The following is a 135,298-nucleotide window of genomic DNA, read 5'->3' on the forward strand; positions in this document are numbered from 1 at the left end:
GGCTTCTGAGCAGGGCACCTGGGATCAAGCCCCATTAAATGCCTCCTGTTTGCCTCTCTCTCATCTTCCAGTCCCCTCTCTGCTGAGGTCTCTTTCATTTGCTGGATACAGACCCTGAGAACCTACTGTGCGCAGGCGCCTGGGCCCACCAAGGCAGCAGATGTGCCTTCCCCCTGGATTCCCATCGGGTGAAGAGAGACCTGATGCCGCATCACAGGTAAAAGCAGCAGTGGCCGGGAGGGTCAGGGCCCCCCTTGAAGAGGATGAGGCCACATTCTCCACTGTCCACCTAGGTCTGTCTGTCTGTCTGTCTGTCTCCTGTGTCTCTGCCTCTCTCCTCCATCTCTCTGTCCCTGGGTCTGGGTCTCTGTCTCTACCCCATTCCCTGTCCGCTTCCTCACCCTTCTTCCCCAGCCCTCCCGGCTTCCTCCCTGTTCCCGCCCCTCCTTCTCCCTCTCCGCCCCCGCCGCGGAGGACCGGCAGGGGGCGCTGCGGGGCGGCCTCGGCGGCCCGGGGAGGCGGGGCGGGCGGCGGCCGCGTCGGGACCCGCCGCGATGGGACCGGAGGCGGCGCGGGCGGCGGCGGCGGCGCAGACAAAGGCGCGGGCGGTGCGAAGGGCGGCGCGGAGGGCGCGGGCCCCGGAGCCAGCGAGCGAGCGGGGCGCCCGGCTGCGGGGAGTCGGCGCCGCGGGGCCGCACCCGTCTCGCGCGCGGACACTTGCGGGGCGCCGAGCCGGCAGGGTGAGCCCGGCCAGCCGAGCCAGCGCTGGGGGCGCGGGGGGCCCCGAAGTTCCAGGGCCGGGGAGGGGGCGCTGGGGGTCCCCGCAGTTCCGGATACGGAGGCTGGGGGCGGGTGGGGGAGCCCCGACGTTCCAGGGCTTGAGATGGCGCGGGGACCCCGAAGTTCCGGAGTCGGGGTCGGGGAGGGGACAGTGCGAGGGGTTCCCGAAGTTCCGGACCTGTCGTTGGAGGAGGCTGTGAAGGTGTCTCCGAAGTTCCGGACCTAGGCTGGAGGGGCGACGCGAGGGGACCCCGAAATTGCGGACCTGGGGATGGAAGGGTGGCGGAAGGGGTCCCCGAAGTTCAGGAGTCAGGGACAGCGAGGAGGATCCCCTAAATCCTGGACCTGCGGTTGCAGGAGATAGATAACGTGTCCCCGAAGTTCTGGACCCGGAGAGGCGGCGGCTCTCAGGGAGCTTGGAAGCTCCAGGGTCGGGGGCGGCACTTCCCGAAGGTGGGGTGCTCATAGGGCACCCTGGTCCTGACGCGGGTGGGGATCTGAGTGAATATCCGATCCCTGGACTGGGGCTCTTGGGGTGGGGTTTCGCCCCCGCACTCGATTGTGGATCCCGGACGCCGGGCGGGGTTGGGCTCCCGGTTGGGAGCCCCGCGGCCGGCAGCGTCCGAGGCACATGACTAGTTGGTGAGTAACTTTCCCCAATGCCGCAAGTCTCTGCAGGAGCGTCCGGGCGGGAGGGGCCTGAGTTTCTAGGACCCCTGAGCCCGGGAACCCTGGCGTGACCCAGGACCCACCCCCAACCCCGGTCAAAGTCGCTGCCCCTCCCCCACCCAGGGGCTCCGGTTTCAGACCCTGTGACCGGGACAGCAGCTGCCCAGGACAGAGTGGGGGGGCATTCCCCGCTCTGACCACGGAGGCTACTGAGTCCGGGCCTCCCTTCCCTCGGTTTGCCTCCCCCTCCCCCAGGTCCGTCCTGGACCTGGGTCCCGCCCAGCTCCGTGGTATTGGGATTGAGTGGTGATGGGTGGGCACCACGGTGGACGTGTTCAGCCACATCTTGTCTTTTTAACTGGGCAGGAGGCTCCCTGGGGATTTGGACTTTGACTCCAAGGTGTGTCTTTGTGGGTCCGGGGGTGGGGGTGGGAGGGAGGGACTGGTCTCCCAGTGGGCACCTGGCAATGCCCCACTTTTTGCTGGAGGCCCTGCTTTGAGGAGTGATGGACAAATGTGTCAGAAAGTACTGAACAGGAGTTGGCCTTCGCTTCCTCAGCCCAGCCCAGAGTTTGAGACAACTTCACTGAGGGTCCAGTAACCAGGAAAATGTGAGGTTTATGCTGGGATGTTAGGTGCCACCTGGCTCCTATCAGAGGCCGTCTCCTGCCCAGGGTGTTGCAAGAGCTTCCTCCCAGTGGAGAGAGTTGCGGTCTTTTTGCTGAGTGATTCCCTCACTTTTGGATTGAAGTTCTATGAATGGTGTACTTAGTAGTGGGTCCTGGGGTTGGACACGTTTGGCCTCCCTCAGCCTGGTCTGGGGGGACATTCACAAACCTCCTCTCCCCTCAGAGGCCAAACCAGCAGTTCCTACCAACCCACTGGCTGTCCCTTGGAGCCCACCCAGACCAACTTGACCAATGTCCACAGCCAGGTGAGCCCCTGCTTCTACCAACTTGACCATGAGTCCCTTGGGGGCCCCGTGCCTGGCCCCCACTGAGCCCCCTCTCCCCACACAGGGAGCAGCCCATCTTCAGCACACGGGCGCATGTGTTCCAGATCGACCCAGCCACCAAGCGGAACTGGATCCCCGCGGGCAAACACGCACTCACTGTCTCCTACTTTTACGATGCCACCCGCAATGTCTACCGAATCATCAGCCTTGGGGGTGCCAAGGTCCTGGCAGGGCTTGGGTGGGGTGGCAGGTGCCAAGGATCCCAGGGACAAACCTGGTTCTGTTGCTGCCTCGCTGTGTGCCTTGGGGGCCAGGGAGTGGGTGCCCTGAGTCTTTCTGGGTCTCAATCTTCCTCCTGAAATGGCTCAGACCAAGGACCTCTGAGATGCTAATACAAAGCTATACCTTCGGGGCGGGGGGGGTTTCATGTTCATTATTATCAGTCCCATCACCCATGAACTTCCCCCCTCCCCCCACTTTCCCCAGGCCATCATCAACAGCACTGTCACCCCCAACATGACCTTTACCAAAACCTCCCAGAAGTTCGGGCAGTGGGCAGACAGTCGCGCCAACACTGTCTATGGCCTTGGCTTTGCTTCTGAACAGCATCTGACTCAGGTGGGCCTGCGGGGATACATGGTGGGAGGAACGGGGCTGGGGCTGGGTCTTCTCTTGGGTGCACTGGGGGACCCTGGACAGATGCCCGGCCTCCATCTTCCTAGCTGCAGAATGGGCATACAGAATTGGACAAGCCAGGAGCCCCTTCCCACTTCCCTGGTTCACATCTGTTGGCCACCTGCTCTGATTTTGGACACACCCTACCCCTCTCTGGGTGCCTGGGATGGGCCCCGCACCCCTAACAATACCTCCCTCCACCCTCTGCTGTTTCTACAGTTCAGGATCGTCTTATCCATTGTTTCCCTGTTATGGTTCATGCTCTCTGAGTCCTGTTGAGCTCATGATGCTTTTCTTCTCTTTTCTTCTGGAAGCATTAGTTTTCCTTTCAAATTTAGATCTTTGAATTAATTTCTGCGGGCGGTATAAAGTAGGAGTATTTTTTTCGCACATGAGTATTCAGTTGCTCTTGGGCCATTTTTTGAAAAAAACATCTCCACCTCCCCCATCCCTGATGAATTGCACCGGCCCCTTTGCACAAATCAAGTGGCTGTATGTCTGTAAATATTCTTCTTTAAAAAATTACTTTCAAGTAAGGAAATTTATTTTAAAATGGAAAAAGAAAGGGGCGGGGGGAGTTCCTTGGTGCCCTAATGGTTAGGATTCTGGGCTTTTCCTGCTGCGGCCCAGGTTCAATCCCTGGTCAGAGAACTGAGATCCTGCAAGCTGTGGGGCATGGCCAAATAAGTAAATAAAATAGGGGGGAAAAGTGTATCCTACCCTAGCTGGAAAACTGTTATGGGAGGTACATGTAAACTATAACATAACAGAAATGAGAGCAGGGTGATTACTTTCTCACTGGCTATGGGTGACTCTCAGAGGCTCTGAGCCCAAGACCTGCTTTCTCTTTGTCATAAAAGGATATTCACAAGTGTCTCAGGCATGAAAGACAGATTAACACCCACCTGAGGCTCTCCTTGCTGAAATAAGCCTGATTGAGAGGGAAAGGGGGTCTCTTTTTCAAGGTGGCTCAATGTGATTCACCTGCATGAACACCCCACCCCCACCCTCCATCCTAATACCCACTCTGCTCAATGGGCCTCCTTTTCCAAGCCTTCTTCCCACTCTTCCTGTTCATGAGATGAGGGGATGCACTCAGTTCTAAAGTTCCTTCCCAAGTGACAGAGCTGGCGCTGGGTGGGGCTGATGTGGTGGGACCCTGGGGGAGGGGGCTGGGAGTTTGTTGACCGTCTGTTCCTGTCTCTCATTCCTCAGTTTGCCGAGAAGTTCCAGGAAGTGAAGGAAGCAGCGAGGCTGGCACGGGAGAAGTCTCAGGATGGGGGAGAGCTCACCAGTCCAGCCCTGGGCCTCACTGCCCATCAGGTCAGCACTCCCTATCCTATGCCTGCCAGGAACTCATCTGATATTGGGAGGTCTAGGTGCTGGGCCAGTGCCCACGACCAAATGCTCACAGGTGATGTAAAACTAGATCCATGGCAAAGACCATGGAAGAGGGCTGTGGGTGCTGTGGGAGCTTGTCATAGGCCTGTCCAAGCATTAGATCAAGGAAGGCCAGAGAGCCAGCTCACACGGCAGAGTCGAAACGTGGAAGCTGAAATGGCTAAGTAGAGGGACAGAGTAATAAACTGTCTCTGGGCATTTTCCCCCACTAATTTATTCAGCGTCATTTATTGACCACCTACTGTGTGCCGGGCACAGAGCTGGGCACAGGGATTAAGATGAAAAAGTAGTGTGGTCCCTGCCCTCAGGGCTGTGGTCCAGGCAACAGGTGGATTCATGGTGAATTTAGCCTGATGGGTGGGTCTCCTGTAGGAATTTTAGATGGATGTTGAAATTTGGCCCCAGGGAAGGTCATTGCTATGAGGGAAGAGCACAGAGGTTTCAGATTGCTCCCCGCTTTGCAGATTATAAGTATCTCCCTGGGTTTAGGCCAGCTGCTTCAGGTTTGCTCCTGGGGGAGAGCCCAGCAGGCAGTGTGGGAGGCAGGGCTCAGAACTCCAGCTCAGGGGCCATGGGGAGCCATGGGGAGCCATGGGTGGTGGGTGGGGAGGGGAGAGGAGCAATCGGATCCCAGGGCTGGGAAGGACCCCTGCCCTTAGTCACGACCCAAGTAGCATCAGCCTTGACCCCAAGCGTGCCCTTCTAACTGGCCCTTGACTGAAGCCACTCGCTATTGTGCCCTCACTTCTGCCCATGCCCTTAGGTGCCCCCGAGCCCCCTCGTCAGCGCCAACGGCCCCGGCGACGAGAAGCTGTTTCGCAGCCAAAGCGCAGACGCTCCCGGCCCCACTGAGCGCGAGCGGCTCAAAAAGATGCTGTCCGAGGGGTGAGGGGGTAGGGCGGGGCACAGGGGCGTGGCAGGACGAAGGGTGGGGGAAGAGGGGAGAGGATGTCCTCAGAAACTGTAAGGACTTGTTCCAGCTGCGGGATCTGACACGGGCCCCAAGGCCCGGGGTAGGAGATTATGCCCCTTCCAGAGCCGACCCCGCTCCTGCCTCATCCATTCCTCGGGGCTCACCCTGGCCTGTCCACACCTCCCCCGGCTAATTCTAAACCCACGGGGGCCTCCCCACCCACTCTGTTCTGTCCACATCCCCTGGGCTGACCCTGCTCGCCCTTCGGACCCTGTGTCACTGAACCGACACCGAAGCGGCTACTTTGACCCCACCCCCGGCAAGACCCCGCCTCCCCGGGACGTCCCCAGCCCCTAGTCCCGAGATATCCCGACCCCGCCCATAACCCCGCCCCCAACCCAGCACCTCCGTCACCCCGCCCCCTGCCCAGTGAGGCCCCGCCCTGCCCTCTGCTGACTGCAGCGTCCCCGCAGCTCGGTGGGCGAGGTGCAGTGGGAGGCCGAGTTCTTCGCGCTACAGGACAGTAACAACAAGTTGGCGGGCGCCCTGCGGGAGGCCAACGCCGCCGCCGCCCAGTGGAGGCAGCAGCTGGAGGCCCAGCGCGCAGAGGCCGAGAGGCTGCGGCAGCGGGTAAGGAAGCCCCTCCCTCCCGGAGACCCCAAGTGGCCCGGGCCACTGTGAAGCCCCTGCCTCCTGTCTGTCCTGGGTTCACGGGCTGGCTGTGTGATCTCGGCAGGTCACTTCCCGGAGCCTTAGTCTCTCGCTCTGTAGTATGGGTCTGAATAATGTCAGCCTCAGAGGGTTGTCAGACCCTAAAGTCCTACCTGCCAGAGGCGGGGTGGTGGCCTGGTCAGGCATATTCCCCAGGGGTCAAGAGAGGGGCGTCAGGGCTGACCTTCCTGTCTGCACAGGTGGCTGAACTGGAGGCCCAGGCTGCCACCGAGCCACCTGCAGTCAGCGAGAAGGAGGGACCCGGCCAGTCCCTGGAGCAGCTGGAGGCACTAGTGCAAACTAAAGACCAGGTGTGTAAGCATGTCTGTACGCGTGTGTGTTTCTTTGGGTCTTGCCTTCCCTGATCTCCCATAGAGGGGAGCTGGGACCCTCAGAACAGATTCTGGGAACTTCTCCACTAGGAGATCCAGACACTGAAGAGCCAGACTGCTGGGCCCCGTGAGGCTCCAGACCCCGCCGAACGTGAGGAGATGCAGCAGAAGGTGCAGGTGTGTGTACTTGCTGTGGGGCGGGGTGGGGTGACCACCCAGGGCAGCCAGCCTCTGATATGGGACAGGCCTGGCATCTTCCCTTCCTAGTGGGTTCTGGGCAGTTAGGTGCCTCCCTGAGCCTCAGTGTCTTCACCTATAAGTGGAGTCAGGAAGACATCCAAGATTGTGAAGGATTTGGATGACCAGGTGCATGGAAGGACTGAGTCACGGTGGTTTATAAAAGATGGTTGCTAATACAATGTTTCATCTCCTTCCATTCATTCAATAAGCACTTTTTGAGTCTCTGTGAAATTTCCATTCTTGACCCCATCAAATCCTCACACATGCCCAGCCTGAGGTCAGGAGCTTGCATTTGGCCCCAAGTGTGGCTGGCCTGGCTCTCACTGAAGAGTTTATCTGAGAGACGTTCGCGGGGGCATGTCCTGTGAGTGCAGCAGGGGGAGAAGTTAAAGGAGCTGATTCCCCCAAAGAGAGAGAAGTTGGGGGAGTGCTCCCTGTTGTCTTCTGGGCAGAGTGCACAGCACATGCAAAGGCCCCAAGGTGGGGAGAAAGTATGTTCAAGGAACCACAAGGAAGCCAGCAAGGCTGTGTTGGAATGAGTAAGGAGAGGAGGGGTGTGGATTTCATTCCCAGCATGATGGGGTTGACAAGAGGGTTTTCAGCAGAATTGGAATGTGGTCAGTTCAATAGTGTTCGAATTGGCCAGGGGACCAGGGAGTGTCTTGGGTAGAGGTGGCAGGGAGGAGGCAAGGAGACAGAGAGGGCTTGGACCAGAATGGAGGCTGTGGGGATAGCATTGAGATGCGGGACCCCTGAGACTTGCTGGGGTCCCCCCAACCCGGCATGCCCTCTCCCTGCAGGAACTGGAGACCCGAAACGCGGAGCTGGAGCACCAGTTGCGGGCAACGGAGCGCAGCCTGGAGGAGGCACGGGTAGAGCGGGAGCGGGCACGGGCCGAGGTGGGCCGGGCCGCGCAGCTGCTGGACGTCAGGCTGTTTGAGCTGAGCGAGCTGCGGGAGGGCCTGGCCCGCCTGGCCGAGGGCGCACCCTGAGTCCCACCTCCGGGTCTCCATGGGAGCAGGGGCCTGCGGGAGCTAGTTTTACATGAACGATTCCCGCCTGGGGCACGGGCCGGGCCGCAGGCGGCACAGAGGGCCATTCCCCCTGGCAGGGACTGGGGCCCGACTCAGCCCGGGGAGGGCCTGTTCACAAGTACTCCATCTGGCCCTGGCTGTTCACAGCTCAGGGGCTGTTTTTGAGCTTTTCCTTGTGTAGAATTTCTAGACTCCCCAGGGCACGTGCTGGTGCCCAAATTACATTTCTAAGCGTGGCTGTGTGTGTGGTGTGTGAGCATCTAGGTACCTAGTCGCCGTCACTGGACCCTGTCTGCTCTCAGTTGGTGTAGGGTTTGGTAAGCCACTCAGATGAGGGTGAGGCTCAGAGAGCCTCAGGGTCATGTCCAGGCCACACGGCTCTGCCGCCCCATCACCTCGGGCTCTGCCGCGCCATCACCTCGGGCTCTGCCGCCCCATCACCTCGGGCTCTGCCGCCCCATCACCTCGGGCTCTGCCGCCCCATCACCTCGGGCTCTGCCCATGTTGTCTGGACCAGTTTGCACGAAGGTGGACCCTGGTTAAGCCTCCTCCCCCCACTTCACTCTGGCCACAAACCCCAAATGCAACCAGGTGGGCAGGAGGGGAAGGTGCTAGCATGTGGCTGTGTTCGTTGGGCATGAACTCACCAAAACATCATGTCTGCATTTGCAGAGTAGGGCAGTTGCGATACCCATGTTTCAGATGAGGAAACTAAGGCCCATATAAGGGGCTTCACCAACCCGAGGTCACTCAGCTGGAGGCTGGAATGGTCAGCACTGCAGTTCAAAGCTTTGGGCCTGGCGCAACAGGAAAGGAGACTTGGGGGGGGGGCGGTTAACATGATGCTCTAGGGGACTTAAGAAGTACAGGAAGCCACATCCTCCTCCCTCTAATGCTGCTCCCCAAGAATCAGACTGGGGAAGTCAAAAGATTCATTTATTGAGCACCTCCTGCCAAGTGACACACCTCCCCTCTGGGGCCCCACGGCACCCCCATGGTGACCCTGGGCTGGGGTCCCTGTCCGTGGACTTGGGCCCAACCTCGCAGTCAGCGTTCTCTCCTCCTCTGCAGCCTGCCTCTCGCCCGAGGTTCTGAAAAGGGGCCACCAGGGGCTGCAGCGGGGAGGGCTGTGTGCTGCACAACGTGGGTGTCCGTGGGCTCCGCTGAGGGGGACTGGGCAGACTGGGAGGAGGGGAGGACCCTCCAACCTTCAGCTGGATGAAGGAGTCCCGGGCTGGGCAGGTGGGGGCCGTGTGGAACTCAGGCCGGGCCCTGAGCAGGTGCTGGGGACGAGCAGGCCTCAGGCTGGGCCCTGGGTGGACGGCCCCTGCGGCCGGCCCTGCTGGCCTTCTGCCGCTGCAGTGTCTGCTCCACTTTCTCCTTGAAGCGCCGGTTCTTCTGCTTGATCTTGGCCAGCTCGGCCTTGCGCTTGGCCTCCAGGTCGGGGTCCTGGCACGGGGAGGACCGGAAGGTGGCCAAGCTGATCATCCCCGGGGAAGCCTGCGCCCTGCCCCCACCTCACCGCCAGCTCAGCCCTCACCTTCCCCTCCAGGATCATCTGCTTCCGTTTGTTAATCTCCTTCTTTTCATCAAAGTTGGCTGCCTCCAGTTTCTGAGGGGAGAGGGAGAAGCCGTCACGGGGGTCACCATCTTGAAGGAAGCACCCCGGGGCCCCGAGGACCAGCCGCTTCCCTGACACTCACGATCTCACACTCCCTCCGCACCACGTTGACCTGTGTGAGGATCTGTAACACCTCGGCTTCCTCCACCGAGAACTCCTCCAGCTTCTTCTCTGCGGGGACAGCAGAGGGGCAGGGGAGGGCAGGCATGACATGGAGAGGGATCTCAACCATGTAGTGAGTTCCCCGTGTGGTAGGGCATGCAAGGCCATCCAGGGTCACATCAGATAAGAGTCAGGTGGGCAAGATCTAGGATTTCAGACCCAAGGAAGGTATAGACTGCTCTTTTTCTTTGTTGTTAGCAATACTATGAATTTGACTAGGGGTATTTTTTTTTTTCCTGGAAACAGTATCCTTAAAAGTCAAGACATTTCTAAATCTTAGGACAGTCTGTGCAGTGACTGGAGATGCCCCAGAGGTTCTCGGTCTTGGCTACTCGTTAAACCACCCAAGGGGGTTTTTTTAAAACATACCCAGACCCCATCCCTGGGGCTTCTGGCTCTTCCACAGGGACCACCCACACACCCTGGTCTGAGAAACCAAAGTCCCTTCCCACCAGCTTTCAGCTGCTGAAGGCCATTATGGAACTTCTGTTTCAACAACTGGGCAAAAGAAACTTCTTTGGGGGTTGCATCAGAAGGGAAGTGAACACCCGCCTCCCCTCCCCTCCCCTGCCCCCCACTCACTGATCTGCTCCTCGATGGCATGTACCAGGTGGATGTCATACTGTGTCACCAGCGTGATGGCCTGTCCCTGCCGCCCTGTGGGGACACACCCAGGCTGTGTGCCGGAGACCAGGACAAGAGGCCAATAAAAGCGGGTCCTGATGGGGGGCAGGTGGCTCAGGGTTCCTCTCAATCAAGGGGAACAGTATAGGAACTCGGTGAGTGGGGGAGTGGGTGGAAACGAAGTAAGCTCAACCCCCTGCTTGACCTCTGTGTAGCAGGTAGGTCTGTCCCATGGGAGCTGCAGGACTCCAGGGGAAGGCCTTATACAGGTGATGTGGCTGATTTCCCTTTTTGATGTGGCTGCCAGGGAGCCCAGGCCGAGTTCTGTCAGCAATAAACCCAGACGGATTTCAGCTCGGATCTCTGCAGGCAGCTTTCTCCGTTCCCTGTTTCTGTGACAGTGACCACTGCTGGAACGGCACTGACAGCTGACCAGGCCCATGACCCTCAGCGCAGCCCCAAACAGGTGTCACATTCTTGTTACCCATTGCTAGATGAGGCAGTGGGGGCCCAAAGAGCTGATGTGACCTACCCGAGGCCACAGGGCGGGAGAGAAGGGCCAGGCCCAGTCCGGCCCCAGAAACCAGGTCTCTGCCTGCTCCAGGTGTGAGAAAATCTCCTGGCCTCCGTGCCCACTCCTGGGTGGGGTTGGGAGCAGACACAAAGATGCCTCCTTGGCTTCTAGTCAGAGTCCCAGTGAGGGGTTGAACTTGGACGCCAAATCCCACAGGGCAGCATAATACCCACCAGGACTAGTACACCCATTTGCTGCCAGGCATGGACTGGCAGCCCTGACGGGTGAAGGGGGCTGGGGTGAGGCAACCGGGAGTGATGGGGATGGGAGCAGTGTGTGCCGTGTCCCCAAGGGACCGTGCACATCGCTGTTAGTGCTGCCTGGGTCACGTGGAGAAGACAAAGCACCCCCGCCTATGGTTCTGAAAGGACGATTCCCCCAACTTGCAAGTGCTGCCTCTACCATCTCTCGCCTGTGGCCTGTAGCCCTCCCGTGTCCCACCAGCTCGTGACCCTGGCTCCTCATGGTGTGGGCAGGCAGGAGGGACAGGTGCCCAAAGGCTGCCCTGCCCTGTCTGCTCACCTGCCCGGGCTGTCCTGCCGACTCGGTGGATGTAGATCTTCGGGAGCCCGGGGGTGTTGTGGTTGATGACGACCTGTACGGTGGGAATGTCCAGGCCCCTGGAGGCAGAAGTTGGTCAGCACTTCTGTCCACGTGGGGAAACAGAGGTTGGGACTCACTCAAGGTCACTCAGCAGTGAAGCTGGGGCCGCCTGACCCATGCCTGAAACGAGCCTCCCCCTCTGGCTCTTTTGTGGGGGCGTCACGTGGGAGGGAGTAGCCTAGAGCTGCTCACCGGGAGGCCACATCTGTCGCGATCAGGATCCGGTAGATGCTGGACTTGAACCTGGCCAGGGCAGCAAAGCGTTCTTTCTGTGCCGGATGGGGGAGAGAATTGGTAGGGGGTGGGGTCAGGTAGCATCTCAACATTTGAGTGCTTACTGTGTGAGGCCTGGGGAGACAGGGCAGAGGCCAGGACAGTCTCTGCCCTCAAGGGGCGCACAGTCCAGTGAGAGAGATGACCTTGAAGAGGCCAGGCTGAGGCAGACACATGGCAGGAAGAGTGTTCCAGGCAGAGGAAAGGGCCTGGGCGAAAGCCCTGAGGCTGGGAGGAGTCCCCGGGGCAAGGCTGGAAGGTGAGGGGATCTGTGGGGCCGCACCTGTTTCATCATGGAGTGCAGAGCCACGGTGGGGAAGTTGAATTTCCGCAGCATCATGCAAAGAATCTGGCAGGTCCTGGCAGGAAGGACGCACCGTCAGCCCATCTAGTGCCGTGGTCCTGGGAAGGCGCTCCTGCCCCTCCCACCCGAGACCCCCAAGCCAAGGTGGCCCTGCACAGCTGGGGAAGGAGAGGCAGCGGTACAGTGTCCTGCCCGCTGACTCCTCCCCTGGCCTAAGCCAACAAGAGTGGGCCCTACACCCAGACTTTTCTCTTCTGGTAGCCAACAAATTCTTGGGGAGCAGCAGTCAGTTGGGAGGTCTCCTCCGCGTGCTGTGGACTGCCCTTCTTCACTGGCTCAGGCTAGACTAGCCTACAGCTCCTTGACCCTCTCCCCAAATGCGTGAAAGGCTTGTGAAATCCTTGGGCCTGCGGAGAGGACAGCCTGGGTGTTGGTGCTGAAGTGCGGGGCCTCAGTGACACCCTGAAACCACAGCGAATAGGCTGCTCGAGGGCCTTTCAGCTGCTGCAGGGGTTTCCTGGGGAGAGCCTGAGGCCCTCAGCCCTTCCGGTTAAGGTCAGGTCTGAGGAACGCCAAATCTTGGCTCTGCCTTTAGGAGGGGTGACCTTAGCAAACTGCTTGACCTCCCTGAGCCCCCGTGGGTGAATCCTCTGAAACCGCTGGTCTGAGCAGAGGCCCCAGAGGGCCAAGACAGACTGTGTGCCTCATACCTCCAACCTCGGGCCACCTCTTGGGCCTCTGTGAAGGGCTCTGGGAGGGGTGCCCAGGGATGGGAGAGGCAGGCCTGCCCGCGCTCACTTGCATGTGTTGGTGAAGATGATGATGGACCAGTCCTCGTGCTCGTCCTGGAAGTTCTGGATCAGGTGGACCAGGTAGGCATCCTTGACCTTCTCAGGCACTAGCAGGTAGCGCTGGTCCAGCTGTTCTACTGTACGCACCCTGGGGAACGGGCGGGCCTGTTCCCCCTTCTGTTGAATGAGGCCAATACCCCGCCCCACGCATGGGCAATAACCACTGTTGGGTGTGACACACACACGCCCCCGGCCCCCCCGCCTGCCCTGCTCCCCCAGGAACGTGGCTGTGGACTCACGGGGCCTGAGCCTCCCAGAAGAAGGGCTGGTTGGTAGCTAGGCCTTGCAGCTCCCTCAGCGTGTCGGTCAGCGTGGCGCTGAAGAGCAGCGTCTGCCTGCGGGCCGGCACAGCCGCCAGGATGGCCTCCAGGTCCACGGTGAAATCAGTGCAGCCCTGCTCCAACAGCCGGTCCGCCTCATCCATCACCTGTAGCACCGGCGGCAGGGGGCAGGGATCTGGGGTGAGGGCCCTGTCCGAGGGCTGAGCACATGCCTGGGCCCTACCCACCTTCCCCATGTGCCTCCTTCCTGGTCTTAGACGTGGGCCCTGGAGCGCTCTCCCTCTAGGTCTTGGAGGCCTGCTCCCTCACCCATCTCAGCTCCAATGTCACCTCCTCAGAGAGGCCCTGCCTGCAACTATCTTGGCTAGTACAGGCCCCCTTCTGTTGGTCCTGGAGCTGTCCTTGTCACCATTCCTAAAGTGGTACTAGACGGCCTGTGGGACACACATTTCCCAACTGGATGAATCAGGGCCCCAGGCTGCCTTACCAGGAAGCGGATCTTCTTTATGCTGAATGTGTTGGAGCTGCGGAGGTGGTCGGCCAGGCGCCCCGGTGTGGCGATGACCACGTGTGGTTTCCGGGAGAGCTCCAGGGCCTGGGCCACCATGTCTGTGGGTGGAGGGTGAGAGGTGGGGCTGGGTGGATGGTCTGAGGCTGTGGGCGGTCCCATGCCCAGAGCCTCGCTGGGCCCCCCATACCCATGCCGCCGACGATGATGCAGTCTTTCAAGCCCAGAGGCTTCCCCAGGACCCGGAACTGCTCTGCGATCTGGTAGGCCAGCTCCCTGTGGGCATGAAGGGGCCAGGCTGGGTCAGGTGGGAGTTTTGTGCTTGCCTCTCATTCTCATCTCCACCCTAGGGCTTCCTGCCTGGACCTCTCCTGTTCACATACCCTCCAAGGCTCTCAGTCCCCTTTGGACAAAAGTTCTGATACTCAGTGTTGGAGGCCCCTTGTGGCCCATCTTGTCTCACTAGGCTGGGTCCCCGAATAGCCCATGGCTCGTTCCCTGCCACTTTTATCCAAACTGGCCTTTCCTCTTCCCACGTCCTCAGCAATGGCCTCAACACCACAGTCATTAAAGCCTGAGACCCAAGTGTCAGTCCCTCCTTTCCCAGGGCTGGTCAATGTCCAAGTCCCCTCCTCTCTTCCCCTAGCCCCGGCTCCAGCTCCACTCAGGCCTTTCCTCTGCCCGTGTCCCTACTTCCTGGCCTTCCTGCTTGCCCCGAGTCCAGGCCTGTGCTCAGCACTTTTCACACACCATCTTGTTAATTCTTCAGCACCTCTAAGAAGTGGACATAATTTCTGTCCCCATTTTGCACACAGAGAAAGTGCGCTCAGAGAGGTAAAGGCACTTGCTCAAGAGAACACAGCTGGTTAACTCACCCAAGAGGCCTTTGGGGGGCTCACCTGGTGGGTGTCAGGACGAGGCAGAAGATGCCATAGGGATCCTCAGACAGCTTCTGCAAGATGGGCAGGACAAACGCTGCTGTCTTGCCACTGCCGGTTTTGGCACAACCCAGGCAGTCCCGACCTGGGCAGAGGGTAAAGCAGTGTCACAGGTGTAGACAGGTGTTCTATCGGGCACAGTTTACAGCAGCTAACATTTAATGAGCAATTACTGTATGCTCAGTACTGCCTGTGCCCTTTCCATTCCAGGCATTCTGACAACTTTCCATTTAGAGCAACTGACACATTTTAGGAGGGCGAGGCCATTACCATCCCCATTTAATAGAAGAGGAAACAAAGTCTCAAAGATTTGACCTGGACACACAGCCAGTGGGTAACAGGCTGGACTGGAACGCACATCCCTCTGACCTGAGATATCTGCTACTAACCACGACCTCATTATGACTCCTTCCTGGGGATCGGAGCTTGGGAAACCCAGAATGCCCTCCTCCAACCTGCATCCTATGCTCCCTACTGACTCCTTCATCCTTGTTTATTTAATGCCTCAACTTGTCACATCCTAGGGTTCCTGAAGGCATGTCTTTAATGGCAAAACTGGGTTGGATCAGAGGAGTGGAGAGAAGAGCAGTTTAGGGACAAGTAATTTGATTTACCAGTAATCTTGACAACCTCAGTTTCCATCTGTAAAATGAAGACAGCAATGCAAGCTCTACCGAATTTTCCCAGTACTATCTATTAGTTATTCATCAAACCCTCTCAGTGCTCTGAGGCTATTAACGTTTCAGAGAGTACATAACTTGTGCGCGGACACACGGCGAGTCAGTCGTACAGCCTAAATGCCAACACTGTCTAGTCTGCCTCCGGAACCCAGGATCGCCCGTGAGACCCAAAGCTGCCCTTCGCCTCAAGGGACCGGCGTGGGCAAAAGCTGTGAGAAGGCTAAGGGAGGTGACAGGAGCGGGGACGCCTCCTGGAGAGAAGAGTCCTAGCCACACTCACCCTCCAGGATGGCGGGGATGCAGCCAAGCTGCACGGGTGTGGGCTGCTTCAAACCCAGCTGCCGACATTGTTCCACGAGCCACGATGACAGCCCGAGCTCCGCGAAGCCAGCCATCCTCGCAGGCAGCCCGGTGTGAGCACCCGTGTGAGCGGTGCTTCCGGCGCGTGTCGATGACGTCAGGAAAACCTTCTCGTTTATTGGATCTGCCTCCTGCTTGGTCCACCCTCTCCAACTCACTGCCATTCCTAGCCTCGACCACAGCCTTACCATGTTTCCCCGAATCCCATTGGCTCTCAGGAGCGAATCAAACTACAATTCCCAAGATGCCCTGCGAGACGCACTTGCGTCTCCCGCCCCTCTACTCCCATTAAGAGTCTTCCATTGGCTCATCTCCGGGGGGGGGGGGGTGACGAGTAAACTACATTTCCCGGCGTGCCCCGGGGTGGCTCCCTCCTTCCGGCCGACGTGTCTCTCAGGAAGAGGAGCGAGTGAGAGGGCAGGGACATGGCTCCTCCGGCTCCTGGTCCTGTCTCTGGCGGCTCCGGTGAGGTGGACGAGCTGTTCGACGTGAAGAATGCCTTCTATATTGGCAGCTACCAGCAGTGCATCAACGAGGCGCAGCGGGTGAAGGTGCGGCGGCTCCGGGGCTGGGGGACGCTGGGGGCGGAGGCGGAAGACGCTTCCTGGTGGCTGCGGGTCGCGCTCTGACTGAAAAAATCCCTTCTTCTCCTCGCGCCGTTTCACCCCCCACATTTCTCCAGAGCGCGGTGAGGAATTATCCTTATCCCGTGACAAAATTCAAAGCAGGAACGCGTTATGATACTTCTCTGAGCGCTCCCTCTGTGCCTTGGGAGGCGTTTGCGGAAGAGGGGTTTATACCGCTATAGTACTAATAGCAATGGTGATGATACTATGGTAAAGTAGTAATAATAACGACAGCAACAATAATAGTAGTTTTCATTTGTTGAGCGCCCACACTGTGCCGCCATGCCCTCCATACCCGTGCAGTAGGGACTGTTGTTTATCCTCATTTTACAGGTGATAACGGGGAGGCTGAAGAGAGGAATGGCTTCTCGCTCGTTACCTTCCCCCACTAGCCAGGCTATTTCTCCTCTAACTTGGTCATTCATTCATTCATCCATTCCTCATTGAGCATCTGTAGGGGCCAGGCACTGTATTCGTGCTGGGCTCAAAGCAGTGACAACATAGACAAAACTCCCAGCTAGCTCTCTTGGAAACCTCAGCTCTCAAGGGAGACAGACAGTAAACAAGTAAATAAACAAGATGTCAGGAGGTGGTGGGATGGAGCCTGGCTGTTTGAGAGCTAGAAGATGTAGCTCTGCAAGGCAGGGCCCAGGCAGCGAGTGGGTGACAGGAGAGCGGGCACCAGGGGCCGCTACTAGCACCTTTTGGGGAGGGACGTGGCTGGTCCTGTTACTCTGAGAGTGAGCCACTGGAGAATATTTTAAAGCAGTAAACATGACAGGGTCTTTGCCTGCCCTCATGGTCTAGTGTTGTGAAGAGAGTAAACACGTAAAAAATCAAGTGAATATGTAATTACATCTTGAGCCCAAAGGGGTACCAGGAGAAAAAAAGTGGTGATCAGAAATGGGGGCGGGGCTGCTTCACGTGGGAGTGGTCAGATCAGGCCTCTCTGACTGTCGTTTGAACCTGTGACCAAACCTTGAGAAGGATCTAACCCCATAAGTTGCTGCAGGGGTCCTGAGGCAGGGGTGAGCTCCATGTAGTCAAGGCGTAAGAGGCTGGTGTAGCAGAAGCGGGGCAACCACGGTGGGGGAGATGAAGAATGAGGTGGGCAGAGCGAGGGGCAGGGCCTGGGGGGCTGCAGCGGGGGTTTGGATTTTATTCTGGAGGTGTGGGAGGCCATTGGAGCACCAGGCAAAGGAGTGGCAGATGTCTTCACACAGGCAGTCAGAGGGTTGGGAGGAAGTTAGATTCTGAAGTTGAGAAGGCTTGTCTTCCCTTCTGGCCTTTGGCAGTGACCCCCACGTCCCTGAATGTCTTCTGTGTGATGGGGGTTAAAACCTCAAACAGACTTCAGTAAAAGGTTAGGATTCGTTGAAATAACACTTGCACGTTAGTATTAGCTTTCCATTGCCACTGTGATAGATTACCACAGACGACAGCTTAAGGCAACACATGTTTATTACCTTGCAGCTTCTATAGGTCAGAAGTCCAACACCGCTCTCACCAAGCTAAAATCAAGGTGTTGGCCCAGCTCTGTCCTTTTTGGAGGATCTGGGGAAGAACCACCTTCCTAACTTATTCAAGTTGTTGCCTGTTGTCCAGGGGCCACCCTTAGCTCCTGGAGGGTTCTAGATTCTTCTCTCCAGTCCTCAACCTCGCACATCACCCTTCCATCTCAGAACCAGCCACAGGGTTCTCACTTGGAGTCTCTCAAATTTCCCCTTCTCCTTCATTCCTTTTGTCTAAAAGTCGTCTGCTTTTAAGGGTTTCTGGGATTAGACTGGACCTTCCCAGGTAACCCAGCATAGTCTCCCTATTTTCAGGTCCATAATTTTTATTTTTTTTTAATAAACTTATTTATTTATTTTATTGGCTGTGTTGGGTCTTCGTTGCTGCACACGGGCTTTCTCTAGTTGCGGCGAGTGGGGGCTGCTCATTGTGGTAGCCTTTCTTGTTGCAGAGCACGGGCTCTAGGTGCGTGGGCTTCAGTAGTTGCACCACATGGGCTCAATAGTTGTGGCTCACGGGCTCTAGAGCACAGGCTCAATAGTTGTTGCGCACGGGCTTAGTTGCTTCGCGGCATGTGGTATCTTCCTAGGGCAGGGCTCGAACCCCTGTCCCCTGAATTGGCAGGCAGATTCTTACCCACTGCGCCACCTAGGAAGTCCCAGGTCCGTAATCTTAATCATACCTGCGAAGTCCCTTTTGTGATGTAACGTAAACCGTTCACAGGTCCCAGGGACTAGCGTGGACATCTCTGGGGGCCCTTATTCCGTTCAGCACCATGGTTGTCATGTGCCTCCTTGCTGGCCTAGTGTAGACCATGAGAAGACTGAGACAGACCTGGGCTCAGATTCTGGCTCTTCTGTGCTCTCTCTGCAGCCAGGCTTGAGTCACTGCACCTGTGTGAGCCTCACTTTCCCCTGCTGTGAAATGGGAACGATGACATTCATCTCAGTAGCGTCCCTGTGAGGTTCGGCGTTACACTCACGATCCGCCTCCCACCTTCTGCCACGTGTCTGTTCTGCTTACATTACAGCAGCGTGTTCTTTCAGTCTCACTGTGTCATAACATGCAGACTTTATCTCCCTGCTGAAAGAACCAGTGTGACCTGCTGTACGTAGAGAGTGATGGAAAACAAAGGAAACCCGATCAGCAGTCACTCCTGCTCGAGGCACACTGTGGCCCAGATTCAGAGCTGGGGCAACTGCACCCTCTTTAGCAACATGGTAAAGATGTGCTGGCACCAAACCAAGAGATTCTCCCTCATGCATCCAGAAGAGTGGGCGTCCTGTCCCTGCTGAGCCTTTTTTTTTTTTTTTTTTTTTTGGCTGCGTTGGGTCTCCGTTGCTGCACATGGGCTTCCTCTTGTTTCAGCGAGTCGGGGCTACTCTTCGTTGCTGTGCACGGGCTTCTCATTGCAGTGGCTTCTCTTGTCGCGGAGCTAGGGCTCTAGGTGTGCAGGCTTCAGTAATTGTGGTGTGTGGGCTTAGTTGCTCCACAGCATGTGGGATCTTCCCGGACCAGGGCTCGAACCCGTGTCCTCTGGCATTGGCAGGCGGATTCTTAACCACTGTGCCACCAGGGGAGCCCTGGTGTCCTTCGAAGAGGCTTGAGGCAAACAGAAAAGATTCAGGCAAATGTTGGGGTGATGCAGCCGCAGGCCAGGGACTACCTGGAGCCCCCAGAAGCTGGATGAGGCAAAGAAGGATCCTCCCAGAGAGCCTGTGGAAGGAGCACAGCTCTGCTGACACCTTGATCTGGGACTTCTGGCCTCCAGAACCATGAGAGAATAAGTTTCTGTTGTTCTAAGGACCATCACCCCACCCCAGCCCCAGCTGGTGGTTAGTTATAGCAGCCCCAGCAACCTCACACAGGCACCTGATGTGCCTCTCTGTAGAACACCTGGTGCGTCTCAGTGCTGGCACCGTCATATTTGTTTCCCCACTTGTCAGACGTTTCTCCAGTGCCCACCAGGTGGCAGGCATCACACAGGTGTTAGGGATGAAGCAGCTAAGAAAGCCTCCGGGAGCTGACCCTGTAGTGTGGGCAGGTGACACTGATGGCCGGTAAGGGGAGGGGAGGTGATGCCCCTTCCCACACCCCATCACTGACCTCCCTGGACGGTACCCCTTGCTGTCAGGTCTGACCACACCTCTGAGCTGTTTGAAGGCAGTCTGAGGCCACCCCGGGGTAGGACGTCATTGGTGCACGTGAGCCTCCTGGCTTTTCTGGTTTCTGAGCTCCCGGATAATTGTGATGAGCTATCAGGACTGGAGATCAGACCGCTCACCTGGTGGTATGCATCACAGCCCCTGGGGTTCCCTGATCTGTACATCTGTCCTGCTTACGCCTCCCGGAAGCTCTTCTCGCTTTGGCTGATTGAGAAGAGAGTCCTGAGTGTCCGCATGTGGGGTCTTGGTGACCCCCTCAGCAGTCCTGCAGGGTCAGTGGTGGTGCCTGTTTTACAGAGAGGGCAGCGGAGGCTCAGAGTTGCCTTTGGGACCCTGGTCCCCTGCAGGGCATCACACTGTATCCCTGCTTCAAAGGCACCAAGAGCCAGCATTTGTCTCTCTCTCTTTTTTTTTTTTTTTTTTTACTGAAGGTGGTGTGCAGACCGCAGGTGGGTTGTCCTCACCCATGTCCACCTCTGAGGGTCATTTGAAAGTCACTTATTTGGAAGACACTGTGTTCCAAATCATGGCCGCATCCCCAGTCTGGCCACCAAGGCCAGAGCAAGTTGTTAGGACCCTGCAGCGAAGTTGGCCTGAGTCCAGCTGCCACCAGGAGCCAGGCTTCTTGTTCACAGTCTCCCTTGGCCTGGGAGGAGGACACGTTCACCGCCCTCACCCCCTCAGGCTGGGAAGAAGGCCTGGGGACTGGGAGTCTGGTTCTCAGCCTTGGGGAGGGCAGTCCTGGCGTAGTTCCACTGGTGAGGCTTCACACTGTTTGTCCCTGTGCTGTGGCAGCTGGACAGGCCGTTCATTCTCTCTGTGTTTTTCCCCAGGCCCTGTGGTTTGGAGGTTGTTGGAGTGGTGACTCCGAGGTGGCCAGGGCCCCTTCCCATGTCACTTTCCTCTGCCAGCCCCCAGGTGGCCTGTCCCAGCACCCCCACAGCCTCTGGGCTGAGTTGCTCTGTGCCTGCCCACCCCAGGCACTATGGGGCCTACAGAAAATGAGCCAGCACCCCGGGGCATAGTCCAAAGCTGTTCTCCCTTTGGAGAAGGGTCCCTCGTCTCCCACAGCCTCTTGGGGGCCTTCTTCACAGTCTCAGAGCGAACCCTGTGTGAGGTCACCTCACACCTGCTTCTGGGTTCTGTGCAGTGCCTGGGCTGAGGGAATGTGGCCCGTGAACCTCGTCCCCAAGTACAGGGCAGTCCCCAAGGTCTCACCCAGCCTGGCTAGACCCAGACATCGCTGTGCTGCAGCAGCCAAGCTGAGCTCTCCCAGAAGGGTCCTCTGAGCGAGGCAAACCTTCATCTCTTCTGTTTGTCATGTTTAAAGAATTTTTAAAGGGGACTGTCCTGGTGGCTCAGTGGTTAAGAATCCGCCTGCCAACGCAGGGGACACGGGTTCAAGCCCTGGTCTGGGAAGATCCCATGTCTCGGAGCAATTAAGCCCACGTGCCACAACTACTGAGCCTGCGTGCTGCAACTACTGAATCCCGCGTGCCTAGAGCCCATGCTCTGCAACAGGAGAAGCCACCGCACTGAAAAGCCCACACACCACATCCAAGAGTAGCTCTCGCTCGCCACAACTAGAGAAGGCCCGCACGCAGCAACAAAAAGACCCAGTGCAGCCAAAGAAAGAAAAAAAAAAGACTGTTTTGAAACAAAAGCAGCATGGAAGTGTTTGTTTCAGAAAATAAAGTCTCTTTCACACATCTGCCGCTGGGTCCCACCTCTTCTCCAGTATCAACCATCCGTCTCCGGATAGAAATCCCCCCAGGCCTGTGTTCTAAGCTTGTACAAACCTGGGCATCAGGGCGTTCCCGTCCCCACGCCCACCCCCACCCCTTGCCGTCCGTGGACCACCCGTACCGTGGAGCAGCTTCCGTTGTGATCCGCTGCAACCTGGGGTCCTTCCCCATTGGCACAAGCAGCCACGTGTCCAGTGGTCGGAAGCGTGGGCTCTGCCCTGGCCTGTGTGGTGTGGCTGGAGCGGTTTCAACGCTTTTGGTGCCCGCATCCTCTCCTGGACAGATGGGGGTGACGGTCGAGCCTCCTTTCCCAGGGGGGATGCCACAGTGGGACAGAATGAGGTGCCCGGCACACTGCGTGCCCTCCGTGGAGGCTGCTGTCCTGCTGTCTAAGGTCACAGGCAGCTGAGAGCCAGGTCCGGGACTAGGGCCCAGACTCCATTGGGAGAGCTGCTCACGTCTGGCCTCTGAGGGCCTGTTGGTCACATAGCCCCCCAGAATTGTGACCTGCCTTTGTTTCCGCAGCCGTCAAGCCCGGAGAGAGATGTGGAGAGGGATGTCTTCCTGTACAGGGCATACCTAGCGCAGGTGAGTGTGGCCCCTCGACCAGGACTGCCAACGCCCTGGGAAAGGGGAGTAAGGAACAGGGTGCCGGTGGGGGCAGGGAACGCGAGCCGCCCGTGTGGCCACCACAAGTGAGTGGCCGTGTCACTAAGGCCCTGGAGCAGCAGGCCAGAGGGCCACTGTTGGGATTTCTTGCTTTTTTTTTTTTTTTTTTTTACTTCATCGATAGATTTTACTTGTTCAGTGCAGTTCTGGGTTTACAGAATAACTGAGCAGGTGGTAAACAGAATTCCAAATCCCCACCCCCACCCCACAGGCCTTTTCTCTTACTAACATTTTAGGTTGGTGGGGTGCTTTTGTTACCATTGATGCACCCACATTGATCCTGTTACTAACTAGAACCCACAGTTTTAGACACTAGATTTTGGTTTTGTTTTTAATTGGGGTGTAATTGATTTACAGTGCTGTGTTAGGTGTGCAGCAAAGTAAATCTGTTCTACAAATACATATATTCACCATTTTTTATATTTTTTTCCATATAGGCCTTTATAGAGTATTGAGTAGCGTTCCCTGTGCTATACAGTAGGTCCTTGTTAGTTATCTCTTTTACATATAGTAGTATGTATGTGTCAATCCCAGTCTTCCAGTATATCCCTCCTTCCCCACCCTTACCCCACTCTGGTAACCATAAGTTTATTTTCTACATCTGTAACTCTGTTTTGGTTTTGTAGATAAGTTCATTTGTAGCCTTTTTTTAGATTCCACATATGATATTTGTCTTTCTACATCTGACTTACTAAACTCAGTATGACAATCTCTAGGTCCATCTGTGTTGCTGCAAGTGGCGTTATTTTGTTCTTTTTTTGTGACTGAGTAATATTCCATTGTATACATGTACATCTTTATCCATTTCTCTGTCGATGGACATTTAGGTTGCTTCCATAGATATTAGGGTTTTTAAAAAGCAGCATTACCTTGGTAACACAGTAAGACTGCATTCTCCTGTTCTAAAAACAATGTGGACTCTGCAGACAGGATCGAATTGTGCCCTGCCCCGTTCCCACCCCAGGCCCACCAACACAGGTATGGCCGCCAGCCTCCTGCAAGCCTTGTCCCCCAGCCATGGCCCTAGATGGCTCTGTCATGGGCACATGGCTCCACAGATGCCCCTGCCTCACAGCAGGCCTCGGGTGGCTTCCCAGATCTGTTTGCATCTTTCCCTCTGCAGAGCATTCTGGAGCCTGATGGGACGTCCCCCTTGTGGACCAGGCCCTCCTCACCTTCCCCCAACCAACCTCCCGGGTGGAGCCGGGGCCCAGACACTGTGTGTGGCCCCCAGCAGAGAAGGGTGCCCCAGCGCGCCCCAGAATCTCCTTGAATATGTTCACGTAGACATGTGTGTATCTTTAAAAGATGAACGCGTGTAGATGGCAATGAAAATACTGAAATTACCTAGAAAGGAAGACTGAAAAATCAGGGACAGAAACTGGTCCCTGATTCCAACTCCTCTCCCTGCAGTGGCCTCCCTGCCGGGTGTCTGTCGGCGGGGTGCACGTTCTGCTCCACAGAAGCACATGCCCAGACCCCCTGCTTCCGGTGACACGCCCCCCTCAGAGCTGGCGGGGCCCTCACCCTGTCACCTCACCACCGGCAGCTGGACGGTGACCTGCCGGGGTCTCCAGCTAGAGCGGTGGGCAGCGTGGCCCGACCGCTCACGGGCGATGCTGTGCAGGCTTCCGCGGTGCGCTCCGGTGGGCACGGCACCTGCGGGCCGGGCGGGTCCCTGGGAGGAGTGGGCACCGGCCTCCGATCTGGGGCTCCACTAGGGCGATGCTGGAGCCAAGAAGCCCTCGCGTGTTCCCGGGGTCTGAGAGCAGGTAAATCCCGTGGGGAGGTGGGGCGGGGCTGACCGCGTGCTTGTCTTGCCCACAGAAGAAGTACGGGGTGGTCCTGGATGAGATCAAGCCCTCCTCGGCCCCCGAGCTCCAGGCCGTGCGCATGTTTGCCGAGTACCTGGCCAGCGACAGCCGGAGGTGAGCTTGAGTCGGGGGGCGGGCCTGGGGCACAGTGGATGGGCCTGGGCGGGCAGAGGATGTCTGGTTGGCATCCCTCCTCTGCCCTCTTACCTCTCTGAGCTTTGGTTTTGCTCACCTGCACGGTGGGGGGCAGCAGTGGACCCTGCTTCAAAGGGGTCTCTGAGGGGTGGGGTGGGGATCAGAAAGAGAGGACTTGTGTACAGATCCCTGGGGACTGTGAGGGCCTCATCGTTGCCAAGAGGGCCTCCCCGGGACACAAGGGTGGGGACCCTGAATCCAGTCTTCCAGCCAATGCTGCTCACCCACTGCGCCAGGGAGAGAGCGGCGGCTACACCACCCGTCGTTCATCTCTGCCCAGGTGGAGGGTGGGAGGGGACGCCAGGTCCTCACCCTGAGCTGGGTGTCCACCTCGTGCCACAGACCAGCAGTCATCAGACTCCCTCGGGCGATGGCCAGGAGAGGCAGGGCTCGGGGCTGCGGGGACCCGGAGGCACTGAGCATCCCAGGACCAGGCCCGCCTGTGCTCTGCTGCTCAGTGTGGGGTCTGAGACAGCTCACGGTCCAGCCCTGCTGGCCTCAGGTGGTTTCTGCTTAGGCAGGTGCGTGGGCTGTTCCTCGCCAGCTGGGGTGCTCGCCCAGGTGCACGCGAGCTCAGCCTCTGCGGGTGGGAGGCGTGTGGCCCTGCCTCACCTGTGCGTGGAGCCCCAGCCTGACCCAGCGGGCCCCGCGGCCCCTCTGCACCTCGGGTCCCCCCTCCCCGCCTCCCCGGAATGGGCTGGTCATGAGGCCCCCCTGGGATTTCGGAGGTGAAACGCTCCGCAGAGGGCGGCTGGGATAGAAGGCTGGGGTGGCCCAGCCCGCGACAGGGAGACACTCTGCTCTGTGCGTGCAGCCCCGCTGGCCCAGCCCAGCCCCAGGGCCCTTCCACGCCACCCCTCACAGCACGGTGACGCCTCACAGTTGGGCCCTCCCCTGCTCTCTGCCCTGTGGAACTTATTAGCCCAGGCGGTGGTTATGACCTTATTGACACTGCGCTTTCCTCGGGGGCTGCTGCAGCCATCGTGAGTCCCAGGTGTGGGTAGAGCTGTGTGCTGGGACCCCCTCCACCTCTGCTCCTCACGGGGGGCAGCGCCCTGCGCTCCACCCGCTGTGATCAGGCTCCTTCATCCACAAAGAGACGTGGGGGATTTACCCAAAGAGGCTTAAGCCGTGGCAGCTGAGTGAGGACCCTGAAAAGACATGTCCGTGTCCTGACCCCCAAAACCTGTGAACCTGACCTCACTGGAAATGGAGGTCTTTGTAGATGGAAGTGGTTAAGGATCTTGAGATCATCTTGGGTATAAGGTGGGCCCTAAATCTGGTGACTGGTGTCTTCATAAGAGATGGAAGAGAAGACAGATGCAGAGGCCGCACGAAGACGGGGGCAGAGACTGGGGTGAAACAGACACGAGCCAGGAACTGCCGCAGCTCTGAGAGCTGGGAGACAGGCCCAGGACAGATCCTCCCTTGGAGCCTCCAGAAGGAACCAGTCCTACTGGCACTTTGATTTCAGACGACTGGCCTCCAGAAGCGGGAGAGAATAAATCCCTGTTGCTTTAATCCCCTCCCTGGTTTGTGGTGCTTGTGGTGACAGCAGCCCCGGGATGCTAAGACAGGTGGCCTCCTGCGGCCGTCACTTCACCCCCTCTGCACTTCTCTAGCCGGGGTGACAAACCCCATGCTCCTCTCGAAAGGGGAAGGAGCCCCGGGGCTGCTGTGAGCATTCCAGAAAGCCCACAGGAAGCTCACGGCGTGGAGCAGGTGCTCAGGAAAGCAGAGTGGCTCTCGGCGCACCTGTCCTGGTGGTACTGGCCACCGCCCCATGCAGACCGCCCGGCAAGCAGGTGGCAGAGAAAGCCCCAGAGCCCGTGAGGACAACCACGTGTTCCAGTAACAGCGTAGGACACGAATGTCACAAGGACAAGCAAGCAGAGTGCTCACAGCCTGTGAGCCCCGAACCAGGCAGGAAGCTTTGTGAGGTGGCCCTGGGCTCCTCACACCCAGCCCGTGTGATCCCTGTAGACGGTCCTGCCGTGCCGCGTGGGGAACAGACTCAGATGTGGAGTCCTTTGTCCATCAGGCACCTCTTTGGTGGGCGCAGAGAGAGGGACAGGCACGTCCCTGCCCTGCAGGGGCCCTCAGGGACACAGGCACTTGGCCGCCAGCCCCCAGCAACCCGCATGAAACGTTTGTTGAGACTGTGTGGGTCGCAAGCCACAGCGTTTATCCAGCGGTGACACGGGGCCGGGCCCTTCTCTCATTAACCGCTCTGCAGCCCTTTGGTACAAGGGGTCACAGCTCCTTGTTTCAGTCAAGCAGACGAAGGCTGTGGTGCCCTGCGGCGTCTGGGGGTGCCCGGCGGGTCACTGCCGGCCCCCCACCCAGCACAGCGCCCACGTGCTGGGGGCAGCCAGCACAGCAGGCTCGGGAACCGGGGGCAGCCTCCCTGGCATTGGGGCGTCCCCCTGCACTGCCGCCCTCAGGACCCAGGCCCGATGCTGACCGAGGTGGAGCTGGCCCCTCTGCTGAGACCACCGGCCTCCTCAGCATAGTTGGTGACGTCGCCAGTGTGAGGTTCACCTGTGTGGCCTCATGTCCCTCTGCACGCAGGGCCGTGTGGACACCTCTGCCCCCGAGCACTGAAGGCCGGGGGAGCTCGAGGCCTGGCCAGTCACTCGTGCTGCTTCGTGGGCAGAGCCAGGCGTGGCCCTTCGTGCCCTACATCTCCCCACGGGGCCTGGAGCACCCGACCCCACTTCTCCTGGCCTCGGTTTCCCTGTTTGTGTGAGAGGCTGGGGGTGCCTGGTGGGAAGGGGGCGAGACCAGCACCCAGGGAGCTCGGCAGGGACCGCTGGGCCCACCCTGCCCGCTGTCGCTCTGTGCCCCAGGGGGCCTGACTCGCGCTCTCCGGGCCTGTCTCTTCCCACGGGGGTGAGGCCGCCCCTGCCTCTGGCCCTGAGCCGCCTGTCTTGCAGGGATGCCATCGTGGCCGAGCTGGACCGAGAGATGAGCCGGAGCGTGGACGTGACCAACACCACCTTCCTGATCATGGCTGCCTCCGTCTACTTCCACGACCAGAACCCGGATGCAGCCCTGCGCACCCTGCACCAAGGGGACAGCCTGGAGTGGTGAGTGGCCACCCTGCACCCGGGGGACGGCCAGCGTGAGCGGCCCCTTTGGTGTCCAGGCAGCTCAGGGCCTCATCAGCCATCGTCATAGAAACGGCGAGGGGGGCTGCTCTGAAAGAGCGGGGCTGGGGTGGGGCGCAGGGCTCCTGTTGAGGCTGCAGCTCTTGTTCTCAGTCCAGGAGACACTGTTTTCCGCACGGCTGGGCCGCTGCCCCGAGGACACAGCACCCAGGGCTGGAAGCCCTCTGTTCCCAGCAGCAGAGCAGAAAGCACCTTTGTCTCTGCCCGAGGTTTCTGTCCCCTCCCTTCCCCCATGAAGCCTTGTGTTTCTGTGCCCTGGGCCCTGGCCTTTCTGTGTCCTCCCCGGGCCCCCACAGGCCCTCCCCTGAGGCCGGTCCTCGGGACACACCAGGCCTGGGCGCTGGGGCCCCGTGCGGCCTGCAGTCGGCCCCACCCCCACCCCAGGAGGTGGCTCTGGGCTGGGCTGTGTCCAGCGCTCCGCGACCAGGGCTCCAGCCCTGGAGGGCGCAGCCGGTCTCCCCCCGTGAGCGCTCTGGTTTCTGCCTCCCCTTGGTTAGTTGGTCACCACGTGTTCCTTCATATCCGTTTATGTCCCACCTCGATCCAGAGGGGGCTTTTCAGTAGGCATGGTGCACGGCTGACGAGGCAGTGGACCCCACGCATGTTTCTCAGGCTCCCCCTCGGGCTGGTCTGGGTACCGGGTCATGTTGTGGTGGGAAAACGCGGAAACACGTGGCCGCATTAGTGATCCGCGGTCACAGCCCTCTGGGCCTGAGAGGGGTCAGTGGGTGTGGGCACTGAAGGTGGGGAGCAGGTGCTCCCCGCGGCGCTTCATCTGGGACTGCGTTTGAAAAGGGGAGGAGGGTGCAGGCGGGATGGGTGGCCGCAGGGTGGGCAGGGAGCGGGCCGCAGGCCTGGGGATCCCCTGGGAGCTCCTGGCCCGCGCGTGCTCAGCAGAGACAGGCGGGAGTGCAGGGCCTGGGCGGCGACGGGGTGCTCCGTGCAGTGCGCGGCGCCCGGGTCTGAGTTCAGCCCCGCCAGGTTGGTGGTCAGCCTCAGTGTTCCCCTCTGTAGGGCGGGGCTGGTGGCCCAAGCACTCCTAAGAAATTTCTGAGAAGTGGTGCTCACAGGGAGCGGGCTCCTGCTGGGAGGGTGGAGTGGGGCTGGGGCTCACCGACCACCCACCCTTTCCACAGCATGGCCACGACGGTGCAGATCCTGCTGAAGCTAGACCGCCTGGACCTTGCCCGGTAAGCCCCTCCCGACCTGGGGCCGCGGGGCTGTGGCTTGTGCCATTGGGGGTTCCTTAGCGATGACCAGGCCGTATTGGGACCCTGTGTTCTCCAGCAGCCGGGCCTCTGTCTTCAAGGGGGCATTTGGCATGGGGACCACCCGGAGCCCTCCCCATGGCTCAGGTTATCAGTGACACGAACGTTTCTCCATTAATTTCATTCTAGTCCATTGGGGTGACTGCACCATTGTTTACCTGCCCTTCTGTGCAAGGTGTTGCCTGGGACAAGGGGCATCACGGTCTGTGCCTCAGTTTCCTTCTGCGAGGCAGGCAGTGGGGCCCATCTTGCAGGGTCGGGGTGGGCTTCACAAGCACGCAGAGACATGTGCAGCCGTGGGTGGGGGGTGGCCAGGCTGGGGCCCGACGTCCCGGGCCTCGTGAGGAACTAGGGCGCGGGTGAGGGGCAGTGATGGGCCACTCAGCCACTAGGCACCTTCCCGCCTCTCTCCTCCACCCCCAGGAAGGAGCTGAAGAAGATGCAGGACCAGGACGAAGACGCCACCCTCACCCAGCTGGCCACCGCCTGGGTCAACCTGGCTGTGGTGAGCGCCTGGCTTGGGCGGGGGCACAGGGGACAGGAGTACCAGGGAGCCGGGAGGTGGAGGCGACCGCCCGCGCCCAGCACTGGCTGCTCCAGTGGGGAGGGTGCGGGTGTGGGGCTCCCCGGGCACGCTGGACCTCCTGCTTCTTTGGGGGCCAGTCCCCCAGAGAAGCGCCAGCCTGGGGCGACCCAGCACGTTTCCCGCCTCACTCAGGCTGGACCCCTTCTGGCTTCTTGCAGCCGAGTGGCTCGGCCAGAGCCAGCGTGAACAGACTGGGGGGCTCTGGAGCCGGATTCGGTGTCCCTCTCCCTGCAGTACCCGCCCCCCCAGGGTGCACGGAGCCAGCCAGCCTGGCATCGCACACTCCTCTGGGGTCCCGCCTGGGCTTGGCGGTCACTCAGCTTCCTCCCCTGGCTCCCGGCACAGGGCTGGCGCCCACCCTGTGTCCACGTCCCCCTCGCGCTTTCCCCCAGTCGAGCACAGCCCTCCCACCGCCCCCACCGCATGCCTGGGCACCCCTCTCCTGGCAGCAGCCCCGTTTCTGGATTGGGGCATTTGGCGTCCTTCCTCTGAGTCGGTCTTTTGTGTGGGCCATTAAAATGTGCCCCTCGTGCGCGTGCATCCGCACATCGTTTTGCAGGGCTCAGGCCTCGCCCCGCGGTATCCATTCAGTTTAGTGGGACAAACCCCAACAGCCCTCTCCCGTTGCCTAGCATTTTTTCACAAGCACATCTTGGTCTCAGGCTCCCCTGCAAGTGTGACGCTGTGTCTGCCAGGCAGACAGAACCTTCTACTCAGAATCCGGGTGGTCGGGGTCCGGGCTGCCGGTCATGGAGCAGAGGCCACCCCAATGGGCCATGTGTCCCCGTGGTCCCAGCTCAGACCTCGACCCAGCTGCCCGTGCACCGATCCTCCCTCTCAAAGCCGAGGCTTTCAAATCCGTAAACAGAGGGCTTGGGGAGCCGGGTGTGAGGGGTCTGCACGCTGCTTCGGCCCCTTCACAGCACAAGCTGCACGGGGGTCTCTGCAGGGAAGGGGGGTGGTGTCCAAAGACCGCTTGCCGTAGGCCAGCCGCCCTGGGGGTCGTCTCCACAAAGTGCTGGGATCCCTCCAGGAGGGAGCAGGCGGGGGTAGGGCCGGGCAGCGGGGTGACAAAGTGGTGACGTGAGAACTGTCCCTGCAGGGTGGTGAGAAGCTGCAGGACGCCTACTACATCTTCCAAGAGATGGCCGATAAGTGCTCATCCACCCTGCTGCTACTCAACGGGCAGGCAGCCTGCCACATGGCCCAAGGCCGGTGGGAGGCCGCCGAGGGTGTGCTGCAGGAGGCGCTGGACAAGGTACGGGCAGGCACACCCCCCCCACCCGAGAAACAGGTGCGGTACGGACCCCGTGACCTGCCTTGTGGCCACGTGGGGATTTCAATGCCGAATCAACTAAAAATCGGGATTGCAAATGACAGTCCTTCTAACGTCTCTCGAAAGTGGGAGGATCCTATTACCCTGGTCCCTGGTTTGCCTGAGCTGAGCGGACACCTGCCCCATCTCCTCACTGATGCCTTGGCTTCCTGGCCCGGGGCCTTTTGAGGTGATCCCTCACCTGGGTCTGTGCTTGGGGCAGACACCTCCAGTTTGCTGCCGAGAGGAGAGCAGGCCGCAGACGGGAGGTGTCGCCTGTGTCCATCCTTGGTGAGCCGAGGGCCTGAGAGCGCTGCCCTCTGGGGGCTGCCGCAGTTGCCTTCCCCCGACCAACATCTGAAACGTTTTTGGATGTCATGAGAAAGTGACACCGATGGGAAGCTTTCTCCCTGCTCATCTCTGCGTGGCGCTGCGCTGTCATCAGAAGGTTGTTGGCCCAGTGGGGTCAGGCCACGGGGAGTTCGTCGGGTGCTCCCACTGGCTGGTGTCGTCAGGCTGCACGTATGGGGCTGCCTCCCCCACCAAGGTGCCCCGCGCTGGTGGGGAGAATTCAGGTGCCTGCAGAGAAGGGCAGCGTGGGGTGCAGCCAGGTCTGTGCAGGAGGCGGGGGTCCATGCAGTCCCTCAAGCCTGCGGCGCCCTGTGTCCTGAGTGCCGTGTCGCTGCCTCACCCCTCCCAGGGGCTCTGGCTGGGGTTTCTGGCCAAGGCAGCGGCCGAGCCGATTCCCAGGGTTCCCTGTGCCTCAGCCCAATATGGGCGGGTGGGGTGAGGTCACCCGCCTGAAGGTTCTGGTAATTTCCCGCAGCTTCCTGCCAAGGTCCCCAGGGAGCAGGCGGGGCGGGCGGGGTCTGCCCCACGGTCTCAGGCCTCGTGGTTGCAGCAGGAGGAGCAGCTAGCTCGGCCGTGATAGGCTGAGGCCCGCCTTGGTCTGGGCTGTGTTACTTTGAGACCTGTGATAAATAAATGCACCCCTCCCAGATTGCAACAAGCAAGGGGCCTCTCTGTGTCAGTCTGGTGTGCACAAGAAGCAACAAGCTCAGTGGGAAAGCAGCCGGTGTGGGGAGGCAGAAGGGAGGGCCCTGAGATCACCGCCTTGCAGCGTGGCCAGTGAGGGGGGCACGCTGGGTCTTGCAGCCCCAGCCCTGCTTGAGATGGGGGTGAGCGGGCCAAGTCCAGGGGCCTGGAGGAGCTGACCCTGCCTGTCTGGTGTCCCCTTGTGTTGCCAGGACAGCGGCCACCCTGAGACGCTGATCAACCTCGTTGTCCTGTCCCAGCACCTGGGCAAGCCTCCTGAGGTAGGACCCTCCCCACCCCCAGCCAGGTGCAGGAGGGTTTTCCGGCCCTCATGCTGCCAGCCTGGGGTGGGCAGGGGTCTCTGGTGTGGCCCCGGCTCCAGGGGGAGCGCCGGGGCCTCAGAGTCTGGACTTCAGGGTTGGCCTGGGGTTGGGGCAGAAACCTGCTCCCTATGCGTGGACGCAGCTGCGATCGGCCCTGGGAAGGTGGCGTCGCAGGTACGCCCCCAGGGCCCCCACCCTGGCTGGGGCTGCAGGTCAGCTACCCTGTGGGTCCTACAGATGAGTGGACGGAGGCTCAGGGCTCCCGAGCTGGGACCCAGCCTGTGCCACCTCAGGGTTGGGTGTGGGCAACTAGACAGAGAAACAGGGCCCAGGCGAGCAGTCCTGGTGAGCCTGCCTGTCTGAGGGCGGGGAGGAGGATGCTGGGGCACTGTCCCATTTGGGTGCCTGGCCCAGCCGGCCAGGGACCCATCCTGGGGCTTTGTGATGGTCTGTCACCAGTCGCTTGTAAAAGAGCCACCCACGCAGCCTCAGGGCTGGGGTGGTGCAGGACAGATAGGACAGTTCTCCCACTTACTGCAGGAACAACCCCAGGCTACCAGTTTTGGAGAAACAGCCAGACAGATGCCCCCAGCCCCATATGATCAGGGCTGGGCCTGGGGGTAGGGCAAGGCTGGGTGCGTGGGCTCTGCCTGGACCCTGGTTCCAATCCCCAAGCCTCTGAGGCGTCTCCAGAGAGTGTGCCCAGAACAAATCCATCTCCTTCCCAGCCCCAGCCCCCCGACCTGCCTTCTCCTTCTGGCCCCCTGCCTCTCCCAGGGCCTGGGTCCCTGCCCAGCCCACATCCCTAAACCTGGTGCAGTCTTCAACCATGTGCCAAGTACAGGCTCTGTGCCAGGGAGTGCTCCCGTCCCCAGGGTCCAGGGGTGAGTAATGGAGAAAATGTGGGAAAACCAAGGCTCTTGCCTGGGTCTAGCTGGGCGGCCCTTGTTTCACCACACTCCCTACTCTGTAGGTCAGAGTCACCACGGGGTCCCCATATTTAGCTAACCTTGCCTCCCCCACAGGTGACAAACCGCTACCTGTCCCAGCTGAAGGACGCCCACAGGTCCCATCCCTTCATCAAGGAGTACCAGGCCAAGGTGAGCCCATGCAGGCGGCCCATCTCTGAGCCCAAGGCCCCCTCAGGCCCTGCCAGGCAAGGCGCAGGACTCGGGGCCTGGCTCACAAGTTCTCCCCTTTCTCTCTCTGCCCACCCCCACCACGCTTCCCCGCCCCCAATTCATGTTGAAGGAAAACGACTTTGACCGGCTGGTGCTGCAGTACGCCCCCAGCGCCTGAGGCCGGCCCCAGACGCGCTTCCGGAGCTGCGGGGACCCAAGGCCAGGGCTGTGCTGCCCTCTCCATCAGGCACTTGCTGTCTGGCCAGAAGCAGAGACTGGAAGCCCAGCCCGGCCCCCTTTTGTCAATAAATGTCTCCACTCCAGGTATCCCCGCTGGGTCCACCTTTGCTATAGCCACTTTGAGGGAGCAGGTGGGAACCAGGGCTCAGATGGGAGGGGGCCCTGGTGACCAGGGTCTGTGAGCAGACTGCCCTGCCCTCAAACAGCCGAGCTGCAGGTGGCAACAGGGAAACTGAGGCACAGAGAAGTCACAGCCATCACAAGGGGCACCAGGATTTAAACGCAGGACCCCTGGGTGGTGGTGAAGGTGCCAGAAGCACTCAGGCCTCAGCTCAGCCCAGTGAGGAGGGTGTGTGCCGGGTCCCCCTGGGAGGAAGCATCAACCCCCCCCAAGGCCCCTGCTCCTTGCTGCCCTGTGGTGAGTCGTGAGCCGGGACGTACCCACTGTGGTCGAGGCCGTGGGTCCTGGAGCGCTGCTGTGGCCGCAGCATCGCGCTCCCTGCCCAGGGAGGGAGATGCATAGTGAGCGCCTCTCGACGAGAAGCAGCTGAACAGCAGAGAGGGCGGGGAGTGGCCGGGGCCTCTGGGATGAAGTCACCATCAAGCTGCGTCCACCCAAACAAGAAGGGTCTGCCAAACCAGGTTCTGGGGGGACGAGCATCCTGGGCAGTAGGAACGGCCCGTGCAAAGACCCTGAGGCCACACTGGACTCAGTGAGCTGGACAGGGCTTTGTCTCTGGGCCAGTGTCTGGGTGGAGAAAGAAAGAAGATACTTGGGCTCCGAGAGCCTGGCCTCATCTGCCTCAGAGGTGGCCTTGGGAAACCCAGTCCTTGATTGCCAAGACAGGACATAGAGCAAGGGACCCCCAGCGTCAGGACCTGCCCCCAACCCCTCCCAGCCTGGTGGGGAGCTCAGCAGGGGAGAGATGCGGCAGAGGCCTTCCGGGGCAGGGGCATCCGTCAGGGGCGGTGATGTGTAAGGGGAGTGAGTGCTGGGATGAGCTCCCTGAGGAAGAGGAGGCCTGGCTGCTCAGGTGGGGCAGGGTATGGGAGCCATCCCTGGGACCTCGGCAGCCCCTCACGGAGCCCCTGGTGCCTGGGAGCTCTGGTTCCCAGCTGCAAGCACCAGGAACCACTTCCCATTTCTGCTCTGCACCCACGCATCGGCGGCAGCCTACCTGGGCTGTGCCAAAATGAAACTCGAGGCTGAGCTGGGGCTGGTGAGTGGCGGCACCTCTCCCATTACTGATGGGTGTCATAGTGACCAGATAGAGCCTGGGTGGGAGGGCAGAGGTGGGTGGTTGGGACAGTACAGGGCGCCTCAGGCCCGACTTGACCTAGGAGGGCATGCCCAGCTGCGCGGGACCCCTTAGCCCCTGTCTGCTTGCCACACTGGCTGTGGCATTCGTTATCTTGACAGGTGAACCCCTGCCCACATAGAGCGCACATTCAAAAATAATGAGTAGGAGGGTACAGCAGGACAGATGGTGGCAAGTGCCAAGGAGAAGACTGATGGGGGAGGATCAGGGAGGTGCAACAAGCAAGGTGTCATTTGTAGGTACAGCCTGAAGTTGGTGAAGCAGGAGCCCTGCCAATACCTGGGGAACAGCATTCTAGGCAGAGGGAACGGCCAGTACAAAGACCCTGAGGCAGGGCTGCTTGGGGTGTTGGAGAGCCACCTCCAGCTGTGAGGCTAGTGTGGCTGGAATGGAAGGAGAAAGGTGGAGAGAGGAGGCCGTGGGGGTGGGTTGTGAGTCTCAGTGAGGAGGTGGGCTTTTACCCTGAGTGATGGGAGCCATGGAGGGCTGTGAACAGAGGAGGGACAGGTAGGTTTCCTCTGGCCTCTCTGCCTGGGTAAGGAGGAAGCCAGGATACTAGGCAGGAGGCACGAGGGTGGCCGAGGGCTGCATAAGGCTGTACAGGTGCAGAGAAGTGGCTGGATTCCGGGAACACATGAAGGTGGGCGAATTGGATGCTGCAGGATGGGGTGAGGGAAAGGAGGAGGGGTGAGGGAAAGGAGGAGGGGTGAGGGCCCTTTCGATTCCCCCACCCCCACCCCACCCCCGTTTTCACCTGTGCACCTGAATTTCAGGACAGTCTGGTGGCCATATGGGACCCAGCCCGGCTCTTGCAGGGCCCACACTGATTTCCTGCACTTGCACCTTGAAAGGCTGTTGGAAGGACCCCTGGGTTGGAGGTAGAGAGGAGCACAGGTGTGTGGGAGTCCTGGGGGCTGGGATGAAGGCTTCAGTGGCAGGCGAGATGAGGTCCCCAGGGTGGTGACCAGTGCCATTAGTGATGGCCATTGGGGGCTTTGGACACAGGGCCTGGTTGATGGATAGTGGAAGACCACCGCGGGTGATCCCAATGAAGTGGTAGTCTGCATACAGCCTGAGTTCCCCCACCTGGGCACCCACTCCCTTGGCCTCCATGAAGGCCTGTGTTAACCAGCTGCAGAGAGGCCTGCCAGGTCCTCAGGGACACGGAGAGCAGCAGGTGGCCCTGAGGCCGGGGAATGGTGAGGTCTGAATGTGGGACAGGGCAAGAGAGGCACGCTGGAGGGCCTGGGAAAGGGAGAATCGCCAGTCCTGGGCACGGCCTACCGGTGTTCACCGTGCCCCATATCGCGGACACAGCCTGGTGGGGTGAAAGAGCCCAGGGTGAGCAAGGGCATCCAAGCGGGTTGGAGGGATGGGGACACGGGGCCGCTCCGACCCTGCTCTAGTTCAAGCCAGTCGGGCGCCAGGCAGACACCCCCTCCACCCACTCCCGCCTCCCCCCCGCGCCTGGGTTTCCTCCACTGGAAAACGAGCCCGAGCGCTGGCCCGCCTCCAGGACGCGGCGCGACAACGCCGCGACTTGTACGCCTACGCCCGAGGTCGCCGCCGCTGCCTCCGAGGGACCCAGCTCCCGCGCGCCCCGAAATCGTAAACGCCGCGCCCCGGCCCCCGCTTCGCTGCGGGGCGGAGCTCGCGCCGGCCCCGCCCCTCCGTCCCACGAGCTCCGGCCGGCGCGCCCCCGGCCCAACTGCGGCGCGTGACGCGGGGCGCGCGGCTCCGGCGGCCACCGTGGGCGGGCGCAGAGTGCCCGGACGGCCGGGAGCGGGCGGCATGGCGGCGGCGGGGACCGCGGCGGGGCCGGCGGGGCCCGAGCCCATGCCGAGCTACGCGCAGCTGGTGCAGCGCGGCTGGGGCAGCGCGCTGGCGGCGGCTCGGGGCTGCGCGGACTGCGGCTGGGGGCTGGCGCGCCGCGGCCTGGCCGAGCACGCGCACCTGGCGCCTCCAGAGCTGCTGCTGCTGGCGCTCGGCGCGCTCGGCTGGACCGCGCTGCGCTCGGCGGCCACTTCGCGCCTCTTTCGGGTCAGTGCTGCCGGGGGGTGGGACGTGGGGGCCCCGGGCTGGGGTGGGGTGGGATGTTAGGGACTCTGGGGCGGGGACTCAGGGCCGCCGCGCGCCCTTTTCTGTCTCTGCGGACCAGGGTGACTGGAGCGTGGGGGGCCTAGGGCTGGAGGAGCTCGGGACGCGGAATCCTGGGCCGCCGCGTGCCCTTATCGGTTGGGGCGGGGTGGGGGTGTTAGTGGGGGTGTGGCCGGGCTGGGGGAAGCCCGGATCTCGGGGACCCCGACAAGGGTAGGATGTTCAAGATGTGGGGAAACCGGTCCGGTCAGTGCGGGACCGGGGGGCCCTGAGCGGTGGGAGGGCCTTGGCTGCTGCGCACTCTTTCGGACCCAGCGGAGCCGGGGACAGAAGAGCGGAGGACACGGGCGGGGAAGGCTCGGCGCACAGGGGCCTCCTGCGCCTTGCGCCTCCGGCTCATGCGGGGCGCGCTCAGAACCGGATCGGTGTCCGGGGTCGGTGCGGCGGTGGGACTGGCTTGTCCGCTGCTACCGGGAAAAAGCAGGAGCTGCCCAGTCGCTGCCGTTCGTCTGTCTGGAGTCAGCGCCACCCTCCGATCAAGGGATGCAAAGGCCTGGTCTGCCTGGCCACGCCGTGTTCGCAGCCTTTGGGGGAGGTGGCGCGGCCTGGGTCTTCGAAGCTGGACTGTGCGGACTCCAAGCGGTCTCGACCGAATTGCTCAGTTTCCGGCGAGCCTGGGAAGGCCACCTCCCCAGCTGGAGAGTGACTGTGGGGGTGACATTGGCGCCTGGCCTCTCTCCCATCCCTGGGGAGGGGTCGCTGCTAAGGGAGCTTGTTGGAAGGCGTTTGGGCTCCTAGCTTGGCCGTGACTCCCCTGAGGACCAGCTGGGGTCACTCCGCCCATCTGACTGTAGGTGGCAGGGGGTGTAGGGACAGAGTGCCCGGAGCCAACAAAGGGGCCTTTCTCTGCTGGCTGGGAAGAGGCTGGCCCTTGTTAAGTCAGGGATGGGGTGTTGTCTGGCTGCCATTGTCCCCACTCCCACCCCCATATGACCCACGCGGGGGGAAGAGACCGCAGCCACCACCCTCCTCCAGGGAGGGAGAGGCAGGCATGACAAGGGCGTCTGCATAGGTGAGCCCTGGTCCCAGTCTGGCTTTGTTGCTTCCCCCACCTTCCCAGTTTCCAGCTCGGAAGTGGGAGGTCCAGGAGGACGAGGGCCAGAGCCCAGGAGGGGTATATGGGCGCTCTGGGACTACCAGGGTGGAGCAGACTTCCTCCCTATGTTCCTGAGGGAGCTGGGTAGGGGACAACAAGGTCACGGGCCCCTCACTTTTGGAATCCCCGGAGGTCCAGCCCTCACTCCAATTCCTGGCTCGCCCTTTCCAAGAAACGGATGGAGGGGCTGCCTCATCCTCCAAAGCTCATCTTCTTGGCAGTCGTCTGGTTGCCAGGGGTTACCGGAGCTGGCTCTGGCTGTCTCCATGGCGACTGTTGGTGCTCCGGCCCCCTCAGCCTCTCCTAGGGAAGGGGGCGGGGCTTGGCCGGCAGCTCTGGAGCCCCACCCCCAGGGAGATTGAGGCTCTGCCCCCAGGACTCCAGGGGCGCTGGGCCCCTCCAATTCCTCCATGCCTCACCGTTGCATGCCCTCACTTCTCTTGTGCCCTCCCTGGTGTCCCCTCAGGTCCCTGCATCGGTGATGCCCTTTCCCTGACCCTCTCTCTTCCTCTGCCCCATCCTCTCTTCCTTTGTCCCCCTGTGTTCCCATGTCCCACCCCATCTTCCCCAGCTCCCTGTTCCTCTCTGGTCTCCCCACATTCCTCCTCTGAGGGACCCCCTTCCCCTCAAGTTCCAGACCTCCATGTTCCCCCAGATGCTCCCATATTCCCCTCCGTGTTCTCTTCACAGGTTCACCCTCACAGCCCCTTTCAAGCCTGCTCTTTAATCCTCCTGCCTCCCTGTCATATCCTCTAGCTCCCCCGAGACACCCCCGCCCAATCCCCCAGTCCCCTGAACTGACCCCTGCTGGTCTCCCTTGCCTTACACCCACGTGTCCCCTCCTCCCCTCACAGCCTCCCCTCACGTCTGCTCTCACGTCCCTCCCATCACTCCCCTCCCCGTGCCGCTGCGGCTGGACAGCTGGGCCCTAAGTTTAGCCCTTGGCAGGCACACATGGGCTCTGGTTACGTTCCAGGAGGCTGTGGGTACCAGGCCCGGCCCTCCCCAGTGCTGCCTGGCCTGGGGAGTCCCTGGGCCTTGGTCTCCCTACCCTGGAGGAGCGGCCTTTGGCTCCCAGTGCTGATGGCCGCCCGCCTTCTCACCCGTAGCCCCTAGCCAAGTGGTGCCGCCTCCAGCCTAGAGATGCCGCCAAGATGCCTGAGAGTGCCTGGAAGTTTCTCTTCTACCTGGGTGCCTGGAGCTACAGCGCCTACCTGCTCTTCGGCACTGACTACCCCTTCTTTCACGACCCGCCCTCTGTCTTCCATGGTAGGGGACCTGCTGGGATGGGGCACGTTGGGGGAGGGCTCTGTTCTGAACTCAGAGAAGGGTACGTGGGGGAGCTGGACACTCATCAGACATCGCATGCTGGATGTCTGCCCAGAAACAAGGGCGATCAAGGGGCCCTGAGGCCAGGAAAGGGGGCATCTGTCCTTGTCAGGACTCAGGGAGACCTCCTGGAGGAGGGGACTCCTTGTGTGGGCCCAGGCGAGCAGTCCAGCACATACAAAGGCCCTGGGGCCTGCATGAGCTTGATACGTGAGGACAAGAGGAGAATGGCAGGAGCTTGAGTTTCACCCTAAATGGGATAGGTTTGTGGATTATAAAAAATCTTCTGGCTGCCAATGTGGAGACAGATGAATCTTGGGTAAGTAGGGGAGCGGGGCCCAGCAGGTAGGCAAGGGACCAATGTGGCTTGGACCATCTTGGCAAGGAGATACATGTGGTGCGACATGTCTGCATCGATTGATTGGATTCGATGTGGGGGTCATCAGGCCTGAGCTCTGGGTGGGATGCACAGGAAGGTGACTGCAGTGTCCTCTGTCACTAACCGGCAGGCCGATATAGAAAACTCGGTCTGCGATGAGGGGTCAGGCTTCTCTACTCTTGTGCTGACCACCCAGGCCGTGTATCAGGGACACACATGGACATGTTTCCCGGCGTGTGATGTAAACGTCCTGAGAGGGCACCTGGTGGCACTGGGGAGCTGGGCATGGAACCCCGGGACTGCACCTGTCTGTCTTTGTGTGATCCTGCCGCCCGCATGGCCACAGCTCCCATGTCATAAATCCCCAGAGAGGAGGTTTTAGCGGTCATTCAGTTTTCTTTTATGAGAATGAACTGTAATTGAACTCTCTCTCTCTGTAATTGAAGCTTTGAGCATGGAGTTACTCGCCTCAGGTTCCTTCTTATAATTTATGCTTTGACGGCATACTTGCAAGTTAGCTGCTTCTTCGCATGCATTTATTGAGCACCTCCTATGTACCAGGCCCTGTGCTGACACAACTGTGAGCAGGGCAAAGAAAGCCCCCATCCCTGTGTTTTGGGGTGACAGACCATGAAATAAGAGATCTGTTTAATGGTAGTAAGTGCACATGAGTAAACGAGTGAGGAGAAGAGAGGGGATGTGGCTGTCTGGGAGGTGGGGAGGGGGGCATTTTCTACAGGGATGGGGTTGGTCCCACCAAAGATGACTTTTGAATGGGGACTGGGAGGAGCCTGGGGCAGATGGGAAATGCAGAGACCGTGGTGGGACAGACACACTACTGGCCGATCAGAAGCAGCAAGGAGCCCAGTGAGCCGGGGCAGGGGCAGGGGGGGGGTCTTTACCGGAGGGCCATGAGCAGAGGGGGGATGTTGACAGGATGACCTAAGGGTGGGGCTGAGGGCAGGAGCCAGGGGCTTCTGCCCAGGTCAGGGCTGAAGTGGGGAGAGAAGTGTCTGACTTAAGAAATGTTTTGAAAGCAGAATCTATAGGATTCACTGCCAGACCAGAGGCGGGTGTGAGAGAGGAGGGTGGGGCTGACGCAAGGGTCTGGGGGGCTGGGGGTGGGGCAGGTTTGGGGGAGACCAGCAGCCAGGTGTGGGATGCCCAGGGGGCTGCTACTGGAATCGGGCAGGGGGACGACGCGGGGGTGACATGGAGACGCCAGGACAGCAGGCAGGGTGTGTGTGGAGGGGAGGCTGGAGGTCCACAGACAGAGCCCCGCCCCCCACCCCAAGGTGCAGGGAGGTACAGACGCAGCCTGGATGGGGAGCTGTCTGCCCCCTCTTCCCTCTGCCCCAGATCTGTGGCCCAAGGCTGGAGAGGGGGTGCTCGCCACTGTAGCAGTCTTGCCAGTGCAGTAGGTGGAAAAGTGGGTATCCCGTGTCCACAGAGGGTGCCTCCGTGTCCTCTCTTTCTCAAGAGGGACAGAGGCACCTGGCAGGTGTGGAGGGGCCCCTCCACAGACTGCAGTGCTGCCACACAGCTGCACCGGGAATATGGGGGGAGACCCAGCCAGGAGCGTGAGTTTTGCTGCCGAGCCTTGGGGGGCCCTGGACAGGTTAAAGTGGGAGAGGAATGATCTGTCAGGTGTTTTGCATTTTTTTTCAATTAGGTAAAACTTATATAACATAGAATTCACTATTTTATTTTACTTTATTTTAATTTTATTTTATTTGGTTGCGCCATGCAGCTTGCTGGGATCAAACCCACAGCCCCTGCAATGGAAGCGCAGAGTCCTAACCCTTGGACCACCAAGGAATTCCCAGCATTCATTTTAGACAGTCACAGAAAGACAAGTTTTGTGTGATTCTGCTTATATGAGGCACCTAGCGTCGTCAAAGCCACAGAGACAGAAAGTAGGATGGTGGGTGTCGGGGGCTGGGGGGGTGAGGAACAGGGAGTGTCTAACGGGAACAGAGTTTCAGTTGTACAACATGGAAAGAGTTTTGGAGGTTGGTCGCACGGCCATGTGAATAACACCTAGTGCTACTGGACTGAAACACAGCTAAGATAGTGAATTCTACGGGATATACATTTTTACTACAACTTTTAAAAATTCACCATTTTAAAGTGCACAACTCAGTGGCATTTAGCACATCTGCAGTGTTGCACAAGCACCACATTTGTCTAGTTCCAGAACATTTCCATCACCCCAAAAGGACACCTGTCCCCATTACCAGTCACTCCCCATCCCCCCCGCCGCCCCCCACCAGCCCCTGGCAACCACTAATCTGCTTTGTGTCTCTGTGGATTTGTCTGTTTGGACATTGCACATAAACGGGGTCCTACAACACGTGGCCTTTGTGTCTGGCTTCTTTCACTCAGTGTAATGGTTTTGAGGTTTGTTTTGAGGTAGTGTGTGTCAGGGCTTCTTTCCTTTTTGCGGCTGCATAATATTCCGTTGTGTGGATTCACCGCATCGTGTATACCCAGTCACCTGCTGGTGGCCATTTGGGCTGTTCCCCTTTTGATGACTGGAACTAGTGCTGCTGTGGACAGGAGTACACAGGGGTCTGCTGAGTCCCCATTTTCAGTTTCCTTGGACACAGCCCAAGGGCGGACTTGCCGGGTCATGGGGTCTGTGTATTCACAGCCATCAGGGCTGCTGCGGGGAAAGTGGACCGTCGGGAATAGGCTTTGGAGGCCGGGAGGAGCTGGGGCAGTGCTGGGAGGAGATGGCGGTGCCTGGACCAGGGTGGGGGCAGCGGGGGCAGGGCTAGTGAGTGGAGGCGGGGACTGAAGAAGTCCGAGTGGATCTCTGTTGCAGGCGGGGCCGGGGCACAGATGAAGGGTTGTCACTGAGGTGGCAGCACAGGAGGCACCTAGGGGATAGCCAGGTTCCATGGGGACTTGAGGGTCTAGCTCCAGATGGCTTGGATGGGGAGGGACAGGAAGCCTGGGATGGAGCCCAGGGAGGCCATTTCGGAGGGTGGACAGAGAAGGAGCCACAGACAGCAGGGCACAATCTGGAGTTCTAGGTCGATTTGGGCAGAGCCCTTGGTGATGGGTTGAGGAGGGGAGGCAGGGAATGGGGGTCAGTGTCACTGGGAAGGTGCATGTGCGGGGCCGGGGCGGGGGCAGGAGGTGGCTACGGGAGGAGGGGAAGTGGAGCCAGGCCCGTTCTGCGGGAGAGCCCACACTCACGAGCATTGGTAAGTGTGTGGTTTCTGCCTCAATTGCTTGGCCAGCACAGTGAGGCAGGCGGCAGCCTCTGCCAGTATGGGGATTTGCTGGGAGGGGAGCACTCAGGACCGGGTGTCTCAAGGGAGCCTGGTGAATAAGAGAAGATAGGGAGGGGGCCTGGGCAGCGCTGGAAATTCCGCAAAGGACCAATTTCAGGGTAGGAGCACCTTTTTTCGTAGATCTGGAACTGGTCTAAAAAGCAATGGCTATTCATAAACAATGACGGGTGGGGAATGGGGAACAGAAAACCAGTGACCAGAGCACCTGCAGAGACATGTGGCACGCTCAGCACACAGAAGACACACGCCCAGCTTGGGCGGGGGGGGGGTGTGGGGTCACTTGGGGGTCCCGGAGGCCCTGCAGGTCCCTGATGGCATGGTCTGGCCCTCCCCAGACTGGAAGACGGGCATGCCAGTACCGCGGGACATCGCAGTCGCCTACCTACTACAGGGAAGCTTCTACGGCCATTCCATCTATGCCACGCTGTACCTGGACGCCTGGCGCAAGGACTCAGTGGTGATGCTTATCCACCACGTGGTCACCTTGGTCCTCATTGTCTCCTCCTACGCCTTCCGGTGAGTCCAGGAGGGGACAGGAGGGTGGCAGGCACTGGCATGAGAAGTGGCAGGAGGCTGACACAGGGCAGAGGCTAATGCCTGGGTGGGGGGCCCAGGGGTGTCAGTGGGGGAGGATTCTGGAGAGAGATTCTGGAGTGATGGGGCAAAACACATGCAGAGAGGTGCCACCCTGCCCCCACCCCATCTGTCCCCCTCGGATGGCGGATGGCGCCCTTGGCCGGGTCACAACGCGAGTGTTTACTGAGCACCTGCCACGTGGCAGGTGCTGCTGGGGGGCACAGCCCTGACCACAGTAGACAAACCATGATGTTCCAGAGCCCACTGTGGCCACCACACATGGTCCTAGTGCTTCAAGGCAGAGCCTGCCCAAACCACAACATGCTGTATGTGTAAAACCCACCCGGATTCCAAGGGCAAAGGAGAGTGAAAATATCTTGCAATCCCTTTGTTCTGTCATCTACATGTGGAATGACAGTAGTTTGCATATACTGAATTGATTAAAATGTATCATTAAAATTAATTTTACCTCTTCCACTTTACTTTTTTTAAAAAAATATGGGTGATAGAAACTTTTAAATGAAATTGGGATTAGCAGAGGGAACCTATTTTCTATAGGATGGATAAACAACCAGGTCCTACTGTGTAGCATGGGAACTATATTCAATATCCTGTGATAAACCATATTGGAAAAGAATATGGAAAAGAATGTGTATACATATAACTGAATCACTTTGCTGGATAGCAGAAATTAACACAATATTGTACATCAACTATACTTCAATAAAGCAACAAAAGAGAAAATTTTAAATGACACATACAGCTCATATTGTATCCTTATTGAACTAGCTTGTGCCCTGGTCCAGTACAGTAGCTGCTGGCCACAGGCAGCCGTGTCAACTTTGATTAAACTTAAATAAAATCACACATTCTGTACGTCAGCCCCAGGATGTGGCCTGTGACTCCTGTTTTGGACAGTGCAGGTTTAGAACATTTCTGTCCTTCTTGAAAATTCTATTAGACAGCTCTGCTCTAGAGGGTAGAATCATATAGCACCCCACCCCCTGCCCCAAATAATGAAAGAAAAGAACTAACAGTCTGAAGGTGATAACTGGAAAATTCAGGTCGGAAGATAAGGACTGCAAGAGGTGGTGAGGTTAGGTGAAGTGGTTGGGGGTGACAGGTGAGCAGACTGAAAGGTGGTGAAGGAAGGCTCCGGGAACACCGGGGATGTCAGGTGGTGAGAACAGCCCGTGGTTGTCAGGAGCCTAAGCTGTCAGGAGGGCAGAGTGGGGATGGAGATGGTGACAGAGGAGCACAGCCACATCCGGGCTGAACTCAGGCCCCTTGGCCCAAGCAGCTGTGAGGCGGAAGGCTGGGTAGGGGTGGGGCTCTAGGCTTCTTCAGATCCTGGTGGGGATGCAGCCTTTCCCAGGCCAGTTTGCAGTTTGCAGCAGTGTTCAGGTTAAATGTGTAAACCTGGGAGCGTCAGCGAGGCGGTCATGTTTAAAGTGGGGGGGATCTGGACACAGAATGACCCAGGCCTCATGGAGGGGCAGAGGTCACAGAGATGAGGAAGGATCATAGCAGGCACTTCCAGGGAGGTTCCTGAGTCACGACAGGAAGGGTGAAGGCCTGGGCGCTGCTGGTGACCTAGCCCCGTGAGGAGGTGGGCAGGCCAGATGGCCAGGGAGGACAGCTCTGAACGGACCCACGGGAAGCCGGGAGGGGAGCCTCAGTGCGGGTAGGGGTCCCAGTGTAACCAGCCATCCCTTCTCTCCTGTGTTCCTCCCCAGGTACCACAAGGTGGGCATCCTTGTGCTCTTCCTGCATGACATCAGTGACGTGCAGCTGGAGTTCACCAAGCTCAATGTCTACTTCAAGACCCGCGGAGGATCCCACTACCGCCTGCACGCAGTGGCCGCAGACCTGGGCTGCCTCAGCTTCAGCCTCAGCTGGTGAGCCGGGAAGGGGGTGGGCCTGGTGGAAGGGGAGGGGACCTGGTGGGGGTGGACGGGGCCAGGCCGGGAAGGGATTGGGTCCTAGAGAGGTGGGTAGGCAGGGAAGGGGTGGGTCCTGGTGGCAGGGGCAGAGCCCTGCAGGGAAGGAGGTGGGGCTTGGCGAGGTGGGCGGGGCCTGGCTGGGCGCAGAGGGTGAGCGCTGCGAAGAAGCGAGTAGGCGGGAAAGGGCAGAGCAGGAACGGAGACAGATGGGTGGGAATGAACAGGGTGGGGCAAGGAGACAGGGGCGGGTGGGGATGCGAAGGGACAGGTGGATGAGTCCAGACAGGACCAGTTGCGACCGGGTGGGGCCCCCCTCCCCCCTCCCCCCTCCCCCTCCCCCCTCCCCCCTCCCCCTCCCCCACAGCCGCCCCAACTGGCCTCTCCCTCCTGCAGGTTCTGGTTCCGCCTCTACTGGTTCCCGCTCAAGGTCCTGTACGCCACGAGCCACTGCAGCCTGCGGGCGGCGCCGGACATCCCCTTCTACTTCTTCTTCAACGCACTCCTGCTGCTGCTCACGCTCATGAACCTCTACTGGTTCCTGGTGAGTCGGGCGCCCGCCGCTCCGCGCCGCCCCCTCCTCCTGGGACGCCAGGCCCGTCCGGATCCCGCCCCGGGTGCGGGCCCTTCTCTCGGCCGCCCAGGGAGGAGGGGCACGGTAGGCAGCCCGCAGAGGGCCTGCGGCCCGAGCACACGGCACCCATCAGGAGGGCGGCGAGGTGGGCGACGGGGCCCTCGTCTCACCTCTGCCTCCGCCTCCCACAGTACATCGTGGCTTTTGCTGCCAAGGTGCTGACGGGCCAGGTGCGCGAGCTGAAGGACCTGCGGGAATACGACTCGGCAGAGGCCCTGAGCCTCAAGCCCGGCAAAGCTGAGTGAGTGTGGAGGGGCCGCAGGCCCTGGTTCATTCCTTTAGCCACGTCTGTCTGTCTGTCTGACCGAGCGCGTTCTGTGGGCAGGCCCTGGAGACACGGCAGGCCGATGCCCGCCCACCTCACCCCGCACCCCCCCAGAGCCTACGTCCAGGAGAGAGACTGCAATAAGGGCATGGACGATGTATCAGCAGAGCTAGATGCTGTCAGGACACACGGAGAGGAGGGTGGGGGTAGAGAGGTGTGGGGTCGGGCAGAGTGGTGAGGGGCGGGAATCAGGGTCTCAGTGGTGGGAGCCGTGAGGGCCAAGCCCAGTGCTGAGGAGCGGTCACTGGCCGGGCCTGACGGCCACCTCGAAGCAGGTGGCAGTGGCGGGGGTGAGGGTGAGGGGGTGCCGCGGGCGGCCCAGAGAGCCCCTGCTCTGTTCCTGCTGCTTCTCCCTGGCCTCAAGGTCCAGCGGGGCAACCACTGGTGAGCCAAGCAGGAGATGGGGCCGGGGTTTCAGACCCAGGTGGGAGTCATAGGGATGGAGAGCAAAGGGGGCCTCTTCAAGCATCCTGGCGGTAGGGCCCTCGGGACTGCCAGCCCTGGGATGTGAGCCAGATGGTACCCAAAGCCCCTGGCCTGGAGGGGCCCCAGGAGGGAATAATGGAGGCAGGTTGGGATGACCAGCAGGGTCCAAGGTGTGCAGCGCCCCACAGGCAATGTGAGGAGTGCTTGAGCAGCAGTGAGGTGGGGGCTGCTGAAGGCTTACAGGGTGCTCCCCAGCAGACCCTCTGATTTGGCCCCTGGGAGGTCATCAGTGACCAAGCTGGGAAAGATGGTTTCGGGGAAGCAGCTCAGAGCACAGTGAGGTGTGGGTTAGCATGGGCGACGAGGAAGATGCGAGAAGCAGAGATTTTTAAAAATCTCCTTGAAAGACATGGAAGGGGCACAGAGAACTGAGGGGATTGCCAGAGTGGCCGAGAAGCCAGCAGTAGAGAGGAGTCAGACAGGTGAGCGGGGATTGTGGACACAAGGGGGCTGGGCAACAGATGAGGTCGTCCCAGTGGTCAGATCCCAGCTCTGTTGTAGAACTAACCAGACTTGCTTTGGGTGTAGGTGAAACAAATAAAAGAATCAAAGATGACCGAAGACCTCTGGCTCAAGCTGCCATTTACCGAGATGGGACTCAGAGCAGGGCCGTGTGCACCAGTTTGGGGGCGGGGGGGAGTCTAGTTTTGAGGGTATTAGATTGTCGATGGCCAGCAAACATGAGGTGGGAATTGTGTGTAGAGATTGGTGAGTTCTCACCAAGGAGTCTGACCAACCCTCAGAGGCTTCCAGAAGAAGCAGTGACTAAAGAGAACTCCGCACTCCAGAGGCAAGATCAGGGAGGCATCTGCTTTGCCAAGTCTAAATCTCTAAAAGACCTTTCTGCTGTAAAGCAGTGAACTCCTAGAAATGTCCTTGTAAATGCCCAGCCCAAGGCAAAGAGCAAGCAAGACCCCCTAGCTCCACGCTGCTCCCTGCTGTGTCTCCCACAAGAATGTCCAGCCAGAGTGTGAGCTGGGGGCCTGGCACCTCCAGCCCCAAATGACAGCATTCCCACTAGGATGGCAAAGAAACTCCAAACAGAAACGACAGGGGACCAGGGGACATGCTGCCATGGTTGGCGCCACGGGCACCACCTGCAGAACCTGATCCCTAAGGATGGCTAAAGAGTTAGCACAGTTGGGTATAAAACAAGATAGGATAAAAAGCCACAAGAATGTGGAATGTGCCACAAAAAAGCTGGTCAGGACACCTTTAAACTGTCAGGTCATGGAAAATGAGACTGAGGAGCCGTCCCAGCTCAGATTGACTGAATGCAGTGTGGGATCCCGCACCGGAACGGGGACATCTGTGGAAAAACTGGTGAAATTCAAATAAAGGCTACGGTTTAGCTCATAGCAGTGTCCCAGCATTGGTTTCTTAGTTGTGACAAATGCACTGTGGAGATATAGAATGTTAACATTTGGGGAAGCTTGGGTGAGGGCTACCCTGGAGTTCTTTATGCTACCTCTGCAAATCTAAAATTATTCTAAAGTGAAAAGTGTATTGAAAATGTCAAAGGCATGAGAGACTGTCAAAAACATCATTGGATGTTAAATATGTTACTTTCCTAGGGCTGCCATAACAAGGTACTACAAACTAGGGGGCTTGAAACAGCGGAAGTTGTTCTCTCACATTTCTGGAGACCAGAAGTCTGAAACGAAGGTGGCAGCAGAGCTGTGCTCACTCTGAAGGTCTAGGGGAGGATGCTTCCTTGCCTCTTCCAGTTTCTGGGGATTCCAGATGGTCTTTGGCTGGTGGCTCCATCACTCCAATCCCCATTTCCTGTCTTCACATAATCTCTCTGGCTCTTCTCTCTTATAAGGACGTTTGTCATTGGATTTAGACCACTACGATCTCATCCCAAATTCCTTCACTTAATTACATCTGCAAAGACTCCTCTTCCAAATAGAATCACATTCACAGTTCCAGAGATTAGGATGAGAACATACCCGTTTGGGGAACACCATTCAACCTACTATAGATGTTAAGTCTCCAATGATGAGATACAGCTGAAAAGAGAATCAGTGAATTGAAAGCTGCAGAGAAATTACCTAGAATGCAGCCTAAACAAGTGGAAACTATGACAGCTAGAAAAAGAATTATCTGTCTGAGTTCTAAGACAGGGAGAGATAACACGAGACGACATAATGCCGAGAATTTTTCCAGAAAGTGACAAGATATAAATCATAAGCAGGGTGAATAAAAAGGCATCCAGGTCCCAAACACATCATAGTGAAAAGGTAACAGAGCCACAGAATAGAAGAGATGACCTACAAAACAATGACAGACTAACAGCAGCAAGGCAGGCTGGAAGACTGTGTTGTCAGCTATCACCTCAAATGCTGAAAGGAAGTAACAAGAAACCGGGACTCTTGTACACAACTTTAAAAACAATCACTCAAGGGACTTCCTTGGTGGTCCAGTGGGTAGAACTCTGTGCTCCCAATGCAGGAGGCCCGGGTTCAATTCCTGGTTGGGGAACTAGATCCCGCATGCACGCCACAACTAAAAAGATCCTGTGTGCTGCAGCTAAGACCTGGCACAGCCAAAATAAATATATTTTAAAAAATTAAAAACAAAAAAAATTAAAAAATAAAAAATTTTTTAAAAATTGAAACAAGAGAAAGGATACCTGTTGGCTTGTATGAGATCCTGGGTTTGGTCCCCGGCATGCCCACCAAGAGAGAAAAAAAAAAAAAAGATATCTACAGGAACAAAAACTAAGAAGGCTTACCACTCACAGATCTTCTCTAGGAGAATATTTTAGAAAACAAGAAAACTACCCCAAGAGACAGATCAGCAGAGAAATTGATGCATACCTGGGTAAAGTTTTTGAAATGCCCAATTTGAGAGATTTAAAAAAATTAGAGCCGAAGTATTCAACATTACTGAAACGGGTTGGTGGCTTTGCATTTTGCTGGAGGGCAGGGGATTACCTTCAGGCTATATTGAGTAACTTATGTTAACACTGTTAGGGTGTAGAGGGGAGAATGGAACAAAAAACAGGTACAACAAAGTAAATGCAGAAAAGGAAAGTTAGAAAAAGCAGGATATGGGACTTCCTAGGTGGCGCAGTGGTTAAGAATCCACCTGCGAATGCAGGGAACACCAGTTCGATCCCTGCTCCAGGAAGATCCCACATGCCACGAAGCAACTAAGCCTGTGTGCCACAATTATTGAGCCTGTGCTCTAGAGCCCATGAGCCACGACTATTGAGCCCATGTGCCGCAACTACTGAAGCCCGTGCGCCTAGAGCCCATGCTCCACTACAAGAGAAGCGACTGCAGTGAGGAGCCCACGCACCACAATGAAGAGTAGCCCCTGCTCACTGCAACTAGAGAAAGCCCGTGTGCAGCAACGAAGACCCAACGCAGCCAATAAATAAGTAAATGAAAGAAAAAGCAGGATAAGCAATGCAAAATAAGAGGGTAGAATATCAAATATTGGGCGTCCAAATAAACACACATGGGAACTTCCCTGGTGGTGCAGTGGTTAAGAATCCGCTTGCCAGTACAGGGGACATGGGTTCGATCCCTGGTCTGGGAAGATCCCACATGCTGTGGAGCAACTAAGCCTGTGCACCACAACTACTGAGCCCACATGCCACAAATGCTGAAGCCCACGTGCCTAGAGCCTGTGCTCCACAAGAAGAGAAGCCACTGCAATGAGAAGCCTGAACACTGCAAGGAAGAGTAGCCCCTGCTCTCCACAACTAGAGAAAGCCTGCCTGCAGCAACAAAGACCCAATGCAGCCAATAAATAAATAAATAAATAGATAAATAAGTTTATAAATAAAGACTTCAACTCCAGGATAAATAAAGGTTGCGATTAAAAGGACAAGAAGAGAAAGGTGTAATTTTTGATGTGAAAGGATCCGCACGATGCAGCCCTAAACCATGGTGAGACGGACCCACAGGAGGTTAAGTCCATGCTCGTCATCAGGCAGCTCAGAAGCAGGAATAGATGTTCTTTTAAAGCACAGGAACATGTCTCAAAATTGAAAAAGAAACAGGCCACAGGGGCAACCCCAGGTGCTCAGAACCAGGATCGTTGCAGACCATATATGATGACAATTCAGTTAGGTTTGAAGACAGTAAGAAAACAATGACTGGGACTTCCCTGGTGGCGCAGTGGTTAAGAATTCCCCTGCCAACACAGGGGACACAGGTTCGAGCCCTGGTCCTGGAAGATCCCATATGCCCCGGAGCAGCTAAGCCCATGCACTGCAACTACTGAGCCTGTGCTCTAGAGCCCGCAAGCCCCAACTATTGAGCCCACGTGCCACAACTACTGAAGCCTGCATGCCTAGAGCCTGTGCTCCACAATAAGCGAAGCCACCACAACAAAGAGTAGCCTCCACTTGCCACAACTAAAGACCACACGCAGCAACGAAGACCCAACGCAGCCAATAAATTAATTATTTTAAAAAAAGAAAAAAAATAGAAAACAATAACTGAGAACCACTCTGAAGGACTCGGACTGGAGAAACAAATCACGTGGCCCAGGAGCACCAACGCCTTCCTTGTTCCTGCTGGTTCTCTCTTCTGATCCCCGCCTCCACAGGGCACCGCCTGGACCTCTGTCTTTGGCCCCCTGCAGTGGCCCCTGCACCCTGGTCACGACCTCGGTCTGAAGCCCCCATCATCCTGTCGGGACCGCCATCCATCGGGGGCCCTCCCCCCGCTCTGGGTCTGCTGACCTGCCCGAGGCTCCCCCACCCCTCTGCATCTGCCTCCACCACACTGCCAGCTGCCCTCGCTGTATCTGAAGAGCCATGACACACACCTCTGACCCTCGCTGCAGCACCAACGTGGGCCAGGGGTCCTCAGCGATGCCCGGGCAGAGGCTGCTCTCCTAGGACTCTCCCTCCTCCTCGGCCGCCAACTGTCCTCACCAGCGTCCCCTCACCCGACGACTTGGCCTCTGTGTCCCCAGGAAAGCAGGGGCCAGCCGGGTGAGGACATCCACCCTCTTGCACTGGCCGGCTGCTTTGAAAGATGGTCCATCTTCTTCTGAGGCCACCTCCCAGTCCACCGACGTCCACCCCCTTGCCTGCTCAGGGACATTCTGATCAAGGAAAGAAACCTCCCCTCTGCCGGCCTGGCAGCTTCTCCCCCGACCCTCCTGAGAGCACAGCGCCCTCTTCCCCTCTTCTCAACCCCAGCTCCCTCTGCAGGTCTTCCCCCCACCACCCCCTGAGACCCCTCCTGTCTGCTCCATCGATGCTAAACAAACCTGGCAGTCACACCCCCACCCTTTTTTTTTTTAAACAGTTTTATTGAGAGAATTCACACACCATTGCAGTTTGCCCCTTTATTGTGTAGAATTCAATGTTTTTAGTCCATTCACAGAGTTCAGCCATCCACCATGGTTTTAGAACATTTTTGTCACCCCCCCCAAAAGAAATCCCATACCCAACCCAACCCAACCCAACCCCTCCTTTCACAATCTGCTCCCCGCTTCACTTTCTGGTGCCTTCCTGTTCCGTGTCTGGCCTCCCCCTCTCCCAGGGCCCTTTCACTTAATCCACCCTGACTTCCAAATTCCTCTCCCAGCTCACATGGCTCCTCTGAGCGCCATTCTCTGTGTCAGTGTCTTTTAGAAGGAGCTTGACATTCCAAGCTCCTTCTAAAATATCCCAGATCATCTCCCATCCCCACCCCCAAACTACCTCTCCTGAACATTTGTCCATCACAGTTGATGGCAGGTCAGGGTGGAAACCTTGCAGAACCCTAGGGAGCCCCCCTTCTCTCCCTCTCCTCCTCATCCTCAAGGAAACATCCAAAATCCACCTGAAGCTCTGCCTGCCCCCATCTCCCTCACTCTGCTTTTCTCTTTCCCCACCGTGGTGCCCTGAGACTAAAAATTGTAAATCTGATTCTTCAGAGAGGCCATCTCGCCCAAGTTGGGTACTCCCCTCCCCCCAACCCATACACTGTTTTTGAGGAGGGAGGGGGCACTTGGAAGCTTGTGCAGGAAAACAAACCAGAATCACCACAGGAAAGCTCTGATAAAAAGGCACAGGGCAGGGTTACAGATCCTTGGAGGTATTAAACCTTCTATAAAAGGATAGGAATTAAAACAGCAGGAACAGAGCTGAGCCCATCAAACTTTAGCAAAGAAGGATCCCGGGAGGGAAGGAAGAACTGTCAGTGGGACGCTGGCTTGGTAACCATCTTTATCTCGCATCAGCCCCCAGCGCAATCTCCCAAAGGATCAAAGATGTCGGTGCGGAAGTGGAAGCTGTGAAATCAGACAAGAGCTGAAATAAGAGACTGTGTCATCTAACAATTGAACTATGAGAAGCTGGGAACCCCACCTCTCCGTCTAAAGGACCAACAGGCAAAGCTGAAGATATGGGACAGATGGAAGGTCCACGGGGGGCTTATCTCTGATCTCCCAGATAAAGGGCTCCTGCGGTGGCAGCCAGAGAGAGAAAGCATCTTCCCACGGAGAAGTGGGCAAGGGGGGGGGAGGGTGCTCCCAGGAAGGGGCATCCGGTGGCTCCAGCCCAAGGGAAGAGTGAATTAAAGTGACTGAGATCAACTTCTCCAGGAAAGTCTCTACGTTCTCATATGGAAGGGTCCCTGACCTAGAGTGCTCCACAAACCAAAGGGCTGCAGGGGGCAGTCATGCACATAACGCTAGTATCTGAGGATACACAGAAGTCAAACGGTGATAGAACCTTATGAGCCGCTTGGTAGAACTGGGAGTTTTCCGTGCTTTCTGATGTCTAGATCGTGAGAATATATTACTGGCTCAAAAAACTTAATACATTTGTACGTAAACTAGACAGTAGAACTCACTTCAGCAGAGACTGATGGACCATGTGCAAAGGCACGAAGAGCTCTCATAGGTGGGAATAGGAATGGTGAATGGCCAGTGTCCGTGACCATAAGGCTGTGGGAAGATGCTGTCTTGACACCAGCAGGTTGGCCAGTTAAACAGGATGCGATGCCGAGCAGGTGGCGAGGAGCAGGGGCAGACCTGTTGGGTCCAGTAAGGTGGGCCTGGGCAGACCCCCAGAGCGCAGGTCTCCCCCCAGTCGGAACCCCAGAGACCTGCCACTAACACAGTCAGGGAAGATGGGATTAAGGAGTGCAGCAGTGCACACGGGCGCGATCTCCGTGGCAAATTTTTGGAAAAGTGAGGTTCAGAAGACGTTATAGACAGTTTGAAATATGCAGACCGTGCATGTCGTTTAGAAGTTAGGGGTCTTTCTCTGGGATCTTCAGCTTACAGTATTGATTTGTTTTAAAACGCCACATAACTTGTTTTAAGGACATGGAAGCAAAGTAGGGGCTGTGGTAGATGTAGATGGAGGGCAGTGGATGGAGAATCACGGGCTGGGAAGCCTTTCCTGGCGGGGCCGCTGGAGCTGGAGAGGAGCCTGCCCAGTGCGGTGGCACGCGCCTCTGGCCAGCTCTGCTTCCCTGGGAGGGGAGGAGGATAAGGAGCTGGTCCAGGTCCAGGCGATGGGGTGAAGTCAGGCAGAGGTTAGTAGGTGACTTTTGCTCTCCAGCTGCCGCGGGTGGCCCAGCTGGGAGGGGAGAGGAAGGTTTAATTGTGGGGAGGAGCAGGGACCACTTGCTCAGCAGGCAGATAGCAGGGTCTTTTGGCCTTGTGGGCTGGGAGGAAGAATGGGGGCGGGGCTGGGAAAAGGGATGTGGAGGGCCAGGAGGGCGGGACGGGGGTGCGGGGAGCTACGTGGAGGGGGGGGCGTGGGGTCTCCAGGCTAACCTGCGCCGGTTCTGGCTCGCAGGAAGCCGCTGAGGAATGGCCTGGTTAAGGACAAGCGCTTCTGAACCCCTCGACCCCGGCCCCGCCGCCCAGGACCCAGCCCCCCCAAACCTCGCCCTCGGGGACCAGCCATGCGGCTCCCCCATTTCCCCCCGGGACCCTGGCCCTATCAGGCTTCATCCCCGCCCCAACCCACCCCGCCCTGGCCACTCCCAGGACCCCTGCCCCGCACCCTCGAGACCCCGCCCCCGGGATTGGTCCCCATTCGGCTTCAGGATCGCGGCCACGCCCCCCGGGCCCAGGTCTCTCCAGGGACCCTGGACCCGCCCCCAGCCCACAGGTCGGGGAGCCGGGCAGCCCCTGAGCACTCGCCCGGCCGCCGCCTGTGAGGAACATGCCACCGCTGTGCCGGCGTCCGGACCGCCACGTCCTTCTCCTACTGGCCCTGCTGCTGCCCTCGTCACCCCCGGCCTGCGCTCCCGCGCCCCCAGGCCCCACCGCCGCCCTGCTCCAGGCTCTCGGGTTGCCCGACGTGCCCCGGGACGCCCCCAAGTCCCGGCCAGTACCCCCCGTCATGTGGCGCCTGTTCCGCCGCCGGGACCACCAGGAAGCCAGGGCCGGCCCGCGGAGGACGCCCCTGGGGGCCACCCGGCGGCCGTGCCACATGGAGGAGCTGGGGGTCGCCGGAAACATCGTGCGCCACGTCCCGGACCGCGGTGAGTGGGGTCTGCGCTGGGGGCATGGGTCTGGGAGACCAATACCCTGCTGGGCGCCCCGGCCCCGCCACGAGCCTCCAGCGGCGCGTGAGGAAGGCTGGAGAGCCCTGAGGGTCCCCAGCCGCCCCGTCCAGCCCGCAAGCCACCTGGGCCTCTGAACTCCCTCCGCTGTTCCGCGTGGACACCTGCCGGGACAGGGGATGGGGTGGAGGAGTGGTCCGAAGGCCAAGCTCCCTTGTACCGAGCCGGGCTCCTTGCTTGCAGCTGAAGCCCTGCCCCCACCCCTCCCCACTGCATCCCACCCCCTCTGCCACCTCATACCACTCTATGCCTTCCTGCAGATGCCACCTGCCCCAGCATCGCTTCCCCACGGGCCCCAGGCTTTCGCTCATTACGCCCTCCCACCTCCCCACCCTCGCCTGCCTGTGTCCCCTGCCGCGCGGGCTGGCCGCCCTACACGGGGCAGGGCCTCTTCCTTGCAAGTGATACCCTGCCCCCACTCCATCTCCCCCACCCTCCGCCGCTTCACACCATTTGACGCCTTCTAACAGATGGTGCGCCCCCCAGCCCCTGACGCTCACCTTCCCCGCCCCCCCGCTGTCCCCAACCGAGACCCCTCGCGGGCCGCCCGGCACCGAGTGGGGACCCAGCGCCAGCCGAGCCCTCGCCCTTCCTCCTCAGGCGCGGCCACCCGGCCCCCGGAGCCCGCCTCAGCTGCGGGGCAGTGCCCTGAGTGGACCGTCGTCTTCGACCTGTCGGCCGTGGAGCCAGCCGAGCGCCCGAGCCAGGCCCGCCTGGAACTGCGCTTCGCGGCTGCGGAGGCGACGGCGGGGACGACGGGCAGCTGGGAGCTGAGCGTGGCGCCGGCGGGCGCGGGCCCCGGGCAGGTGCTGCTCCGCCAGGCAGTGCCCGCCCTGGGGATGCCGGTGCGCGCCGAACTGCTGGGCGCCGCCTGGGCCGGCAACGCCTCGGCGCCGCGCAGCCTCCGCCTGACGCTGGCGTTGCGTCCCCGGGCCCCCGCCGCCTGCGCGCGCCTGGCCGAGGCCTCGCTGCTGCTGGTGACCCTCGACCCGCGCCTGTGCCACCCCCTGACCCGGCCGCGGCGCGAGGCCGAGCCCGCAGTCGGCGGCGGCCCCGGGGGCGCGTGTCGTGCGCGGCGGCTCTACGTGAGCTTCCGCGAGGTGGGCTGGCACCGCTGGGTCATCGCGCCGCGCGGCTTCCTGGCCAACTACTGCCAGGGCGAGTGCGGGCTGCCCACGGCGCTGTCCGAACCCGGCGGGACGCCCGCGCTCAACCACGCGGTGCTGCGCGCGCTCATGCACGCGGCCGCCCCTGGCGGCGCCGCCGCCGGCCTGCCCTGCTGCGTGCCCGCGCGCCTGTCGCCCATCTCCGTGCTCTTCTTCGACAACAGCGACAACGTGGTACTGCGGCACTACGAAGACATGGTGGTGGATGAGTGCGGCTGCCGCTGACCGGGGGGCAGGTGGGCGGGGGCAACAATAAACACTGCGTGGTCCGCTCTTCTGTCTCCTCGGGTCTTGTCACCTGGAGGGGGGAGGGAAGCAGCTAAGTCCGTCACCATCGACCACCATGGTGGGTGGGGGGGTCCCATACGGACGCCACCGGCCCAGCCTTCCCAGAACGCCATCTCTAGGGGGCCCAACATCTAATGCGCCCGGGCCCTGGGACGTGCCCCTTCGCAGGCCCACCTTCCCCGTTTCCAGTCCCTGCTGCGCAGGTTTGGCATTGCCATCAAGGTGGCTCCAAGTTCCCCATCCCCAACCAGCCACCCCCCCCCCCCCGCGTAGTTATCCAGCCCCAGTGTGAATGTAAGAATTGTTTATTAAGATTTTATTGGTGACAAAAGAGGTTAAAACAAATTGACCAAAAATCAAAATGTTACATTGCCTTCGTACAGATGCTTCTTGGTTTGGGGGGGACTCTTAACTGTTGCTAAGAAGGTGGAGAAAAAAGCAAACAGCACAAAGCAGAGGCAAAGCATTCCAAGGAACAGAACAGGATGGGTGCATGTGTCACCCACGGGGATGGTGCACAAGGGGTCATAGCAGAAACCTATCCAAACTCTATGCAACTACCAAAAGAAGTGCGAACCGAAAGCACTGCAGCAATGGTAATAAATAAGGGGCCTTGCCAGAAGGAAGGTGGCCTGTGTGTCCCCATCTCTCCCACGTACCAGCTGGAACCTGAGGCTTTGGGATAAGGCGCATGGGAGGGGGTCATCAGGGTCATCAGGGCCTGGAGAGGCAGGGTTAGGATTAGGTGGTCACCAACTAGGTCCAGCCAATACCCCACCACAGTGTACAGAGCTGGGGGTGACCACCAGCAACAGTGTCTTCAAGTTGCAGCCCAGACCCAGGCAGAGGCCTCCTGCACCACCTGATGTGACAAACTCCTTCAAGCCCTTCGGCAAGGAACCAACTTATTTCAGAAACTCATTCCCTTTTCCCCCCAAAGTAGAAATGACCCCAACTCACTGAAGCTGTGCCCGCAGGCAGAGGGGCTCCAAACTAGTCGGGTAGGGTGGGGAACAAGGGAGTACAGGGCATTCAGTGAGTCTAACTGGCCACAGGGATGGTGGGAGCCTCCCTGGGGACCGGGACGGATCCTCCTGGCTGCTGCTTTCCGCCAAATCCTCAGGAAGGACCCCGGGGAAGAAGCCACTGGCCGGGGAACAGCCACCTCCCTGCCCTCTGGCCTGACGGCCAGTCCTGCCCGAGGCCCCTGCTGCGGGGCCGAGTCCACAGCGCACGGGAAGCGCTTTGCTTCTTGGAGTCCAGCAGAGACCACGGAGTTGCCTGCCCGGCCCGGGACCGTGCTCCCTCACCGCCCTGAGGCATAGGGAGAAGCCGCTGGAAGCTAAAACTGAAAAAAAAAAAATCCTCCTCCCGTCACAGGTGTTGATCCTAATCTTGAGTTGTTTTGGCATGTTTAAACTTCGTTTCTGGAAGCTTCTCGAATCTCCCAGGTCCACCACTAAGATTTGAGAGACAAACTCAGGAAAGTATATTTTTCAGTATGCCTTTGAAAAAAATCTTTAAAAAACAAACAGAAAAACACAAACCACCATATTTTCTTTAAATGATAAACCCTCCTAGAACACAGGCAGCATGAGCGCGGCGATATCGGAGCCGGCGTGGACAGAACCCGCACTCTGAAGGGCTCTCCCGGCGCGGCCGCCACTGCAAGCAGCCTGCTCGGCACAGAAATGCGTAGTTTTTTCCTGCTAAAACGTAGTCCCCTTTCAATAAAAGAGAAAAAGAAAGAAAAGAACAGAGGAAAGGGCTACTCTGAGATGAGGGTCTTCCTCCCTCCGCCCTGGTCGCAGACCCAGGTGTGGACGCGGCGGGCGAGCGCTGGGCTCCTCGGCGAGCGGGGCTGCGGGGCTCGCTGGCGGGCGGTCCTCCGCGGCCGCCCCACCTCCCGCTCTCCCTTCTCCGTCTCCTCGCCGCCTCGTGCCAGCCGTGGACGCTCGCTCCGTCTCGGGCTCCTCTCTCCCTCGGGTGCTCCTCTCCCTCTCCTGTTGCTCACAGTGGTGCTTCAGTTTTAGCAGTGGAAAACAGGTATCCATTTATTTTTATTTTTTATTACCCAGAATAAGATGCTGATGGACTAAGCCACGTAGCTTAGCTCTTCTGCCGCCACCTGTTGGGGAGGGAGGGAGGGCAAGAGGCTTCAGAGAAGGTGGAAACCCGGGCAGCTCCCGAGCCTGACCCGGAAGGCACCAGCTGTCCCCCTGACTCCACTTGGCACCTGCATCCTCACGTGTTAAACGAGACCTCAGAGGCCTGCCCAGACCAGTGACTTCCCACCCGCAGAGAAGGCAGCCAGGAGTTACGGCTGCTGAGCCTCTGTTGTTCAACAGCAGTGCCCTTTCTCCCGGCATCACCACATCCCACTTTCCCTGCACACAGCCGAGGTAGGGGCAAAGGGGCAGGCCCCAGGCCTATGCTCGCCCTGCTCTGGCCTCGTTACAGAGAACCGTGAGGCAGGGGCCTTGCAGGCACCTAGAAGCACCCCCGGAGGCGCCCGTGCACCCAGGAGCTGGGGCCTTTGCCACCCTCATGACCTGCCTCATCAGAGGGAGGGCTATGCCCGCCTCCCGGCCGCCCACCAGAAGCTGCTCTAAGACTCTCTCTGGAGAGGACCAGGGCACAGAGGTGCGCGTGAAGTTCATGTCCCCCAGACACTTGTGAGCAGAGGCACAGGGACCCAGGGTGACAGGATGGGCTGGCCCCTCGAGGACTTGAGAATCCCACCATCTTTCCTGAATTTTCCTACAAGTCCAGATCCCAGCGAAGACCTCCTCCAGAGGCCAGCTTGCCTTCTAGTACTGGGACAGCCCCGTCACTCCGCCGTGCTGGTACGCCCGCTCTCCCTGGTACGTGGAGTCTTGCGACAGCGCCACATCGATCTGTGACTTAAACTCATCTCCAAGGTAACTGTCCTGGAAGACAAGGTTGGAGAGATGCGCACACACCCTCCCAGCCCTGAGAACTGCTCTGTGGCCAGCCCGTCACCAGCCCCAGGGAATAATCTGGAAACTTATCCTCAAGCCTAAGTGGCAGGAAACCCACACTGGTTACCTCACCACTGGAGACATACTACCCAGGACAGTATTGTGGATGGAATGTTCAAGACCTACAGTCCCACTGCTAAGGTCTTTAGGGGTGAGTGTCACGGGGTCTGTGTGTATGAAGAGGGCTCCCTGGGCTGGGCTGACTTTTCTGCGGGTGGGTGCGAGATGCCTCCAGTTAAAGTGGCAGAGGGCTCACCTGGGACAGCTCAGGCTGGGAGAGGCCGGGCTGGCTCATCTGGGAGGGCTGGCTCATGGAGATGTAGCCCTGGGTCAGGGCGCCCTGAGAGAAGGGCTGTGACGCCACATCCTGGCTGGCCTGGCTGTTGGGGAGGTTTGTCTGGCTCGGTCCAGGAAGCCCGAAGCGGTTCTTCTGGCGTCCCCCACGACCAGTCTTGCCTTTTGGGGTGCCCCGGCCTGAAAGACAGCAGTCCAGGGTTCCTCGAAGGAGGTCCTGAGCCTCAAGAGACAAGCACGCCTGCTCAAAGCCTGGATGTGAACAACCTCCAAGGCCGAACTGCCTTCCCCCACGGGACGCTGCTCAGTGCTCACCTGCGGCTGGCCCGTTAGCTTGTCCAAAATACCCCGGTGGCGGCATGGGCGGCATGACCAGGTTGAAGGGGATGGGAATGTTCATGGCGGCCACATGGCTGGGGCCCGCGCTGATCATGCCAATCTGGTCGTGGGTCTGGAAGTACATGTTCGAGGGCCGGCCTACAAGACACCAGGTGAACAGCAGGCGTCACGTGGCATCCACGTGGGTCTGTGGCCCTCCCCCAAACCAGGCAGTCTGCCCACAGCTGGAAAGGCTGTCGTCTCTTGGTGCGCCCCTACGCAAACCCTGCATCACCTGATGCAGAATCTCCCAACTCAAGCCCCGCCCTCCCCGCCCCCAACAGCCTCCTCGGGGCTGGTGTCTGGGAATGCACCTTTTCTCCCCGGGGATTCTAAGAATCACTGACCTATGGGGATCTGAAAAACTGAAACCACACTGCATTTCTAATTTTTTAAAATAGCCCTTCTTATGGCAAATGTTACATTCATATTACACGCTACCACTGCCACCCGACCACCCGACCACCCGACCACCCCCAATCAAAAGAAAAAGTCCAAGCTTGATAGACCAGGGGATCTCACCGAAGGCAAAGCCCCCAGGGCAATCTTGGGTCTAACCAGACCCACAGCGGCCTCAGGGATGAAGGATGGACCCGGGAAAGCCCCAGCCACACGGGGACTCGCCCGATATGGCAAGAGAAATCTGTTGTTGTTCAGGAACACAAGCCTGGGGAAAGGGGTCTTGACAATTTAATGTGGAAAAGTAGCAGCTGGGGTGCACCTGCCCTCGGGGTGAATGGCAAACACATGAGAGGTCTTAGGCCAATGTGAAACTCAGGCAGATGGCATGAAGTCAAGCCATGGGCGAGCCAGTCATCTTTTGTGGGGGCTGCTGCAGGCAAGGGTCCCAGGAGGCAGGGACCTGGGGGATGAATGGGAACCATCTACAGACTGGTTCAGGCAAGAGGAGGAGTCCCAGGCAGCGCGGCAAGGCTCAGCCTTAGTACACACAGGAAGAAGCCTCACACAGGAAGAGAGGGCATGTGCCCAACCCTGAGGTCTGACAGGGCTGAAGTTTGGGCAAAGCAGCGAAACCTGAAACGAGGCTGTGGGTGTGACCCTCCCACTGAGAAGGCGAGCAAAGGGCAGGCAGGGTGGGGTGGAGCACGGGGGCAAACTGGCCGAGCGACAGTACGTGTTGAGCAACCGCTGTACATTGAGCTACGTTATTTTTAAAACATCTGGTTTTTAGAAACTGCTTAAGACCAACTATTTGACTTCAGACAAGGGAAGCTGAGAAAACTCTCGTTGTCAGGCAGGTTTCTGTGGACCGAGGCTCGGGAGGCCACCCCAGGAGTGACAGGGCTGGAAGCTGTGGGCGTGGGAACAGTCAACAACTGTGGGGCCGGGCTGCTCCCCCCCAGAGACTCACCCTGGCTGCTCCGGTCATAGACCGATCCCGGGATGATGGCCTCCCGCGCGTCATACATGGCTGTTGTCATGAAACGGGCTCCCTGCAAAGGGTTCAGGTCAGTGAGGAATTTATCATGTGGACACAAGGAAGAACTTTCCAAAGATCGGGTGGCCTGACAGGTGGCCGGGCTGCACTGAGAACAACCCCGAGGCCTGCCGGCTCGTGTGCTTCGGGCCTTGCCTGCCCCTCCCCGCCTGACCTGGCCTTTGATGCCAAACATTTCCACCTCTGGTCTTCAGCTCAGGCACTCCCTAAGCCCCCAAAGCACCTTGGGTGTGCCAAGCTCCCTAACTGCTTGGTTCTGACTCCTAGGTGCACCCGTGACACAGCATCCCATAAGGTCCAAGGCCAGCAAGCATGGCTCCAGTTCACCCACTGACACTCTCAGCCCACCCTCAGCTCATACGCATCACGAGTCACACCTGCCATCGCTCCGTGCCGCGTGCCCACGATGCTGGCTTGGGGCGGAGGGGGTTCCCAGCAGTCTCCCCCCGCCACCCGCGCCCTGCCTGCGCCGGCCCTCACCGGGTTGATGGTGTTGACCAGCTTCCTGGGCTTGCTGAACTGCATGAGGCTCTCCCGCAGGTTGTTCAGCGGCCCCTCCACCAGCACCTTCTGCTCCTTGTAGTAGTTCAGCAGGTGGTTCCAGAGCGGCTGCTTGGACAGGGCCTTCGGGTTGCCCACAATAATGACCCCGTATCTGCAAGACACGGGCACAGAGCGCTGTGCTTAGGGCCGCACGGTGAGCAGAGCACTACGCAGATCAGTCCGAGGCGAGAGCAAACAAACGCAAAACCCAAGTCCAAAGTAAAAGGTGGCCGGGCAGCTCTCCGGGCACCCCGCCCACCACACAGCCCCTCCTCTCACCGCGCGGGAGCCTTGGGGACCACCCTCGACCTCCCTGGCCAGATACCTGGACTGCCTGTGCCAGTGCCCACCGTGAATGCTGGGAACGGGGGTAACTGCGAGCCAAGGTGACTTTTAATGGCGGCCCCCCTGTAAGCCACCTATCATGCACTCAGGTTTATTTGGGGGCAGATTTCCATGCAGCCCAGATGCCGAAACACCTCTGTGGGCAGATGAGCTGAGACGAGTCTCCTTGTTTGCAGCCATGAGGCAGCCTCCTGGGCACCATGTCCTAAGTGGCCCAGGCAGGCTCCACAACAGTTTCGGGACCCCGACGGGCCAGGCACGTAGCTCGATGTCCAAACTGAGCTCCTGCTGGAGGCTCACGCTCATTGGCTATGTCGGGACCCCCGGCCCCCGCTGGCCACCAAACAAATGGGATGACAAACGAAAACCAAGGTGCCCTCAGTGGGGAAGGAACCAACATGTGAATGTGAGCCTAGTTTGTGGCCGGTACAAGGGTGGCTGCTGTCTGGTTTCACGTGGAGGTGACACGGGGTCCACCTTATCCTCTGGGTCCCTCACTATTTCAGAAAAGTTAAATCCCAGAGCTAATAAACAAGGCAAACAGGACTAAAACATCAGACTTGTGGGTTAAACAACATGACAGGGACACATACTCCGCTGCTGGGTTTGAATTTCCCTCGAGACTGAGGCTGCAGAAAGCCACCAGGACACAGAAAGAAAGACAACCCATGGGTGAGACGTGCTTTCCAAATTGCTGCCAGGAGCCCCCTGGCCGCAGACACTGGCGAAGCCCCTCTACCAGGCCCTGTGCCGCAGCCCAGGCTGCAGCAGGGCTGCGAGAGTTAACAGGAAGAGAACCAGCGCAGTGAGCAGCCTCTTGGGCCAACCCCTCCCAGCGCCTAAGAAGGACTCCTGTGCAAGAGGGGCTCCCAGCAAGGCCCAGAAGGACCCAGTCCTCCATACCGTGCTCTGGTCAAGGCCACGTTAAGCCGCCTGGGGTCGTTTAAAAATCCAATGCCTTGGTGCTCATTCGCCCGCACACAGGAGAGGATGATGAAGTCCTTCTCGCGCCCCTGGAATGCATCCACGCTGGCGATCTCTACCTCCTGCAGGGGCAATGGTCACAGTCAGCCGACTGGCTTCCTTCAAGGACCCCTCCGCCTGGTGTTAAGATGCACCATCAAATCCCACTGATGAGCCTGGGCCCTGACGCCTGCAGAGCCCCCAGCTGCTGGCCATCGGCTCACTGTGCCTCTGCTGCAAGGTGGTCAAAGGTCAGTGCCTGGGGTAGGACGCAGCAGAGCGACTGGGTGCGCGCACCTGGTAGAGCTTGGTGTGCAGGGAGCCGCTGAACTGCATGTACTGCACCAGGTAGGAGCGCTGGCCCTCGTAGGGCGTGATGATGCCGATCTGGTCCGGCTTGGCCCCCGCCTTCAGCAGCTTCGTGGTGATCTTCTCCACGTTTGCAGCCTCCGTCCTAAGAAAGTCAGGCTTTCACTTTCCAGCCTCTACCTGTGCGCTCCTGAGACACGCCGCCACCCCCCCCCCCCCCCCCCCCCCCCCCGGCCAAGGCTGGAGGCTGTGGGAGGCTCAGGGGCAGCTCCGCCTCCAGCACAACCCTGTGAAGGCCCTGCCCAGGGTGGCCACGGCTAGGCTGCCCATCCTTTACCAAGGGAGTCACAAGAGACAGAAAAGGCTGACGCGTGGGCTTACAAAGGACCTGCTCATCGTAAAAACACACGCTAAGAAGATGAGGTTGGACATATGCTGCTGGTTTAAGTGTCTGAACAGAATGAGGATGAGGAGGACAAGAAAAAGTTTCACCACAATAAACAAAACCACAGGTTAGCAGTCAGTGGACAAGCTGTCACTGAAGCCAGGCAACTCCACAGATGAGTCTCTGCTCACCTGTTTAGGTAGGAGGTGCCTGAGCTGGCAATCTCCTCTTGGCCCTGGGTTACATAGAAGAACATCGGCTTATCTGGTTGAGGCCACTGGAAGTCAAACCCCTTCTTCACACGATCCGCTGTCATTGTAGAGGAGAAAAAAGAAAATATCCGATCAGAGAAGAAAGTGTAGCCAGTCTGGACTGAGCTAAGGTGGAGAGCTGAGCGGAGACCATGCCATCCTGGGCAGAGGCACACGGCGGAGCAGAAAACGGCAGGCTCCAGGCAAGAGACCCAGGTCTGCGGGGCCCAGGTCAGGCCACTGAGTAGATCCTCTGACCGAAACTCCCAGGAACACCCGGCACTGTGCCTGGGACGAAGCCGGCTTACTGGCTGAACAGATCTCACTGGTTAGTGCTTTCTGCAGTCTGTTTAAAAAACCTCTGTCTGCCCCAGGGTAATGAAGATATTCTACTTCCTTCCAGAAGCTTTATGATACACCTTAAGGGACTCTTATGCCCCTATAACTTGCTTTTAAGAATGACACTGTTGGGACTTCCCTGGCGGCATACTGGTTAAGACTCCCGCACTTTCACATGCAGGGGGTGTGTGGGTTTGATCCCTGGTTAGGGAACTAAGATCCCACATGCCAAGCATTGCGGCAAAAAGAAAAAGAATGACACTGTTGAGCCGACCCCATCTTGTCACAGACCAGGGCTTGTGGACAGGTGGGTCTGCCTGTGGACTCTATCCTGGGCACTGCGCCCAGTGTCTCTGTGACTGCAGCTTTACAGTGACTCGTGAGGTCTCCTAGTAGAAGCTGCCACCTTCATCAGGCTCTTCAAGTTTGTCTTGGGTGCTTGGTCCTGGGCAAGTCCTTACGATTAAAAAAACATACACCCCACCCACACCTTTGGGAATTCTGATTGGAGTTGTACCTAATCAACAGATCAGTGTCAGAAAACTGGTATTTTTGCATCAAAACAGCCTAACACTGATGAAGGAAGCCTGACCCACAAGGACACGCTGTATGACCCCTTTTATGTCAAGCTGAAGATGAGGCAAAGTCTCAATCTTTCAAGTGAGGGCAGTGGCTGGCACGCTCGGGGACCCACTGCTGGCAAATATTTAACCACCTGCTGGGGGCAGGGCGAGGCCTCATCTATAGTGCTGGCCAGTTCCTGTAAACACTCCCACCACTACCAACGTCCGCCTACCCTGAGTCCGTGGGTCTGGGCAGGTGCCAGCACTGCCCTGGACAGGGGTCACTTCAAGGCTGCGGGCAGCTGATCAAGGTGTGCTTTTAGATACAGTGCTGGTTACACATGGATCTAGGCACTTTACACTTTAACAGAGAGCGTAAAAAAAGATCCTTATGGGGTCCAGTGTCCTGGGCACTGATGGTTCAGCAGTGAACAACCACCACCAACCCCTGCCCTACGGAGCCAATGCCGCGGAGGTAGGTGGGGCAAGGTGGGCGAGGGTCCGAATCATTGTTAGGTGGTAGCTTTCCCGGCAAGTGTCAACCACGTCAGAGAATCACAAACAAGCTCCTCACAGCCTGGCCTTTTTTAGCCCCATCACCCAACAGACCAACAGCATTCTAAGTGTCAAGACTGCACTGCCCAGCAGCTGCGTGGCCCAGGACAGGCACGCACACTTTCCACCCCAGTCTTCTCACCTATAAAGTGGGCTAAGCAAGGCCGGCGTGGCAAGCTGCTGGCAGTAATGAGATACTAAGTCAGCAGTTCGTGAACGAATGCTGCTCTCAGAAACCCTTTACACTCTGAAAAGCTGAGGAATCTAAACAACGATTGCTTTCGTGGGTGACATCTACTGATATTTATTGTATGTTAAAACCCAGAAATCTAAAATATTTTAAAATTCATTTAAAGACAAACATATTAACTTAAAATTATTTTTTATGAAAAATAACCATATTTTCCATTAAAATATATATTTAGTGAATTTCTGCAGCTCACCTCACTATCCGGCTCGCTCTACTCCTGCTCCCAGTCTCCCATGAGCCCCTGCAGCATGTGAGGATGGTCAGGCCTCACAGATGCGTGTGGGTGGAAAAGGGAAGCATGTTTTATGACCTTTCCCGCTCGTGGAATTCTGCCCAATTCTACAGGCAAGCTGGATGGGAGGTCACCCTGCAGGTCAGTGATGATGGCCTTTCTGCTCTGCCCTGCACTTGCGTGGCCTTTGACCCCCAGTGACTTGGTAGCGCCCTTGCTGGCCGCTGATATGGGAAGTGCCTGCTCACCCCGTCAGGCAGAGCTCCCAAAGGCTGACGCACCCGACATCTGTCACCACCAAAGATCTCATCAGAAAATCCACTCAGCTCTGGGAAGACTTGGTCAGCTCATGCTACGGGACATGGGTTTTCCAAAATGCTAATTTTGGTGTGAATTCTCAGCTTTTATCAAAAGTCATGAATACTCTCAGTTGTTTTCCTTGAAACCACAGGCTCGCTTTGGTCACTTTTGGGAAAATGCCTGCTAAATACCCCAGTGTGTATAGCCAGTGTGTGAGTCCTTCCTTCAAGCACCTCACACCCTGCCAAGTTTCTTACAAGAATGTCCTCTCCCATCACACACAGAATCACGAGAACGCACACTCAGGGATTAGTAAACTGAGTACTCTTCGCTTGTGCACCCAGGACGGTGTCTGCCGCAGGCACGTGGTGCCGACGACACACAGCAGTCTGGCCGCACCACCGACTCATGCTGAGGCTTCTGTGCCATTAGTGCAAGTGTCAGCACAGCCAAAGGGCGCACGGCGCCCCAGTGCTACTACGGAGGTAGCCTTGCCTTGGTCATGCAGAGGTCTTTGAGACCCCCAGGGCCCGAACCTTGAGAATCAGTGACAGAGGAAGAGGCGGGACAGGCAGTCCGCTCTGCCACCCCCCTTCTGTGTGCTGTGTGATGCGCCAGTGGTGGGAATCCTCACAGTGACTCAATTTTATGCGGATGCAGGCTCCCCCCGCCCATACCCCGACAATGTCCCACACTCCAGAGTGCACATTCTGTCCCACTGACCACTGCACCTCTCTAAGGTGCCCCCTACACACAGTCACCACGTAAGGCCACTTAAGAAGGAAGTAACAGGAAGTACTGTCTCCCCAGGCCCTCCGCTCTGGGCCGAGCATTACCTGCAGTGACGCCGTTCTGAAGAGAGCCCTCATAGAAGATGTTGGATGGGAAGGCACTGAGCGCAGGATGCATCCGATACTGGACTTGCAGGCGGATGGGACGGATGCCCAGCACCACCAGGCGCTCAAAGAGCGACTGGGACAGCCCGGCCTTGGCCGCCTTCTTGCACATCACCACGGGGCCCAGCTGGCAGTGGTCGCCCACGAGGATTAGCTGTGGTGAAAGGCCCACACAGGTAAGGAGCTCAAGCATGGAACAGCCTAGATGTCCACTCAGGGGACTGAGAGGGCCGGGGTCCAGGCAACCACCCGGCTATGCAAATTCAAGTGGCCAGATACTGACTGGGGGTGGGAAAACTGCCCACCACATACACGATGAAACACAAACTTGCGCCCAGAACCCACACGAAGGCACTTGGTGTCAAGGCCACCCTTCAAAGACCCCCTCAAAGGGTCTGCTGTACATCCCTCTGCACTCTGCCAGGGCATCAAACAGCACCACACGGCACTTAAAAACAAGCCTCCACCACTAAGAATTACACAGAACTGGAACAAAAGAAAACGCGTACCAATCCTCAAACAAGACTGCGATGGATGTGCTGCGACCCACCTGCTTGGCTCCAAGGACCACAGGGACCATGCACTCGGGCTCAGTGGCCTGGGTGCTTTCATCGATTAGAATGGATCGGAACTGCATCTTGGCGAGCCTCGGGTCCCCTGCACCCACACACGTGCAGCAGATGACATCTGCGTTCTGGGGAAGAAAGTGCGCCAGGCATCAGGGCACCTGCACTGTCAATGTTCCCAGACCCCAAAAGGCCGGCAGGATGGGACACAGACACCGTTCTGGTCCACGCCCTCCCCAACAATCATGGAAATAAGTGGTCCTTCTCAGACAACATCTATCCAGGCTGCGGGGACATTAACTTTTGAGATCCTGAGTGGTTAGACTTCACGTCTAAGAAGAGGCTTGGCGCCTCGAGACAGCCTCTGAGGGGCAGTGCTGAGCCAGGGAAACCATTCTCACCCTGAGATCCACTTTCGGCGGGTTCACCAGCAAAGAGCAGGAGACAGCACTCCAGACCCACTCCCGCCCCAGGCATGAACCAGGTTCCCAAGATCCCAGCAGCAAGGAGGATGGCAGGGAGTGGAAGCTACCTCAAAAAACTGTGCATTTCAGACAAAAAGATGTCTCTGTGTGATCTCAGAGAAAGCATATGGAGGAGGGCATCAGAGTTCTCTCCTCAAATGCAAAATAATACACTAACTAAAGGTTACGCCGTGGTGGGCTTAACGTCTTCAAACAGGTCCTCTGGCCCAAATGAACGAAGGCAAAAGCCCAAAGGCCCAGGCCCGCCCCCAGGCAGCAGGGCTGGTGAGGAGCTCACCATGAGCAGCTCCCTCTCGGCAGTGCGCTTCAGAGCCCGGTACCGCTTCTCGTCCGCGGACGACAGCTCCCCGGTCTCATCCTTCAGCTGCTGCAGCTTCTGCAGCTCCGGCATGCTGCAAATACAGGGGCGTGAGCGGGGGGCCTCCCCGGGGAGACACGCCTCACCTAAGGCCGGTTCCCCGACACCCACCTGTCCATGTTCCTGATCTGGTTGTGCAGGGCCAAGAACGACACTGGGGAATCGATGGCCTCGCGGCTCTTCGCGCAGAGCCGCACGACTTTCAGGCCGGTCTGGTGGATCTTCTCAGTCAGCTGATCCACGGCGATGTTGCTTGGAGCACAGACAAGCACGGGCCTTCAATACAATGTGAGCAGGTGTCAGTGCTCGCCCAGAGGAGAGTCTGATTAGCCAAGACTGCTGTCCTGAATCACAGGCAGCAGAGCCCGCTCAACCTCTAAGACGACAGCCAGGAGCGACCCACTGCTGAGGGAGCTAAAAGTCGGACAGTCTAGGGCTTCTTGATCTTCACGCTACTCACATGACCCACCACTAACACCTGAGTCCAGGACCCTTGCCTCCTGTTCACACGGTAAAGACTTTCAAAGCTCCGAGGTGCATGCAGGCACAACGCAACCCAGGATGAGCCCACCCCGTACAGCCTTTACAAGAATGGCAGCTTTGCTTGTTAAAAGCAACCACAAAGGCCAGATCTAATACAAATGGCGTAGAACACAGCATGCCAGGTACCCCGGGCCCCAAGGCCTCCTGCAAGACAGGCCTCCCTCCCTCCCCACCTTGGGCCGTGCAGAGCCCTACCCGTTGCCTTGCCGGGCCAGGTGGTAGACAATAGTGGCTGAGGTCACCGTCTTTCCTGTGCCCGGTGGGCCCTGGATCAGACTCAGGGGTCTCTGCAGCACAGTCTTCACGGCGTACACCTTCAGATACAAGTGGCCGTTAGGGGTGCAGGCACGGCGGAGGGCGGCTCGTCAGGCAGGCTCTGCGGTCCGGGACCCTCCTGCCCCCGGGACGGGTGAGAACCTGAGAGTGGTTGAGGTCAGGGAGCCCCTGTGCCGTGAAGCGCTTGGGCAGCTGGCACTTGATGATCACATCCTCCACCTCGTGGCCGAGCAGTTTGTGGTAGATGTAGCCCGACACGGAGGTCTCGTCCACAGCAAAGGTTTTCAACGCACTCTGCATCCTGAAAGGAAAGCTCTGGGTCAGGGACGGGCGCCACCGTGGAGCTGCTGTGCAGACCTGCCCCGTGACAGGGAGAAGCACGGGGACGCCGGAGGCAGCAGCTACGCCAGAGGCAGGTGACGGCCCAGCAGGTGCAGGGAAGCAGAGGCGGGGAAGGAGGCGGACACACCTGTCGAATGAGGTTGACTTCCACACGAAATCCACCTGGAAGTTGTGAGTCACCTCCACGGGCGCACCCACACTGCTCCGAAGCTCAATAGCAATCTCATCGCCATAATCTATGCCACCGAGTTAAGTTTCATCCTTGCCGAAAGCCTTTCTGAGGGGCCCTCACTCAGTTACTGAAGAGACAGACCCTCCTCTGCACCAAACACAGAAAATGCAGCCAGAGACCATGTTCTCAGGGACAGAGTCTGCCCACCGTGTCCGGGCCCACCGCAGCCAGCGGCGTTCTCCCCGTGAGCCCTGGGGCGGCACCCAGCGCCCAGGACCCAGGTTCCAGGCCCTGACTGTGAATCTCAAAGCTCGGAGCACCCAGGCTTCTGCCTAAGCAGCTCTTTCATCAGTTTTATATAAACGGTGCCCCCTCAGAGAACAACTGAAGAAAGGGCTTGACGGCTCGAAACCAACGTGACTCAAAGGGGCCGTTTCAGCCGTGACTGTGCACACCCTCCCTCAGCCCCAGGCCCAAACTGCTCTCCCAGTGACCCCCACACAGGTCTCCTGCGCTCAGGACAAGCTCATCACCTGGGCAGAGGGTGCCTGTGCCAGTCCTTCTTTACACAAAGGATACTATCAGGGACCTTGATGACGTGGCCGATCCCCTTCCACAGGGGTGCCAGGTCCCCTTTGTACCGCAGGCATATCTCGTCCCCTTGCATGAGCCGCATGTCTTACAGGGAGAAGAGACCAAGAAAGTTAGCGTTTTCTGCGCCACAGACGCCACCGTGAAGAGTTCAAATTAAGGGACACTTTACAAGGGTGAAACTAGGAATTTTATGCTACTTATGGTCACAAATATTTTAAAACTTAAAATCACCTCTTAACCAAATTATGACTAAATCCTCATTACCAGAGTCAGTCTTGGGCAAAGTGAAGTAGGCGATTCTCTTCTTGTTAAGGCCCAGGTCCCACCTGACCGTGATGTTATCTTGAGTCTGAGCACATAAAAAATAAGAGCCCTGTTAGCCTGCAACATAGACACAGGCCTGGACTCCTCGTGTCTGGGTTTCCACAGCCGCATGCCCGATGGCTAGCAGCACGCGACAGCCTGAAACACCAACAAGGGCACATTCAGCAGAGAAGTCGTTAGGCCCCCAAAACCTGCACAGGATGACCAGGAGGCCCCCACACGGCGTCTGTTCTTGGAGGCAGCTTCTCTGTGGCTGCGGAGGGAGAGAAGGAAGCCAATGGCTGAGGGCACCACCCGTGAGCCTCAGTGCTGCCGATTCCTAAGCACAGTCTTCGAAGCATGGGCACGAGGGGGATCCTCAGCGCGCCGTGGGCTCCTGGGGTCTGACTCTCACGGCTGTGGCAAAGGCTACAAACCCGACTGTAAGGAGTTTTTGTTGGATTTAAAATCAGGAAACACCCAGGCGGATGTTTGGCCTTGAGTGACAGGGCGTCTGCCCACAGGCCTGTCCTCAATCCACGGTTCCGTCTCTCAGGGGCTGCGCCTCGGCCCAGCATCCGCAGTCTGCAAAGAAAACCGCCCTCCCCAGACCTTCGGAGAGATGCTTTGTTAAAATGACCAAACCCTCCTGCACACACCACATCACCTGCGACTCTTTCAGTTTCTTATCGTAGTCAGCCTCCAGCTTGACCAGAGGGCCAAATATGTTCTGGTACTGGTAGGCATCCTCGTACCGCAGGAGGACGTGCTGCGGCTCCTCATCCACTCCCGGCTTCTCGAGGTCCTCCAAGGTGGCAGAAGGATTCTCCTAGAGGATGAGAACCGGTACCACGTTCTTCTCTGTTCTCACCTCTACTTAAAACGAACTACATGCAAGCTGCTTGGTCACCAGAGGCACAGTGCATGCCCATCACGTCTCAGAACGAGCTGATGTTGGGCCGATGGAGAGAAGGGCACCCGGTGGTCAGTGGTGTCCACCTTGTAAGGACAGTCCTCATATCAGGAAGTCCACGTGGCACCCAGAGGTGGACACCCCAGGTACACAGCCTGACACACCCATACCATCAGATGGCTGCATTCTCCAACAAAGGTCTAGGAGAATGGGAGAGATCACACTCCTCCCCGGCTGCCAGAAAGACCACTGGATTCCCTGGCTGTGTAAACAGAAAGGAAGGCCCACCTCCCCATTTCCTCCTGATCCTACGCTGCAGCAACAAGAGCAACGCACTCTTCCTTGGCAGGGACAAAACAGTATGTGGGCTGTTTGGATGCAAACAGGAACAGTGAAATAACTGTGGCAACCTGAAAATCAAGGTGGAAAGGTTCCTTGCTAGACAATGCTTCAAAAATATTTTGACTTGCACCTGAAGTGAAGATAAAGTCACATTTTTGATTATATGGGTATCTAACTAAAATTTCTAGCCTAGTTATTAAAACTTTATCAGAAACAGCCAGAACCAGAGAAGGGCTTCCCTGGAGAAATGGTCTGTGGGCAGGGCCATAGCCCCCAGCCTGGTGTCCCCCAGGCTCCAACATGTCACAGGCCTGAGCAAGTTTTAAGAGTGTACCTGCAGTCCCGTCTGTCTACTCAGGCCCAGCTCCTCCTGACATGTCCCCCCAGAGTCACTAGCGGCCAGATCCCATCCACTTCCTTCCCACCACCCACCTCTGCCCTCAGCAAGAGAAAAATTCCAACAGCCGGAGCTTTCCTTTCCCAGAGGCCTGGCAGGAGGTACCCGTGGCACTCTCGCTCCTACTTCCGGAAGGAGCTCGAGGGGCCACTCCAGGTAGATGCTGAAGAGTTTCCCTTGAGCTGCTTCCGGAATCTCTTGTTTCTGGAAGACCCACCACACACACACACACACACACAGACACACACACAGACACACAGACACAGACACAGACACACACACACACAGTGCTGCGGCGGACGTGAGCAGGCCCTCACCTTCCAGAGCTCCTCCAGCTTGTTGATCTGCTGGGCGGTGATCTGCCGCGCCCGCAGCTGCTCCTGCTCAGAAGGGATCTTGACCAGCCAGGACAGGAAGCAACGGTCCTGGATCAGGGGCTGCCACTGGGAGCTGTCCCAGTTGATGTCCTTAAGGCTGCTCTGACTGGCACAGGGCTGCCTGCAGAGGCCCCAAGGGTGGGGAGAGCCCAGGTGAGGATGACCTCTGCCCCCCAAAGGCTTATTACCTTTCACCTCAAAGTGGTGTTCCCTACATTTTATTGTATGATCACGTTACCTTTAAATTGTTAGCAATAAATTGCATCTCCCCACGCACTTGAGCTCTGAACTCTTAAAGCTCTGAAAAGACTTTGCTTTTACAGAATTGTTTTTATGATTTAACCAGAACACACCCCAAAAAGGCTACTCGACATTCCCAGCTCTCTAACAAGCCCCCACCCCCGAACCTCCTTACACCTCGCCAGTCGGCAGCAACCATTTTAAACTATTTTAAAGCTTTACGGAGTCAGAGCCGTGGAGTCTTCTGGGTAGGTGACTGGGGCTGAAAGGCGGTCCCCCAGGAAATCAGGGCCCCGCCCTCACCTGCACAACAGCACCACAACCGAGTCAGCCTTGGCAGGGATGAAGCCGAGGAGGAAGACGTTGCGGCAGCCACAGTTATAACACTCCAGAACCGTCTCCCCCAGGGGCCCATCCTTGTGCAGAGTCACCTCTTTGCATTTTGCCCTCACGAGGTGATTTACAATGTGGCTGAAACCAGGAAATGATAAATAGTTAACACCCAAAGTTTGGCTTTTCACCACTTTCAATTTTCGAGCTCCGTTAAAAGTTCCGGTACCGTTCACGGTCCATTAGCAGGAGCGGTCACACCTCATCCATCTGGCATCCCGGGGGGCCAGCCCACCCCTGAACCGGCTTCCCGCTGAGCGCAAAAATCAATCCGACTTGAACCATTTTTAAGGAAAACTTTCCTAACACATTTCACACAGTTCCTGCCCCCCCCCGCCCCGCCCCCCCCCCCCCCCCCCAGTTCCTTTCTTAAACCCAACTTATTGGGCCTAACTGAATCTAACGCTGGGGCCAAGGCTGCTGTCCTGGAGAGGCAGGAGGCGCACCCCTTTCACTGCTCCTCTCTGCTTGCTGCAGTTTCTCTGCTGCTCCTTTCAAAGTCACTTCTCAGGGTCCCTGTGCCTGCTTCCAGGAGCAACCTCCCTCCTCATTTGCTACAGGCCAGGAAACCTGATAACCAAATGATTTAGAAACCTGAGGACAGTAAAAAATACCGAGTAGGGGGGCTCAGGGCTACTCTCCGGAAGCACAGGGCCAGCTCTGAAGCCCCTGAAAGCCCCGCTGTCTCAGCTCTTTCCTCGCTGCGCGTGGCCAGGGCTCTGACGCCTTTCTCATTTCCAGGACACAGCTCACCTAAACCAGGGCCCGAGTCCCCCAGCCGCTGAACTCCGCCCTCCGCCATGCCAGCCTCACTCGGGGCCCACGGGTGGTGCACAGCTCTGCCTCAGGCTCTCCCAGACACCCCAGTGATCCGCAGTCTTGCTGCAGGTTTGTCACACGCTGAGCACACCTGCCGGGCCTCCAGCCTTCCCTGCTGCCGCCCTCGCATCACCTTGGGAAAGCCCTCCTGTTGCAAGCCCCAGATCAGACGCTAACATCCTAATCCTCTCTGGCTCCACGAAGACTGTCAGATTACCTAACTAATCATCACCGCTATCGGTACCTCCAAAGCGCCCCCCCACCCTGCCCCTGCCATCACTGGGCATTCCACCAGGATCCGTGATTTCCTCTCGTGTTTTCTACATCCACCCCACCCCATTTACACTGGAAGCTTTCTGAAGGCGAGTGGCTGTCCCGTCACCTTCACAATCTGACCTTGCACAGAACACATAATGCTGGTTGACTGAGTCTGTTTTCTCTTAGAGGCCCTCCGCTCACTTCCCTGATCCTGGCTCTGCTGACCGGAAGCTGGGGTTGCCAGCTAAGGCAAGTTTTATTTAATTGCTTTTCCTGCTGGAGAGGAACTAATATAAACACGGTAACACTTAAATTACCCAGAACATTCAGTAAATGAGATACCAGTCTCTTCCGGGTACCCTGAAGATGCTTTTCCTTTCAAATCTCTAACAAACACCAGCTCCCTTTCTTGCCTCACTCAAAACTCCGCAATTCACATTACTAACTACAAGGTGACACGGGATCTATTTTGTGTCCTCAGTCTGCATGAGATGGTGAGCCCTGGTCCACGGCTGCCAAAGGAAGGGTAGCGGCTCTGTACAAACAAAGCTGCCTGCGGAATTCTGTCACTTTACTTCTATAAAACATGAACCTCAGAGGAAGATGCCGCTTTCTTGCTGGCAACCTGGAGCCTTGTCCCACGGAGACTCTGCTCTGCTTCTCTGTGGCAATGGAGTGAGTCGCACATCACGGCAGCCGTGAAGGAGCCACCAGGACCAGACCCCGTGCCAGTGGTGGGGGCTGAGGCGTCCCACCACTTGGGCTGAGACCAATGGACTCTCCCCTGGAATCCAAGCACCCACACAACGCTGGTCTACCCCAAACACAAAGCAAAGGACCCAGTCACAGCTGCTGCTGATCAACAGCAGGAAGGGAAGCCCAGAGCCGCCGGTCAAGTGGACTTAATTTACTCTGATGATTCAGGATCTGGCCCACATTAGCCCCAGGACTGCTCCGAGGAGCTAAAGCCGGGGGGAGCCCTCTCAGGAAGCGGCTCCACGGATGCCCGTTACTGTCCTGGGAACAGCCTCCCCGGGCGCCCAGTAATGAAGATGAACGGGCATGCCAGGAGCTCATCTTGCAGAGAAAGATAAATAAAAACTGGGAAAGAGAATTAAACCAACCCTACTTGCATAATAAAAAGAACCACAGAGAATAAATCAAGGGTAAATACATTAAGGCATTCACACACCACCATCTGTTTCAAGTTAAACCAGTCACAGAGGAGGGAAGAAACCAGGTTTGTTAGCGTGATTTTATATTGTGCTTCACTTCAACATTTCCATAATTTACACACAAATCTGAGCACAGCACTGATTAAAGACACATGCGCGGTTTGATTATCTACCTGCCAGAAGTATTTCCACGTCCATTACAGAACCACTTCTTGCTGGTATTACAGTAAACCACGCAAGCAGGATCGTGTATTCCGCAGTAACTAAAAAAGTCAAAACATCAACAGTTAAAGTTGGAAGATAGCTCTCTGGTTTTAATTTGGCAGGATGTAAAATTTTTTCCTCTTACAACATTTTTAAGTTTTTCATTAAACACATACTCAAACCCAACGATCCCACTAACAAAATCCAATCAGTTAACTGCAGAGGCTTCCTGACCCTATGAACGCAGGGAAGGGGTTAGGGGTGCTGTGGAGACTCCTCAGACGGGTTTTTGGGGTGGGGATGGGGGTGGGGGGGCGGGAGCCCTGCAAGGTGCCAGGTGAGCCCAACAACGGAGTCCTAACACCCCCCAAGGTGATCTAATCACTCCTCTTGGCCTCAAGTTTCAGGAACCGTGACTTATAAGAGGTGAAATCCGCATCCTTAGCTCTGGGCACACAGAAGGTGCGCTGATACCACGCTGAGTTCACAGTGCCTCCCACATTCCGGCAGAGGGCGCCGTGCTCCTGGGAACACTCAGCTCAACCCAGCAGTGAAGGGTCCTGGGCTGCGGACTGAGCTGAGCTCAGCTCACAAGGAGCACCTCAGGAGAGACCTCTGGCCTCACTTTTCTGAAAATCAACACACCAAAAACAAAAACACTGGCTCTCCACAGGGTTCTGTATGTGGATGAAGCCAAGACTCAGTCTCAAACCAGTATGTGCTCTGGCCAAGAACCTTCTCCGCAACACCTCACGCCAGGGGGGCTCTCTCTACTCCACTCCTCGGGGACAGCAGGAGGGCAAGGGGATGTGCAGACTTTAACCATCTGCAACATCACCAGGACCATTTCACAGGCATGTTTGGTACATAACGGGAACGACAATACGTATGGAAAAATGTATTGTAAACAAAGCCAACAAAGAAAAAAAGTCTGCCCACCAGGCAGGGAAAGAGCGGCCCTCTGTCCCGTGATAGGTGCAGGCCTCGGAGGGGCAGCGTGCCCGAGGGGCGGGCAGAACTGAGTAGAGGCCCAGGCCCACTGCCCTGACTGGCGGGGTGCCCTGAGCAAGATCATTTCACCTCTTTTGGTCTCAATTGCCTCGTGTGCGTGTAACAAAAAAACAAGAGTAAGTCCAAACATAAGGGATGGGTCCTCCTCTAGATGAGAATTCCAAATTTGGTCAACATGCAGGTCTATCCACTGACTACTCACTTTCAATTTTTCAGGAATCTTCAACGCATCAGGGAGGCAGATATTTTAAAGAAGCCTACAGTAATCTCTTTGTAAGACAAACCTCAGCTGCTCTACTTACCCTCTAGACCCAAATGCTCACCCGATTTGATGAATGTTTTCTGATGAGTGAGTGGGGCAGGTACCAGGCAACAACCCTAGGGCCTGAGGAAGGCAAAGAAGAGGAACCTTTCCCCTCCAGCTGTGAGAATCAGGGATGACAGAGGGCGCTGATCCCACTCTCCTGCCCAGTAACAGGGACTTATGTGTGTACAAGGGCTCGAGCAACCTCCTTATTTCCAGGGACAGTGTTTCCAACAGCCACAGTCCCTGGTCTCAGATGGGTCTCTGCAAAGTTAGCAAACGCCCGCAGAATGTGGATGCTCTGGGAGGCAAGTCCTTCCTCCACTGAAGATGCTCACCTGCAGGCGTGTATGGGGAGGTCCTTCGTGTAATATGTATCTTCTTCATCTTCCTCGAAGTTCAACTCAGCCAACAATTGGCTGGTCTTGGCCACGCTGTCATCCACGGCCCCATTCTGCAGGATGCCCTCGGGTCCACCGACCTACGGCAGAACCGGCAGCATCACCAAGAAAGACTGCATCTTCTGGGCCTCGGCCCAGGCACGTAGCTTCTCCCCATATGAGCAGCCATGAAGCACTGGCCTGCTCTCCATTTTGAGACAGTTCAGCTTCTTCTGACTTGACTTTTCATACTCTCTTCCCTATCAAACCTACCTGGCCAAAAACGGTACGGGTGGCCGAGGTCATCTGCACGGTCACCTGCACAGCCAGGCCCAACCCCATCTAGTCCCAGAGCCACAACTGCAACCAGGACGCTGAGGGCCACAAGAAGCAAGGTTACTTTTACAAAGCAGGTACAGTCCCCCCTGGGGACAGCTGCACAAAGTCAGACCAGAGGGCCTGGAATCCCACCACAGTGAAGGTCCGCCCCCTTTAAAGCCTAAGCACCAGAAGTAAAGGCTGTGACCCCTGCAGATGTGGGAATGCAGGTCTCTTGTTAGTCCACACACTTCCTTCACTGTCAGTTCCCCTTTCCGGAAGGCAGCCCTTCTTAATTATGAACTAGAAATTGAATGTTAGGATAATCTTCCAGTTTCGGGATATAATCTTACTAAATGTACTACCTTTTACATGTTATAACAGCAAAAACACACAAAGAGACAACTTTAAATAACTAAGTGATGAATTTCACAGGCACCTCCACTGAGCTCACACATCCATTCACGGGTGCACAGACTCAGCTTGTCCAAGGGGAACAGGTGCTCCCAACGCTGCCCCCCAGGAACTGCCCCCTTAGACAGCAGCCAACAGTCCCCATCATCACCCCCATGGGCCACGGCCCACATGAGGCTGGCTCAAGCAGTGGGAGCATCGTGCAAGGAAGGACGACGGAAGGAGTGACAGGAGCCCCAGGGCAGGCGCCAGGTTTCTCTGAGCTGGAAGACTGCATCAGACACGCAGAACTGGGAAACAGAAACCCACAGCCGTGCCACGCGGGGTCGGCTCAGGCCAGTCCCCATCCACTGCTCCAGTCACCTCTACGGGCCTAAGGACTATGGGTCTCCTGAAGAGAGCATCCCAGAAACTTCAAAGGTGCATTTGGGTTGTCAAGGAAGCCTAGAACCCACTACAGGAACACGTGCCTCTGTAATGGTCTCAGCCAGATCAGCACCCCATTTCAGTGCCTGCCACCACTTTCATATAATTTTTTTCAGAAGGCAACCTCCAGGTTAAATGCAAGAAGACTGTACGCTTTGTTTGGGGGGAAAAAAATTTTTTTTTCAAAAATGAAAAATCAGTATCAACTTTTGGATTTTAACGTAATGAAGACAGTATTATCAACATCATCACAAGCACCTCTTTGTGAATCCCTGTTCTCCCTTTTTAAAAAATTTTAAGTGGTTCTGCGCATTAAAGTACCTTCACATAGTTGTGCAGTCATTACCAGCATCCATCTCCAGAACTTTCTCATCTTCTCAAATGGAAACTGCCCATTCCCCCTCCCTCAGCCCCTGGCAACCTCCATCCTACTTTCTGTTTCTATGAATCTGACTACTGTAGGAACCTCAGATAAGTGGAATCATACAGTATTTGTTCTTTTGTGACTGACATTTCAATTGGCATCATGTGCTCAAGGTTCATCTATGCCATAACTGTGTCAGAATCTCCTTCCTTTTTAAGGCTGAACTACTCCACTGTACGGACACACAGCATTTTGTTTATCCACTCACCAGTCAATGGATACTTGGGTTGCTTCCACCTTCCGGCTGCTGTGAATGATGTTGCTATGAACACGGAGTACAAGCATCTCGTCGAGTCCCTGTTTGCAAGTCTCTGCGGTGTACACCCAGAAGTGGAGTTGCCGGATCATACAGTCACTCTATGTTTAACTTTTTGAGGAACTGCCATACTGTTTTCCACAGCAGCTACACTATTTTACATTCCCACCCACCAGCTGTACACAGGGTCCTAATTTCTCCACATCCTTCCCAACACTTGTGTTTTTTTTTAAAGAGAGATTTATTTATTTATTTATTTATTTATTTATTTATTTATTTATTTATTTATTTATTTATTATTTTGAGGCTGCATTGGGTCTTTGTTGCTGCACACGGGCTTTCTCTAGTTGCAGTGAGCCGGGGCTACTCGTCGTTGTGGTGCGTGGGCTTCTCTTGGAGCACGGGCTCTAGGCTCATGGGCTTCAGTAGTTGTGGCATGAGAGCTCAGTAGTTGTGGCACATGGGCTTAGTTGCTCCATGGCATGTGGAATCTTCCCAGACCAGGGATTGAACCCGTGTCCCCTGCACTGGCAGGTGGATTGTTAACCACTGCGCCACCAGAAAAGTCCCTTACCGTTGGTTTTTGTTAGTAGCCATCCTAATGGGTGTGAGGGGGTATCTCACTGTGGTTTTGATTTACATTACCTGGATATAATGATGCTAAGTATCTTGTCCTATGATTGTTGGCCATTTGTGTATCTTCTTTGTAGAAAGGTCTATTCAAGTACTTTGCCCATTTTTAATCAGGTTGTTAAATTTCTTGTGCTTTGTTTGGAATTTTGATAGCAGGTTATCACTTCAAAAAGTCACCTCTCCTTTGGGCAACATTTCTCCTGACACCTGCAGCAGCAATGCTGGGATGAGGCTGCTGACAGGGACCAAGACATCTCTCAGTGTGACTGCCTCAGCACATACGTATCTGTTTTCTGAAAGTGTCTGCTTCACGGCAATGAAAGAGCCACATATCCATGCTACAGGAGAGGGCTGAGAGGGTGTGGGCCACAATCTCAGGCTCAGAATGGTATTTACATTTTTAAAGGGTTGGACTAAATACCAAATAGTAGGTATTTGCTTCTTGCCCCACAAAGCCTAGAACATTTACTACCTGGCACTTTAAGAAAATGCTCACCAACATTTCTCCAAAGAAGACATACAGATGGGCCAACAGGTACATGACAAGATGCTCAATATCACTAATTATTAGAGAAATGCAAATAAAAACTATGCGGTATCACCTCACACCAGTCAGAATGGCCACAATTAAAAAGTCTACAGGGACTTCCCTGGTGGCGCAGAATCCCTGGTCTGGGAAGATCCCACATGCCGCGGAGCACCTAAGCCTCTGAGTCACAACTACTGAGCCTGTGCTCTACAGCCCGCAAGCCACAACTACTGAGCCCAAGTGCCACAACTACTGAAGACCATGCACCCTAGAGCCCGTGCTTTGCAACAAGAGAAGCCACCACACTGAGAAGCCCACTCACCACAATGAAGAGTAGTCCCCACTCACAACTAGAGAAAGCCCGCACACAGCAATGAAGACCCAACATAGCCAAAAATAAATAAATAAATACATAAATAAATAAATAAAATATTTCTAAAAAATGGAAAGAAAGAAAAAAGAAAATGCTTGCCAACTCCCAGCCTAGAAGAATTCCTAAAATGTTTCAGCAGGTTGTATAAACTTTTATGTGTAAAGAAATATCCATAGTGATATGTGAATCTTTACTTTCCTGAAACATCAAAATTAGTATGTGGAGTAATACAGAAACCTGTGTGTCACCACGTGCCTTCATTCTACCCATTCCATTCCTGCTTCATCCAGGCCTCAGAGCCCACACTTCACCTCCCCTCACAGAGGGAGGAGTGAACCAGTAGAGGGAACACGGGGAATGGCTCTTAATAGAGCCTGACAACCCTGTGCTGACCCTTTCTCTGCATCACTCGTACTCCTTCAGGCTTAATAAGGAGAAGGAAATGTTAAGTCCACTCTAGGACCTGCCCTAGGAATCTCAAGAGACAACACAATACCAACACGATACAAGGTCAGAGGAACTCTCCCTCACCCCCACTGAAGGCAGGAAGACCAGAGAGAGAAGTCCAGATTCTCCAGTAGGCCCTGCAGCTGTGTGGCTGGGGAGCATGGGTGTGTCCCTCCTCACAAGTACTTACGCATAAGTACATACACATGCGCATGTCTAACCCCAGCCTGGCCCGGCTCCTACCCAGCTGTGACCTGACCACAACACAGACTTCTATAGCTGGGTTGTTAGTTTCTCCCTCTACTTTCTGGGAAGTTTTTAAGATAAACATTAACTTCAAAAATACATTTGACCTTAGAAACTATAATTAAATGAGTTAAAGCACTAAAGAGTGCCTGGCACAGAGAAAGCCCACAATCCAAGCTAGGCGACATAATGGAAGAGTGGAGAGGAGGGGATGGGGGACGGGAAGGGTCCTTGTCTGGCACAGGACTGAGGCTTTCAACCCAATACCTCCAGCCAGGACCCCTGGGTCCTGCTGGGCTCAATCGGAGAAGGCCTCTCTGCACCCCAGGCTCCCTGAGCCCATCCCCAGGCACCATGTCACTGGGTCTAGAAAGCCAAGGAAAGAGTTCCCTCTCCACCCCTGCTCTGGACACTCATTACTGGAGTCCATCTATGAGCTACGGAGCTGATCAAGGCCTTGCAGGGGTTTTTTGCCCAGAGAGTTTCTTACCACCCACTGCACATCAGAGCAGCAGGAAGAGAGGTCACTTCATTGCCACAGAAGAAAAGCACGTCATTTCAAAAATTGTCACCAACTGTGCTGGTAAGAACTTTTAGACCACAAATTTTTACCCCAAACCTTGTAAGCATCATACTACTCAGCATGAAATGGACCTTTCTGTCCCTCAATCCCTGACTATGCCGATGCCCCAGGGCCTTTGCACTCACTATCTCCTTGGCTTCTGCACAGACGGCTCCTGGTCCTTTGGTCTCAGTCCACAGGGCACCTCCCAGGGAGGCCTCCCCGATCCCATCTGAGGGGTGCCAGGGGGGCCAACTCTGCCTGTCCTGCTCCCTGCTATGACGTCAGCACCTAGAACTGAGCCCACACCCCAGGAGATTCTCATAGTGCCGGCTAAATGAATATACCTTCTCATCCAAAATACAAAGGTTGAGATGTAAAATGACTCATCATTTATTCTTTTCTTTCATGACAAATAAAAAAGGGCGAGTGGGAAATTGCCTTTTCCTCACGTGACCTGAGGCAGAGGGGAGCTACCAGGTCTCTGAGCCCCGTCTCAGAAAAAGGCTAACAGAAGATCCGCTCTCCCTCAACTTTTGAAAAAGTTTCAAAACGACAGAGAATGAATGATGCACACAACCACCACCTGGATCTACCAGCCACTCACATTGTGCCACACTTGCTCTCTCTCTCTCTTGCTCTGCACACGCATGCACGCATGCGTTCACACACAATCCTTTTATTTTCCTGGTCCATTTCAGAATCATGGGTCCAAGGACAAAGGCTTTCCCCACATAACCACAATACAAACATCACATTCAGGAATAATGCTGATATAATACTGATATCTAATATACATAGACACTTTTCCCCAATATCCTAATAATGTCCTTCACAGTTTTTTTAATCCAAGATCCAATTAATAATTACACATTATTTGTGATGTAATCTCTTAGCTTTCTTTAATCCATTCGTTTTAGCCACAAGAAACTGTTGAGGTTTGACCATTTTTGACCTACAGTGAGGGGGACTTCACACGGTCCCACCCAACACAGTGGTCCCTGAGCTTTGGGTTAAAGGAGCCCCACCTGCCTCCCTCTTTTCAGTGGACCCTTGTTCTGATCAAGTGCTGAGTCCACCTCTGCAGTTCATTTCGAAGCTCAAGAGTATCCTCCTCAGAGACGGGTACAAGAGTGTAAAGCAAATATGTTCCAATAAAGAGTTTAAAAAAAAAAAAAAAGAGTATCCTCAACCTGTCTGGGATGTCTACAGCTCACCTTGGGCTGCCCCTGCCTGCTCAACTCTGGGGTCAGCCACTCTCAAAGGAGCTCACAGATTGCGATGGAATCCACCCACATCTGCCGGGGGAAGCCAGACTGTGAGGAGAGGGTCAGTCCAGAAGGCAGGACACTTCACAGGACAATGACCTGGACTGGATCCTGGCTCAGTGGCATGAAAAGAAGAAGAAAGGGACAGGGCCGGAGACATGGCAATCAACTGCAATAACACTGGGCCGTGCAGGCATGCAGACCAGGTAAATGATCTGACTGGGGAGGAAGGGAAACCCCATGTATTCAATACTGGATGATCCTGAAAAACTATCGTTGGTGCTGTTCATCTGACAACAGCAGCGTGACTATGAACAAAAGATGCCCTTCTCATGTCTTGAGAAATGCATTCTAAATATCGTAGGTCTAAATGGTTGAGTATTACTAATTCACATGGCTCAACCTCAGAAGAATGAATGACAAGTTGAATTTGCTTTAAAACATTTCAGCGAAGAAAAAGAAAAAAGAGAAAGGAGAATCTTCACAACCATCAAATCGCGAAGGCAGATGGGCAGGCTTTGCTTTATCTACTTATACATGAGAGAATTCCTAATAAACATTTTTACACAACACAGGTGGACAAGGTGGCTGCCTGGAATCTGTCAGCTCTGTGGAACCATGCACGCGAAAGGAGTGATGGAAGACGAGCATGGCTCTGACCAAACGGCTTCTGCCCCGGGATGAGGTAAGCGACCCCTCCAGGTTCACTGTCACCCCTGGCCGCCAAGCCATGCAAGGAGCTAGAGTAGACAGGAAGGTGCTATCCTCAGTCATGACAAAGGGCTACCCACAGCTCAGCAGGCAGCAACTGAAGCCATCCTGGCAACAATCCACAGGGATCCTGAGAAGCCTGGCTCGGTTGTCCAGCTGGCAAGCTGCTACTGGACCAACACGCGTAAAGAAGCATGAGGGCCCTATGCCCGCGCGATGGGCTCCCAGGATCCAGCACTCCAGTTGTTTGTCACAGGAAGCAGGATTCTGCCCTAAAGGAAAGCTCTTCCGGCAAGATGAGTGCAAAGTCCCCCAAGGGTGACCCCGTTATGACTTGGAAAAGGAAGCACTGGAGACCTGGCCCAATTCACTGCGCCCCGCCCCCCCGCCCCGCCCCTCCCAGGCCACACTCTGCTCTGGGTCCCAGTGAACACAGTGGGCATCTTGGCCCTTCTCTGTGAGCTGGACTGCCGTATACCACTGAAAGACCACCCCACCACACTAACCACCATGACCGTCCCTCAGTTCAGAGCCACTGCCCACAACCTGCCCCTCCAGCCCCAGTGCATGGCGCTCTGGTGCGGCCTCTCGCTCCTGCGAGGCCTCCTGCCCAGCTCTCAGGGCAGCACCTCCAAAAGGTCTGCTGACCAGCATTGCCCCCACTCACACCTCCCCATCAGAGGGGAGCCCTGCCTCAGCCCAGGGGCATCCTGGGCCCTGAGGAAAACCACCACACACAGGAGCTCATGTCTGCTCTAGAGGAGTCATGAGGACTCAGGGACCGTGCGGTGCCCAGGGCAGTGATGAGCACGTGCCAGCGGAGGAGTGGCCACTGCGGGCTACCTGGTACTGTGGCAGTTCTCACACTCTCTCTCTCTCTCTCACACACACACACTCACACACACACACGTGCGCACGAGAAGGCACACATCCGACCCCAGCGCTCTCTGCCTGAGCTCCCCTTCTAGCCTCGGCCATATTCTTCCAGGTCTTTCCTCTCAAGTGAGGTCACGACACCCCTCAGCAGCAACACAAAGCTCCAGGATCCAGCCCGAGCCCCTGGGCGTGGACAGCAGCCCTTTCCCTCCAGGCCAAGCTCTGTGCCCACCTCTCTGCCCAGCGCGTGCACCTTCCCGAACAACTCAAGGACCACCACTCACAAAAACTTTCCCTTGGCAGCGCAGGCCACTCCTTCCTTTGGGCCCTCACTGTCCAGAGGGTCAAGTGCAGACTGGGCAGCACCTGCCATTTCTAACAAAGCAGCTGCAGTTGGCAAAGGACTCATTTTGACTCCCAGTGTACAACAAGACGGGGAAACAGAAGTACCGAGAGGATGGGAGTCGAGAACCAGGCTGAAGAGGTCAGCCTGAAAGCCTGTGCAGAGGGAGCAAAAGAAAATGTGCACAGACACATGAGCGCCCCCAGGCTCACCACATGAGCAGTGCGGCCAGGGGTCGGCTCCTGCCTCTGAACCCCTGCACGCAACCTAGCACACCAGGCGGCACATCTCCCCAGTGTGCGACCTGGAGTGGCTAAGCTTGGGGTCACCCGATTTTCTTATCTTAGAGCTTTAACAAGAGACTACCAAGATTAGAAGGAGCAAAAATAGAAGAGGAAAGGAAAGGTGGCATAAAAGAGAACTCAAGACAATGAGTGACAGTTGTGATGGTCATACAGCCCAGTAAATCTACTAAAAAAAAAAAAGTTTGTCTTACCTGCTTACTTGTTTATATCCATGACCCAGATCAAGGTGTGCAAATTTGTAAAAATTATAAAAAACAAACAAACAAGAGGTCTCTTGCATATGATCATACCTCAGTAAAGCAATCAGAAAAATGTCTCTCTTTTTCAGTTGTGGGAGCTAGACTGACAGAACTTTGTTCTTCTGTTAATATTGGTATTATAATAGTGTTAACTTTTCCCCCAATCACACTGAATCTGGGTAAAGAAATTAATTGGGTAAATAGAGTTAGAAGTTATTCTGCTTATTCAGCGCTGAGACATAAGCCCTCCCTTCAAGCCCTGGAAATCCAACAGAAGAAAAGCACCGGTGGAACACTTGCCAGAGCTCGTGTGAGGTTAGCAGCATCTTACCTCCAATTTTCTCAAAGCGCACTCACGTCACAGCTGTACTAACCGAGTGTTCACAAAACCAAAAAAAGGCCCTCTCAGATTTTAAACTCACCATTTTTAGGAAACCCGGGACTGTATGGTACTCACCCCTCATCATAAGCTAAGGGCCAGGAAGCAGAAGATTGTTTACCTGGACCGTCATGGATATGTTGGAACAGCCTTCCCTGACTTCTGAAGGCAGCCAGGTTGTGAAGACTAGGCAGCAACTCTTTATAATTTTATGAACTGACACACACCAATGTACATAAACACCTGTGAATCCATCACCCCGTCTCCTCGTGCCTTTGTGATCCCTCTCTCCTTTCCTCCCTTCCCCACAGACACTGATCTGCCTTCTGTCACTACAAGTCACCTAGCACTTTCTAGAGTTTTATATGAACAGAATCAGAGTACACACTCTTTTTTAAGTGTGTCTTTCACTTAAAAAAGTAATTATTTTGAGATGCATCCATGTTGCTGTGTGTATTGATGGTTCATTCCTTTTCTGTTGTTTGGTGGTATTCCCAACTCTTAAGATTTTACCGTAATTCCAATGTTTGGAGGAAACACGATAGTAGCAACGGTCAAGGAGAAATATTCCAACTAGGCAGACCAGAAGGTCCGTAACACCAGCTATTACACAAAGGACTCCTGAAATTACCTTTCCCTGTCCTCTGAGGGGTGGGGGATGGGCCCAAGAAAGGGTCAAATACTCAAAAGAAAACTGTCCCTTTATCTTAAGGACACTTGACAGGGCTTTGATAAATATCAGTTTCATTTCATAAACAAGAAAACAAGTGTTATTTGAACCAACTCAGAGCTCAGCAGGAGCCACCTCTGCCTGCCATTCTCCCACCCTGGCCAAGACACATGTGTTACCTAAACAAACTTTCAGGTAAAATTAACTGTGCAAAACTGGCAGTCAAGACTGATATCAAAAGTGGCTACGCACTGGAAAACAGTCTGGCAGCCCGGGAAAAGGTAACAGGCAGTTGCTACGACACCACCCACCAATTTCACTGAAGGCTTACATCCACACAATCTTTTTTAGGGTGATGAAAACGTCCTAAAGTCGACTGTGGTGGTGGCTTTACAACTCTGAATGTGCTAAAGCCACCGAATTACATACTTCGAATGGGTGAGGTGTATGGTATCTAAATTCTATCTCAATAAAGCTGTGAAACAAAAGTGGTTGCACAGCACTTCACAATTCACAGCCACTCATCCAATAAGATAAAATCAAAAGGCAGGGACTTCCCTGGCAGTCCAGTGGTTAAGACTCCACACTCCCAATGCAGGCGGCCTGGGTTTGATCCCTGGTTAGGGAACTAGACCCCGCACGCTGCAACTAAAGATTCAGCACGCCGCAACAAAGATGCCGCAACTAAGACCTGGCACAGCTAAGTAAGTAAGTAAGTAAGTAAATAAATAAATAAATAAATATTAAAAAAAAAAAAACAAAAACCTCAAAAGGCACTCAGAAAAGAAGCCCCATCGTACAGTTGGTTATACAGGCAAGTCTTGAGGACACATAAGGAAAATCTTCCCAAATGCTATAGGCAGCCAATGCCACCAACTGGCACAGGAGATAATCAACTTTTTTCCACTCTCCAGTTCTAGTCAGACTCTCCTGTCCCAAAATTCAAGGCCTCCTCTTGTGACATGAAGGCTGTCACTCCACTTCCCCAAATACAAATCCAAAGTGAGGCTACAGGTGGGTAGATGATCAGAGTTACTTAAAAGTAAGGAAGTACAAACCCTTTCGATGTCATCAGAACTCAAGTGAGCTCAACTGTACTGTTTCCCTTTGGTGGAATGTTTACTGCTCTTAGTACAGTTTAGTGTTCAGGTACAGGAAAAGAAACCAGTTATTTCAACTAAAAGAGAAAGACATGCCCCCACAATTAATCAGAAACAGAACCTGAGGGACAAGACTAGAACTCAGAGCTGCCCCAGGCTTGCTGTTTTATAGACCACAGTTGAAACAGGACTTGCAATAAAATGATTACCTTTTCACAACGCTGAGTTGCCACGGGTCATGGCACACCGCTCAACCAAGAGATCTTTATCCTCAGCTTTGCAGACACGCTGGACACCAATTACAGAAAGCACTATCTGCTCTACCCATTCATACATGAGTCCAGATTTCACATATGTTTAAAAGTAACAAAAACATCACCCCCATTTTACAGCTGTGGAAACAGATCTACAGAGTATGAGGTGTTAGTGTTATCACCAGCCTCCAGTGGCTCATTCACTTCTCCATGCAAACTCCCCCCTCTCCTACCTTCCCTCACCATATGTAAACAAAACTGAAAAAAACATACGAATGTGCACACCTGTTCTCCCTGATGCCCCACCCATCAAGCTTCTATTTTTAAGGAATCTGGGGTTAAAGTGAGTCAAATGTTTTCTGCTTCTATTAGGGTCTAAAAGAAACCCCAAGTGGGTGGTCTACCCACGGGAGTGACTCAACCAACTACAATGTGAGCCCCCTCCCCCAGGACAGGGTTTGAGCTCATTCCATCGGAGGATGGGTTGGCTTCCCCGACCCTGGCAGTGGGTCCTCATGCCAAGGGACACCTGTGACAAGGTGAACCCTACAGCTCCTCCCTGGCTGAGAATTCCGGAAAATAAACCTGAGGGAGGTGCTGGGCACAGGAATGGAATCTGAGATCCACAGGATGATGGCTACATTCCTGGGGAGCCCAGCCCTAGACCACAGGCAGCCCCCTCTCCCACCCCGCGGCCGGGACTCAGGTCCAGGAAGTGTATGCCCAATACACTCTCACAACACAAACCCAAATCTAAAATAACTAAGCAGCCTTCGCTAAATGTTCACATCATTAAGAACAAAAGTTTCTGACGTGGCAAAGCCACTTATACAAAACCCACTACCACTGTTTGTTGAGGAACAAACTCAAAACCAACTTTTCCAAGGCAGGGCTGCGGAGTTATGTAACAGGTCGGTTTCAGCAACAGGCAATGCAAGCAGGAAAAACAAAACGCAAACTGCCTCATGAGTAATCTTAAAAGCCAGCGAGTGTGGGGTTCTCGACAGGATGCAAAAATTCCGTTTCTGCTGGGGAAGCCTCGACCCTCCTCTCGCCAGCATCCCAGGCCTCGGTGAAATTTGAACCCGTCACACAGTGGGCATGAATGGGGGCGGGGGTGCCCTGATGGCCGCGACCACAGGTAAGGAGGTGGGGCAGGGCGGTCAGATCAGCCAGAGGGGGAACCGGAGCAGATCGCCCTGGAGCTGGCTTGAGCAAGGCACTGACCCAGCTGGAGAAGAACTCGGGGACAAGTCACCCCAGACCTGGCCAGAGACTGACCCAGGGCCGGTCACCTCGGACAGGCCCGGAAGGGGATTTGGGACAGATCACCTAAGACCTACCTCGATCTAGATCCTGAGATCACTCGGACGCAACCAAAGCGGGACTTGAAATAGGTTTCCCCGACTCCGGCTGGAGAGCGGAAACTGGGGGAGGTTACTTCGGGCACGTTCTGAGCCGGGAGATCCCCGACCAGGTTACTCCGGACCCGGCCGGACTGCGGGACCCAAATAGATCAGCCCGGGCCCGGCTGGAGGGGAAACCGGGGCAAGTTCCCGATCGCCGAGGCCCGGCCCCGGCTTCCGGCGCCGCCATGTGCCGCTCACCTGCGCGTCGAGCTGTCCGGCCGCCACGCCGGGGCCCGCGCCGACCGGGGCCCCCGCGCCACCACCTCCGGGGCCACCGGGGGGCGTCTGCGTCTGGCTGGGGAGGGTGAAGTCGGTAAACTCGAACTCGGAGCCCTGGGTGTCGGCGCCGAGCAGCTCGGCCTCCTCGGTGTCCAGGAAGGTGAGCGTCTGCGAGCTGGGCCCGTACGCCTCCACGCTCATGGTGCCGCCGCTTAGGGCCCTCAGGCCGACTCCGCGCCGCACTTAAGCCCGCCGCCGCGCTGAGGCCTAGGCCGCAGGCCTCGGGCCGCCGCCGCCTCACCCGCGCCCCTGGACCGGATCAAAACGCCCGCCACAGAGCGAGCCGGGTCGAGAGTCACGCGCGCCGAGCCGCCGCCGCTGCCGCTGAGCCCCTCAGCGCCGCCGCTTCCTTCGGAGCCGCCCGCCCTCGCAGCCCCCGGCAGGAACCGCCGCCACAGCCGCCGTCGCCGCCGTGCGCGTGCGCGAGCCCGACGCCGGCGCAGGTGCGCGTGCGCGAGCCCGACGCCGGCGCAGGCGCGCGCGCTCCTCGAGGACGCCTCCAACCGCGCCCGGACTCCCGGAGCCGAGCGGGCAGACGGGACGCCCAGCGCGCACGCGTGGGGGGCGGGGCTTCCAACAGCCGTCTCGGCGGCCGCTCTGTTACGCTCCACCGCCCCAACCGCTGCTCTGTGGCCCCGGGGCAGCGGCAGGTGTGGACGTGGTCGTCAGTGCCCTTAGAGGCGGCGACAGTGTCTCTGGTTAATTGAGCACCAACTGAATGCCTTACATAGGTGGAACACACAGCCAGGGAGGCTTGGCGAGGATGGTGCGGTGCGTCCCCATCTCTCGGAGAAGCTCCCTGGGCCCGTTTCCGCATCTCTAAAATGGGGGCGCCTGGCACATAGTAGCTGCTCAGTGTGCATTGGTTGAATAAATGAATGGGGACAGCCCTTACTACAGAGCCTAGCACGCGAAAATGATGGTTGCTGCTGCTCTGGACAATAATATTATTCAGAGGCAGTATATAACAAAGCGATTGGGAGCACTCTCTTTGGGTTGAAATCCAGACCTGGCCACTTACTGGCTGTGTGGCTTTGTACAAGTGATTTCACCTCTCTGAGCCTAGGGTTTCCTCATCTGGGAAAGGGAAATGATAGCCATTAAGATGGGAAGAGGAATACATGAGTTACTATTTACTACCTTAATAAGTATTTGTAAAGGAAAGTTCCATGTGGACAGGGGCTGACGGTGTGATCATGATCCTCCCCGTGGGGAGAATAATGCCCACACACACGGCAGGTGCTCAGTAAAAGTCCAGTTACTAGTTTATGAGCGTTAATCTCCTAACTCCTAGCCTCAGTTTCCTTTTTTGTAAAGTGTCTTAAAGAACTCCCCACTTCCCAAGATTCTGGGACTAAGTACTAAGTCAGTTCACAGGGCTTCTGGTTTGCATGGCTACACCAAAATTTCCTGATGCTGCTGATTTTCCAGTATTCCTGTCACAACATGATGAGAGGCTCCTTTTTCCTTCTTCACATCTTTTTTGGCTTCCTGTGCACTAAACTGTGGGAATATAAAAAAAAAAAAAAATGAATAATTAGGTCCCCCTCTCCAGGAAGACAGTTGAAGGGAGAATCCTAACAAGCCAACAGATGCTTTCAATAAAATGCAAAGCCCTTTATGGAAAATATCCAGTCGAATTGGTAGAAGCATTTAAGACTGATCTGGTAAAACATACCAGTGTTTTAAAGGCATGCCCTGCCCTGCCTTTGACCTAGCAATTCCACTTCTAAGGATCTCCTCTTAGTTCCTACATACACTCATATTAGCAAAATAACATTGTGTATGATACACTGAAACATCTATTTAACACAAAAGAAGTCAGTAATGGAGGAATTGGAAAAAAAAAGACATGAAATATAGATAGCAAATAGAAAAATGGCTTAAATAAGTCCTTATCAGTAATTACACTAAATGTAAGTGGATTAAACTCTCCACTTAAAAGAGATTGTCAGAACTGATTTTTTTTTAAATCACGGTTCAACTATGCTGTCTACAGGAGACTCACTTTAGATTCAAAGACAAAAAGGTTGAAAGTAAATGGATAGAAAAAATTACTCCATGCAAATAGTAACTAAAAGAGAGCTGGGTTGGCTATACTAATATCAGATAAAACAGATGTTAAGACAAAAATTGTTACTTGAGGACTTCCTAGGTGGTGCAGTGGTTAAGAATCCACCTGCCAATGCAGGGGACACAGGTTTGAGCCCTGCTCTGAGAAGATTCCACATGCTGCACAGCAACAAAGCCCGTGTGCCACAACTATTAAGCCTGTGCTCTAGAGCCCGTGAGCCACAACTATCGAGCCCGTGTCCCACAACTATTGAAGCCCACGTGCCTAGAGCCTATGTGCCACAACAAGAGAAGCCACTACAATGAGGAGCCTGCACAACACAATGAAGAGTAGCCCCCCACTCGCATCAACTAGAGAAAGCCCGTGTATAGCAACGAAGACCCAATGCAGCCAATAAATTAATTAATTAATTATTTTTAAAAATTGTTACTTGAGACTAAGAACATTATATAATGATAAAAGTTTCAATCTATCAGGAAGAAATAACAATTATATACATGAAAGCACCTAACAACAGAACCCCAAAATACATGAGGCAAAATGTGATAAATTGAAAGGAGAAATAAACAACTCAACAGTAACTATGGTTTCCTAACGAGGAAAGGAGTCAAAGGCTTAGGGAGATGAAAATGTTAGAGTGGATTTGTCATTTAAGACAGACCTACTCACCCATCCTGGGAGGTCCCAAGGATATGACTTTCACCATGACTATGAGAAATAAATTTTTGAGGGGAACCCCAACATCCTGGAGTACCTCTATGATTTCTCTTTTCTGTAGATCAGAACTTGTAGCAGTAACTGCTGCCACTGAATTGAGAAACCTAAATGCAACAAGAGTAATTGAATCTGAGATTGGCACATGTCAAGTGGTGGCACTCCAACACCAAAGAAAGGTGGGTGTGGTTACCATAATGGACATCAGAGTCAAAGCACCAATGAGGAAAAAAAAAAGGAGCAATCAGAATAGTCTGACTCACAGAGACCTATGGCATTGGCTAGCTGATCATGGTGTTCCTAGAAGTAAAATAGATGGGAAGCCTACTAAATTCTTATTTGATCTGTTTGTGCAGAAAAATTCTAGGTCAAGTGAACAAAAGTCTAACTTGAATCATAAAAAGAGAGAGTTGTAACGCCTCAGTCAATCCTTAGACTTGATCCAGTTCACAAACCCAGAACATCTTTAGTGAAGGAGAAGCTGAGTCCCCTTGAGGAAGGACCCCTGTACCCTACCAAAAATTTGCATGTTAACCTTTCTCCCAATCTTCTCCAATGAATCTGTGGCCCTTTACCAGGGTGACTGTGCACTGGGGAAAAGGAAATAATTAGGCCTTTCAGGAATACAGTGGCTCTGAACCAACACTAATTCTGGGAGACCCAAAACATCACTGTGGTCCATCAAACAGAATAGGGGCTTATGGAAGTCAAGTTATCAGTGGAGTTTTAGCTGGTCCATTTCACAATGGGTCCAGGGGATCCCTGAACCTATCCTGGTTATTTCCCCAGTTCTGGAAAGCACAATTGGAATAGATACACTTAGCAGCTGGCAGAATCCTCACATTTGTTCCCTGACCTGTGGAGTGAGGGCTATTATGGTGGGAAAGGCCAAGTGAAGGCCACTAAAATTGTCTCTGCCTAAGAAAGTGGTAAACCAAAAATGACGCATTCCTTGAGGGATGGCAGAGATTAGCGCCACCATCAGGACTTGAAAGATGCAATTGAATGCACATCCCCATTCAACTCTGCTATTTGGTCTGTGCTGAGGACACATGGAGCTTGAAAAATGACAGTGGGTTATCACAAGCTTAACCAGATGGTTGACTCCAGTGGCAGCTGCCCTACCAGATGTGGTTACATTCCTTGAACAAATAAACACATTCTCAGTAACTGGTATGCAGCTGTATAGGTGGAAAATGCCTTTTTCTCCATTCTTGTCTAAGACCACAAGAGAGGCCAGCAACACACCTTCCCTGACCTACCTCAGGGGGTTATCAACTTTCCAGCCCTATTTCATAATTTAGTCCACAGGAATCTTAATCACCTTTCCCTCCTTTCACAAGATGTCACCTTGGTCCATTATAGTAATGACATTATGCTGATTGAACCTAGCAACCATTCTGGATTTATTGGTAAGGCATTTGCATGTCAGACGGTAGGAAACAAATCCAACAAAAATTCAGGGGCCTTCTAGCTCAGTGAAATGTTTAGGGATCTAGAGGTGTGGGGAGTGTCGAGGTATCCCTTCTGAGGTGGCTAAATTGTTGTATCTGTCCCCACCTGCCACCAAGAAAGAGACACAAAGTCTCATGGGCCTCTTTGGATTTGGGAGGCAACATATTCCTCATTTACGTGTGTTACTCTGGCCCATTTACCAAGTGACCTGGAAAATCTGCTGGTTTTGAGTGGGACCCAGAACAAGAGAAGGCACTGCAACAGGTCCAGGATGCTGGGCAAACTGTTCTGCCACTTGGACCGTAAGATGCAGAAGATCCAACAGTGCTCAGAGTGTCAGTGGCAGATAGAGATGCTATATGGAGCCTTGGCAGCCCATATAAGTGCATTGCAGCACAAGCCCTTGGGATTTTGGAGAAAAGCCCTGCCATCCTCTGCAGGTAAATACTTTCCTTTCAGGAAACAGCTTCAGGCCTGCTACTGGGCTTTCAGAGAGACTGAACCCTTCACCATGAGCCACGAAGTTACTATGGAATCTGAGCTGCCATCATGAACTGGGTGCTGTCTGACCCATCAACCCGCAAAAATGTGCACAGCAACACTCCATCATCAAATGGAAGGGGTATGTATACAAGATCAGACCCAAGCAGACCCTGAAGGCACACATAAGTTACCTGAAAATGTGGTTCAAGTGCTTATGGTTCCCATTTTGGTTATACTGCCTTCTCTCTCCCATCCTGCACCTAGGGCCTCATGTGGAGTTTCCTATGATCAGTCGACAGACGAAGAGAAATCTTGGGCCTGGATTACAGATGGTCCTGTGCAATATGCAGGCACCACCAAAAATGGACAGCTGCAAAACTACAGCCCCTCTGTGACAGCCCTGAAGGAGAGCCAAGAAGGGAAGTCCTCCCAGTGCACAGAACTTCAACCAGTGCACTTAGCTGTTCATTTTGCTTGGAGGGAGAAATGGCCAAATACACCGATTCATGGGCTGCAGCCAATGGTTTGGTTGGATAGTCAGAGACTTAGAAGGAACATGATTGGAAAACTGGGGACAAGAAAGTCTGGGGAAGACTATGTGGATAGACCTCCCTGAATAGAGGGGAAATGTGAAGATATCTGTGTCCCATGTAAATGCTCCCCAAAGGGTGAACTCAACAGAGAAGGATTTTAATAATCGAATGGACAGGATGACCCATTCCGTGAACACCAGTCAGTCTCTTTGCCCAGCCACTCCTATCACCACCCAATGGACCACGCATGAACAAGTGGCCATGGTGGCAGGAATGGAGGTTATACATGGGCTCAGCCACATGGACTTCAATTCACTAAGGCCAGGCTGGCTGTGGCCACTGCCCAGTGCCCAATCTGCGGACGACAGAGACCAACACTGAGCCCGCAGGCAGCATTCCCTGGCCAGCTACTTAATGGCAGGTTGATTCCTTTGGACCACTTCCATCATAAAAGAAGCAGCATTTTGTTCTTACTGTAATAGACACTTACTCTGGATGTGGAATTGCCTTCTCTGCGTGGAATGCTTCTACCAAAACTACCATCTGGGGACTTACAGAATGCCTTGTCTACCATCAAGGTGTTCCACACAGCATTCTTCTAATCAAGAAACTCACTTCACAGCAAAGGAAGTGTGGTGATGAATTCCTTGGTCTTACCATGTTCCCCATCATCCCGAAGCAGCTGGTTTGATAGGGCAATAAGAAGGCTCAGTTACGGTTCTCAGTTTCCTGTCTCTGACTCAACAGGCAAGGAAGGAGGTTACTGTGCTGCCTGAAGTGATGGATCGTGATGTCCAAGGGGGAAATTAGCCTTCTACTCCACAATGGAGGTAAGGAAGAGCATGTTGGGACCACAGGAGATCCCTGAAGGCATCTCTTAGTGTTACCATGGTCCTGGGATTAAGGTCAATGGAAAACTACAACAATTTAGTTCAGTCAGGACTCTTCAAGAATGATGTTTGGGGTCACCCTATGAGGTAAAGGACCATGACCACTCAGATGCTTGCTGAGGGCAAAGGGAATATGGAACAGGTAGTAGAAGAAAGTAGTCAATACCAGCTATGACCACACAACCAGTTACAGAAGTGAGGACTGAAATTGTCATGAGTGTTTCTTCCTTTTTTTGTTATGTTTGTGTGTGTAATAGCTACATATTCTTCCTTCTCTTACTCTCTTATCATGTAACATGAGATGTATTGACTTTATAGCACAGTATTTAAGTATCGTTAGCTTTACATTGTAGTATTTAACTTTAAGGTTATCAAGGACAAAAGTAAATGTCACCCAAGGACTTTGCATTCTCCACTGGAGAAAGGGTTAGCACATTTTCATTGTACATAGGAAAGTTGTATTGTGTCAGGCAAAATTATGACCTGCTTAGTGTCTTTATTTGAAAATTAAATACGTTTTAAGGAGATATGTATGATTGCCAAGTTGACAAGGGGTGGACTTGTAATTGTTAATTTTGGGGGTTAACGTCACTAGGCCATGGTATCCAGACATTTGGTCAAACATTATTCTAGATCTCTGTGAAGGTATTTTTTAGATAAGATTAGCATTGAAATGAGCCAGGCCAAGAAGGACAAATACTACATGATTCCACTTGTATGAGGTACCGAGAGTAGGCAAATTCATAAAGACAGGAAGTAGAAATGGTGTTTGCCAGGATGCGGGGGAGGGGGAATTCCAACAGGTAGTGGGTTTCTTTGGGGAATGATGGAAATGTTCTGGAATGAGATAATGGTGGTAGTTGCATAACATTGTGAATATACTAAAAATCAATGAATTGTCTACTATTTTTTTCTCTTTTTGGCCTCTCGGCTTGTGGGATCTTAGTTCCCAGATCAGGGATTGAACCTCAGCAGTGAAATCTCAGAGTCCTAACCACTGGACTGCAAAGGAATTCCCTGACTTGTCTACTTTAAAATGATGAATTTTATGTTATGGGATTTTATCTCAGTTTAAAAGTTACCCCCTCCTCAACATTTCGAAAGTTTAAAATATGTCCTCAAATCCTTTGACACTATTTTTTTTGGCTGCATTGGGTCTTTGTTGGTGCCCACAGGCTTTCTCTAGTTGTGGCAAGTGGGGGCAGGGGCTACTCTTCGTTGCGGTGCACGGGCTTCTCATTATAGTGGTTTCTTATTTTGCAGAGCGTGAACTCAAGGCACGCAGACTCAATAGTTGTGGCGCACAGGCTTAGCTGCTCCACAGCATATGGAATTTTCCGGGGCCAGGGATCGAACCCGTGTCCCCTGCATTGGCAGGCGGATTCTTAACCACTGCACCACCAGGGTAGTCTGACACTTTTTTTCAATTGCTCTCCCCTTGATTGTAACTGGACTTAGTGACTTGCAGCTAATGAATAGAAAGTAAAACAGAAAGTGACAGAAGTAACTGCATGCTACTGAAGGAATTGGGGCTTCTGTCTTGCCCTCTCCTGGTCACTCAATCAAGGGGACACAAGCTACCACGTCATAAGGACACTCAAATATTGCTGTGGAGAAGCCTCCAGGGAAAGGAGCTAAGACCTCTCACCATCAGCCAGCATCAGGAGAATTTCCTCTGGCTCCAGCTCTAGCCAACATCTTGACCACAAGCTCCTAAGAGACTCTGAGCCAGATCCACCTGGGCAAGCCACTCCTGAATTCCTGACCTACAGAAACTATGAGATAAAAAGTGTTTATTGTTTTTTAGAACTATTAACTTTGGGTATAATTTGTTACACAGCAATGGATAACTGATACAGACATATAAGATGTTTAATTGCAGGTTAGTTGGTAAAAACAAAAGATTCAAAACAACTTGGGTGTCCATCACTAGTAACAAATGACTTGTCCCAACCTCAGATTGGGTTGTCACACCCCTAAGGTCAAGACAGGCTCAGCTGTCATGGGCTAGGAGATATCCTGGCTGAGGTGCCTCAGGAGGGAAGCTGGCCCTAGAATGTGGTCTGGAGCAGCTGAGCCTTAAGCCCTTCCATTGCACTTTAGTTCTCCAGCAAAGCTGGAGATATGGTAGACAGAATTCTAGACCCAAGCCTTATCCCCCCTTTCCCTGTTACCCCAAGACCTTCCTTTCCCTTCCTCTGATGGAGCCCTTTTCACAGCCAGCATTTGTAACCGAGCAGGACCCTATGGGGCCTTCCCAGGACAGACCCCCTCCACCCCCCGCCATGTCCTCTCCCTGCCTCTTGTCTGTAGAAAAACCTTTAGCATCCTAGGCCTTCCCTGAGTTCCAAAGAATAAATTTAATCAGAGAAATGAGAAAATGCAGCTAGAAAGGAAAATCGTCAAGCAAGACAAAATAGTAATAGTTTAGTCATTAAACAAAGTCAAGGACTTTTAGTTCCTCCTCAAGGGCTATAGGTAATATTCTGAGCCATGTCCTTTGAGCTGTTTTGCAGATACTGAAACTCATACCAGGTGGAAGAAGTTAACCGCTCGCTACCCACAAGCACATAGACCCCCAGACCAGTTGAAACCAGATGGTTGATGATGTTGACACTCGATTACCTCACCACCAGCCAATCAGAAGAATGTCCACGAGCTGATCACACACCCCACAACCGCCCTTCCTCTCTCTGTCTTTAAAAACCTTTCCCTGAAAGCCATCAGGGAGTTCAAGCCTTTTGAGCTTTAGCTGCCTGCACTCCTTGCTTGGCACCCTGCAATAAATGCTGCACTTTCCTTCACCACAACTGGTGTCAGTAGATGGGCTTTACTATGAGTGGGCAAGTGGACCCAAGTTTGGTTCGGTAACACATTGATCATAATTGTAATTAAATTATTGTCAGTGTGATTCTTTGTTTAATGTACATTATTTTAGGGGAGAGGATACTGTGGGTGCCCCACACAGATCTCCTTTACTGCCTGGTGTGCCCCTACCCCAACAGCTGCAAATATTGTCTGCTAACAGCTCACAGCCACCTGTTGTGGATTGCCCTCATCTGAACTGCCTCACAAGGGAGGTGATGCCCCCCCAAAACACACACATCCTAAGGAAGCCCACACCAAGGACCAACTGGCATGGGGAACCATAGGCCAGACATCTTGCACCAAAATAGGACCAACTTGGTGTTCATCATGCCCCAGGGTCCCCCCTAGATCAGTGGAGGCCTGACACCAGCTGAGCCCACTTCCTTGCCTGCTCCTTCCCTAATTTGTCTGGCATCCTTCACTCCCTCACAAGTTTCCCCCAAACTCTCGCAACCTTGAATCTCCATCTCAGGCTCAGCTTCTAGAGTACCCAATCCAAGTTGGGTCAGAAATCAGTTCTCTGAAGGCAGGAACTATGCCAGTCTCATTCACTGCTGTATGCCCAGGGCCTAACACAAGGCTGGGCACACAGTAGGTGCTCAATAAATATTTCAGTGGCCAAGTTGTGAACCCACATTACTGCTTGGGAAGAACAAGGAGGAGTCCTATTACCCAAGTTTATAGGTTGAAGGGGTGGCTAAAAAATCATCACATTTTTTCAAAATCTTTCATTCCCAGTCATCTCTGGCACGTTTCTCCTGCAAACTCAAGATCCAACCACACCTTCATATGCTTTGAGCATATGGAGTCCAAGGGCTCCTTGAAAAAGAAGGCACATTGACCTACTTGTTTCTTTTGTTGCTTGTGCTTTGGGTGTCATTTCCAAGAAACCATTGCTAATCCAAAGTCATGGAGATTAATCCATATGTTTTTTCCAAGAGTAGTATGATGTTAGCTCTTACATTTAGGACTTTGATCCATTTTGAGTTAATTCTGTGTATGGTGTGAGGTAGGGGTCCAGTTTCATTTTTTTTGCACATGGATATCCAGTTGTTCTAGTACCTTTTGCTGAAGAGACTAGTCCTTCCCCCTTGAATGGTCTTTGCATCTGTTATAAACTGAATGTTTGTGTCCCCCCTAAATTTGTATATTGAAGCCCTAACCTCCAATGTGATGGTATTAGGAAGTGGGGCCTTTGGGAGGTAATTAGGGTTTGATGAGGTCATGAGGGTGGGGCCTGAATAATGGGGATTAGTACCCTTATAAGAAGACATACCAGATATTCCTCCCTCTCTTGCTTGCTCAGTCTCTCTCTGCCAGGTGAGGACACAGCAAGAAGGCAGCCCTCTACAAGCCAGGAAAAGAGCTCTCACCAGGAACTACATTGGCTAGCATCTTGATTCTGGACTTATAGGCTCCAGAACTATGAGAAATAAATGTCTTTTGTTTAAGCCACCCAATCTGTGGTATTTTGTGACAGCAACCGAAGCAGACTAAGATAGCACCCTTGTTAAAAATCAATTTATCGTGAATGTATGGCTTTATTTCTGGATTCCCAATTCTATTCCATCGATATATTTGTTTATCCTTATGTTTGTACCATGTTGTCACGTTTACTGTGGCTTTGGAATAATTTTCAAAATCAGGAAGTATGGTTTTCCAACTTCGTTCTTCTTTCTCAAGGTTGTTGTTCGGGGGGAGAAATGTCTATTCAAGTCCTTTGCTCTCTTAAATTGAGTTACTTATATTTTTATTATTGAGGTGTAAGAGTTCTTTTTGGATACTGGATACAATACCCTTGTCAGATACATGATTTGCACATGTTTTCTCTCATTCTGTGGGTTGTCTGTTCATTTTGCAGCACAAAAAATTAATTTTTTAACTTTTTTTTAAAGAATTGAAAGCAGAGTATTTTTATTATTAATTTATTTATTTATTTATTTATTTATTTATTTATGGCTGTGTTGGGTCTTTGTTGCTGCATATGGGCTTTCTCTAGTTGTGGCGAGTGGGGGCTACTCTTCATTGCAGTGTGCAGGCTTCTCATAGCGGTGGCTTCTCTTGTTGCAGAGCACAGGCTTTAGGTGCATGGTGGTCTCAGGAAGTTGTGGCTTGTGGGCTCTAGAGCGCAGGCTCAGTAGTTGTGGTGCATGGGTTTAGTTGCTCTGTGGCATGTGGGATCTTCCCGGACCAGGGATCCAACCCATATCCCCTGCATTGGCAGGCACCACCAGGGAAGTTCCCAAACGTTTTAAATTATGATGAAATCTAAATTATCTATTTTTCCTTTCGCTGCCTGTGCTTCTGCCATCATAGCTAAGTAACTGTTGCTTATTCAAAGGTCACAGATATTTATTCCTATATGTGATAGGGGTCCAACATTTTTCTTTCACATGTAGATATCCAATTGTCCCAGCACCAATTGTCGAAAAAACTGTTCATCTTCCATTGAATGGTCTTGGCACCCTTGTCAAATGCCTTTTTAGTATATGTGTGCCATACAATATTGGGGACAAACTTAGGTTAAAATTTTTTTCTATGTTTATCTGAAATTCAGATTTACCTGGGTGCCCTGCATTTGTATGTGCTGAATCTGGCAACTCTATACTGGCATCTAGTGGGTAGAGGCCAGGGATGCTGCTAAACATCCTACAACGTTCAGGACAGCCCTCCACAAAAAATGAAATCTTATCCAAAATGTCCATAGTGCTGAGGTTGAGAAAACCTCGTGTGAAACAAGCACAGGGATAGCATTCACTTGACAACCAGCACCGCAACAACACTGAGAGTAGGTGGGATCTGCCCATTTTCCAGGAGTGGAAACTGAGGCTCAGAGCAGGTGAAGCAAGCATGGGAAGCCGTGGGGGTGGGGCTGGGAATTCACCTGGATTCTCTTTAAAAATCATCCAGGAGGGACTTCTTAGGTGGCACAGTGGTTAAGAATCCGCCTGCCAATGCAGGGGACACAGGTTCGATCCCTGGGCCGGGAAGATTCCACATGCCACAGAGCAACTAAGTCCATGCGCCACAACTACTGAACCTGAGCTCTAGAGCCCTTGAGCCACAACTACTGAGCCCATGTGCCACAACTACTGAAGCCCGTGCACCTAGAGCCCGTGTTCCGCAACAAGAGTAGCTGCCATGAGAAGCCTGTGCACCACAACAACAAAGAGTAACCCCCGCTCGCTGCAACTAGAGAAAGCCCATACAAGCCCCCCAAAAAAGACCCAATGCAGCCAAAAAAAAAAAAATCATCCAGGAAAATCTATCCCAAAAGGGACAAAGGGGCTCTTCAAAGGGGCCTGGGCTGCCCCTTGTGGATGCAGGCACCTCAGCTCAATCTTCAAGGAGCCCATCCCCCGCCGCCCCCCCACCATCTTTGCCAAACACAGCCTGAGAAGATCTTGGGCAGACCTCTACTCGATATTCTGTAATAACCCATATGGGAAAAGAATCTGAAAAACAATGGATATATGTATATGGATAAATGAATCACTTTGCTGTATACCTGAAACGAACACAACATTGTAAATCAGCTATGCTCTAATATAAAATAAAATTTCAAAAATCACACACCACCCCAGTGTGCTTCTTTAGGATGTCATATGGAGAAGATAAAAAATAAAATAATGCTTGATCTAGCCACATTTTCATCACTGGAGGGTCCATGCCACTCTCGTTTACTTGGTTAGTAGTCATTTTTAAAAACATACAAATGGGGAATTCCCTTGGTGGTCCAGTGGTTAGGACTCCGAGTTTTCACTGCCAGGGCCAGGTTCAATCCCTGGTCAGGGAACTAAGATCCACAAGCCATGTGGCACAGTCAAAAAAAAATGTTTTTCAATTAAAAATAAAATGAAATAAAATAGCCGAGGAGCAACTAAGCCCATGCACCACAACTACTGAGCCTGCAAGCCACAACTATTGAGCCTACATGCCACAACTACTGAAGCCCATGTGCCTACAGCCCATGCTCTGAAACAAGAGAAGCCACTGAACTGAGAAGCCCGTGCACTGCAACAAAGAGTAGCCCCCGCTCGCCACAACTGGAGAAAGCCCACATGCAGCAACGAAGACCCAATGCAGCCACAAATTTTAAATAAATAAATTAATTAAATGTGTGTCCAAACCAGAAGTAATCCAAATGTCCACCATCAAGGGAACAGATGAACACACAGTGGGATATCTCAGCAATGAAAAGGTGTGACTTGTTGACTCTCTAGCAACAGGGATGCCCCTCCAGCCCATTATGCTGCGTGAGAGAATCCAGATGCAAAAGGCTGCATACTGCATGATTCCTTTTATATGCCATTCTAGAAAGTGCAAACTAATGTAAACAGACAGAAAACAGGTCAGGGCTTCCAAGGGGAGGGGTTGGAGGGAGAGAGGGATGACAAAGGGTGGGAGGGAACATTTAGAGCAATAGGTTTGTTTTTTTTTTAATTTTTAATTTTATTTATTTATTTATTGCTGCTTTGGCTGTTTTTTGCTGCACACGGGCTTTCTCTAATTGCTGTGAGTGGGAGCTGCTTTTGGTTGCCCTGCGCAGGCCTCTCAGTGCAGTGGCTTCTCTTTGGCAGAGCACAGGCTCTAGACACGCAGGTTTTGGTAGTTACAGTGCTCGGGCTCAGTAGTTGTGGCACGTGGGCCCTAGAGTGTGTGGGCTTCGGTGGTTGTGGCACGTGGGCTCAGTAGTTGTAGCACATGGGTTTAGTTGCTCTGCAGCATGTGGGATCTTCCCGGACCAGGGCTCCAACCCATGTCCCCTGCATTGGCAGGTAGATTCTTAACCACTGTGCCACCAGGGAGGTCCCTTGGGTGAGAGTTATGTTCACTGTGTTGATGTGGTGACAGTTTCACTGGTGTAGACACATATCAAATGCATCAAACTGTGCACATTAAAAATGGGCAGATTTTGGTATGTCAGTTATAACTAAATGTTCCTGCTTTAAAAAGCAATGTCCATGATGGTATTATATGAAAAACATGTGTGTGTGTGTGGTGTAAGAAAAAAACATAACAAAGGAATTCAAAGTTAGGACTCACAGACACTTGTATGGACATGTTCACAGAAGCCCTATTCACAATACCCAAGAGGGGGAAATTACCCAAAGGTCCATTAGTGGATGAATGGATAAACAAAATGTGGTCCATCCAAACAATGGAATATTACTCAGCCATGAAAAGGAATGAAGCACTGATTCATGGTGCAACACCAATAAACCTTTTTTTTTTTTCTGGCCGCACCATGCAGCATGTGGGGCCTTAGTTCACCGGCCAGGAATCAAACCCGCGGCCCTTGCAGCGCAAGGATGGAGTCTTCACCAATGAACTGCCAGGGAAGTCCCTACATGGATAAACCTAGAAAACATTATGCTGAGTAAAAGAAGCTAGACCCTAAAGGCCACATGATTCTGTTTCTATGAAATATCCAGAACGACCAAATCCACAGAGACAGAAAGCAGATATCAGAGATTAACCAGGGGGTAGGGGAGGGGGAGATGGAAGTTATTGCTTAATTGGCGCTGGGATTCTATTTTGGGAGATGAAAGATTTTGGAAGTAAATAATGGTGATGGTTGCACAACATTTCATGAATGTACTTAATGCCACTGAACTGTACAGTAAAATGACTAATTTTATGTTAGGTATATTTTTTCACAAAATAAGTCTAAAAAGATAAAATTCAATTAAAAAGAAAGATACAACACATGGCTGTGTTGATGGGTTTGGGTTAACTAAGGCAGGTCTGGATTTACATCCCTGTCCTGCTATTGGCTTGCTGTGTGACCTCTTTCAAATGTCCTGGCCTCTCTGTGCCTCACCTGTGAAATAGGATTCTAGCGGCCCCAATACCCCACAATGTGTTACTTGAAGGGCATAGGGCAGTATCTGGCCAGCAGCCATCTAGTGCCAGTTCTCAGTGCTCTTTACTTCGTCTACATTTTCACAATTCATCATTGAAAATTAAAAAAAAAAAAATTATTTCAAACTGTGCCGAAGTCCCCTCAGGCCTCCAACCACAGCCCAGGCTGGGTCCCAGGAAGATCTCAGCCAATCCCAGGTCTGTCCCATTTAACGCAGCATGGTCGCACTCTGGAATTCACCCGCCAGTTCTGAATTCACAGCTCTGCCCCATGTCCTGGTCCAGCCCCTCCTTGAGTTCCATATCAGCCTCTGAGTCCAGGAAAATGGAATTCTTCTCTCGTACCAAGAGAGGTCCCTCGAGGGTAAGCAGCGGCCGTGGCTACTGCAGAGAAATTCCACGACTTTGGAAAAAAGACGTGTAGGATCTTAGCTTTCCCTCAGCCCAGCTTCTTAGAAACCCCATCTGTTGGGCTCCCGGCTCCCACAGAAGTGGCCCTCACCAGCCACGCCTTGCTGAGATGCGGCCAACCCAGGCTGACTGCAGACCCCATTCGGGGCTCTCCCTGGGAACAGTGCGCGCTTGTGGGTTTCTGTGGGCCTCTCTCGCGGCCCCATTCTCGCTTCAAAGGAGCCTCTTGTGGGACACGGATATGTGGCCAAAGCCCCGGCGATGCTGGTGGGGAAAGAAAAATAGGCATGTGTGTATATTTTAGAGCCTTCCACTGCTCTCTGAACAGCCTCTTTGAAGGTGACGATAGGTCACAGCAGGCCTTGGGTGGGGGGGACGGCGAGTGGCCACCTTGATTCTAATTTAACCACAGGCTGCTTTTTGGGGGGATATGCGCGGGTGTCTGGAAAGGTGGGTTTTTGGCCTGGCCTCAAAGCTCTGGTTCCCAAAGAGACTCAAAGCTGCTATTGTGGGTGGCGAGGCTCCGTGGTAGAAGTCAGCCCTCAGGGACCCCCTTCTATTCCCACACCAGCCTGCATGCTGGGATATATTGTGGGTGGAATTTCGCTGTGGCTGTTCTAGAAGGTGTTGGGGTGGGAAACTAAATAACACCTCCCATTGGGCCCCGACACAGGTCACTCTCCCCAATTCACAGATAGCTATGTGGCCTCTCATAGCAGGGAGATGGATGATAAGTAGAAGTCATCAGAAATCAGTAGCTGGTGGGGCTTTCCTGGTGGCGCAGTGGTTAAGAATCTGCCTGCCAATGCAGGGGACATGGGTTCGAGCCCTGGTCAGAGAACGAAGATCCCACATGCCGCAAGGCAACTAAGCCCGTGCTCCACAACTACTGAGCCTGCGCTCTAGAGCCCACGAGCCACAACTACTGAGCCCACATGCCGCAGCTACTGAAGCCCGTGTGCCTAGAGCCCGTGTTCCGCAACAAGAGAAGCCACCTCAATCTGAAGCCCACGCACTGCAACTAGAGAAAGCCCACACACAGTAATGAAGGCCCAACACAGCCAGTAAATAAAAATTTAAAAATAAATAACTAAATAAATAAGTGTATTAAAGAAATCAGTAGCTGGTGTGGTGTGTGAGAACGGGACTGCGAGATGCAAAGGAAAACGGACCACACCACACCCGCTAGGAGGGCCACTATCCAAAATGGAAAATAACAAGTGCTGTCAACGATGTGGAGGAGGGACTTTCCTGGTGGTCCTGTGGCTAAGAATCCACCTTCTAATGCGGTGACGCGGGTTCAATCCCTGACCAGGGAACTAAGATCCCACATGCCGCAAGGCAACTAAGCCCGTACACCACAACTATGAGCCTACGCGCTAGACCCTGAGAGTCATAACTCTTGAGCCCACATGCCACAACTACTGAGGCCCACGTGCCTAGAGCCCGTGCTCTGCAACAAGAGAAGTCACCACAATGAGAAGCACGCATACCTCAGCGAAGAGCACCCCCTGCTCGCCAAAACTAGAGAAAGCCCACGCGCAGCAACGGGGACCCAAGGCAGCCAATAAATAAATATAAATAAATACATGAATAATAAATAAATAAATTTATAAAAAAGATTCCTCAGAGAAACAGCACCAGTCAGTTACATACAGATATATAGAAAGAGATTTATCATGAGGGATTGGCTTACGTGATTGTGGAAACTAAAAAGTCCCACAATCTGTCATGGGCAAACTGGAGCCCAGGAAAGCCAGTGGTGTAGTTCAGTCGAAACCCAAAGACCAGGGGAGCTGACCGTGGAAGTTCCAGTTGAGACCCAAAGCTTGAAAACCAAGGTGCTGATGTGTGGAGGCAGGAGAAGATGGGGAGCCCAGCTTAACAGAGAGAGAGCGCAAATGTGCCCTTGCTCCAAGCTTTTGCTTCATTCAGGTCCTTACTGGAGTGGGTGGTGACCACCCTTACTGGTGAGGGTAAACTTCCTGATTCAGTCCTCTGATTCAAAAGCTAAGCTCTCTGGAAACACCCTCACAGATGCAGCTGGAAATGATGTTTCCCCAGCTCTCTGGGGACCCCTTAGCCCAGTCAGATTGACACTTGAAATTAACCGTCAAGAGCTAAAGGAGATATTTTGAGTTCTTGATATCACACAAACAAGTTTTCTTGTTAATTACAGTGACCGTTAATTGAGAGGTTGTTATTTCTCTGCCCTGAGCACCTCACAATGGTTATTTTATTCCCTCTCCTTGACTAGGCAGGGACTTGCATGGTTACCATCATACAGACACTGAAGCTCAGAGAGGCAAAGTCACTTACCTAAGGCCACACAGCTGGGGCGTGTCTAAGCTGGGATATCAGTGTAGATCTGTTGGATTGAAGGATGCCTTTAGCATCCAGAAATTTCATGCTTGTCGAATGCCTCATGGAAACTACAGTTTAGTTACCAGCTCTCTTCACCTTTCCCAGAGGACCTTATTACTGTTCTTCAAAAGTGCACAGCCCTAGGACTTCCCTGGTGGCACAGTGGTTAAGAATCCACCTGCCAATGCACGGGACATGGGTTTGATCCTGGATGTGGGAAGATCCCACATGCTGCAGAGCAACTAAGCCCATGCACCACAAATACTGAGCCCATGTCCCTAGAGTCAGTGCTCCACAACAAGAGAAGCCACCGCAACAAGAAGTGCGTGCACTGCAACGAAGAGTAGCCCCCACTCACCACAACTAGAGAAAGCCCGTGTGCAGCAACAAAGACCCAACACAGCCAAAAATTAAAACAAACAAACAAAAAACCCGACACATCCCCTTCTGGTCTCAGGGCCTTTGCATAGGCTGTTCCTTCTGCTTGGGATGGTGTTCTCCACACCCCTGACCTACTAACACCTTCAGATCTTGGCTCAGATGTCAAGTTTCAGGGAAGACTTCACTGACTTTCTCAAGATGATCAAATCACTCTCTTTTGCACATGTCAATGGCCTTATTCTCTCTTCTCCCAGATGTAACTTTACTCGGTATGTTTAACTGTATTTCTCTTCCTCCCTCCTTGTGAAGTCCTGTGAAAATCTGACATGAAGTCTATATGAGTTTCTGGAGGCTGCCATATAAATCACCACAAGTCGTGCCTAACCAAAGAAATTTATTCTCTCACAGTTCTGGAGGCCAGAAGTCTAAAATCAGTGTGTCAGTAGGGCGGTGGTTCCCTTTGAAGTTTCTAGAGGAGGCGCTTTCCTTGCCTCTCCCAGCTTCCAGGGGCTCCAGCATTCCATGGCTTGTGGCTGCATCACTCCAATCTCTGCCCCCGTCTTCAAATAAACTTCTTCCCTGTATCTGTGTCCTCTCTTCCTCTTGTAAGAACAGCAGTTGTTGGATTAAGGTCCATCCTACTCCAGTGTAACCTCATCTTGATGACATCTGCAAAGACCTGATTTGCAAATAAGGTCACATTCACAGGTACTGTACTAGGGGTTAGGACTTCAACTTACCATTTTGGGGGCCAAGTTCGACCTATAACAAGGTCTACCACACAGTTAGGCTCATTGAACGTTGGTTGAACAAGTAAATGATATTATACTGACCCAATATTAACACTCCCTTCCAGGTTCCCACTGGATCCCAGGACACGACCTTGGAGGTTCTGTGTGTGAAACTCGAGGTCTGCTCTCTCCCCAACCTGAGTGAATTTCAGCAATATCTGAACTGTGCCTGGGAAGCCAAAACTACCCCCAAACCAGAAAAGACTATGAACCAATATCTCATAGGAAAACTTACAATAATAACAACGAAAAAAGGCTGAGATCTCAAGCAAAATAGAAAAGCATACAAACTGAAAGGTTGATAATAGCCCTCACATTAGCCCTGGTCAAAAGGTGGGTGACAGCACTGGGTGGGTGAGGATGCAGGGATGGACCTTGTGTATGTGAAATTCCTGATGGGCAATTTGGGGAAAGTGACTCAAAGTAGAGATGTACAAACCATTTGGCTGAAGCTTTGCACATCCAGAAATTTACTCAGATGAAGTCACACGGGTACCCACAGGGTGAGGTACTGGGTACCTCTACCTCTGTATGGAAAAACCAGAAGCTACATGTTGCAGAAGGTACTTAATCAGAAGGGTCTGGTAAGTCAACTGCTGTGTGCCAACATGATGGAATATTATGTAGCTTTTAAAAAGGAGGTAGAGGACTTCCCTGATGGCGCAGTGCTTAAGAATCCACCTGCTAATGCAGGGGACATGGGTTTGATCTTTGGTCTGGGAAGATCCCATGTGCTGCGGAGCAGCTAAGCCCATGTGCTACAACTACTGAGCCCATGCACCGCAACTACTGAACCCATGTGTCGCAACTACTGAAGCCTGTGCACCTAGAGCCCATGCTCTGCAAACGAGAAGCCACCACAATGAGAAGGCTGTGCAACGAATAGTAGCCCCTGCTCGCCACAACTAGAGAAAGCCTGCGTGCAGCAACAAAGACCCAACACAGCCAAAAAAAAAAAAAAAAAACGAAAGAAAAAAAAAGAAAAAGAAAAGGAAAAACTTGGGAGCAAATATTCATAGCAGCACTAGTCACAAAAGTCAAAAGTGGAAACAGCCCAAATGTCCATCCACAGACAAATGAACAAATTGTGATGTATCCATATGTGAGATAATAGAAAATATACAGATTGGTTTCTGCCCCCAATTCCTGGCACAGAGCTCCTGAAACCCTTGTTATCTCCTGGATGATAAGATCACCAAGAGCACCTTTTGTTCCAATCAGGTGACTCTGGTTGGGGTCCTGGGTGGAAGCTGGTCTCCAGAAAGATGGAGCCATGAGCAGAAGATTGGAATTTTCAGTCTCATGCTCCATCCTCCAGAAAGGGAAGAGGGGCTGGAAATGTAGCTAATAATTGGCCATGCCTATGTGAGGGAGCCTCCATAAAAATTCCAACAGTATGAGGTTTGGAGAGCTTCCAGGTGGGTGAACATATCCACACCGGGAGAATGATGGACCCCAACTCCATGAGGACAGAAGCTCCTGCGCTCAGAATGCTCTCAGACCTCACCCTATGTCTCTCTTTATCTGGCTGTTCATCTGCATCCTTTATCACATCTTTCAATAAACTGGTACACAGAAGTGTTTCCCTGAGCTCTGTGAGCTTCTCTAGCACGCAGTTGAATCCAAGTCATGGAAACCTCTGATTTGTAGCCAAGTCAGTCAGAAGTTATGGGTACCAGGGGGAACTACTCCTTGAGACTGGCATCTGAAGTGGTGGGGTGGGGACTTCCCTGTGGTGCCGTGGTTAAGAATCCGCCTGCCAATGTAGGGGATGTGTTCGATCCCTGGTCCAGGAAGATCCCAGATGCCTCGGAGAAACTAAGGCCATGCACCACAACTACTGAGCCTGCTCTCTAAAGCCCGTGAGCTACAGCTACTGAAGCCCGCCCGCCTAAAGCCTGTGCTCCGCAAAAGGAGAAGCTGCCACAATGAGAAGCCCGAGTACCGCAACGAAGAGTAACCCCCACTCACCACAACTAGTGAAAGTCTGTGTGCAGCAACGAAGACCCAATGCAGCCAATAAATAAATAAATATAAATTTTTTTTAAAAAAGACAGATGAAATGAGGGGGTGGCAGTCTTGTGGAACTGAGCCCTTAACTTGTGGGATCCGATGTTTTCTCCAGATAGATAGTGTGAGAATTGAGTTGAATTGTAGTACACCCAGCTGGTATCACAGAATTGCTCAGTGTTGGGGAAAAATGACACACACAGCTGATATCAGAAGTGTTGTAAGTGTGATCATAGTGTTTGAGTAAAGGAGACACATAAGAGGAAAGGACTGGGTTTTTCCTTGTACAACATACAGTGGAATATCATTCAGCCATAAACAAGGAATGAAGCACTGACACGTGCTACAACGTGGATGACTCTTGAAAAAAAATCATGCTGAATGAAAGAAGGCAGACACAAAAGGCCACATAGTGTGTGATTCTATGTACATGAAATGTCCAGAACAGGCAGATCCACAGAGACAGAAAGCAGATTAGTGGTTTTCAGAGGATGAGGGGAAGAAAGAAATGGGGGCATGACTCCTCATGGGTACCGGGTGTTTTTGTTGATAAAAATGATTAGGAAGCAGAGATAAACAACAAGGTCCTACTGTATACAGCACAGGGAACTATATTCAATATCCTGTGATAAACCAGAATGGAAAACAATATGTTATATATATATATATGTATAACTGTATCACTTTGCGGTACAGCAGAAATTAACAGAACATTGTAAATCAACTATACTTCAAAACAATATTTTAAAAAGGAAAGCAGAGAGAGCTGGTGGTTGCACAAGATTGTGAATGTACTGAGTGCCACTGAACCATCTTCTTTAAAATGGTGAATTGCATCTTCTTAAAATTTATTTATTTATTTGTTTATTTATTGGCTGTGTTGGGTCTTTGTGCAGGCTTTCTCTAGTTGCGGCGAGTTGGGGCTATTCTTTGTTGCATTGCTCAGGCTTCTCTTTGCGGTGGCTTCTCTTGTTGCAGAGCACAGCCTCTAGGCATGAGGGCTTTAATTGCTGTGGCACGTGGGCACCATAGTTGTGGCTCGCGGAGGCTCAGTAGTTGTGGCACACAAGCTTAGTTGCTCGGCGACATGTGGGATCTTCCTGGACCAGGGATCGAACCCGTGTCCCCTACATTGGCAGGCAGATTCTTAACCACTGCGCCACCGGGGAAGTCGCCTGCTTGCCTTTGATCTTCCAGATCTTTTCCTTCTGGCCTCAGCCCAGGAATCTGTGTATACTCTCACCTCAGGTAACCTCTCCATTCCACAGAGTGGCTAGTCAGGGACTCTCTCACAGCTCTGCCCACAGGGGAGAATGCCCCTCCACTGTCCTTTGGGGCCACCCCTGCACGAGGCTCTACTGCAGCCACTGGTTCACACCTGTGTACCAAGTAACCCACCACAGACCCAAGTGGGAGAGCGAACATGCCCCTGGGTATAGGCGTGCCAAATTCATCAAGACAAATACACAGCCAGAAAATAAAACATTTTTTTTTTACAAAAGGACACCTGGACTTCCTAGGTGGTGCAGCAGTTAAGAATACGCCTGCCAATGCTGGGGACATGAGTTCGAGCCCTGCACCGGGAAGATCCCATATGCCGTGGAGTAACTAAGCCAGTGTGCCGCAACTACTGAGCCTGCACTCTAGAACCCCAACTATTGTGCCCACATGCTACAGCTACTGAAGCCCACGTGCTTAGAGCCCGTGCTCCACAACAAGAGAAGCCACCACAGTGTGAAGCCCGTGCACCACAATGAAGAGTAGCCCTCTCTCGCCGCAGCTAGAGAAAGCTCACGTGCAGCAACAAAGACCCAATGCAGCCAATAAACAAATAAAATAAATAAATAAGCTTATAAAAGTTAAAACAACCCTAGACAGATTAAGGATTAAATGTAAACAACAAAACTTTAAAACTCTTAGAATATAAGAGGAATACCTTTAAAATAAATAAATAAAGGACACTTGAGGAACTTCCTAGGTGGTGCAGTGGTTAAGAATCCACCTGCCAATGCAGGGGACACCAGTTCAATTCCTACTCCAGGAAGATCCCACATACCAAGGAGCAACTAAGCCTGTGCACCACAATTATTGAGCCCGTTCTCCGCAGCAAGAGAAGCCACCGCATTGAGGAGCCCACACACCACAGTGAAGAGTAGCCCCTGCTCGCCACAACTAGACAAAGCCCATGTGCAGCAATGAAGACCCAACAAGCCAATTAATTAATTAATTAATTAATTAATTAATTATTTAAAAAGGACACAAACTTGAATTTCACAGAAGCAGCAAATTTAATTTTTAAAAATTTTTAATTGCTGTAAAATATACACAGCATAAAATTTAAGCCACTTTGACCATTTTAAAGTGTATAGTTCAGTAGTGTTAAGTACATTATTGCTGTGTAACCATCACCACCATCCATCTTAAGAACTGTGTCATCCTCCCAAACTGAAACCCCATTAAAAACAAACTCACCATTCCCCCTCCCCCAGCCCCTGGCACCCACCATTCTACTTTCTATGAATCTGACTACTCTAGGGACCTCATATAAATGGAATCATACAGTATTTGTCTTTTTGTGTCTGTCTTCTTAATGTCCTCAAAGTTCATCCATGTCTCAGAATTTCCTTCCTTTTAAAGGCTGAATAATATTCCATTGTATGGATATACCACAATTTTCTTTACCTATGTATGCGTCAATGGCCACTTGGGTTGCTTCTACCTTTTAGGGTTTGTGAACAATGCTGCTATGAATAGGGGTGTACAAATATCTGTTTGAGTCCCTGCTTTCAGTTCTTCAGAGAATATACACAGAAGTGGAAATGCTGGATCCTATAGTAATTCCATTTCCAATTTTTTGAGAACTGTCATATTGCACACCATTTCACATTCTCACCAATAGTGCACGAAGGTTCCAATTTCTCCACATCCTCACTAACGCTTGCTATTTTCTTCTTGTTTTTTTAAATATGAGCTATCCTGGTGGGGATGATATGATACCTCAGTGTGGTTTTGATTTGCCTTTCCCTGATGACTAGTCATGTTGAGCAGCAAATAAATTTTTAGGACAACTATATTCCATGCAATATTAGGACAAACTTATCCTAAAAAAGTATTCATTGTTGATCTGAATTCAAATTCAACTGGGCATCCTATATTTTTGTTTGTTTTTTAATTTAATTAATTTATTTATGGACTGCACTTCGTTGCTGAGTGCAGGCTTTCTGTAGTTGTGGAGAGTGGGGGCTACTCTTCCTTGCTGTGCTTGGGCTTCTTATTGCGGTGGCTTCTCTGTTGCAGAGCACAGGCTCTAGGCCCACGGACTTCAGTAGTTGCGGCACATGGGCTCAGCAGTTGTGGCTCACGGGCTCTAGAGCACAGGCTCAGTAGTTGTGGCACGTGGGCTTAGTTGCTCCACAGCATGTGGGATCTTCCCTGACCAGAGCTCGAACCTATGTCCCTTGTATTGGCAGGCGAATTCTTAACCACTGCGCCACCAAGGAAGTCCCGTTTGTTTGTTTTTTAGTTGCAATAAAATATACATAAAGTTACCATTTAAACCACTTTTAAGCATGCAAATTCATTGCCATTTAGTATATTCACCATATTGTGTCAACACCATCACTATTTAGTTCCAGAACTTTTTAATCACCTCCTCAAACAGAACGGGTATCTGTAACTTTTTGGGCAATCCTAGCCCTGGGGCAAAACTGTAAATGCATATCCTGTCTATATTGTGGGAATGTGAACTGTTTCTGGTTCTTCTTTTTAATTGGAATGGAAAAGAATGCATCCGGGACTTCCCTGGTGGCTCAGTGGTTAAGAATCCGCCTGCCAATGCAGAGAACATGGGTTTGATCCCTGCTTCAGGAAGATCCCACATGCCATGGAGCAACTAAACCTGTGTGCCACAACTATTGAGCCTGCACTCTAGAGCCCATGAGCCACAACTATTGAGCCCATGTGCCACAACTACTAAAGCCTGCCTATGCTCCACAATAAGAGAAGCCACTGCAATGAGGAGCCCATGCACGACAACAAAGAGTAGCCCCCGCTCTCCACAACTAGAGAAAGCCCCTGTGCAGCAACGAAGACCCAACACAGCCAATAAATTAATTAATTAATTAATTAATTTTTAAAAAAAAGAATGCGTCCACCAAATCCATGGACACATGGGACATACCTGAAGCCTCATTAAGGGCCACCCCCTCTGCACAGCAGCTGGATGGGGCACCCACTCAGTCAGGCCTGAGGCAGTCCACAGTCATTCTCTAGGGCCCATCTTGCATCCTCAGAGGCTGACTGGAGAATTTAGCTGGAGAATTCGACAGAGATATGATAGGGACCTTCCCCTGTGTCCTTTGGTGGTGGTGGATCTCCATGGATGCGATATTGTTTGTGTTTTACTGCTTTGGCTGCAGGCAGGGACAGATTCAGAGGTTTCCTGTGGACTTTCCCACTCTTATCCTTCAGGCCTCAACGGTGAGAGGAAATTCCTCCAACTTCTAAGTACGAGGGTGAGAATTTCTACAACCAGAGTGCGGATAATTTTTGACTCACCCTTATCTATCTGTTCTCATCAGTTCTACTTACATACTCAGGGACCACTGGTCTACCACGAGATAGACTTTCTCCAGGACTTTGTCCATTACCTGGCCCCCCAGCTGTCTGTCTGCGGGCAGACAGTATAGGACCACAGTATGAGAAAGGACTGGGAGGGTTGTCACAGCAAAAATTTGCCACAGAGGCTTCCCTCTTGGCACCTGACCAGCTAGCTCTTCAGGTCAGCTTGGGTCTGAGAACTGGGCAAAGGGATTAAGACTCTTTTTTTATTTGGCTGCACTGGGTCTTAGTTGTGGCATGTGTGCTCTTAGTTGCACCATGCAGGTTCTAGTCCCCTGACCAGAGATCAAACCCTGGTGCCCTGCACTGGGAGCGCAGAGTCTTATCCACTGGACCACCAGGGAAGTTCTGGGATTGAGACTCTTAACTGGGGCATAAACCCTAAGCACCCCGGTCCTCTGTTCTTGTGTTTTCAGATTGTGGTTGTTAATTAAGCACTTTTCTTTTTTTTGTTTAAGTCTTTATTGAATTTGTTACAATATTACTTCTGTTGTTTTGTTTTGTTTTGGGCTGCATTTGGCTCTTTGTTGCTATGCGCAGGTTTTCTCTAGTTGCAGCGAGTGGGGGCTACTATTCGTTGCTGTGCGCAGGCTTCTCAGTGCGGCAGCTTCCCCTGTTGCGGAGCACAGGCTCTAGGCACGAGGGCCCCAGTAGTTGTGACACAGGAGCTCAGTAGTTTTGGCACACAGGCTCTAGAGCACAGGCTCAGTAGTTGTGGTGCACTGGCTTAGTCGCTCCATGGCATGTGGGATCTTCCTGGACCAGGATTGAACCCATGTCTCCTGCATTGGCAGGCGGATTCTTTACCACTGTGCCACCAGGGAAGTCCTCTGTTTTATGCTTTGATTTTTTTGGCTGTAAGGCATGTGGGATATTAGTTCCCCGACCAGGGATCGAAGATGCACTCCCTGCGTTGGAAGGTGAAGTCTTAACCACTGGACCGCCAGGGAAGTCCCTTAAGCGATATTCTTGGTAGCTGCCCATCCATCTCACCCAAGGGACATCTCTTAGCTTTATTAATCATCTCCACCACTCCCCAGGGTCAAGACCCTTCCACCTTACCTGTCTGTATCAGCCAGTTTCTCCCAGAGATGGGGCTATTAGGACATGTGCACATCAAGAGACTTATTGCCAGGGATGGTTTATGCAATTATGGGGGCTGGTGCATTTGAAATCTAGGCTGGCAGACTGGAGACTCAGGCAGGAGCCAGCAAAGACAGTCTCCTTACCAAATTCAAGCCAAACTCCTCTGAGCCCTCTTCTCAACTAGGCCCTAACCTTGACCTATAAAGACTGGAACAAAACACTTACGTGGTATCTAACAGCTCAAGGTCACATCTCTAGGATGACCCCAGCCCCTCCTAAAGTGCCTGCCTGAGAAAACTCAGGGTTGCCCAAAGAATTGACCATTTGTTCCAGCCAACTCTGGGAGAAGGCAGCCCAGCCTCCCGGCCTCGGTGGGAGGGTAGGGGCTGAATTTTGAGAAGCACCCGTTTGCAAACCCAGGTGGGTTTCACATGGACCAACCCCCTCTTTCCTGCTTTTTGTAATTTTTTTTACTACCCTGACTGTACAGAGCCCCCATTCACTCCCCACTTCCATTCCCTCATGCTCCCTTTAAAAAGTCAAATCAAAGTTGAATTTACACCACACTGGACCTTTTTCCTTCTGGCAATAGTATGTTACAGCTTAAAATCTCCCCTTACCGCTTTGTTTTATTTATTTATTTTTTATTGAAGTATAGTTGATTGACAACGCTGTGTTAGTTTCAGGCGTACAGCATGGTGTTTAAGGGTTTTTTTTTCCTTTGATTGTTTGCAGATTATATCCCATTATAGGTTGTTACAAGATATTGGGTGTAATTAATTCCCTGTGCTATGCAGTACATCCTTATTGCTTATCTATTTTATATAGAGTAGTTTGTATCTGTTAATCTCATGCTCCTAATTTACTCCCCACCTTTGGTAACCATAAGTATGTCCTGATCGCTTTAACTAGTGTCTGGCTATATCTTTGACAAAGTGGACTTTCTCCATCTTTAGGGAAACCTCAGTTTTGCTCCTAAATTCTCTCAGCTGATTGGATGAAACCCGCCTGATTACTTAGGGTCAGCTGGTTTGGATGTCAACCACATCTACACAACACTCCACGGCAACTCCTAGACTGGGGCTTAAGTGATGCCTGGGCACAGTCTAGCCAAGCTGACATGTAAAACTGTGGTCCTGTCTCAGGATAATTGAGGGTTCTGGCTCCTGGTGGTGAAGTGCCCACCCAGCCTTGTATGTGGAACAACATGCCCACGGCTCTGGGTGCACAGAGCCTTGGGAGATGGCGTGTCCTCTGGGCCCTCCCACGGGACACCATCCTATGGGATGCTTCCACATATGCTTCCGTTGCCCTCGGCCTCTGTCAGGACAGCTCATGCAGGTAATTCCACTCCTCTCAGCCTGGGCCAGCACTTTCTTCAGGCTTCTAAGAGCCAATTCAGCAACCGGCTGCCCCATCATCACCTGAGTCCTTGCCAGGTTGTGAAATCCTGTGTCCCAAGAAGATGCCCCCAAGTCAGTGCACTCTCGTTCCTCTGGTCTTACATTCTGGCTCCTGGACCAAACACATTCAAAAAGAAGTGAGAGCAGAGACTTGAATGGATGCTTGCACACCTGTGTTCACTGCAGCATCGTTCACAGAAGCCAAAAGGTAGAAACAACGCAAATGACTGGGTAAGCAAAACGTGGTGTATCCACGTTAAACACAATATTATTATTCAGCCTAAAAAAGGAAGGAAATTCTGCCACATGCTACAATGCGGTTGAACCTTGAGGACATTATGGCGAGTGAAATAAGCCAGTCATAAAAGGACAATACTGTATGATTCCACTTATATGAGGTCCTTAGAGTAGTCAGATTCATAGAGATAAAAAGCAGAATTATGGATGTCAGGGGGTGGGGTGGGGAGGGGAAGCGCAGAGTTAGTGTTTAATGGGGACAGTTTCAGTTTTGCAAGATGAAAAACGTTCTGTGGGAAGATGGTGATGACGGTAGTACCACATGTGAATGTACTTACTACCACAGGAATGGACCCTTAGAAATGGTTAAGATGGGGAATTCCCTGCTGGTTGATCCAGTGGTTAGGACTCCACGCTTCCACTGCAGGGGGCACGGGTCCAATCCCTGGTGTCAGGGAACTAAGATCCTGCAAGTTGTGTGGCATGGCCATAAAAGAAGGAGGAGGAGGAGGGGGAGGGGGAGGGGAGGAGGAGGAGGAGGAGAGAAGAAGGAGAAGAAGAAGGAGAAGAAGGAGAAGAAGGAGAAGAAGGAAAGAAGAAGAAGGAGGAGGAGGAGGAGGAGGAGGAGGAGGAGAAGGAGAAGGAGAAGGAGAAGGAGAAGAAGAAGAAGAAGAAGAAGAAGAAAGACTTACCTGGTGGTGTAGTGGTTAAGAATCCACCTGCCAATGCAAGGGACACAGGTTCAATCCCTGGTCCGGGAAGATCCCACATGCCTTGGAGCAACTAAGTCCATGAGCCACAACTACTGAGCCTGTGCCCTAGAGCCCCCGAGCCATAACTACTGAGTCCACGTGCCGCAACTACTGAAGCCCTCAGGCCTAGAGCCCATGCTCAGTAACAAGAGAAGCCTGCTCACCACAACAAAGAGTAGCCCCCGCTCGCCACGACTAGAGAAAGCCCGCACGCAGCAACGAAGACCCAACGCACCAAAAACAAAAAATTAAAAAAAAAGAGAGGGGATAGAAAGAGACTTAAGGGAGATGGCAACCAAATAGGGACTTTGTTTGGAACCTGATTCTAATACACCAACTGTAAAAAGTCATCTTTTGAGACAGCTCAGGAAATTGGGAGATGCGTGATGCACCGTGGATGCCTGTGAAAATCCCCATCATTTTTGGAGCCAAGTGGCAGAGAAACAGAGAAATGACTCGAGGTCTGGGAGTGCTTTAAAATATTTCAGCAAAATAAAGTAAAAATAAATTGAAAATAGATTAACCTTGAAAACATCATGCTGAGTGGAGGAAACCAGCCACAAAACCCCACATAATGTAAGGATCCGCTTGTATGAAATGTCCACAACAGACAAACCCACAGAGACAGAAAGCACATTCATGGTTGCCAGGGGCTGGGGGAGGGGGATGGGGGTGACTGCTCGTGGGAACTGGGTTTCCTCTTGGGATGATGGCAACGTTCTGGAATTAGATAGAGGTAGTGGCTGCATAACACTGTGAATATACTAAAAACCGCTGAATTGTACACTTTAAAAAGGGTGCATTAAATCAAAACTACAATGAGGTACCACCTCACACTGGTCAGAATGGCCATCATTAAAATGTTTACGAATAACAAATGCTGGAGAGGAAAAGGAACCCTGCTACGCGGCAGGTGGAAATGTAAGCGGTGCAACTGCTATGGAAAACAGCATGGAGTTTCCTCAAAAAGCTAAAAATAGAATTGTCATATGTTCCTGCAATCCCAGTCCTGGGCATATATCTGGACAAAACTCTAATTCGAAAAGATACATGCACCCCTATGTTCATTGCAGCACTATTCACAATAGCCAGGATATGGAAATGTCCATAGACAGATGAATAGATAAAGAAGATGTGTGTGGCACACATATACAATGGAATACTACTCAGCCATAAAAGAGAATGAAATAATGCCATTTGCAGCAACATGGATGGACCTAGAGATTTTCATACTAAGTGAAGTCAGACAGTGAAAGACAAATATCATATAATATCACTTATATGTAGAATCTAAAATACGAACAAATGAACTTATCTATGAAACAGAAACAGACTCACAGACATAGAGAACAGACTTGTGGTTGCCAAGGGGGAGGAGGTGAGGGAGGGGTGGATTGGGAGTTTGGAGTAGCAGGTGCAAACTATTACGTATACAATGAATAGACAACAAGGTCCCACTGTATAGCACAGGGAACGACGAGGGTGAGTCGAGAATTATTCGCACTCCAGTTGTATTAAAACTTCTGTTGGCCACACTGTCTTATCAGCACTTTCTGTTCAAGGCTACTGTCTCCCCAGTCACTGCTGTGCAGGTGTGAACGTGTTACATCAGTTCATTTGTAACTGCAGTGTGAGCAAAAATGGATGCCCCATTTGTGATTTGCATGAAAGAAGAACAGCGTTTAGTGATTCATTTTTTTGAGGGTGTGCACGTCTGTACACTTCTGCCCACACTCTGCAAAAACTTTGTTTTGAGGTGTCAAAGCGTCCTCGCTATAGTCTTGATCTTGCTCCATTGGACTTTCACCTGTTTGGTTCCTTGAAAACAGCCCTATGAGGACGAAGCTTTGCTTCTGAGGAAGAAATGAAGACAGCGGTGCATTCGTGGCTCGCAGCGCAGCCTAAAACTTTTTTTTTTTAATTTTATTTATTTATTTATTATTTTTTGGGGGGGGTACACCAAGTTCAATCATCTGTTTTTATCGAGGGAATACGAAAGCTTGTTGACAGAAGGATAAAGTGTATTGAAAAACAAGATTATGTCGAAAAATGATGTGTCTTTTGTAAAAGTTAATTAAAATAAATTCTACAGCCAGAGTGCGGATAATTTTTCTCACCCTCATATATTCAATATCCTGTGATAAACCATAATAGAAAAGAATATATAAAAAATACACACATGTGTATATATGTGTATACATATATATGCATAACTGAATCACTTTGCTGTACAGCAGAAATTCGCACAACATTGTACTTCAATTCAAAAAAGGAGGGCGGCATTGTACGCTGTGTGAAATCTATCTCAAGAAAGCTGTCTAAAAATAATGAAGAGGGTCAAGGAATTCAGTGAGGCCAACACTTGATAATTTAGAGTCTGAGAAATGGGTCCATGGCAGGGGTAATGCATGATTCTCTCAATTTGAGAGTGTGTTTGAACATATTTATTTAAACTGGTGGGATATTTATTTATTTATTTATTATTTATATTTTTGGCTGCATTGGGTCTTCATTGCTGCACATGGGCTTTCTCTAGTTGTGGCCAGCGGGGCTAGTCTTCATTGTGGTGCATGGGCTTCTCAGTGTGGTGGTTTCCCTTGCTGCGGAGCACCAGCTCTACAGCACAGGCTCAGTAGTTGTGGCTCACGGGCTTAGTTGCTTCGAGGCATGTGGGATCTTCCCAGACCAGGAATTGAACCCATGTCCCCTGCATTGGCAGGCGGATTCTTAACCACTGCGCCACCAGGGAAGTCCCCTGAACGTATTTATAATGAACAATGGAAGTACTTCATGGAGGTGGGTGGGAATTACTAAACCAGAGGTTCGTGCCTGCCCTGCCGGAGCAAGACCCACGTGGCCAGTGCCCCCAAAGAGATCTCCAGGTGGGAGGTGAACCAAGGGCTCACTCTGGGCCTCAGGTTGGACTAACCTAAGGCCCCAGGCTTATTGTGAATCTGGCTTTTCCCCCAGCCTTCCAGAGCCAGGATGTAGGCTCCAGTCAGTAGGACAGGACAGCAATCACCCAGGCTTAAGAGCTCCCTGTGCCAACAGGGTTTCAGCAGAATGTTTGCTGAGGTGTGGAGAGAATTAATGCGGACACATCCCAGGCACATCATCCTGGGGCACGTCAGCTGATTTCCTGGGCAACTGGTTCTGCATGGGTCAAGGTGGCTTCTAGGTCTGGACTGTCCAAAGAAAGGTCTGTGTGTTCCTGGTTTACCAAACTTAGCACAATAACCCTGGCTTTGCTGAGGAAAACAGGTTTGAGGTTTCTCAAACAGTTTCACATAGAATTTCCATGTGATCCAGCAATTTCACTCACAGGTATAGACCCAAGAGACTTGGAAACAGCTGTTCAAACCAAAACTTGCACAAGCATGTTCAGAGCAGCACTAGCATGGAGACTAAACAACATGGTACTAAAAAAACAATGAGTCAACGATGAAACAAAAAAGGAAATTAAAAAATACCTAGAGACAAATGACCATGAAAACACAACCATACAAAATCCATGGGATGCAGCAAAAGCAGTTCTTTGAGGGAAGTTCATAGTGATACAGGCCTTCCTCCCAAAATAAGAAAAATCTCAAACAAACAACCTAACCTACCACCTAAAACAATTAGAAAAAGAACAAACAAAACCTAAAGTCAGCAGAAGGAAGGAAATAATAAAGATCGAAGAGGAAATAAATAAAATAGAGATTAAAAAATAGAAGAAAATCAACAAAACCAAGAGCTAGTTCTTTGAAAGGGTAAACAAAATTGACAAACCTCTGGCCAGGCTCACCAAGAAGAAAAGAGAGAGGACCCAAATAAACAAAATAAGAAATGAAAAAGGGGAAATAACAACCGATACTGCAAAAAAATACAAATACAAAAAAAAAGAAAAGAAAAAAGCGAATACTATGCCAACAAATTTGACATCCTAGAAGAAACGGACAAGTTTCTAGAAACATACGGCCCACCAAAACTGAATCAAGAAGAAACAGATAATGTGAACAGACCGATCACTAGAAGTGAAATAGAATCTGTAATTTAAAAAAAAACTCCCTACAGACTTAAAGGGGTGGGACAGGGAGGGTGGGAAGGAGTTGCAGGAGGAAGGGGATATGGGGATATGTGTATAAATACAGCTGATTCACTTTGTTGCACAGCAGAAACTGGCACAACAGTGTAAAGCAATTGTACTCCAATAAAGAGCTTTAAAAAAAAAAGATGAAAACTCCCTACAAACAAAACTCCAGGACCTGAGAAGCACTAGTCACAATTGCCAAGAGTGGAAGCAACCCAAATGTCCATTAACAAAACATGGTACAACTGTACAGTGGAATATTATATAGCTGTAAAAGGGGATGAAGCCCTGACACACCCTACATCGTGGATGAACCTCAAAGCCATTATACTGAGTGAAAGAAGCCAGACAAAAAGGCCACGTGTTGTACGATCCTATTTACGTGAAATGTCCAAACAGGCAAATCCACAGAGACAGAAAGCAGATTAGTGGTTGCCCGGAGCTGGGGAAGAGGGGTGGGGAGTGACCGCTAATGGGGACAAGATTTCTTTCTGGGATGATGAAAAAGTTCTGGAATGAGACAAAGGTGATGGTTGCACAACATTGTGAATGTACTAAATGCCACTGAATTGTTCACTTTAAAATGGTGATGTCTACATTTGGGGAATTTCACCTCAATTAGACAAAAGAAAGACGGTTTTGGAACTGTTCTGCCTGTGTTGGGCTCGGCCCCTTCGCTTACTCCCTGTGGCGTCTCGGGCAAGCTGCCACCTTCCCTGGCTTCCCTTCTAGCCCCGTGACCTGGGAGTACGCTAGCGCCCCTTCCCACCTGATTCTGGTCCCCACTCTAGGGCAGGACAGGTCCCCCTTGTTCCTGCTGTATCCCCAGCACTCAGCAGAGACCAGCAGACCGCAGGAGCACAGCAGATGTTTGCTGAATGAATAAATGTTGGAAAATGCATTAGCTCGGGGCTTTATCCTAAATCTCTATCTTGCAGGGGAATTTCTCCCCAGTCTGGGGGATGGGGGCGAGGGGGACTTTGCTTGGCTAGGAAGTGCCTGCAGAACCCAAGTCTCTAAGGAGGGCACAGGAGGCGAGCAGGGTCCGAGCCACTCTGCAGAAGGAACAGCGTCGTGATGTGGCCTTTCCACTCTGCGGTCAGACTCCCAGCCCCAAGAACCATAAAACAGCCTTGCTCGGACTGGAATTTTCTTTTAATATATTCCTGGAGGCGTTGGCAGAGTGTGCGAGGAAAATTCCAGGGGAATAAGGAGAGAGGTCTTTGGCGTCCACTGGGAGCCCGGAGGGGGTAGTCAGGCCTAAAGACTTGGGGGGACCCAGCTGTTCTTGGGAGAGCCTGAGGGGCCCTGGCAGGGCTGGGGGGCTGTCAGCATGTTATCTGGGTCTGGGAGGCTCCTGCAGACCGACAGACCTCCCTGAGTCCTGTGGTGGAGGGGATGGCGGGTGGCCTCGCTGGTCAGAGACAGTTCTCCACAGGAATTCGTATAAAGCTGCTTCGAGATGTTCCCAGCAAACATGAGCAACCCACAGGGTGCTGACGTCTGAGGAAGGAGCCTCCTGGTACCCAAGGGCAGGGGGGTCCACACACCTCCCATGGCTCCCTATTGTCCCAGGATGGAGTCCAGACCTCATTGTCTGGCCTGTCTAGTTGTATTGTCCTGTCTCCCTTGCCCCCATGTGAGCTGGGCCCCACCACACCCAGGTCCAGGAACATTGCCTTGTTCTCGTCACCCCCTGGCCTTTGCCCACACAGCCCCCCCCACCCCAGCACCCTTTGTGGCCTCTGACTGACTTATTCTCATACCTCCTTCAGTTGAATATTAGAGATCCCTCCTCCTGGCCCCCCCATAGCTGCCTGTGCACCCCCCCATCACATCTCCAACCACCACGTCATGTATTGAGGGTGAAGTTCTTGATTATAAATCCTGGGGCATTGCTGGGGGAGGTCGGGGCCTCAGAGGGGTAGATGTTTGTCAAACCTTGTCATTGGGGCTGGTATGTCCCTTTGTCCCCAAGAAGACAGGACCCCACCTACTTTGAGCTGGGCATGATGGTACATGCTGGGGGTAAAATACAGTTTGTATTTGTATGAACATACACACAAAGAAGATAATTTCAAAGAGTGAAGAGTGTCTGGAAGAAAGTTGAGTGAAGGTATTTTTGCTCAGGGGTTGGGGAAGCCTCCTGAGGTTGGTGACATTTAAGCTGAGATCTGAAGGACAGGAAAGTACCGCATAAATATGGAGAATGAGAATTTCAGACAGAAAGGATAGCTCGTGCAAAGACCCTGGTAAGAAAGGGTGTGGCTGTTGGCGGAACAGTGAGGAAGCCAGTGTGGCTGGAGCACAGTGAGGGAACGAGGAGACGGTGGGAGGGATGGGATGAAGTCAGATCATGTGGGGCCTCGCAGGCCCCTGAGAGGAAGTGGAATTTATTCTGAGAGTAACAGGGAACCATGGAGGGTGTGTGAGCCGAGAGGAACATGGTCTGATTTATGAATTTGAGACATCCCCTGTGGCTACCCTGGGGAAGCAGGGGCAGTGTCCAGGCAGGAGTCAGAGAGGTGGAAACCAGGGCTGGGCTGCAGGGAGGTGCAAAGTGTTTGGATTTGTATGTTTTGGAGGCTGAGGGCACAAGAGCTGCTGACAAACTGAACATGGTGGGGGGTGGAGGGAGGAATCTCAGACACTGCCCAGGTCTCAGGCCCAGCACGGAATGGTGGGTAGGGCCATTGCCTGAGACAGAAAGCCTTGAAGAGATGACATCAGGGTACCAACAGCCATGTCTTGGCCGTGTGGTCAAGGTGTCTGCTTGGAACCTCATGCCTGGGCCAGACTGGTCGAGCTCCAGATGGAACTGTGGACCTTGTGGGCAAAGAGTGGCCTTTGACGTCCAGGCCTGGACCGGGTCCACCAGGGAAAGGCAGGCAGGGGCCTGGGCCGAGCCCTTAACCCTCAACCTTTGTGCAAGCAGGCAGGGCCCGAGTTTTCCCCATCCGGGTCCTTTTGTTCCAGCTGGAAACCAGGACCAAGTTGAGAAATCCAGATGTGAGGTTGGATGCAGCCCCGAGACCGTGTGGTTTGGGGAGGCCCAGCATCCAGGCATCCGCGGGTCAGGCCTCCGTGTGGCCTCTCTGGCCATGGCCCGGCTGGGTGTCGGGGGCAGGATGCTTTCAGCTATGTGTCTCTGGCTGCAATTGCAAAGGTTAAAAAAATAATCACCAGCACTAAGGGCTTAGCCCTCCCAGTGTCAACCCAAGCGCCAGGCGGAAAAACAGGCCCCGGGCCCCCCGCCAACCCACAGGTCTGAGACCCGCCCAGGGACCTGTTTAGGAGCAGGAGCAGCGGTCAGGAGGGCAAAAGACTGGCTTGAACATTTCTCTAGCCATGAAAGGTGACTCACTTTTCCACCTGGGAAAGGGGACATTGCTCTAGACTCTCATCCACGTTCAAGGTCTCCTGAAGCACTAGCTGTGTGCTCAGCCGAGGGCCACACGCTGGAGACCAAGCCCTCAGACAAGCCATGGCCGGCCCTGCCCAGAGGGGCTCCCAGGCCAGTGGGACGGGTGTGGGATTTGCTAGATAAGGGCTGTCACGTTCCTGGGCCTCAGTTTGCCATCTCTACAATGGGGAGAAAAACAGCCCCCACCTCAGGGAGTTAGCATTATCTCCATGACAACTTCCTCTGGTTGGACCATTCCTGACCCAGCTTGGGGTGTCATGGACAAGACTCCAGCGGTCCCAAATCTTCCAGATCAGGGATACAAGTCAGTTGTTTAAAATGAGGTGGGGTGGGGGACTTCCCTGGTGGTCCAGTGGTTAAAGAATCCGTCCTGCAATGCAGGGGACGTGGGTTCGATCCCTGATCGGGGAACAAAGACCCCACATACTGCAGGGCAACTGCGCCCTCACACCTCAACTAGAGAGAAACCCACGCGCTGCAGCGGAGAGCTCGCGTGCTGCAACGAAAGATCCCACGTGCCGCAACGAAGACCCGATGCAGCCAAAAATAAGTAAATGAATGAATGAATAAGTAAATAAAAAAATAAATAAAAATCAGGTGGGGTGGGAACCGGGTTGAAAGCAGTTCAAATGTGGCTTAAGAAGTGGGGACAGGTGGCAGGGGCCGGGGGAGGGATGGGAAAGTCGCTTAATGGGGACAGAGTTTCAGTTTTTCGAGCTGGAAGTGTTCTGGAGATGAACGGTGGGGATGGTTCCCCAACAACACGGACACGCTTCACACCACCGAACTGTGCACGGATTAAGATGGAAGGTTTTATGTTATGTGTTTTAACCACCATAAGACATATTTTTTATTTTTTTAATATCTTTATTGGATTATAACTGCTTTACAATGTTGTGTTAGTTTCTGCTGTACAACAAAGTGAGTCAGCTCTATGTGTACATATATCCCCTCCCTCATGAGCCTCGCTCCCACCCTCCCCACCCCACCCCTCTAGGTTATCACAAAGCACCGAGCTGATCTCCCTGTGCTCTGCAGCAGCTTCCCACTAGCTATCTATTTTACACATGGTAGTGTATATATGTCAATGCTACTCTCTCAACTCATCTCACCTTCCCCCTCCCCCCGTGTCCACCAGTCCACGAAAAGAAAAAAAAGAAAAAAGAAAAAGTGAAGACTGAAATCAGATCTGCCCCTCCTTTACTGTGTGGCCCTGAGCAAATGTCTTGTCCTCTCTGGGCTTCTGTTTGCTCCCTTACCTTCCTGCCATCCAGCTTTGGATCATAGTTGCAGCCCTGATCTTGATAATTCCCCGTGTTTCTGCATTTCCTGCATTTCAACTCTTTGGGGCTTGAAGCGGGGCTGGGGGAGCAAGGGAGACAAATGTCACTTGAGCAACCTTGGAACAAGTGATGGGGTGAGAAACTGGTAAGTACGGGGTCCTCTGCCACCCGCCAGGCATTTGGAAATAACAGGCTGGCAGCGGCAGCCATTCCAGGCAAAGCCTGTTTCCTTGTGATGTTCAACGTTGCCTGGTACCCAGGGGAGGTCAAGAGGCCAATAGAGTAAGGAAGGGCCATGGCTGGGCCTGGAGCTGCCCCCAGTGGCAGCCTTCCAGGGAAGCCTGGGCCAGAGCTGGGACCGCTACCCTTCCTGCAGGCACAGGGTAACAAGACGGGCCTTGAATGTAGTGTTTGGAGATGCAAGCAGAGGATGGAGGCTTGGCACACTGCCAGGATCACCTCCATTAAAGCCGGTGGTGTCCAACAGCCTGTAATCCGGGATGCCCACAGAATCAGGAGGCAGGTGGGGGAACCAGACTCTACCGTTTGCATCTCGCAGCATCCAGCAGGGGCTGACCCCCTCCCCTACCTCTCGAGAAGATGACTTAAGCCTCTGGCCTGTCTAATCAAAGCCCTCCACCCACAGACCACAGTGATTGGTTCCGGGAAAGGCATAGAACCCGGGCTGGACCAGCGAGCCTCAGCTTTGTGATCGCTGCTGGACCTAGCAGGGGGAAAGGTGCTCTGCTTCCGCTGGACCATGGGGCCGGAGAAATTTAAGCCGGGCCCATCTTTGCCACTCCAAGCAGGAAGAGGGCTGATCAGGGAGACACAAATCAGAACCACAAAGAGACATCACCTCACACCCACTAGGATGGTCATAATCAAGAAAATCTAAAAAACAGGTGTTGGCGAGGATGTGGAGAAACTGAAACCCTTGTGCATTGCTGATGGGAGTGTCAAATGTTGCAGCCGCTGTGGAAAACAGTGTGGTGGTTCCCCAGAAAGTGAAACACAGTTCATCATTTGATCACAAGATCCAGCAACTTCACTGGCAGGTATACACCCAATTGAAAACAGGTGTTCAAACAAAAACTTGCACGCACATGTTCATAGGGTTCTTTATTCACAATAGCTAAGAGGTGGAAGCAACCCAAATGTCCATCAACTGGTGAATGGATAAACAAAATGTGGCCCATGCATACAATGGAATGCTATTCCGGCATAGAAAGGAATGAAGCTCTGATACACGTTACAGCGGGGATGAACCCTGAAGACATACTGAGTGAGAGAAGCCAGACACAAAAAGACACATGGTGTATGATTCCATTTATATGAAATGTCCAGAACAGGCAAACCCCTAGAGAAAGAAAGCAGATTAGTGGTTGCCAGGGGCAGTGGGGAAGAGGGAACGGGAGTGACTGATAATGCAGACAGGGTTTCCTTTTGGGAGAAGATGAAAATGTTTTCAAACTAGATAGAGGTGATGATTGCATGACATCACGAATGTACTAAAAACTACTGAATTGTACACTTTAAAATTGTTGAAATGATAAGTTTTGTTATGTGTATTTTATCACGATTGTTTTTCAGAAAAGGGAGAAGACAGTTGACAGAGAGAAACAGAGCCTGAAGCATCATTTGGGGTTCTGGATCCAGCCATACCTGAAGGCAACCCTGATGCTAATGTAAGGCAGCAAGAGATGGGCTTTCTCTCCCTGTAACCTGGTGTTTCAGAAAATCAACTGCTTTTGTTCACACCCACATCTCCATCATGATGAGAACAGCTTTCACTGAAGGAGCCAGGAGCCTCGAAAGAGGCCAGGAATCCCCTCTCAGGCCCTCTGCCTTCCCATCTATAAAATGGGAGGAGGGGAAAGTTCTTCCACACCAGCAAGACCAGGTCCCACTGTGCACTTATGTTTGATCATGTATGATCATGTTTCATCCCCACGGCAACCCTGTGAACAAGGTGTTCTGAGTTCAGCAAAGGGAAGAAGTTGCTGAGGCCCAAGCTCCTGCCTTCCACGCTGTGTCACATCTGGAAGCAAACAGCTGGGACCCCAGGAGGAGGGGGGGTTGGGGCTCCCGAGAGGAAGCTCAGCTGGGTGGTGACAAGCTCCCTCTTAGCATCCAACAGGCCTGGGTTCGAGTCTCGGCTCTGGCCCTCCGTGATCCCAGGCCAGCGGTCTTCACCTCTGGGCCTCGCTCTCCCCTCTCCAAAACAGACTGGTTATTCTGGGCATCAGGTGCCAGGTCTGTTGGGTGAACAGTTGCTGTCCCAGGGGAGCTCATTAACACACGGATGTGTCTGGTGGAATCCGAGCTGGGCTATGACTCCTGGCGTGGGCAGAGGCCGGTGCTTGGGGGGCAGCTTACCAGTTTACCACCATCCGGAGGCGACGCAGCCAGGGTACAGCCTCCCCTCCATGCCGTGTTGCTGTTGGCTTTTAAGAGGATATGGATGTAGAAGGAACTCGTTGATTCTTTTTCCACTTGCTGCTGAGCACTCGGCGTCCCGGCGCGCCTGGCCGGAGGCTGGCACTGTTTCCCGGCACCTGGACAGCCTCGCTTGGCCCTGGTAACAGGGACTTGCTGAGTGTTTGGCGGCTGGCTGGCTCCAGGCATGGGTGATGGCGTGGAGCGCCAGAGAGCGGGGAGAGAGCGCCTCAGAGCTCCCGTGGCCTCTGGGAGCCTCCTTGGACAGCCGACAGGTGAGGGTGGGGCCAAGGGGGTTATTCTGATGGGGTCACCTCTGAGACTCCATCCTGTGGCAACTCAGATGTGGGGTTCATCAGTGCCATGTCTCAGGCCCCCTGGGCTCCTGTGGCTTCCACCATCCCACGGTTCTGTGCTTCTGTTGACTGGTGGCCACATCACCTGAGTCTGTGGCTTTTAGCACCGTGGTCCCGTGGCCCTAGGATCCCACAGTGCCATGGCTTGGGTATGCTCTGGTCCCATGGCTCCATTTACCCGTGATGCCATGACTCTGTCATTCCTTAGTTCTGTGGCTCCTTGTTCTGTGGTCTTATGACTCTTGGAGTCATTGGAACTTCCTGACTTTAGAAAAGGGTAAATCGGGACTTCCCTGGTGGTGCAGTGGTTAAGAATCCACCTGCCAATGCAGGGAACATGACTTCAATCCCTGGTCCAGGAAGATCCCACATGCCACACAACAGCTAAACCCATGCACCACAACTACTGGGTCTGTGCTCTAGAGCCCACGAGCCATAACTACTGAGCCCACGTGCTGCAACTACTGAGCCTGCGGGCCTAGAGCCCATGCTCTGCAATAAGAGAAGCCACCACACGGAGAAGCCCGCGCACTGCATCAAAGAGTAGCCCCCACTTGCCACAACTAGAGAAAGTCCACGTGCAACAATGAAGACCTAACACAATCAAAATAAAGACATAAAGTAAATAAAATTAAAATAATAAATTTTTAAAAATTTAAGAAACTTAGAAAAAAGAGAAAAGGGTAAATCATTCAACCCAGTGGGACAAAGACTCAGGAAAACCCCTGGGGTGTGTGTTGCAGCGACCCCCGCCCCAGCACCACGTGGGCCAGCAGCAACAATGACATCATCCCTTTCCAGAGGGCTCCATATGCCTGTCATCGTCCCATAGTTCTCTCAGAGGTGACCCCAAGAGCTGCTGCAGTTTGGCCATTCCTGGGAGGGTTTCATTAAACGCCTCAGTCTCCCTCTGTGGGGTGGGAACAGGGACACACAGGCCAGCCAGCCTGGTCCGGCCTGAGGGATTAACCTTTAAGTTAGGGTAAATAGGGATCAGCCAGGTAAAGAGCAGAAAGAAGAGTGCTCCAGGTGGAGGGCACAGCCTGTGCAAGTGTCCTGGGGTGGAGAGGAGCCTGAGAGTAGGAGGCACAGAGAAAGGCAGACAGTGTGGCTGGAGTGAGCGACACCAGTTCACTTTTCTTTGTCTCGTGTAAGGCAAGGGAGACAGAGAATGGACAAAGGCTCCTGCTATGGGTTTCACCTTCACTCTCTGACTGACTTCTCACAGTGACCTTTGAATGGGGTTGCCACATAGCTAGAGAGGCTCCAAGGGGGCGTCCATTCATTTATCCATCCATCCTCCCATCCATCCACCTATCATCCACCCATCCACCCAACCAGCCACCTACCCACCCACCCATCCATCCATCTGCCCACTCACCTGGCTGTCTAACCATCTACCCACCTAGCCATGCCATCTATCCATCCACCCATCATCTATCCATCTATCCACCCAGTCATTCACCTGCCTGTCCAACCACATGTCCATCCATCCATCCATCCATCCCGTGATCCAGCCAGCCAGCTATCATCTACCCAACCATCCATCCATTTGTCCATCCATCCATCCAACCATCTGCTTCCTTTCTGTGAGTCCATCTGTCCACCCACCCATTTATCCACCCACCCACCCACCTACCCACTCATTTATCTGTCCATCAATCCACCCATCCATCCATCTACTCACCCATTATCCACCCATCCATCATCCATCCATCCATCCATCCATCCACCCATCATTTATTTATTCTAACATGTGCATGATGCTGGAGACATGGTGGGACTCATTGTGAAGGAGGATGCAGCCATACAGCCATCTGTGCCCATGCAGTGTGGTCAGAGCTGTGACAGATGATTCTCAGGGCACTTTGGAGGTCAGAGGAGGCTACTAACCCAGCTGGGACGAGGAGGAGTGAGCGCTGTTAAAGGGGAAGGTGCACCAGGAAACAGTCACAGCCCAAGTAAGGGCCTGAGGGCAGAGAGAGATGGGAATGGAGAGGCCTGTGAAGCCCAAACATGGCTCACAGCTTTGTCCCTGCACAGGGCTCCCATCACCACATCACCTGTGGTCCAGCGCTCTCCGCCTCCATCGCCCCCTCGCCCCTCTGCTGCAGCCACACCTGCCTCCTCTCTGAACATCCCATGCATCAGGCACATCCTTCCCCCAGGCCTTCACCCTTGCTGTGCCCTCTGCCCGGGACACCCCTCATCAGCTGGAACCCAATTACCTGTTCGGGTCTTGACACTAACATCCCCCTGAAGAGTGACCTCCTTGACCCCTGGGCTCCGTTTCCACAGCCCAGCCAGCCCCCACTTCCATGCAGCTTGTGTGCACTCATCCACCTTCCAGGCCACCTACCGCAGGGCTGAGAGGCCAAGACCACCTCCATCCCATCTGCTGTGCGGCAAGCGGTCAGTGCTTGCGCAGTGGATGAAGTTATTTAATTTCATCCTCTTGATTGCTAAGCATTTATTTGGCACCTATTATGTGCTGTCCTTCCACTTCAGGGCTGGGGCTCCCCTCCCAGCCCGGTAGCCTCCCTCCCCCACTGGCCCGTGCGCACCTGGGCCTCTGCCTGCCAGGCGGCCAGTGGGTAAACACACCCCGCCCTCGGCCTCCCGCCGTTACTAGCTTGAACAAGGGCCTCCTGTTAATGAGCTGGGGTGGGGACTGGGGTGGAGGGGAGGAGGAACTGGGGGTAGGGCTCTGGTTCCTGCACTCTCTGCTGCCTACCCACCCACAGAAAACTGAGTGGGGGGGGGGCCTTCTCCCCACGGCAAGGCTGTGTGCCTTCCCTCTCTGAGCATCCAGTGCCCAAATCGAGGAGGCACCACGAGCCTGCCCCCCTGAGCCTCAGTTTGCCTATCTGTAGAGTGGGGATGTTGGAAACCACCATCAAAACGTGCCGAGTGCACTTTTCATGGACTAATGTATTCAGGTCTCGCAATGAGCCTAAGACGTTAAGGGTCTCATTGTCCCCATTTCACCCGGGATTTTTAGTGCTTCTGGTATCATGTGAAAAAACTTTAGGCATTTCCAATTTTTACTTCATCAGACAGAGAGACAGACAGACAGACTGAGGGAGAGAAGGAAACTACTGTAGTGAGCCCGCAGGCAGTCTCTCTCTCTGTAACACAGACACAGGTTTGTTTTGCTGTTACCTCCAAAACTCTCACTAAATGCAAGAGGAAAGGAGAAAAAAGCAAGGCGGTCATTTGTCCTGCCGCAGTTATCCCTGGAAAATTATGAAGATAATGGTGGTGTAAAATTATTCTCAGAAATCAGTGCCCGTAGAATGCCACATTGTTAAATTCCAGTCGGTTCCTAGTGAAGTCCTTTCTCCCCTGAGGCAATTCTGTAGTCCATTCTCTAAACTGGAGAAGTAAAAATCTACATTATAGTAAACTTTTGAAGGTGTCCTCCCCAACCCCATCCAAAAAAAAAAAAAAAAAGAGAGAGAGAGAGCAAAAGAAAGAAAAGAAAAAAAACAAAGACAAAAAACCATGAGGCACAGATATGTTAAGCAACTTGTCTCAAGGTGCACACCAGAGTTGGGATATGAAACTCAGGGTCCTGGTGCCAGAGACCAAGACCTTCATGGCTGTGTCCTGCTGTGTCCTATGATGATGAGTTCCTGCCTCCCGAGGCTGTGGGGAGAGGACACAAAAAGCGAAAACCCACGACAGTGATGTGGCAATGTTTCGAGCATTTGGCACTTGCTCAATAAAATTGTAGCCACTATATTTATTGTTATTTTCTTCTTTCTTTATCATACCTTTTGGAGAGCCTGAGACGGAATGATGATAGAGTCAGGACAAATGGAGGGTGGGAGAGGAGGCAGGGCTTGCTGGAGTTCACAGAGCAAGTCAGGGTGGGTCTGCCAGACGCCAGTGCCCAAATGGCACCCTATCTGTCCCCCTGCCCCTCTTCCCACCACTTGGTCCTTCTGGAGAGAGGGGTCCAGTTGGGCCATCCAAGGCAGGCTGGGTCAGGCTGCTCAGC

General features: G+C 53.8%; 5 protein-coding genes across 16 annotated transcripts; 3 read left to right on the top strand and 2 right to left on the bottom strand.

Moving 5' to 3' along the window:
* Positions 1 to 581: 581 nt before the first annotated feature.
* Positions 582 to 7,946, top strand: HOMER3 (homer scaffold protein 3). Of its 2 annotated transcripts, none has more exons than XM_057710299.1 (10): positions 582 to 740; positions 2,302 to 2,383; positions 2,469 to 2,625; positions 2,891 to 3,022; positions 4,295 to 4,402; positions 5,244 to 5,365; positions 5,867 to 6,023; positions 6,305 to 6,415; positions 6,527 to 6,613; positions 7,477 to 7,946. In XM_057710299.1, exons 2-10 carry the CDS (start codon positions 2,370 to 2,372, stop codon positions 7,666 to 7,668), a joined length of 1,080 nt encoding a protein of 359 aa, XP_057566282.1. In that variant the 5' UTR covers positions 582 to 740; positions 2,302 to 2,369; the 3' UTR covers positions 7,669 to 7,946. The 2 variants fall into 2 exon arrangements, with proteins under 2 accessions (XP_057566282.1, XP_057566284.1); XM_057710301.1 differs by lacking the exon at positions 582 to 740 and adding an exon at positions 873 to 1,422.
* Positions 7,947 to 8,605: 659 nt separating this feature from the next.
* Positions 8,606 to 15,573, bottom strand: DDX49 (DEAD-box helicase 49). Of its 2 annotated transcripts, XM_057710471.1 has the most exons (13): positions 15,410 to 15,566; positions 14,411 to 14,534; positions 13,702 to 13,787; positions 13,491 to 13,612; positions 12,962 to 13,149; positions 12,670 to 12,810; positions 11,851 to 11,926; positions 11,487 to 11,563; positions 11,214 to 11,311; positions 10,076 to 10,150; positions 9,414 to 9,502; positions 9,251 to 9,322; positions 8,606 to 9,159 (listed from the first exon to the last, which is right to left on the bottom strand). In XM_057710471.1, exons 1-13 carry the CDS (start codon positions 15,522 to 15,524, stop codon positions 8,971 to 8,973), a joined length of 1,452 nt encoding a protein of 483 aa, XP_057566454.1. In that variant the 5' UTR covers positions 15,525 to 15,566; the 3' UTR covers positions 8,606 to 8,970. The 2 variants fall into 2 exon arrangements, 1 of the variants encoding a protein (XP_057566454.1); XR_009049290.1 differs by lacking the exon at positions 8,606 to 9,159 and having other exon boundaries at positions 9,272 to 9,322; positions 11,851 to 12,029; positions 15,410 to 15,573.
* A 290-nt stretch (positions 15,574 to 15,863) lies between these two features.
* On the top strand, positions 15,864 to 33,360 carry COPE (COPI coat complex subunit epsilon). 2 transcript variants are annotated; one of them, XM_057708476.1, is made up of 10 exons: positions 15,864 to 16,040; positions 22,063 to 22,125; positions 24,034 to 24,134; positions 27,152 to 27,304; positions 28,522 to 28,575; positions 29,077 to 29,158; positions 30,342 to 30,497; positions 31,802 to 31,870; positions 32,938 to 33,012; positions 33,164 to 33,360. In XM_057708476.1, exons 1-10 carry the CDS (start codon positions 15,915 to 15,917, stop codon positions 33,209 to 33,211), a joined length of 927 nt encoding a protein of 308 aa, XP_057564459.1. In that variant the 5' UTR covers positions 15,864 to 15,914; the 3' UTR covers positions 33,212 to 33,360. The 2 variants fall into 2 exon arrangements, with proteins under 2 accessions (XP_057564459.1, XP_057564461.1); XM_057708478.1 differs by lacking the exon at positions 31,802 to 31,870 and having other exon boundaries at positions 15,877 to 16,040.
* On the top strand, positions 33,224 to 56,267 carry CERS1 (ceramide synthase 1). Of its 7 annotated transcripts, none has more exons than XM_057708470.1 (8): positions 33,224 to 33,357; positions 38,955 to 39,114; positions 43,191 to 43,371; positions 45,168 to 45,329; positions 45,768 to 45,915; positions 46,137 to 46,246; positions 54,862 to 55,275; positions 55,827 to 56,267. In XM_057708470.1, the coding sequence occupies exons 1-8, from the start codon at positions 33,343 to 33,345 to the stop codon at positions 56,128 to 56,130; spliced, it is 1,494 nt and encodes a 497-aa protein (XP_057564453.1). In that variant the 5' UTR covers positions 33,224 to 33,342; the 3' UTR covers positions 56,131 to 56,267. The 7 variants fall into 7 exon arrangements, with proteins under 7 accessions (XP_057564453.1, XP_057564452.1, XP_057564454.1 ...); XM_057708469.1 differs by lacking the exon at positions 33,224 to 33,357 and adding an exon at positions 36,157 to 36,632; XM_057708471.1 differs by lacking the exon at positions 33,224 to 33,357 and adding an exon at positions 36,159 to 36,632 and having other exon boundaries at positions 55,957 to 56,145.
* An 832-nt stretch (positions 56,268 to 57,099) lies between these two features.
* On the bottom strand, positions 57,100 to 91,186 carry UPF1 (UPF1 RNA helicase and ATPase). 3 transcript variants are annotated; one of them, XM_057708758.1, is made up of 25 exons: positions 90,704 to 90,824; positions 78,597 to 78,697; positions 78,282 to 78,424; positions 76,598 to 76,687; positions 74,086 to 74,253; positions 73,483 to 73,663; positions 72,181 to 72,342; positions 71,442 to 71,559; positions 71,196 to 71,294; positions 70,572 to 70,680; positions 70,244 to 70,403; positions 70,022 to 70,140; positions 69,395 to 69,559; positions 69,203 to 69,317; positions 68,425 to 68,568; positions 67,815 to 68,028; positions 64,680 to 64,797; positions 64,092 to 64,248; positions 63,735 to 63,877; positions 62,424 to 62,598; positions 61,857 to 61,938; positions 60,422 to 60,583; positions 60,069 to 60,286; positions 59,618 to 59,740; positions 57,100 to 58,938 (listed from the first exon to the last, which is right to left on the bottom strand). In XM_057708758.1, exons 2-24 carry the CDS (start codon positions 78,663 to 78,665, stop codon positions 59,621 to 59,623), a joined length of 3,231 nt encoding a protein of 1,076 aa, XP_057564741.1. In that variant the 5' UTR covers positions 78,666 to 78,697; positions 90,704 to 90,824; the 3' UTR covers positions 57,100 to 58,938; positions 59,618 to 59,620. The 3 variants fall into 3 exon arrangements, with proteins under 3 accessions (XP_057564741.1, XP_057564740.1, XP_057564739.1); XM_057708757.1 differs by lacking the exon at positions 78,597 to 78,697 and having other exon boundaries at positions 71,475 to 71,559; positions 90,704 to 91,186; XM_057708756.1 differs by lacking the exon at positions 78,597 to 78,697 and having other exon boundaries at positions 90,704 to 91,186.
* Between the last annotated feature and the right edge of the window lie 44,112 nt (positions 91,187 to 135,298).

Source organism: Hippopotamus amphibius, chromosome 15, assembly GCF_030028045.1.
Source record: "Hippopotamus amphibius kiboko isolate mHipAmp2 chromosome 15, mHipAmp2.hap2, whole genome shotgun sequence".
Taxonomy (NCBI): Eukaryota; Metazoa; Chordata; class Mammalia; order Artiodactyla; family Hippopotamidae; genus Hippopotamus; species Hippopotamus amphibius.

What these genes read in the sequence shown, in the direction of transcription:
- HOMER3 (XM_057710299.1), top strand. An exon ending in TCAGCCTTGGGGGTGCCAAG is followed by an intron (nt 2,626 to 2,890) that starts GTCCTGGCAGGG and finishes CACTTTCCCCAG; the next exon opens with GCCATCATCAACAGCACTGT. An exon ending in CTGAACAGCATCTGACTCAG is followed by an intron (nt 3,023 to 4,294) that starts GTGGGCCTGCGG and finishes CTCATTCCTCAG; the next exon opens with TTTGCCGAGAAGTTCCAGGA.
- DDX49 (XM_057710471.1), bottom strand. Translation starts at nt 15,524, where the DNA reads ATGGCTGGCTTCGCGGAGCTCGGGCTGTCATCGTGGCTCGTGGAACAA. An exon ending in ATCTTCACCAACACATGCAA is followed by an intron (nt 11,927 to 12,669) that starts GTGAGCGCGGGC and finishes CCTTCCTGCCAG; the next exon opens with GACCTGCCAGATTCTTTGCA. An exon ending in GCGACAGATGTGGCCTCCCG is followed by an intron (nt 11,312 to 11,486) that starts GTGAGCAGCTCT and finishes TTCTGCCTCCAG; the next exon opens with GGGCCTGGACATTCCCACCG.
- COPE (XM_057708476.1), top strand. Translation starts at nt 15,915, where the DNA reads ATGGCTCCTCCGGCTCCTGGTCCTGTCTCTGGCGGCTCCGGTGAGGTG. An exon ending in ACAGGGCATACCTAGCGCAG is followed by an intron (nt 22,126 to 24,033) that starts GTGAGTGTGGCC and finishes TCTTGCCCACAG; the next exon opens with AAGAAGTACGGGGTGGTCCT. An exon ending in TGCAGGAGGCGCTGGACAAG is followed by an intron (nt 30,498 to 31,801) that starts GTACGGGCAGGC and finishes TTGTGTTGCCAG; the next exon opens with GACAGCGGCCACCCTGAGAC.
- CERS1 (XM_057708469.1), top strand. Translation starts at nt 36,384, where the DNA reads ATGGCGGCGGCGGGGACCGCGGCGGGGCCGGCGGGGCCCGAGCCCATG. An exon ending in GTCTCCTCCTACGCCTTCCG is followed by an intron (nt 43,372 to 45,167) that starts GTGAGTCCAGGA and finishes GTTCCTCCCCAG; the next exon opens with GTACCACAAGGTGGGCATCC. An exon ending in TGAACCTCTACTGGTTCCTG is followed by an intron (nt 45,916 to 46,136) that starts GTGAGTCGGGCG and finishes CGCCTCCCACAG; the next exon opens with TACATCGTGGCTTTTGCTGC.
- UPF1 (XM_057708756.1), bottom strand. Translation starts at nt 90,925, where the DNA reads ATGAGCGTGGAGGCGTACGGGCCCAGCTCGCAGACGCTCACCTTCCTG. An exon ending in TGGTCCTTGGAGCCAAGCAG is followed by an intron (nt 68,029 to 68,424) that starts GTGGGTCGCAGC and finishes CTTTCACCACAG; the next exon opens with CTAATCCTCGTGGGCGACCA. An exon ending in GGCACCTCCTACCTAAACAG is followed by an intron (nt 64,249 to 64,679) that starts GTGAGCAGAGAC and finishes TGACTTTCTTAG; the next exon opens with GACGGAGGCTGCAAACGTGG.